We start from the raw sequence: 135,428 nt of genomic DNA, 5'->3' as shown, positions 1-135,428 counted from the left end.
GGCGGCGGAGGAGGCGGTGGAGCTGGCCGAGGACCAAGGCCTCTTCTTCTCCGAGACCTCCGCCCTCACCGGAGACAACGTGGACCCCGCCTTCCTCCGCCTCCTCCACCACATCCACTCCAACCTCTCCAAGAAGTCCCTCCCCTCCTCCGCCCACTCCCACGCCCCGCCACCTGGCGCCTCCATCGATATCATCTCCGGCCCCGATTTCGAGATCAGCGAGATCAAGAACTTGTCTACCTGCTCATGCTGATTTTTACTTTTTTGACGTGTGTATTCATCTCTTACCTACTGTCTTTGATTATAAACGCTGATTATTACTTGGAGTTGAAGGCATTACGTACTACAACCAAATACTTTGGGATAGGATCATGTTTTTGTTTCAGTCTTGAAAGAAAAAAAAAATTGAAAGACCTAAACAGAGCAAAGTGTGTGTGATGCATTTATTCGTTCATTTAAAGTTAAAGAGTACTAAAATTTTGAATAAAAAGCACCGTTGATTTAGTAAAAATATAGTTTGTAAACAATTTATGATATCGAAAGCTCTCTCCTCTCTCTCGGCTCTCACGCGCAACTATTGAGTTTTTTTTATCATTAAAAAGAAAAATAATCAAGAGATGGCCGTCAGCCACGGTTTGGATGATTCGAGGTTGACCGACCCTTGGTGTGGGAGAAGCTTTCGGTTATGGTATCTTCGTGGTCACAGAGCCTCCATCTCCCACACTTATCGAACAATGATGCTAATAGTGTTGTCCGTATCTATTTTTATCTATACTTTTTAAAGTTTATGTTGTCGTTGTATAAGACATTTTGTTTTGTATTGGTCGTACAAGCCGAAGAGTCATCTGGTTCATGATCGTCAGACCAAGATTGTTTGGACCTCTTCATTAACCATTGTGGCCGATATTTTGAAAGAGTCAAATGAAAGCTCGAATATTAATGTGCTCGGTTTCATTTCTTATCTTGGAAGCATCCACAACTAAGAATACGTGTCCTCCTTAGCATTAAATTCATTCCGATCTAAATCTATATTATGCTTTATATTCACTAAAATATTATTTACGTACTTTTAAAATTTTTTGTTTTACTATTGTTAACACAAAAATTATCACAATATATAATTACACTAATAAGTTATAAATATTGTTAATATCTCGTGATATACCGGCGATTTTCCATCAACACCACTATTTCCATAATAATGTGATGCATAGAAATTAATTAAAATATATTTAACTGAATTTACTTGCACTTTGGTCAGCTTAGAGTCCCCTTTTTCAAGTTGTGCTTAGAACTGTGGAAGTAGGGCCATGTGTCCTAAACTTGGGGTGACACAGCTACGTTAGGATCTTCAAGAGTCAAGATCACAATCTTTAGAAGTAGATTTGTTTCTTTTCTTTCTGCCCAACTGTGCTATATATGGACTTTGAAAGATCTGAATTACTTGAAGAGAATTTTTTAAACAGCACACTGTCAGAATACTTCCAACTTCCAAGTAATAAATGAAAATAAGCACAAATCAATGAACATAATAAACAAGATTACTTATTTCCACAGTCACCACTTTTAATGGTTAAAAGTCTTAGTCTGATGCGATCCGATGACTTTTGATGATTAATTATTCGGTAGTCATCGGATTCAAAATTTTACAAATAAAAATTCATGGAGAGTACAACTCCAAAAAGAAGTTTTCATTGCCCTTAAACATCATCTGATGATTTTTCAATGAAATTCAATATATTCTTCAATAATGTATGGTTCAAAATGAAAAAAAAAAAAAAAAAAAAAAACCTTTTGATTTAAAAAGAAAAATGTATTTCTTTTGTCCAAAAACGTATTGAAAGTTAGGTTTGCGAGAGAGAGAGAGAGAGAGAGAGAGAGAGAGAGAGAGAAAGAGAGAGAGAGGATTGAGATAGTGAGAGAGTTGGAGAGTTTGAGAGGGAGAAGTGATGAAATGAGATAACAATTAGGTTTGGAATGATTTATTAAATTTGAAGGGGTATTTTTTTGTCGAAAAATGTGACAAAAATCAATTTTTGTAAGTTGGTCGAGATCAGGTCTAACCATGAATTTATTTATCATGTGAAGCAGGGAAGTGTAGAAAATAAAATTTCTCATTTAGAAATGATTACGTGAAACCAGCCAAATCATCTGGCTTGCATGCTCTTGATCTTTTACCAGCCTGTACTTCCGATACATAATTATTGCAAAGCACTAATTACATTACCAGACTCCAAACAATTACAAGAAATCCTCTTTCATAAAGCACTTTAGTTAGAAGAAGTCCTGGACGGGTTTTAAGTGACAAAAGATCAAAGCCTTTTTTTCATGGAATTAAGTGACTCGTGTGTCCTACCTAAACCTGGCCTAGCGGTATTAACCGCTAGTCCCGTCCAGGCTAAAGCCCGGACTCCCGCTAATTGGCCAAACGGGAGTCCCGTCCCGTTAAGTAATGGGACGGGACGGGAGTTTGCCTAACGGGAATTCGGGACCCCGTTAGGCATAAAAAAAATAAAAATAAAAAATTCGGTTTTAAATGAATTTAAATAATTAAATAGAGGGATGTAATTGAAAGGAATTTAAATTAAGTAGGTAGAAATGAAGATTTAAATGAAGTTCAATAATTATATACAATGACTTAATTGAAAAGATTTTGAAGTAAATGGGTAGAAAAAATAATAAAAAAAAATGTGAAATTAAAAATGGGCATCCTAAAAAACCTCACCGACCCCTAAAAAGGTGCGACGGCGAGGAAAAAGAGCACCCCTTTCCTCGTTAATTATTTGAAAATTTATCCCGGACAAGGGCCGGGATATCCCTTAGTTATACAAGTTAGTCTAACCATTTAAGTTTACATTTGCGAAATCAACTTCAAAATCGTCAAGAATATCGAAGCACATGAATGTTTCTTGTGCTCGATTTCTATGTTGAATCCAATCCTTACCGCACGTCAATGCTTCGACCATCTCCGGTTTCAAGCTACATCTTCTATCGTCGATGATGCGGCCCGCGCTACTAAAAGCCGCCTCAGATGACACGGTTGAAACGGGGATGGTGAGGATGTCTTGTGCCATAGATGACAAGACCGGGAACCTCCTCGCATTCTGTCTCCACCAAACCAAGAGGTCGATGGCTTCGTCATCCATCCTGACCCAATCGTTCCGATCGTACTCTTGGATCTCCGGATGGGACCGTGCGTCGGTTGCGCTCGACCTCGTCTGACTTGTCCCAGCTTCTTGTTGTTGAGGTGATGGGCTGTACGCGGGCGCGTTGACGAAGACATTCGTGTATTGGTGTCTTCTCGGATACTGCGTCTGTGATTGAGATGGATGTGCTCGGTATTGCGGTAGGAGTTTCGCCTCGTATACCTTGAAAAGATAAAAAAAAAAGCTTCCACGATCCTCGAGAGATCAAGTGCAATGTAATCTTGGTCCACAAAATGGTTTCTAATGTACTTCAGAAATTTTTTTAAACCACCAATTTTACATCGGACGTCTAGAATGCCTCAAAAACCGTATAATAATGGAACCTTTCCAGCCCCCCAATATTTTAAAAACTTGGCTGTCATTGCTTGAATAGAATCTTGAAAAATTGTTACGTTTTTATATTTATCAAGATGCACAGCAATTGCGGACATAGTATGAAGACCGAGAAAAGAAGTAGGAGTGTAAACAGCAGAGAGATAACAAGTTTCTTTGTAAAAAATGTCGAGAAAAGAAACAAATGATTCAGCCATCCTAATATCATATTCGGATATAGCGTTTTCCCCATGTTCGCTGTTAATGTAAGAAACAATAACATTCACGTAATGCTCGGATAAGAAGTTGGTCAACATGAGAAAGGTAGAATTCCACTTAATTTTGTTATCTAGGTGAAAGGTGCGTTCTTGGAGACCGTTTAGTCTAAGGCGTCTCTTAAGCTCATCTACTCTAGAGGTTGAACTATTTATCCAACTAATGTAATTCCTAATCTTGTTGATCGAATGGTCATAACTAGCGGCTCCGGCTTGAACTATGAGGTTTATGATATGGGTAGCACAACGTTGATGCAAAAGGGTATCATCAACGTTAAGTTTCTCCTTTAACTCCCTAATCATGGCGTTGTTGCTGGTGGCATTATCTAAGGTTACAGATATAATCCTATTGGTCAAACCCCACTCACCTATAACACTAACTATGATGTCTAAGATGTTTTCACCAGTGTGAGAACCTTCTATCCTTCTAAAGGCAATGATACGTTTGTTTAGGTTCCAATCGTCGTCTATATTGTGCACTACAACGCTCATGAAATCCATCTTAGATTGACCAGTCCATATATCCGAGGTTAAGGCAACGCTATATCTACCAGATGATATTGTGTCTTTCATTTGTTCCTTTTCTCCTAAAAATCATTTTAGGATATCGGATCTCAAGGCTTTCCTAGACATAATTTGAACATTTGAAATTATAGAACTAATGAATCTAACGAAGCCTTGAGATTCGATATGACTAAAAGATTGATCGGTGGAAACAAAATATTCTACTAAATCACGTCTAAAACTTACGGGATCGATGTGACTTACCTGGCTTGACGAGGCTCCAGATGGTATCCCCTGGCAGTGCCTGTGATGACTCCACAATAGCGACGTCCCAACTCTTGTGTTGTGAGCGCTGAATATTTTGCCACAACTGTGACATTTTCCGGCTTTTTCGCCATTCGCAATCACCTCTTCAAAGAAGGTCCACACAACGGACCTAGGACGACGTCGTGGTGGTTGTTGTTGTTGAGGTGGTTGTTGTTGTTGTTGAGGTGCTTCACGTTGTTGTTGTTGTTCTCGTCGTTGTCGGGTCTCCTCTTGTTGTTCACGTTGTCGAGGTCGTGGAACTTGACTTCGAGGTTGAGGTGGTGGTGGTGGTGGTAGGTCTTCTTCTTCTTCTTCATCCTCCTCCTTCCCTCCTCCTCTTCTTCATTTGGATTTTGGGTTTCATCGTCATCTTCTTCTTCATTTGGATTTTGGGATTCACGATAATGTTGCTCGAATACTTGAAATTCTTGAAAAGTCACTTCGGATGGCGGAATTTGAGCTTGATAGGCTTGCTCGGGATCCATTTGAGGGTAGTATGGCACTTGGGTGTTTGGAATTTCGGTGAATTCCGAATGGTTGAAAGTAGGAGCAACATAATTTGGATCGAAGGAGTATTGGGTGTTTGGGTCGGGGGCGTTTTGAGATAAGTGCAACCAATTTTCTTCAAAACGGTGCATTTGTTGACATCGGGAAGCTCTTCCCCTTCGACCTCGGTTGTGGGATGAAGGTGCCATGAAAAATCGAGAGAGATTGAGAGTATTTGAGATTGAAATTGAGAGAGTTTGAGAGAGAGTGAATGAAAGGTGTGAAGAAAATGAATGAATTGGGGGGGGTATTTATAGATTTTAGAAATAAATGGGTTAAAAAAAAAAAAAAATTCGTCCGAAATACTCCAACGGCTATAAAAAAAACGGCCATAAAATCAACGACTCTTTTTTTTGGGCCGTTGGATCAAAGATCCAACGGCCGAGATTTAAAAAAAAAAAAAAAAATTCGCCACGGGACTAACGGGATTCCCGTTACCGTTCGCCAGCTTAACGGGACGGGAGTCCCGTCCGTCAATAGTAACGGGAGTCCCGCTCCCGTTACTGTGCCTAACGGTAGCGGGGATTCCGTCCCGTCCCGCTACCGTTAGGCCAGGTTTAGTCCTACCTAATTACCAAACAATTTGATATCGTTATTCAAAAACAGTATTCAAAATGCATATATATGTTTCCTACATTTTTTTTTTCGAAATGCTTATGCCTCTTTAATCATTTATTTTTATTTTATTTCATTGATATTAGCTTGGACGATTAGCTTAGAACTTTTGATTATGAGAACATACCTAACTGGATTGACTAGAACACCTAGCTCGTGTTCATAATAATCACTATTTTTCGCTTACTTATTTAAATATCTGTAACCACCTAAATTTTTAACGTGTTCTTATAATAATTGGAGACATGAAAGGCAAGGTTTGCTGTTATATACAATGATAGAATAAATAAGCGAAGAAACAGATATGGAGAGTCACAAAGTAATATGATTCTCTCTACAATTGTGTTTATATGATGATTGTACAGACTGATAATATTTCAAAAAGAAAGAAAAAGAGAAAAAATTTAAGATAAACTATACAGAGAGACAGAGGGAAGTAAGGTTTAGGCATGCTTAAGCCCCCTCTAACTTTTTTTATTATTCTTGTTTTAATCATTTTTATATACAAAATTTCATATTAGTCCCCTCTAATTTTTATTTTCAAATTAGACCCCCCTAAAACACTAAGTATAAGTGTATAACTACTCGTTGGGCACGATATATTATAGTTAAATGCCCAACTGCCTAATTTTAAATTATGTAATCATTTCCGACAAAAAAAATAAGGTAAGCATTCACTTTTATTTGATTTTCGTAACTTATGTTATTTCATTTTGTTTTCGTGTTGGTCAGATGCTTTTTTACTTGATAAGTTTATGTCATTATCAGGATTTTCTATTCAATTATTTATAAGTATATATCTAACTATAAATTATTTATCGGCTATTGTTATGTGGGATTTTTTCCGATCCAAAAAACATTAAAGCCCAACCAAGAAATAAAGAAGCATGACAAGCCCGGTCCAAAAAGCGAGTCGAGGAGTCCAGACTTAGAACGAGCCAGGCTCGCCTCCAACCCTGCAAGGCGACACCCCTCCCCGTCTAAGCAACGAGGGTCCCCCTCACCCAGTTCTAGCGAAAAGGGTCGACGTCCGCCCCGGCGACGAGGGTTGACCTCCACCCTTACCCAACCTCGGCGACGAGGGTCGATCTCTACCTCCGTCCAGCCTCAGAGACCAGGGTTGACCTCCACCCCCGTCCAGCCTCGGAGACCGGGGTCGACCTCCACCCTCACGGTGACAAGAGTCGACCTCTACCCAATATCTGAAGGAAGAACCCGAGTAAATGACGGTTTTACCCCGGCCCATCGCATCTCTATAAATACCTCCAACTTTCTTGTTATTTGGAGGTAAGTTCTCTCACAACTTACAAAACTTCTGCTTCTCTCTCATCTGAGACTCTCTCTCTCTCTCTCTCTAGAACTTTGAAGCAAGACACTTGGACTAATGTTGAGCGTCGTTATGCCCGCCGGAGGATATCCATCCGGGGTACTTTAGTTCACGTTTCTCTTTTTTCAGGTGAAGAGCCGTCAGAAACCCCTTTCTGTCACGGCGGAGGCGACGAGAGTCGAGACAACTTCCACATTCGATCACTGCGAGGTCATAGGGTCCGGCCTTAGACCGAACCGCGGACTGGTTTTCGTGTTGATTCATTTTCAGGCATTAACAGCTATCATGCTTATTTCGATAATAAAATTAAATCTATAGCCAATTGGTACGGGACGCTAAAAATAGATGAATTTGGCCGCATTGTATTATTATCCTATGAAAAAAAAACAAAAAAAAAAAAAAAAAACACTGAGTCTACTATATTTGTAACAGTAGGATACAATGGCGATAGAGATTGTATTGGGTGAACACTTACTCGAAACTCCCTCTTCGAGTAAGTGCTAATTTCATATAAACGAGAAAGAGAAGTTTGAGAGAGATATAGAGGAAAATAAATTAAAGAAAATATATACTATTTCTATCAATTAATTTGATTATACCATTATCTATTTGCAAATATTATTATTTTATGCTCATTCCAAAAAAATATATTGACTTACAAAAGCTTCCACAATATCGATTTTTAAATTGAAATGGTAAACAATTTTTTTTCAAAAGGAACTTGTAAACTAGTAAATTAAACTAAATAAAAGTATAACCAATAAAAAATAGTGTAAACAGTAACTATCTACATTTTGAAAAACGCTAGACTGTTGATTTATGGGTATAATTTTTTTTATATTTTTTTTTATGGTATTTGATAAATAAGTTATGAAAAATCAGTATGCCAAATAGTTTCTTGTTCTTTAAATTAAATGTATTTTGTCCTCATATGCAAAGTGGTAATTAAATGTATTAGACCTAAAATCTCATGCCGTCAGCAAAAAAAAAAAAAATTCCCTTTTTTTTTATTACCGATTAAAAAGAAATTGACGGATGTATTACCATCTACAAATTTATTTCTCATAATCAATCAAAATGATAGTTTGGTCAAAGTCTATTAGTGGATCATGTGTGCAATAACAAAAATACCCTTACGTTTTTTTATACCTAACTTTTCACTCTCCTTCTCCTCTTTGTTCTCCCCTCTCTCTCTCTCTCTCACTATGTCCTGAACAATAACTCTAAGAGAGGATCAAAATGAAGAGTGAAAGAAATAAAAAGAAAAGAAGATAAAAAATGAAAATCAACGAGAGACAAATAGAGTAGCGAGAAAGAAGAACAAAGGAAAAAAATCTTCGCCGGAGTTCAAGCACGCCGAGGTAAAGATTCGAAGCTTTCTCCCACGGCTGCGCCTCCTGAAATGGCGCCGGCTACATTCAAACAACGATTCAGCGTTTTTCTTTCCTTCTAATTTTATTCCTCTTAACTCCTTTTTATTTGTGTTTTGCTTTGAATTTATTTTCATGGTTTATTTTAGTTTATTATGTGTTTCTGTTCTAGTCGTCGCCATGGACTGAAACCCATTGAGTGTGGTGGCTTTGCTTGCTTGAATACGGTTGTGGATTCATTATGTTTTAACCGAAGTATTTTTCTGTTCATCTTCTCTATCGCTTGAATTAATTATGTGCTTAATGCTTGTGTGAGATTAGCTACCTCTTCATGATTTCTAGGATTGTTTAGTTGTTCGAGAGAGAATTAGATAATTGTGCATAAGAATTATTTCACCATAGTACATTCTCAAGCTAGAGATAGTTAGGCTGCTATTGAGTCATGAGAAAGCTTTTGTTTGTAATATTTGTCGTATTTTTAGAGTTTGAGATCGAGAGATAAAAACCATGTATTGAGTAGGTTGTTAGATGCTTTAGAGAAATTTATTGATAATATTACGTGAGTGTGATTAGTGAAGAGCGAGAACCGAAAAATCATGTGTAGCTCTAAGAATCCCGATCATAGGAGAGTTTAGCAAAGTCGTTGCCCTTACCTTCAACATATCCGTTCACCTATGTTATTTTTGCGTTTTATTTAGTTTATGCAATTGAGTTAATAATCATCTTTATTTGCTTTGAGTTCAATTCATTGATATCTCGTTTAGTTCGGTTAAGCAAAGTCTTCGTAGAATCAACTCGTTCTTACGATTATACTACTCGAGCGATTACATGCACTTGCGTACAGAAATATCGCAACACCCACCAACCGTTCGATAAAATTTCCATGAGAAAATGATGTAAAGGAATGAGTGAAATTTCACGCTTGTAGGAGGGATGTAAAGGAAAGGGAATTGGATTATCGTTGATTGATATCTTTTCAGCTTTGTTTTGATGATTTTGAATCGAGGACTGCATTTTAGTCTTTTCCATTCCTCTGTTCTAATAATTCTTTCTTCTACAAAGTATGGTGATTGCTTTGTTTAGTGGCGATTTAGGATCAAGTTGATTTGATTATTTATTTGTATTTTGGTCATTTCCAATTTCAAGTTATAATCATGGAATCGGCTCGATCTTCAGATTATTGATTATAAGTTCATAACCCTAGCTCATTTTGATTTGGGCGGAACAGATCTACTAGTTCTTTGATTCCATATGTGGATTAAATCCCAAAGTTAACGAGTTTATTCAGGACTTTGGCTAGTTATTAAGATTTGAGAAAATAAGCTTTTTTTTTTTTTTTTTTTTTCATTTTCAATGGGCAAATGGTTGATTTTAAGTTGGGGTGAGTATTGCTTTGGGGTGAGTATTGCTTTATATGAAAATGTATTGAAATACTTGTGGATTTATTTTTATTGCATTGAAATTGTGCATATCCGTTAGGGTGGCAGGTAACCGAGGGTCAAAAATGAAAGGAAGTGGTAGTTTTCTTCAATTTTTCAATGACGATCATCGACACTTCATATAGAACTCTTGCTATCTTTATTATTATTATTAGTAGATTGAACAGCAAACAAATTAGTCACTTTTGCTAAACGCACTTGTCAAGTTAATTTGCTACCATATCGGCATACTAAAGCCGATCAAATATGTCGGGCAAAACTCCGAATCGTGTCATTTGTTGACTTATAAATCAACAAATCATATTGATTTGGTGACATATATGTCAACAAATTATGTCGATTGTTGATAAATTATGTCATTCGTTGACATATATACTAACAAATCCACAAATTTTTTATTGTTGACATATATATGACTCAAAGAAAAAATAGAGAAAAAATATAAAGAAAGAAGGTAAAATTGTACACAATATATTATCTATTTTCTTTTTATTAATAGAATTAATCAAATTATCAGTTTGATTGATAATGGGAAATGAGTTATCATATGATAATAAATCCGTCTATTTCTCCCTTATTAAATGCCAAAAAAACATATCAGCCCAATCACTACAATGGGTTGACAATAAGGCTGACGAAAGTATATTGACTGGCTCAAAGGCAAATGAGAGTACCACACAATCTTTGATAGTTTGGTAGATGTCATCCTCTTCTCTTTTTCTCTTCGTACTCTTTTGAGATGTCTCTAGAATCAAAGGGATAGCACTAGTGTGTGTGAATTTAAAACAAGCGTATTCTAATTAATTACTTAAATTAAAACTTGAATTTTGTAAAGCAGCTATGTTTTAGTATATATTCTAAAATAGTTGCTAAACCAAAAAGAAACAGGAGAAATTTGATAAATTATTATTTAATCATTAATTAAAATTATGAAAAAAATTATATAAACTAGTCAAATAGCTACTCTCCATAAAAATTATAATCAAACTATTTAAATAATTAAAAAAATAGTCCAACGTATGTTTATATCTTCATTATATGATGCATCCGTCATGTATTATTTTTTGCTACTTTCTTAATTTTTAAATAGATTAGCTAAAATTTTAACGTAAGAAGTTTGAATGGACTATATGCTTAACTCTCCTTAAAATTAATAAAGAAAATAACAAATAAAAAAACGTGTTTGACATCCACATTTTCAAAATCCTACAAAAATTGAGGAAAATTACTCATACAGGGAAACAAAAGCCTAACAAAAACAAATAGCATTCAAAACTTCAAACTTCAAAATTCGCATGTTAATATTAAATAATATATATATATTAATAACGTTTTAAAATTGGTAGAGATTTTTTATTTTAGTTTCCAGTTCGTTAAATTAGTTATTTTACTTAAAAAATCTTGAAATGTTGGTCATTTTCTAATAACAACAGTTAAAGTGATTTAGTAATTGGTCTAATTTTTCTAAAAACAAAGCATTAAATATGAACTCGCTAAAAAATTAAAAAATGGTAAATCCATAATTATCAAGTAAAATCTTACTTTTGATTTCGTAATCAACTTTCATAACAAAATTATGTGGAACTTGCATGTGAAATTATATTTTTGAAGTTTATCGCAAAAACAACGTGTCTAAATTTTTCTATTCTAAAAAGTGTTTTTTAAGTCATAAACAAATATATTTTTTCCCATGTTTACCTGCAAAATAAACCTAATTCCACACTTATTCTACCAAATACGTAACTTGTCCTACAACTCATTTTGCATTTTACAATATAATCATGTGAGGTACTAAATTCTAATTTTCTTAGTATTGCATAAATAATGACGATTATACCCATACTAACCTTTATGCCCAATAACATCTTTCCCATTATTTTTCTTATTCAAGAAAATATATTGAATTTTTCTTATATGCTCCTATCTCTTAAGTTTTTTTACTTATATACCCTCCTTAAAAATATTAAATTATGTTTGCTAATATTATATGTATTCATATATTTTTATCAACTATGCGGTATGACAAAAAATTATAGCTCTGCCACTAGACGTCCTGGTAAAAGTCATCACTATAGGACTTTAATTATTGAATAATAAAATATTATGAGTAATCATATGAGGATTATTGTAATTTCCAAAAAAAATTAAAGCTCGAGTCGAGAGAAATAATAACATCAGTGATCTATGATACATATTTGTAAATTTTGAGATCCTAATACAAAGTTCGTATTACCGTTATTGGCTTGATTAGTATGTCTTATTAGATTTAGTTGTTAAAAAAATAGGAAAAATCAAATTTTGCTATTTCATTGAAACAATGACCTTAGACGCTGTCAAAAAGGTAGTTCCAAGAAAAAAAATCGAATTGGGAGAGATTCCTCGAAAAATAAAGATGCGAGTGTGTCACATTTTTTCCATATCCAAAACTTTTTAGATGTTTTTTCCCCAATAAAATGGGAGGGATTATACCACAATATGATCTTCTCAATAATTTTAGACAAAAATCCAATAAGTCTATTTTAATTAAAAAAATGTGACTATTCATTTAGTGTATTTACCTTTTTAACCATTTTCCTCTCTCTCTCGCGTACATGGTTGGTCTTTTTGGTTTTGAGTTGTTGAATACTCACAGTGTTCACTTTTGTTCTCGTAGAATCGTTTTAAGATTTTTTTTCTGATTTTTTTCTTTTGAAAATTTTGGAAATTCGCTCGAAAATCTATTGACATAAGCAGCGAGGATTCAACGACTCAAATACAAAAAAATCAGCCGAGAGAGAGAGAGTAAAAATGTTAAAAACGTAAATACACAAAATAAGTAATCATTGTTTAAAAAAAAAAATTGAAAATGTCATACTTGTTATATAATACAAAAATGGTGTGAATTTAATACATTCACCTCTCTCCTAATATTTTTGTCAATTGATAAAACACCCCAATCTGAAAATTAAAAAAATATATATATATATATATATATATATATATATATATATATATATAAAGATTCGAATCATCTGAAAATAAATATGTAAATAAATAAAAACATAGTCTATCTACCATTTGAAATTATGATTATACTTTTGTCATTTGTGATACGCAGTTTAAATTAAATCTCGTGAAATTAATCATATTCCAACTCATCCATGACTGTGCTGGACCCAGAGGGTACCACGCAACAGCTATGAGGACTTTCTTTCTTTTATGTTTGCTCGGATACGAGGACCTCTTTTTTGCAATGGCTCTATCCGAGATTTCACTTGTTGATCGGATCACTTTTTAAAAATAAATAAAACGAAACACACTTGACCAGCTAATCGTCACTCGTGACCTATGTCCTTTCCATTTTTTCTCTTTTTCTTCCTAAATTTGTCACTTGTGCAGAAAGAGGATACATGTTCGACGAGAAACGCCAAATTGCATCATCATCGCCAATTATGAGAGCAGAAAATCCATAACAGACTTTAAATTCAGCACCACTGAAAAAGATAGGGAATATGGTTTCTCTTATCAAGATAAAACCAAAGAACTGTAAAGTAATCAAGCCAATAACGCCAAAACTACTTCTTTCATTTCAGTATTCCCGATTTCCATCATGAGAAAGAAAGCATCTCAATTTCGTTATTTTAAAGTTTATTCTTTAAAAATTAAAAAGTGTACTTGTTCCATTCTCTTTTTTCTATGGTTTAGTCGTTTGAGTGACGATGATAAATTATGCCACTTTCTATACGTTACTATCATCTTCATCATTCTCCTCATCACCTATACATTACATAATATATTCATTTCATCACCTTTCCGTATACAATTGCATTCCTTGGTTGCTCATTTGATTAATTCCTATTCGTTTGTCCTTAAAGCAACTCCAATGATGTACATTTGCAAGTTGAGAAAAAAAATAAATATAATTACAAAAAAAAAAATTAACCTAAGAAAAAGTGCTTGCATTATCTTATGCTTACTTTGCTAACATAATCCTCGGATTTACAGAAGTAGCAGCAAAATCGAAAAGAATGAAATAAAACAATAATCATAATCTAAAAAAATCCATCCACAAAAAAAATTAAAACAAGACTTCCCATCGACGCCCCCAATTTCCCACCAATAATTCACTCAGTTTGGTTTAGTGGTTGTGCATTTCCCATCAACCAATGGCACATTGACCATTCATAACCACCCGCCACGTCACGACAAAATCAACCCTGGTTCCGACCCGAACCCGAGTCAAGGGAGTCAAGTTTTCTCCCACTCTTGAGCCTGAGGAATCCATAGAGCTTCTTGAGGTCCCGGGGCGGGACGGGGCGATCGAGATCGACGGCCGAGATCCTGCGGTCGTTGTGGAGGGCGGTGATGACGGTCTTGATGGCCCGGCTCGGGGAGGCCCGGTTGGCGATCATGAGCTCCGCCACCTCAGCGGGGCTCAGGGTCGACCCGGCCATGAAAATCTCCTCCACTTGTGGGAACAGCTTGTGGTCCTTGACCCCCAAGTGGCTTGAAGCCAGGCTCTTGAACGACCCGAAGTCGCACAGCGGGAAATGGATGTGCACATCAACCCGACCCGGTCTCAGCATCGCAGGGTCAATTCCGTCTTTTCCGCTCGCCGTGAACACGACCACTCTCTCCTCCGCCGCGGAGGAGCTCAGAACGCCGTCGATCAGACCCAGCACCGCCGCGGCGGATCTTCCCGAGGAGATTCTGTCCAGATCCTCCACCACGATCACCGATCGCCGCGTCGTCCGAAGGAGGAGAAGCCTCAGATCGGATTCCTGAGAGAGGTCGAGATCGTAGACGTCGTAGGAGAGGAAATTCGCCATCGCCGCCGCGAAGCTAGTCTTTCCCGTCCCCGATGGACCGTACAGAAGGTAGCTCCGCTTCCAGACCCTTCCGAGGCGGTGGTAGTACTGCTTCGACTTCAAGAAGCTCTCCAGATCGGACTTCACTCTGGATTTCAAATCCGCATCCATGGCGATCGTCTCGAAGGTCGACGGGTGGTCGAACGGCACGGACCGCCACCGATCTCCGGCGCCGGCGCCGACGAAGAGCCTCGTCTCTCTCCTCCGCTGCTCGATCTCGTCCGCCACGCTGTGAATGTGCTGGAGATACGGCCTGAGGACCCTCCGCTTGTCGCCGCGGCGGATCTTCAGAACCAGTCCCTTTCCCTCTTTCTCGTCGCCGGACCAGAGCAGCCTGGCTCCCAAGAACCTATCCTCCACCGACCTCCGGTCCGGGTCGAGGCGGAGGACGATCTCGCCGGACTTCTTGCCGGCGACGAGGTTGGCCAGGTCGGAGTCCTCCACGGAGGGAAGCGAGTTGAGATACTCCATGACTCGGCGGTGGAAGCGATTCTCCTGCATGTTGTCGTCGTTGAATTCGGGAACCTTGAAGAACTGGTACACGTGGAAGCAGTCCTCCATAGCCACCCACCATTTCTTCACCGCGTAGACCAGTCCGGTTTTGTATAAAATCACTCGAATCGCCACGGCCGCGACGACGAAACCCAGACACACCGGAACTAGATACGCCAAGCTTATCATTTTTCTCTTTTTCTTTTTTATTTGTCTCTCTGTTCGCCTGGAAAAATCACCAGCTGGTTATTGCCTGCTATGTTATTTGTATACCTAACTAGAGAAGAATATTGGATTCATCTTTAGTTCTTTATTTTTTCCTTCGTTTGGAAGAGTAAAACATTTCGAACGAGGATATCAAGAATTTAAAGAAGAAACGAATTCAGAATAATGTGGGAGATACTACGGGATGGGTTTTTATGATGAGAGTTAATGGAATATTTAATTCGGGTTCAGAGACGGCTAGGCTAAGCTATTTTTCATTTTTATTTATTTATTATATTATTTATGGGGGTCATCAAATGCTCTGAAGTCTGAATAAGAAGGTGAAAATTACTGAAGAAAAATGTGAAAAGAAAAGAAATTATAGTTTTCTTTATTAAATATTAGGTATAAAATAAGATTTGTTATCATTTTTGTTTTTTCATTATTTGGTTAAGAATATATAGATTCGGCCTTGACATCTGATTTAACACTGGATCGGTCGTGGGGGTATCAAACCAATGCATAGTGAAATAAACATTTCAACTTGATTTCTTTTTAATTTAATTAATGAATTAGAGTGGAGGGAATGTGGTAAGGGCTTTCTTTATTATCTAATTAGTGAGGAATATGCTCATAATTGCAATTAAAAAAAAGATCAATCCTGCTATACATTGGGCGGCTGGTTGATTTAACATTATTAGTTTTGGGTATCATCAATCATATAATGAGCTTTCTTAGGGAATTATACCCATAATAATGCGTTTGAAGTCTAAAAATAAGTACCAATTTTTTTTTTAAACCAATTAAATATTTTTTGAGATACGATATTTAATAATGATATTTGAATCAAACTGAATGGCGTGCAAAAGTTTTCATGAAAAACATATGCAAACGACAAGATGAGGGTGTGGTAAAATATTACTTGGGTTTTAAACTAAGTTCTGGATGCAATTAGGTTTATACTTAACTTGTGCGGAACCAAAATAGAAACGTAATTTTCGGTATGAAATATATCAACACAGAAGAAACTCAAATTTTGGGTTGATACGATTTCTGGTCCCTGGTGTGCTAGTAAAAGACCATTTAAAATATATATAAGAAATAAAAAAATAAAAACAAACAAACCGTAGTCCTCCTATGGTTGAAATAGTTTTTGACCAATTGACTACTAAAATGGTAAGTTTTCCCCCTTAGTTTGTACTTGTACAGTTTATTTTTCGAGTGGAAAAATAATGTGTAAAATACAAATTATTTGTTCACATCGTTGACTACAGTTATGTATTTCGCAATTAATTAGTGAACAACATTGATTTTCTACATGTGTATTCGGCTAATCGATCTCCAATGACTTAGTTTGAGTGACAAGATCTCCTACATGTCAGGTGACCTCTACGAGAGAGCGAGAGTTCAATCTTTTGAAAATGCAATATTGACGTTTGAATATTATATCTTGTAAATTGTGCTAAAATAGTCAACGTAATTGATGATATATATAATGTATGATGTAAAATTAAATTATTAAAAAATATCGGTTAGTTAATTGTTAATAAATCAACCGCATAATCCTCACTTCATATATACAAACAAAAGGAAATCGATTTTCACTTTCTAGAAAGTGTACATATATTTCGAGCAACATTTTAGAAAGTATATTGGTTTTGGGATGAATATAGGGAATTCATTCAAACTCACTTACGAAATCAGAGAATAAATTAAGATTGCATAGTTTTCAAAGAATAAATTAAGATTGCATAGTTTGTCAATTTATCAACGTTTATCCCAGTTTTAGCCTTACGATTTTGAACACAATTTTATTTATTTAAAATTTGAAATCGAATTTTCATTGAACTAATTAATAATCAATATTTAATTTGTTTCCAATTATATATTTTATTTACATAGATTTTCTTCAATATTTTCCAAATGAAAGGGCTCATTCTGCCTCTTTCCCCGTGCATACGAGTGTCAATGAAAATAACTAATGTTAGAGTTTTAGATTTGAGAATTTTTTAGAGCGTTTGCTAAAAATGGGTTTTCAGTATTTTTTACCTTTCGAAATGTGTAAAGTTAATAATCGAAAATAATTTTAATAAATTTATGAATTTGTCCAGTAACATTTTGGGTTTTGATTTTTTCTTTTGTAAACCGTCTATAGATGATAACTGTTAACCGGTAATAATGATTATTAATTTTTTTTGTTTTCTCCAGTAACATTTTGATTTCTACATTACATATATTTAACAATCGGTAATAATCATGAGTTATTAAGTTATATAGCCACATGAATATAGTGAATTGAGATATAGCCCACCTTTGGTTAATTTCTTGTAAATAGCCAAGTAAACTTATTAACAGATTAATAAAAGACTTATTTAACACAGCCAAACATATATTTTAGGTAGTTAATAGGCTGCCACGTATGCAAGTTGGCTATTTACAAAGTATTTACCAAAGGTTGGCTAATTTACAATTCCTATAGTTTATGTGGCTTACGTAGCCAATTTTTTTTTAATAATCATTAGTAAATTGATGTTACTATTTTATTTATTTTTTAAATTAAAATCGGTTAAACGGAATTTTTAATTCTTTTGATCACTTAATAATTAGAGTGGATAATTTCTAATTATTAACTAAACATTGTCTAAAATACAATTTCAACTTCACAAATATATATATATATATATATATATATATCTATATACACATATACACAATTTCAACTATAGTTTCTATTTAACTATAGTGCTTTTGTTTTAATGTTTAATATGATAACGGTATTGTATAAAATATTCGTATATACTTCATGTATATTTCTTCTGAGTGAAAAGCCAACAACCAACGAAACTAGTGTTTTTGTGCTAACCTTTCCCCTAATTGTAAGGGTGAACGAAATAAATTTGCATAGACTTTTTAGATAAAACTGTTGACTGCCTAATACCAAACCCAAACTATATTCCAAAACATCAATAGTCGTCGTACGTCTACTCATAACTGGAATCGATCAATTAGGAAAATAAAATAAGAATAAAATAATGATCCCAATGATAATTCTCAGTTGTGTGTGTGTGTGCGCGCATATATACATATATATGTATATATATCAACTCGATAGTTGAGAGACTTGAGACACAATTGAAATTGTCCAAAATGGACAGCCTTACTTTTTATATGACACAACGATCATGAATATTTTATTATGTTTGCTCTTTTGGGTTCTAATAACTTTTTTTTGCCACTTGAAATTAATAAAATCACAAAATAAATAAAATTTTCTAAAATTAACCAAGTTAAAAACCAATAAAAAAAATTTGAAAACATGATAGATAATATATATATATATATATATATATATATATATATATATATATATTCGTGTATATCAATTTTATATTCTGGTTAAATATTTTATCTCTCTTTTTATAATTTATTTAAATGGTCCATTAAATATATAGCATTATTTGTAATTTTTTGTAAATAGTTAAGACCAAATATTTACACACGTAAATTAGCTGAAAACCCATGCCAAAACGTTGATTATTATCTAAACGTTAACTAATTAAAAATTTATCTAGTCTTAGGTGGTTAGTTTGCTAATTGTTCGTTATTTAAAAGGCTCTATGTTTAATATACAATATTAACTTTGGTCTGTTTTGCTAAATAAACTTAAGACTTAAGTTTTCCTTATAACATGAAATTTTAACTATTTTTTCTAATCAATTAATTTAGAAACGCTATTTTGTCCCTTTTTCTGGTTTTATTTGTACTAATACATAACAGAATTAAGAAGAAGAAAAATTTAAGCTGGAAATTTTAGTATATTGAAGCCCTCCAAATGAAATGTGCAACAAAAGCCCTATTTTTTTTACACACAATAAACAACCTTAAATTTTGGAAACAGTTTTAACAATAAGAAAAAGAATGGTGTAATAAAGTGAGTGTTTGTGTAATTTTATATATACATATACATATATATATATATATATATATATATATGTGTGTGTGTGTGTGTGTGAGTGTAGTTTATATTTTAAATAAAGTGTGCGTGTAATTGTACGCAAGAAAAAAGATATTTTTTATGCCGACGTCACCCAAGATTATAAATTCTTAATTTTCGGTGTTTAATATATAAATATCACAAACATTGATTGGGGTTCCTTTAACAAAAAAAATTAATCGGGGTCCAATAGAGGGACTAATGTGGTCATTGTTGGTGCTAATACAGACAGCATGTTTATCCGTGACGCGTAAGTCACCCTCCTTTCCATCACATTTGCACTTATTCATAATCTCTTGTTTTAATTTTACATTAATAAGTAGAAACAACATTGTAGATTTATTTTCTCTCACATCTTCTTCTTTTTATCTCAACAAAGAAACATGTTTTTTTTTTCCTTTGGTATTCTCTGACTTAGTGGGAGACACTGATTTCCAGCACATAACGCTACTCTCGCCGGATTCCCCCGCCGCAGTCGTCCTCCCCCTCTACCTCCTTCGGCTTTGTGGCCCATTCCGCTGCGACCTTTGTCGTGTGTTGTTGATATTTACTATTGTTTCTTGTGGTGGATTCTATAGAGAGGATGTTATTTTTAAGATTATAAATAGATTTCTTTTTCTTCTTGAATTTGTGTGTGTTGCCTTTGATGTTAGGGGTTTTGGCTAGTTTACTTTATCTTTTACAATTAAGTTGTGTAAATAAATATCCCAAGTTATCATCATAAAAATATAATAAATAAATATTTTAAAATTGAAAAAGAGATTTATTAGTATCTCCATCTATTAAGAGGGGAGATTAAAATAGTAGTCAAACTATCAATTTATTTTAAAAGATAATCAATATTAATTAAAGTCCCAAAAATACTATTCTCTCCCACACCCAAACACCCAAACACCACACCCACACCCACACCCAAACACCACACCACAATCTTCCTCTGCGATCCATCGGATCTTCGTCGGAGATTCGCCATCGCCGGCGACGAAGAAGGAGCTTCGGACTCGGTCGCCACCGCCTTGTGTCCCTTCCGGAGAAGCTCGCACCGATTTTCCTCACTGGTGGTTCCGAAGTTGATTCTGACATGGTTGTCGCTCGGGTCGCCGAATTCGGAGTTAAATCGCGTGTCGAACTCGAAGGCGACAGAGGCAGGGCCAGCACACGCGGCGGTGGAAGTGCGATTTCAGATTCTAGAGTTTTTCGTTCGACAGTAAATCGGATTAACGGTCACAATTAAATCTGATTAACTGTCTGTCACTGTTAATCAGATTAACTGTCACAGTTAATCTGATTAACTATGACGAACTTCTTCCGAAAACGATTTCGAACATCGGCAATTCTCGCGGTTGCGCCGATCCGGCCGTTCGAAGGTCGCAAGTTCAATTCTGCATATTAACTGTGATAGTTAATCAAATTTACTGTGAAGATTAATTCGATTAACCGTGACAATCTCATCCGGAAACGATCTCGAACATTAGCGAGTCATGCGGCTACACAGATCCGACCGTTTGATGGTAGGGTTGAGATTTCACCGTTTGAAACTTTGATGAAAACTCAGATTCCGGCGTCGGAGATGAAAGTTAACAAGATTTATTGATGTTCTTGTTATATTTAATAAGATTTACTGTTGTTCTTGCTACGGGTAATGAGATTTACTATTTTTCTTGTTACTGTTAATATTATTTATTCCGACAGTTATTAATAATAACTCTTAAGGGTATTCTTGGAATATTGGAATGTTATTATAACAAATTGATTACTTTCCTAAATATGTTAATAGTTGGACTATAATATTAAAATATGGGCTGTTTGGGCTAGATACCTAGCCCGCCCATTAAAAAAATACACTTTTAATCAAAATAACAAAAAATTTGGTAAAAAACATTTATATCATTTGAAATAAAATTGAGTTTATATGTCAAAAGTACTTTTTAAACATAAAATCATAAATTTTAGACAAAAATAAAATAGTTATTTCATTTAAAAAGGGTTGGACCCAAATCGGACCTAATTAAGGCTCGGGTCAAGCTCGGATTGGGTCCGGGCCGGGCTTGAGGGCCTATACTCTAAGCTCAGCCCAGGCCCTTCAACAAGCCCACTTCGGTCGAAATTTTTTCTAAAAATGGTCGTGTCAGCCCCAAATTACTAAAAAGGAGGGCCGGACGTTGGCCCACGGGCGGCCCGGCCCAATTAACAACACACAATAACCATATACTATTTTTATGGCTATTGCTCCTCCGTCCATCACTCCGTCGACCATCATCTCCATCCAGACGAACAATATCAAAATCTTTCTAATCAGGATCATTTTGAGAGTTTTTGAGAAATGAGAGGTTAATTTTTTTTTAAGTATAAAGATGAGGGTCAATGATAGATTTTTATTTTTATTTTTATTTTTTTATATATATATATATATATATATATATATATATATTCATAAGGATATGACATAACTACTATATAAACACATATAATTACTTCATTTTGCTATTATTTCACCGAACTTTATTTACTTTAAAATAGTTATTAGAGTATTTTCCACTGTTTTTTATTTTTTAATTTCATACGTATTTTTTGCTCCTAATAAATGATAATGATTACTAATGAATAAGATCTTAAATTCAACCCAGAACCAAACCCTCGACCCTCGGGGCCGAGGACCGGGCTTAAAAATGTTCTAAGTTGGGCCTTAAAAAACCCATGATATAATCATAAAAATAAATATTTTAGAAATTTAAAATATACACTTTTAATCAAAACAACAAATATTTTTGTCAAAAATATTTATATCATTAAAAATAAATTTGAGTTTATGCGTCACAATTACTTTTAAACATAAAATCATAAAATTTAAACAAAAAAAAATAGTTATTTTATTTAAAAAAAGGTTGGGCACGAACCGAGCCTAATTAGGACCCGGGCCAGGCCTGAGTTGGGATTTTATAAGGGCATGGGCCAGGCCGCGCTTGAGGGCCTATATCGTAAGCCCACCCCATGCCCTTCAACAAGCCCAGTTTGCCCCGAGTCTTTTAAAAAAAAAATCGAGTCGGCCTAAAACCTATAAAAAAGAGGGCCGAACGATTAGCCCACGAGATTCGCCAAACAATGAAATCTTTGATATATATAGCATATGATATAAGTACGAAAAATGCTAACTATCTCGGAGTTTCTATTCAGGCTAATTTCACGAGCTGACGTGTCACATGACATGTGGACATTATATAACTTTGCTTTTTTAAAAAAGCGTTTTTAATTTTACGCTTTTGAAAAAAAAAAAAACCGTTTTTCTCAGAAGCTATGAAAATTTAGTTTTTCAATTTTTTCTATATTTTGCAAAAACACTTTTCAACTTTTACAAAAATCCATTTTTATCAAACACTTTAAAACAGTTGAGCTTTTAGAAAAAGGTAAGAACACACTTAATAAGCTAAGCCAAACACATCCTATACCAAAAAAATTCTCTCCTCATTAATTTCCTTTGCTACGTACACCTGTTCAAGAATTAAAATATCGATACCGATACCGATACCGAAGTTTTGATTTGACTGATATATCGAGTATCGACGGATATCTTATAACAATTTCAACACCGACTACCGATGATATATCAATGATATATCGACTAACGACGGATATATCGACAAAAATCCTATAAAAATAGATATTATGTATATATAATTTAATGGTACATATAATAATTATATTTTAAATAGACATATATATATATATATCATATCTATATATAAATATATTTATATCTATAATACATAACATTTATTTGAATTTTGAACCACTTGATTTTAACTTGAAACAATGAAATTCAAAAATATTAATAAAAAATAAAAAAAATCTTTGATGTTATTTAGCTGACAAATAAAGTTCACCTTATTGTGAAATTAAATTTTTTTAAGAAATCACTCCAAATAAACCTATGTGGTTCTATGAATTTTAATAAGCAACAATGGGTCTTCATCCTCCCAAGAACTCTAAGTTTAAATTTTGGGCCTGTTTAGAGCTATAAAAATTGGTATTTCAGGAATAACGTTTCTGTTTTGGCTCTTATAGTAAATTTATTTTTTATTTTTATTTTTCTTATTTTTTTTTTATAAAAAACGGTATTTTGGGAATAAAACGATATTTAAACTGTTATAGTAATTTTTTTTACCGAACTTCCCATTTTTCCTTGATGTCATGGATATATCGGGATATATCGTCAGTATTTTAAATATTGCACCTGTAATATGAATGGCAATAAATAGAATAAAATAACTTAAATTACCGGAGAAGATGAAGACCTCATCAGAGAAGACGAAATTGATCCGTGAAAGGATGGAGCATTTTCAAAAGCATATATACCGCCGTCAAGTATCATCACCATCAACCGGTTGCTGCCGCAACCCCGACGATGTCCTCTCCTTGACGTCAGAGCCACTCCAAGACTATGGTCACCAACATTACCGACATTTAGTCTTCGTCCTCTGTCCACAACGAAGAAGCTAATCATATGCATTGTGACGACCCACAACGCTGAAAAAGTTTTATGTTTCGCTTGATTCTCTAGTTCTTTTTTTTTTACTATTCTTTAAATGAATTTAAATTTTAAACAGAGATGGCGATTTTTTTTTGCTCGAATAAACAGATGGTGAATTAGACTTAATATAAAAAGACAAGTAGTCGTGTCCGTTAAATGAATGATGAATTAGACCTAATATAAAAAAGCGAGGAAGTTAATAAAGAGAGAGAAAGTAATATAAATAAATAAAAGGTTATTAAGTTATATAGCCACACGGTTATAGTGAATTGAGATATAACCCACATTTGGTTAATTTCTTGTAAATAGCCAAGTTAACTTATTAACAGATTAATGTGTTGCTCCCGTAATACATCGGTGGTCGAGGCTGCCCTACTCTCCAATATTATCGGTGTTTCCTTGGTGGAGGAGCTTGAAAGCTACCTCGGGCTTCCGACTCACGTGGGAAGGAACAAGATGGCGGTGTTTAGCACTCTTACAAGCCGTGTGCACAAGCAGCTCCGGGCGTGGCGTGCTAGGATCTTTTCGGCGGGAGGCCGTGAGGTCCTTGTGAAGGCGGTAGTCCAAGCGATCCCCACGTATATGATGAGCCTCTTCAAAATTCCATCCACCGTCATCAATGACCTCCATGGTCTTATAGCCCGGTTTTGGTGGGGAGGCTCGGAGGATAAGCGGAAGATTTTTTGGAAACGATGGGAGCTCATCGCTAGGCCTAAAGGAGATGGAGGTTTGGGTTTCAAGGATCTTGGCGACTTCAACCGAGCGCTCATCGGTCGCCTCACGTGGCGCATAATCCAACACCCGAAATGCTTGATGGCCCGGATTCTCAAAGCTAAATACTTCCCTTTTGGATCGGTGATTGATTTCGCTTGTCAAAGTCACTTCTCATTCTTGTGCAAGAGCTTGTGTTGGGGGCGTGACCTTGTCCGACAAGGAATCCGATGGCAAGTCGGGGAAGGTAATTTCAGAGCCTTTTCGCAGCCTTGGATCCCGAGAGCGGGGGCCCTCTCAGTGATCTCGGAGGAGCCGGATGACGGGTTTCCTTGGCGAGTGGCTGATCTGATGAAGGAAGGCCGGTGGAACCATGATATTATTGAGGCTATCTTCCTCCCCTATGACGCCAAGCAAATAGTGAAGATTCCGCTTGGAGAAGAGTGCTCTCGAGATAGGCTTGTTTGGCACTTTGAAGAAGATGGAAACTATTCAGTGCGCTCCGGCTATCATCTTGCGAGATCTGGGCTGTGCCGGGAGCCATCTTGTTCGGCCAGTGAGGAGCCCTGATGGTGGAAGAGGATGTGGGGCCTCCAAATCCCGCCGAAGGTGAAACATGTGGTTTGGAGAGCGTGGTTTGAAGCTCTCCCGACCTACGGCTGTCTGAGGAGAAGAGGGGTTGATTGCCTCCCTTTTTGTGCTTTTTGTGGAGCGCTCCCGGAGAACGCTCTCCACGCGCTTTGGGAGTGTGAACACGCATATGCCATTTGAAGGAGCTCGCTGCTCCAAAAATGGGTCGAGAAAGCGGGGGCGATGCCATTCCGGGATATTTGTTTGTGTGCGATGGGGAGCTTGTCGGAGAGTGACCTCGAACTCTTTTGCGGGTTGGTTTGGGTTGCGTGGTCCGACCGGAATCTCAGGCTGTTCGAGAATATGGTTAAGGCGCCGGAAGCATGGGTCGATGACATGGCTAACCGGTTCACGAGCTTTCGGAAGGGGGTGGTGAGCTTGGAGGCGCCCGGGGATATGTAAGGCCGTCGCAGCTGAAGACGTGGATTGGCTCGAGCCTAGGAGATCTCAAACTCAACATCGACGCGGCGTGGGATGCGCGCTTCGGCGCTGCTGCAGTGGGCGGGGTTGTTCGGAACCATGAAGGCGAGGTGATTGGTGGGGCGGCCTCCTCGATTGGCTACGTCAACTCAGCCTTGACAGCTGAGTGTGTGGCACTCCGGTGGGGGCTTGGCCTAGCCCTTGCCAAGGGGTGGCGAGTGTCCTCCGTCGAGACCGATTGTTTGCGTGCGTCTCAGCTGGTGTCGGGAGAGCTAGTCAACGGGCTGCAAGGGCCGATTATTCATGACATTATTGAGCTCTCCAAGAGGTTCGGAACGCCGGGGCTGTGCAAGTGGATCCCGAGAGGCTGCAACGGGGCTGCTAACTGTGTGGCCAAGACTCGTTTAAATTGTTTCTCCGGTTTTCCGTTTGCTGAATGCCCTGCGTGGCTTTATCCTTGTATCCAAAAAGACATTCGGTTCTTACTGTGATTTTCAATGAAAGCTTCTTCCCTAAAAAAAAAAAAAAAAAAAAAAAAAAACTTATTAACAGATTAATAAAAGACTTATTTAACTCAGCCAAACATGTAAAAAAATGTAGTTAATAGGTTGACACGTATGCAAGTTGGTTATTTACAAAGTATTTACCAAATATTGACTAATTTACAATTCCTATAGTTTAGGTGGCTTACTTAACCAATTTTTTTATAAATAAATGGTAAGTGTGATGATACGGCATCTTAAAGGTGTACCATGTTGACTGAATGTTAGATTATGCGCACTACAAGGCTAAATAGCATCTCTCTTTAAGTATTGTTGAACTAAAAAAAACTGGATTCGCCAAGCAGCCTCAAATTGAGGGCAAGTATTACCTAGGGGTCCTATCCACTCTCCCCAACACTCCAATTACCAAGGCTTCTTAGGAGTTCTCCAGATCACTCGTGCTTCTTCTACAAAAGTGTATAATGGGGTCCATTTTTATTAAATCTTAGTCCCGTCACAAAAACACGTGCTATTCAATTCCTCAACCAACAACGGTTAAAAAGAAAAAAAAAAAAACTTATATATTAATCAGAAGAAGCAAAGCAATCCTACATTGTCCCTTGTCAATTGATAGCCACTAGAAGAAGTCACTAAGCAGAAGTTATCCTCTCTCTCTCTCTCTCTCTGGGAGAAGCAAAGAGCATGGCAGCCACACTGAGCCTGATGAAACTCCCAAGCCTCTCACACAAACCAAACCAAACAACAACAGCCTCCTCAAAACCCAAACTCCCGAACCCATTCCTACTCAAATCCTCAGTCCGCTTACAGAGCCTCGTCTCCGAAAGCCTCGACTCTTATTCTTCTTTTTCTTCCTCTCTTCCTCTCGCTGCCCTCACCGCATTGCCGTTCCTCATTCACCCGGAGGCAAATTCAGAGTCTTAATTATTTTCTCCTCTTTTTTTTTTTTTAATCGTATCTTAGCCGACTGACCGACCGAGTGTCGTGTGTTGAACAGAATGCGGCGGCGGTGGGCGGGGAATTGGGGATACTGGAGGGAAGGGCGTTCGCTCTGATCCACCCGATCGTGATGGGAAGCTTGTTCGTCTACACATTGTGGGCTGGCTATTTGGGGTGGCAGTGGAGGAGAGTCAGGACTATTCAAAACGACATCAACGACCTCAAGAAGCAACTCAACCCCGCTCCGGTGGCTCCTGATGGAACGGCTGTCCAATCGCCGCCGTCTCCGGTTGAGGCCCAGATTCAGCAGCTCACTGAGGTCACGCCTTTTCCTTTTTTTTAGTCAGGTTGAGAGGGTTTGACAATAATATATTTATCAGGTCGTTGATCATCAATACAACAGTAACTGCTAATTAGCTTTGAGATGAATTATTGTACTCATATCAAGTCCAGCAAAACCTCAATTGAGTCACCCCAAGAGGTCGTGTCTTGAGAAACTAGATGTTAATTAGTGAATATGACATGTTAAGTAATTTACTCGTTTTCCTGTCAACTGATTTGAGTCGGAATCGATGGTACTTAACTCGTTCATGATTCATGTGTGGAATTGGGAAGGTGACATTTGTGTTTTGGCTCTTAAAACTCATGTGCTGGTTTCTTCTTGACTCCTCAGGAGAGGAAAGTGTTGTTGAAAGGGTCTTTCAAGGACAGGCACTTCAACGCGGGTTCGATACTGCTCGGCTTTGGAGTTCTCGAGGCTGTCGGCGGCGGAGTCAACACATGGCTTCGGACCGGAAAGCTCTTCCCGGGCCCTCATTTATTCGCCGGAGCAGGTAATGTTACAAAATAACCATTTGAAACTAACTGATCATCAAAATTCCTAAAGATTAAGCTTTCAACAAACTAGCAAAAAGTTTAGGTGATGTTTGTTTCTTCACTCAAAAACTGTTTTCTAGTTTTTGGGTTGAAAAAATTGAAAACCAAAATTGAAAACATGTTTGGTTAGGTGTTTTTGGAAAAAAATTTCAAAAAATTTTGAAGTTGTTTTGGAAAAAAGTAAAGAAAACTGAAAACAAATAAAATGTGTTTTTGAAAAAAATTTTCTTCTCTTCTCTCATCTTTCTCCTCATCTTCTCTTTTCATTCTTTCAAAAACAAAAATGAAAACTATACCAAACACTTTTTTCAGTTTTTTCACTTTCTCAAAAACAAAAATGAAAACTGTACCAAACATCTTTTTGAAAACAACTACAAAACAGTTTTTCAATACAACTACAAAAATTAGAAAACAGAAAACAAAAAACTTTTTGAGTTAACTACCAAACACAACCTTAAGTTTCGTCAAGAAAAGATAGACACGGATTCGATTATGTCATTGTATATAAGCAATTTAAATTACAGGGTCAAAAGATTTGAAATCTAGTTCATTATTTAGCTATAGCACCCTTAATTTTGAGCCTAAAAGATGAGATCTTGTGAAGATGACAATTGACGTTTGTGTTTTTGATGAGAATTTTCTTAACTAAAGAAAAATCTACACAACACAAGCGAACGTGTTGTCAAGTAATAGAGTGCAAAAGCACGGATATCGATCCCACAAGGACTCTAGACTATTTCCGAAGCAAACTCACTAGCTTTCTTTCTCGAGTTATGGAAATATAAAAAAGGTTTTTTTTTTTTTTTTTTTTTTTTTTATTGTTTTGAGAACAAAATGAAATGTAAACAAAAGCGATTAAACAAGATTTAAACACAAGTTAAAAAGGAAGGGGCACGACTTTGTTATTTCATCGAGTCGGTTGGTCATGGTACGATTTTAAACTCGGGTTTAGAGTGTTAAAACTTAGTCTCAATCACTCCTATAACATTCATTAATCTCTCTCGAGTCTTTAGGAATCTAGCTGTGTCGAACTTAAACATCTCGGTTCTCGGTTTGGGTTCTATTAAAACACAAAACCGCATTTAGTCCGGGATTTCAATCAACTACATCTATCCCTAGTCTTTCTATAGCTCTATGAAGGCTAAAGATGGGATGGGTAGATCTCACTCGTTTACTACCTCTCGGTGTCTAAACTTGTCTAAGATTCACTAACTAGGTAACTACTCTAGTTAGCGCTAACTCACACCCCATATCCATAGAATTTCACTCTCAACCCAACCATGAAGCATAAATCTAATCCAAAGGTTTAACCAACCAACTCAACTACATCGCACCTCAAACCAACTTAGCTACTCATGATTAAGAATAAACAAAATAAAATTGAAATAAGTAAAAGAAGTAAAGTAATAAAGAAACAAGATTCACTAACTAGGTAGCTACTCTGGTTAGCGCTAACACACACCCCATATCCATAGAATTTCACTCTCAACCCAACCATGAAGCATAAATCTAATCCAAAGGTTTGACCAACCAACTCAACTACTCAACTACATCGCACCCCAAACCAACTTAGCTACTCATGATTAAGAATAAACAAAGTAAAATTGAAATAAGTAAAAGAAGTAAAGCAATAAAGAAACAAGACATTGAATGCTAATCTCCACAACCAAATAAAGCTTTCATTGAACTAAAGCAATACTTCAATATTCCACTTAGCAATAAAGTTAAGATCACAATATTCAATGCTCAAGAAATAAAGGTAATCAACAAAAACTCAAATAGAATACTTGAAAGCTTAAAAGATGTTCAACAAAGCAATAAATGAAGTAAATAAGTCAAGAACAAGAAATAAAAGAGATAGAGTTAAAGATGAACAAATGGAGATGATGAAGACGATGGAGGTTGTCACTTCTCCCTCTTCTTCTTCACTCTCAAGCTCAAGAATAAAATGAGAATCAAACTCTAGCTTTTCTCTCTCTAACTTTCTCTCTCAAGTTTTTCAAACAAAAGTAAAAAGTGTTCTATGATAAAGATGGTATATGTCTCTTTGAAAAAGTGTATATGAGGGTTTAAGAGAGCTTTTCGGAGCAAATATGGACCATTGGATGAGATCCAAGGGCAAAAAATGATTTAAAAGACGAGCTCCAAAAAACACTGAAAAGTAATAGGCACGACGCGCCACATAACAGGCGCGCCGCGCCACTCGTAAAATCCTGAAGGCGCGTCGCGCCTCACTCGCGCGTCGTCTTCTCGAGCTCTCGGTGTAAACTTTAAGCACAGGGAGCGGCGCGCCAAACTTGAAACGTTGACTCCTTTGTTGACTGTCGTTGACTTTTGTTGACTTGACTTCAAATGGCCATAACTTCCTCGATTTAGCTCCGATTCAGCCCGTTTTCGCACCACAGCCTTCTCTCACTCTCTTAGCCTGAAAACATAATAAAACTACAAAATAACATAAAAAAAACACTAAGAACAAGTTCCGATTCTCATCTAAGAGTCATAGATAAGTGTGAATGAATCTCACTTATCAGTTTTGCGGTGAACAACAGGTATCACAGTTTTGTGGGCGGCCGCGGCGGCTCTTGTGCCATCCATGCAGAAGGGAAACGAAACGGCCAGAAGTCTTCACATCGCCTTGAACGCCCTCAACGTTTTGCTCTTCATTTGGCAAATACCCACTGGGATTGAGATTGTCTTCAAAGTGTTTGAATTCACCAGTTGGCCTTAGAGGCTACAAATCTTAATTTCCACGTGAAAATGTGTGCTGCTTTATCATTTGAAGCATGAACTTCTAATAAAAATATATATGTTGTTGTACATGATCAATCATGGTGGTTCAAGTCACTCTTCGTTTTCGGGATATTAGAATACAGGTGTGGGCTAAGCAAATCAATAAAACGTCTTAAAGTCTTGGTGATCCTATAGAAAATATAGGCATAAATGAAGAGCTCATTATAATGGATAAAACACATTCAATGGGAGTGAGGGTGACAATTCTACTCACAGCAATGTTGATCGACTACACGAACATTGAGAATTTGATGTTTTACGACACTTTTTTAGTCAGGGATAGTTACAGGACAACTAGTTATTTAATATTGAAAATGAAATTTTTCATTCGAGTTGATAAGAAATCTAGTCGGTTTTGTGTTGCTCCAATTGGGGAAATCACAAACTTGGAAACAGAGTAATTTTATTTTTATTTATTTAATGCAAACTCAACGACTTACATGATTGTTCCTTCCTTTAAACCAAAGACAAGGATACAATTTCATTTGTAAGATAATGAAAGATTGATAAGAAATACTCGTTGAGGAATATCTTCTCACCGTCTATTATTTTCTCTGAAAACTTAGCTAATTAGTTTCATTTCTTTCTAAAATAATGAATAGGTTCAAGTAAAAGATCGTGAACAAAAGCGAACTTCTTCTACTGTAGGACCTTTTTTAGGAAAATGTTTTAATATAAACAAAATTTGGGATATTTTATTTGGCGTAGTTAATTATAATTGGGAAATTGATATGAATATTATTCAATGTTCACATTACCAAAATCTGCAAGGAAGATTTTTTTTTATTATAGCCAAAGGTTTAGAAAGCATCAAACAAATAGCCAACAGGCTGACTCGGCACATGATTTATACCATAATTAGAATTTATTTTCGAAATTAAAAACTCAATCTATTATTCAAAATCCCTAATTGTTAGAATCTCTCTCTCTCTCTCTCTCTCTCTCTCTCTCTCTCTCTCTCTCTCTCTCTTTCCGTCACATTTTTAGCCATGAACAAAGGTAAAAAGTATTTAAAACGCACTTAATAACCAATAATAACTGGTAATAGGTTTTCGCTTCAGTTATAATCGATAATAACTGCTAATAGGTTTATGATTCAAAACTAATTAACAGTTATTATCGACTATTAACTGTGACACTGTTTTATTAACCTCCGTCATGGCTAAAAATGTGACGAAAAGAGAGAGAGAGAGAGAGAGAGAGAGAGAGAGAGAGAGAGAGAGAGAGAGAGAGAGTATTTAGGTATAGATAAATTGTTTTCATTCCATTTATTTTTAGTAAGGAATTAGGGAAAAAAATAAGGGTAATTTTGTCTTCTTGTATCAAAGATTGGCTAATTATCAAATATTATTAAAACTTTTGCTATTTCACAATTCTAAATTTAAAAAAGACTAATTAAGTAGAGCACCTTTTTTTTTAAAAATGGTATGTGATATTGCTTTTTTTGAAACTAATCAGAAACAAAAAAAATGCATCTACACTTTTTAAGTTGTAATCAATCAGTTTTCTAAATGTTTGTATTTTATTTAATAACCTTGTTTCATGTTTACATTTTCTTTTATAAGGAAAATAATCTCAGAGAACTGTCTACAATTTCGAAAAACACTATTTTCAAAAGTATTCAAAACATTCACTATTTTAAAAATGTTATAATGCTGCCCATTTCTTTTTTTATTTCACTTCTATTAGTAAGCATTTCACAAAGCCATTGCAAAATTTTGGTGGGGGGATACGGAACAACATAAAAAAATCCACTAGTGTAAGTGGTCGGAGCTCACGGCCCACAAGTCGGTTGGTGGTCTTAGCTTCCGAGACGTGGGGAGATTCAACCAAGCGCTCATTGCTAAGAACGTGTGGAGACTCTTAAGACGGCCGGATAGCCTTGTTGGGCGGGTGTTTCGGGAGCGCTACTATGCCGACGAGGATTTACTCAAGGCCTATTGTAAGTCGTCGGGATCGGTTCTTTGGAGGAGCTTGTGTTGGGGTAAGGAAATAGTTATTCGGGGATCGAGGTGGAGAATTGGAGATGGTGAGAATACTTCGGTGACCGATGACAGATGGATCCCGCGGCCTCCGTCCTTTAAGCTCTCCGAAAACCCCTTGATTCCGGGAGATATGCGCGTCTCCGAGCTCAAGATGGTCTCCGGATCGTGGAACATTCCTCTCATTACGGCTATGTTTGACCCCGAAGATGTGGACGCTATTCTTAGCATCCCGGAGAGTCGTGGGGGAGGCTCGGACAAGCTTCGATGGCACTATTCCAAGGACGGGGAATATACGGTGAAAAACGGGTACCGCGTGGCAATGGAGAGCACGGTCACGACAAGCACCTCCTCTCCCTCCGGAAACATTTCTTGGTGGAACAAGCTTTGGAGCCTCAACGTACCCCCTAAGGTTAGACATTTTATTTGGCGTGTTTGTCGTGGGTGGATTCCCGTCCGCTCCGATCTCTTAAAACGCCGTATTGTCCCCGATTCTCGCTGCCCGGTGTGCGAAATGGGGTCGGAGACGGTCTTCCATGTGTTTTGGGGATGTTCTTGGTTAAGGAAAGTGTTGAAAATTACGGGATTTAAAGATATGGTAAAAAATTTCCAGCCCGGTGAAACGGTGGGGCTATTCATGCATGCCTCGACGACTCTTAAGGTACGTGATTTTGAACTCTTTATTATTGTCGTGTGGGAACTATGGAATCATAGGAACAACGTGTGCTCGGGGAAGAAGAATTGGGAACCCGGAGATCTCCTTGAATGGTCGGCCGGTTACATTCGTGAATATCAACAAGCGGCAACGGGAGTTCGGGAAAAGGAAGATGGCGCCAAAGGCTCGCCATGCCGGTGGGTGCCGCCCCCGGAAGACTCCATAGCGGTGTCGGTGGATGCAGCCGTGAGATCCGAAGGACGACGTATAGGCCTCAACATGGTTGCACGGGACTCTAATGGGGAGGTGTTGGGCTCGGAAATAGCGGTGCTTAATCTCGGTCTCTCCCCTCAAGCTTCGGAAGCTTCGGCGATTCTCCAAGGTATGTTTTTTGCTTTAGATTTAGGATGGCTGAAAATTGTTTTGCAATCCGATTGCCTCGAAGTTATCTCGGCAATCCGGAGGGGTGCCTCATCGGCCACGGAGCTTGGAACAATCATAGATGATATTTTATTGCTTTGTCCTAGATTTAATCATGTTGATTTCCTTTATCACCCTCGTGGATGTAATAAAGCTGCTCATAATATGGCGAGTTTTGCTCTTAATTTCGATTCGGGCGCCCGGTGGTTGGGATCGGCTCCTCCTAATGTTATTGAGGAAACCGTGAACGATCGCCGTGGTATTAGCTCTTGATGTAACCACGGTATTCCTCCGCCACCTAAGTGAGAGTTTAGTAAAATATTTTCCCGTGGTCCCGCCCACGGTTCTTCAAAAAAAATTAGTAAGCATTTGAACCTAGGGTGTGTAATTTTAATATACCCTCTATTTAATATTTCTTTTGTTTTCTCTCTATCTTTGTTTCATTTTATTCGTAGAGAGATAAATGACAAAGAGAAAAAGAAAGAAAGCGTACGATTATCTTAACCACTCTTATTCTCGTGAAAAACCACCACGTCGCCGCTTTACACAACCCCAATCTCGAGATCCTTCTTCTTGTTCTTCTGTAACCTTCTTCTTCTCCTTCACAATAAAACAAAAAATAGAAATCCCAAAGACCCATCGCCTTCTAAAAAACCCCTAGCCTTCGAGATAAATTCTTAGATGCAAATAAATTTTCAAAGAATCTTGGAATTTATGTGAAGATTTATTTACATGTGTTGTCAATAAATCATAAACAAAAATATGGGGTTGTTTTTGTTTAACACGTTGACATGCTAAGTATATGAGAATTTTTTTTAGGATTAATTGACATGCTTATCAATAAATTCTTAGATCTAAATAAATTTTTACAGAATCAGGAAACTAATGTGAAGATTTATTTACATGTTTATCAATAAATCTTTAAAAAAATCTGGGATTTTTCTTTGAACATTTATCGACATGTTTGATGTTAATAAATCTTCAAAGAATCTGAAATTTCATGTTTGTCAACAAATTCTTAGATGTCAATAAATCTTCAAAGAATTTGGGAATTTCTGAAGATTTATTTACGTGTTTGTTAATAAATCTTCAAAAAATCTGAAATTTTTCTTTGAACATTTATTGACAAGCTCGTAGATATATGTATATCAATAAATCTGGTATTTTTTTTATAATTTTAAATTTGTAAAAAGTAATTTAAAATGTGAAATTTCGTGAACTAACATCTCGAGTTTGATGGTTTGTTTTTTTAAACACTGGTTTTGATTCAATGATAATATAGGTAAATGAAATGAGGAAATAGAGGAAAAATAAAAACAAGGTTAAAATCATATTTGTAAAAAATGAGTACTCATAGTTTTGTCGTGCTTTTAATACATGATGAAGAATGAGTCTCAGTAAAAGAAAAAGAATAATAGTTTATGAACACCCATTCAAAATATCATGACTAGTTTTACACCCAAATCCATTGACCGACTTCCATGACTGGTTATTATAATGAGAGAAACAATAGATAAATATACAAGGTCAATTGTCAATCATATCGGATCACTTTACTATAAGACACAGATAACCCTCTGAAAGCTCCAAGAGTAAACAATTTGGAAACAATTACCATAATTTATAAGGAAGACTAACCTCCACCGTGGCTACTTTCTCTGCAGTGGACCCAATACACTATTTAAGAACAAAAGAAAGCTTGTAGACAATCCAATATCAAAACATTATCGATATATAGTAATCATAAAAAGTATACGTATAGGAAGAGTGAACTTGAAGGTCATTTAGTTTTTCAGGCTAATTATATGTATGGGACACAAATTCTAAGAGAGATACTATTTCTATACCTTCTTGAAGTGAGTGCAAAAAACGATTTAGATATTCTGTGGACCCACATCTCAACTTCTTTATTTTTCTTTGCCTAAAAAGAGCAGTCTCTCGGGGAATCATTTCAACGTTACAAAATCAAGTATGAATAATGACCTTTAATTATGGCGAACATCAACCGTCCGTACACTTGAAGGAGACCGTAACCAGCATGATTCATGAGGAAGCACTAAAAATAAAAAAAACTGTAAAATAAAAATACTATAAAAGTGAAAGGTATTAACAACGGAATCGAAAACTCGAACCACATCAGCAAGCAAAGTCAGTAGGAAGACAAGATAGAGACATAAAGCAGAGCCAACACAAAAATCTCGGCCGAGATTTTAAGAATCTGGTTATACAGTTATAGTATACTATGCATGATTTTTTAAGTGAGCGTTAAACGTGTAATTAACCAAGAATAATCATTGTAGACGTGAATTTGTTGTGCGCACCTATTGGTTGATGATGCTTACTCATTCCATTTTCAGTGTTGATTACTAGAGTGCGTAGCGAATTATATACGTACTACATTGTCTGTGCATATGTTTCTTTTCCTTATTCGAATACATTAAATGAAACCGATCAATCAGACCTATTTTTTTTTTACTATAGATTTTCTATAATTTAAGTTAAACCCTGCATCATCAATTGAACATTTAAACACAATAATTTACAATAACGAACAATTTTCGTCTTACGAGCAAGAGCAAGAGCAAGAGGGTGGTCGGGTAGTTAGACAGAAATTATTATATGCTTAGTGAAAACTGAATATTCTGGCTCCGCTACCTGCATGAGTATTGTTGCACGTACGTACATAGCTATTCATATTATAATTTTGTAGAGACATCCTTGTCTATATAGCAATAAACATTACCATATAATATTTTAACATTTTTAACGATTCAAATCACCCCAAAAAACGGCACATACAGTCCTAGAAAGCCCACCAATATAGCTTTTAAAAAGGTAAAAAGAAATAAAAACAAAACTGTAAAGACCATTGTTAAGATTCCTATCTTCCTTCAAGAGCTGTCTGCAATTAGTTGCTGAATCAGATGCCTTTCGTATTTCCTCTCTCTCTCTCTCTCCCTCTTTCTTTCTTCAACACAACATGGTTCGGCTTTTTCCCCTCTTAGTTAAAGCAATATAAATAACGTCACATACCAACCTAACCAACATCTCAATCAACCCTCCAATATATTTTCCTCTCACATCACCCTTTTTTTTCCCTCCGCTTTCCAAGTGTAACGTAATAGCCATGGCATCTCAAGCCCCGCAACGCCCCTGGTTCCGTCTCGGCTCCATTGCCCGTCCCGCTCCCACCATGACCCCAGCCCCGGCCCCAGTCCCCGCTCCCGCTCCAGTGATCAGAGAGCCTTCTCCAACCCCGGCCCCGCCACCTAGAGAGCCTTCTCCGGCACCGGCTCCCGTGACCAGAGAACCTTCTCCGACTCCAGCTCCGGCCCCAGCACCGGTGAGAGCACTCGCTCCCACTCCCACTCCAGTGCCTACGCCGGTTTCACCAACGCCAACCCCGGCCCCGGCACCGAGCCCAATGGCTCGGCCTCAACTTATCAGGCCGATTGCTCCGGCTCCCGCGCCTGCCCCAGCGGTGACACCGACCCCGGCTCCAGCTCCAGCAGCACTGAGCCCAGTGGCTCGGCCCCAAGTGATGAGACCAGTAGCTCCTGCTCCGGCTCCGGCTCCAGTGCCTGCGCCTGCGGTGCCAACTCCGGCTCCGGCGCTGAGCCCAGTCGCTCGACCGCAAGTGATGATGATGAGGCCGGCGGCACCTGTGCCTGCGCCAGCTCCGGCGGTCCGCCCCACGGTTATGGCCACTTCTCCGGCTGCCGCTCCTCCAGCCCCGGCGGTGCGGTCGCCGCCTCGATCCACCACCTCAACCACCAATTCGGTCTCCTCTTCTCCGGTGACCACCAGGAGCACAAACGTACGGAGCCCGGTCCAGCTGTCTCCGACGACCACACGGCCCACCGCGGCAGCCTCAACATCACCGCGCAAGCTCGTCCCGTCCCCTTTCGCCCTCCCGCCAGCCCAAGCCAGCAGGTCCAGCCCCGACCCGCCCGAGGCCGAACAGAAGACCGTCTTCGTCCAGAAAACCCAAGACAAACCCGCCGCCGCCGCCCACTCTCCTTGGTTCTCCTCCAACAAAGACTCCCACACCGAGTACCGCCACTCGTCCGCCAAGCCGGGGGAGAAGAAGCAGGCGCCGAACAACAAAATGTCTTCAGAGACGGGCGAGGAGCAAGGAGGCGCGGGGATGAGGGTGATCACCATCGCGGGGGACAACCGCGGGGCCGTGATGGAGCTCCTGAGGTCGACGTCCTCCTCCGGCGCCGCCGTCGTGAAGGGGACGGGGAGGTTCGCGGTGGCGGAGAACAGCAGCGCGGGAGAGGAGACGGAGAGGAAAGGGAAAGCGGGGAAAGGGAAAGGGAAAGGGAAAGGGAAGGACGGTAGTCCGATGAGGCACGCGTACGTGAACAGCAACGTGCAAGGGATCAACAACTCCATAATATACAACGCTTCGTGCACCCACCACGACCCCGGCGTCCACCTCTCTCTCCGCCGCCCCAACGCCGCCTCCTTCCTCCTCCACAAACGCCACGACAACGATACCAACGCCCACAACTAGTCGTTCTTTCACTCCCTATTATTATTATTATTATTATGATATAATTATATTTTATTTGTTCGTTCTTTTGGAGTTAGGGGAAAGAATAATAATCATGGTCGCCAACAGCATGATAAGAAGAAAAGAAAAGAACAAAAAAAAAAAAAACCATAAAATAAGTGAGGAATGGCATGGGGTTCCGATTCTCCACGTCGTTTTGGCGCTTTCACTTTTCTGTGGGGGTTTCGTCGCCTTAAACCTTTCATTCTATTCTATTTTATTTTATTATATATATATATATATATATATATATATATTGCGTTTATATCTATACGTATATGTTCTGATTGTAATAGCTTCTCAGTTTGGCTATATTTCATGTGTTTGTTGCTGGAGCGGCAGTTTGTAAAGACGCCTTTGTGTATCGCCAACTGCTTGCATTTTCTGTTGTGTCTTCAATGATTTATCTGTGATATTTACTTCCTTTTTCAAATGCTGGTTTTTGTCTTGCTATAAAAGCTTATATATAACTTAGTATAGGTTTTATTGTAGTTGCGATTTACATGGTGTGATAAATTGATCTATATTCTATTTTTGACATTAGTCCTTTGGCTATAAAAGAGTTTCACACGTAACTTTTATCAAGCTTGGTTCCGTAGTCAATTATTTTATCACACATCTTTTTTAGTATAAAATGATCATTTCATATGCAAAATCATTATCAAATTAATTTATTATTATTATTATTGAATCTTGAGTGGAACCTATAGATTGTGCTGTAAAAACAAAACAAAAATTGAAAAAATTAGGCAAAATATATTTTTGGGGTAGATTTAAGTCCATTAAGAGACAATATAAACTCAGTCTAATTGAAAAAAAAAAAAAAAACTTTAATTTGCTACAGTTAGCTTCCATTCAGTATTTTGACGACAATACCGAAATTATGACCATTTCAATAGTTTTTTTTTACCAAAATTTATTAATTGCATTTTATTTGAAACTATGACCATGACATAATAGAGAGGAATGTTTTGGAATCAAAATACCCTTCATGGATCATTAAACAAAAAATTGGTTACGTAAGCCACTTAAACTATATGAATTGTAAATTAGCCAACATTTGGTAAATACTTTGGAAATAGCCAACTTGCATACGTGGCAGCCTATTAACTACATTTTTTTACATGTTTGACTGAGTTAAATAAGTCTTTTACTAATCTGTGAATAAGTTAACTTGACTATTTACAAGAAATTAACCAAAGATGGGCAATATCACAATTCACTATAACTGTGTGGCTATATAACTAAATAACCCATCATTAAAATACCCTTCAAGAAAAAATCTAACATGAATGAGAATAGATAAGAGAACAAAAGAGGAAAAATTTAAATGTTAATTAAAATATTAAATGTTTCCATTAAAATATAAAATTAAATTAAATTAAATTAAAAGATTAAAAAAGCAAATAAAAAGAAAATAAAATGAATAGAGGGAAGCTAAATGAGAAAAGATCGAGAATGAAATACAGGGATAAAAATATAATATCACAAAGTAAGTAGTAATAATTTTGAATTAAAATGCAATTAATAGCTTTTAGTAATTAAAAAAAAAAAATTATTGAAACGCACTAATGCGTAGCAAAATAATACAAAGGATTATTCATATTCTATGACTTGTACCGAGATTTTGGACCAAAATCTACTAAACCCAAATAAATCCTAAACTATGACTACTTATTTTCACTAAATACAAAAATACCCTTATTTTTAATAACATTTTATTTTCTTTCGTATTTAATTATTTGACTTTCTTTTCGTTTTGGGTTCAGCTCTCTTCCACTCTCTCTTTTCGTTTTTCAGTTCGTCATCTTTGTTTGGGTTCATCTTTGTTTTTTTAGTTTGTCTTTTCAGTTTAGGGTTAGAGATTTTCATGAAAAAAATTGATCCTATTCAAAGTGTTTAAGTCGTTGAATTTCTGTGGTTTTTGAAGTTAAAAAACAAAGAAAAAACGATTCTCGGGATTCTGAAAAGTTTTTGAAAATTTCTGGGTTTTCGTTGAAGATTTATTGACATTGATGTCAATAAATATGCATTTTTATTGACATTAATGTCAATAAATCTTCAACGTTTCTGGGGTTTTTAAAGTTAAAAAAATAAAGAAAAAATAATTATCAGGATTCTGGATAATTTTGAAAAGTTTCAGAAAATTTCTGGGTTTTCGTTGAAGATTTATTGACGTTGATGTCAATAAAAATGTATATTTATTGACATCAATGTTAATAAATCTTCAAAGGAATTTTTCAGAATCGTTGAAGATTTATTGACATTAATGTCAATAAAAATGCATATTTATTGACATCGATGTCAATAAATCTTCAACGAAAACCCAGAAACGTTGAAGATTTATTGACATTAATGTCAATAAAAATGCATATTTATTGACATCAATGTCAATAAATCTTCAACGATTCTGGAAAATTCCTTTGAAGATTTATTGACATTGATGTCAATAAATATGCATTTTTATTGACATCAATGTCAATAAATTTTCAACGAAAATACATAAATTTTCAGAAACTTTTCAAAATTATCAAGAATCTCGAGAATCGTTTTTTCTTTGTTTTTTAACTTTAAAAACCACAGAAATTCTACGCGGAATCCATGGCGGGCTGTTCCGGCGGACACTTCGAGGTCGCCGCCTCCGGGATGGCCATGGGCTGCTCTCCGGCGGCCATGACCGTTGTTTTATTAATTAACTAATAAAAATAAACTAAATATGAATGATAAATATGTAATTACTCATTTAATTAAGTCGTAGTTTAGGATTTATTTGGGTTTAGTAGATTTTGGTCCAAAATCATGGTACAAGTCATAGAATAAGAATAATCCCATAATACAATGAGGCATTGAGGTCCAAGTCCAGCCATGATGGCATGTTTTTAAAACAAGCCCAAACTTTCTAAACCAATCGCCAAGACTTTGATGCTCTTGGATGCATGTCTTATTGTGGAAATGGCTTATTGTAGTTTATTTTATTTTGTTTTTATTTTTAAATTTATCACAAAAGTAATATGTTTAAAATTTTTAATCTGAAAATAGTTTTTTTTTAAAATTGTAAATAGTCATTATTTTTTCTCGATGTTTATAGTTTTTTTAGAATTTGTTTTTAGTTCTATTTAACTTTATTTATGGTTTACAATTCGATTCATAAGAAACATAATTGTTTACCATTTATAAAATTATTTTTAAATAATTTAAAATTGCCGTTATGTTGGGAGTGTTACACTTAAAAACGCTATTTTTGTAATTTGCCCAATCTTATTTGATATACTGGGCCTTGCTTCTTTATTCAAGTGAAAATAGTTTAAAGTAACCGTTTAAAAAAAAATCAATATTAGCACCTGAACCTTCTAATTTTCATAAATAACCGTTTTCAATAACAGTTAACCAGATATTTCAATAGTTGTTGATCAGATTTCAATTATAGTTAATTAAATTTCGATTATAGTTAATTAGATTTCAATAGTTGTTGATCATATTTCAATAATTATTTACTAGATTTTAATAATTTTAACCATATTTCAATAACAGTTAACCAGATTTCCATAGTTGTTGACCTGATTTCAATAATTGGTGATCCGATTTTCAATAATTGTTGACCAAATTTTTGAAACATGAGGGTATTTTTGTCCGAAAAAAGAGAAACGGTTACTAGTGAAATATTTTGAAAATATGAGTAAAATATGAAAAGTGACACATCTTTTAGATTAGTTATGAAATTTTCCTTTTATTCACCTTGGCTGTGTGTGATTTAACATGGGGAAGTTTTGATCTTGCCATTTCGTCTAAATTCTAAAGCATATGCTCTTAAAAAAAAATTGTTCCTGGTGCGGGCCTAATAGTGGACGAAAATGGTTTTATAAGTATCCACGTTAGGCTCATCTTGAAGGCTCAACGCCCCTAATCACCTCAGCAAAATGGTAAGGCCGAGAGAAAAAATCGGACTATTACATGGTTCGGTTGATGATAAAGAGCAATCACATGCCAAAGGAATTTTGGGCAGAAACAGTTTAATGTGCCGTATATATGTGTTTAGAATCGATCTCCACACGCAAAATTGGCAGATGAAACACTTTGTAATTGGCAAAATTGGTGGATCAAACACTTTATAATTGGAAATCGAGTGCTTTATAATTCTCACATTTTACGTCAGATACCTTTTGTTTTTGTTTTTTTGTACTACTTCCCGATTTAGTTTGAGCTAAATGCAAGGAATCATTTGATTAATGATCTATTATACTTAAGAATTTAGATCAAACTATAAATTCTGAGCTAATAGAGTCGGGCTTATATCAACACCGTTTTACCGCTTTATAAAGTGGTGACTAAAGTTTTCACAAATAGAAAAACGAAAAAAAAAACCCTAAAAATCAGCAATGTCACCACTTCGTTTATAGTTGTGGACCCAAAGAGCTGTTTAAATATTTGCATCTGACGATGTTGAAAACTTTGGATAACAGATAAGAAATGGGCCAGCTCAACAAAACGTCTGGTTCAGATTGCTCTAATTGATATTCTCACACCCATGCAAATGCAATGATCTATTAATCATAAAAGGCGAGCACTAATTTTGTAGAGCCCCTTGAAAATAATTGCAAAAGTGAGTGGCTAGCGAACAGTTTTTGACCGTTTAAACCTTGATTATGACTTAACTCTCCATGATTAACATGGAGATATTGATTGTTCTAGCTATTTTCTACTTTTCTCTCTACTTTTTTTTAACACAAGAGCATAACTCAAATCATTCACCAGGTGGACCTTGTATTTTTCCTTTCTTTTTCCTTCTTTCCTTTCATTTACTCTTCTTCGAGTTCTAACTGTGAAAAAGGCAGAAAATGACATTGCTTGACACACACTCCTTTTGGCTAGAGGTTATTGGATCCCCTTGATGAGTTGCTATCTTTTTTTTTTATCAAAAGAAATGGTTGATATAGAACCCGGTAAAAATACTGGGACAGACATGAAAACAAAGCGATGTTCAGATATTTATAGAAAAGAAAGCTTGTAGTATTAGTAGGTCACAACGCCTATGCATTAAAAATTAGTACCAATCCCACCTAATTTTTGTTTTAAATTTCTTAGCTAGACCAATAATAATCATGTAAGCTAATAAGCACAATGAATATATAATTGATAATTTCTTGATGATCAACTTTATACTTTTGTTTTTGCTGAATAAACCATGCACAAGATTGATACTCAAACCAATACGCACCAAATTTAAGTTGCCCCACATTGCGCGCTTAAAGATTTAAAAAAGAAAAAAAAATGGGAGAATCCGAAGCGAATATTGGGTTAATTGTTGCTTTAAGGCAACACCAAGAGACAGAATATACAGAAGGCCTATATCTGGTTCACGCTCACGTACAGCTCACCATTCCCAATTGGCTATGGCTTTAGGGGTTTAACAGCCCAATTATACTACCTGACAACTTGCTTAGCGTCAAACTCAGAGTTTCTTCTCTTGCTTCTGTTTCTTCTTGGCTTTGCTCTCTTGGCGATTTTCTCATCCAAGTTCTTATCCCTCGTTATGTATCACATAACCCATAGGCTATATCATCTTTGTAATTGTCTGATATGCCCCTTCAAGGTATCCCATTCGATAGGCCTCGATTTCTATCAGAATTAATAAAATTAAATAAAATATATGAGCACATTCTATATTAAGTATTCCTTTTCCAATATGCAAAACAAGGAAAAGAAACTGAAAATCACTATGATATTGCTAGCCAATCTTGTGCCGAAGGGAATATAATTAATAGCTAACGTGTTTAATCCAAAGTTAGGCGCTCTTGATTTTGTTGTAGTTAGGCTCTTGATTTTGTTGTTTGCCTTGTCATTGATTAGCTTTAGAGAAATTTAAAAAAAAAGAAAAAGAAGATAAAGCTTCTAAAGCGATTAACATGCATATTTATTGGCTTAATTAATGAAAGAAAAAGTAATTGAGAAATCTTAAATAAAGTTTTATATATCGTAATAGGCTTATTTAGTTTTTTCCACGAATTTGAGATAATTTGCGCGACGATTACGGTCCAATTAACTTCTAATCTAGAGCGCTCAGATTTTATTATTAAGATTTTATCTAATAATTAAAAATATATCTCAAATTAAGACAAATGCATGCATCATATTATGTGAGTTATAAGTATGAATTGAGATATATTCTTAATACTTGAATATATTCTTAATATTTGAATAATTAAGTAAAATTTTAATGAGAGTAGTCATTTGACTCCTTAATATAGTTTCATCCTTTGGATAGCGAGTTGATGAAATATTATCTAATCTAGCTTTGTGTTTAAATATATTCAAGACTAAATATATTGTTCCGACAAAATACGAAAATATTGAAAAATATTCATAGCATAATATATCCGACTTATATATGAAAAATTGAGCTACCAAATCGATGCTGAATTATCCATGATACCGAAATGGAAGAAAATCACAAAAATCCCAACAATTAAATACATGATCTCTAGCCTTTATTTGTTATTATTATGCTCTTTAGTTTTATTATTATGTTTCCGTTTTTAGTTATGTACTTTCAGAATTTGTGGCATTTGCTGCCTTTATCGTTTAAGCTTCATTTTCCGTTTTTGAACCCTATTTATAAAGGGTTGCATGATTTTGTAAGAGGACAGTTTTTTTGAATGAAATGAAAATTGAGACTTGCGAGTTTCCCCCAAATCCGACCTCGTGAGTGAGTGTTGAGTTTGATGCCCGGAGTCTAGCATTCGTGCACGAAACAATAGACGAAGGAAGGTTCTTCGATCGGATATTCGTGTTCGAATCAACGATCGAGTTCGATTATCCCTGTAACGTGATTTATTTAATTCGACTAATATTCCTTATTTCCGCTGCTACATCACAAATGTTAGCAATATTATATTAATATTGACGGAAATACAAGACAATTTGCATGGAAAGAAATTAAACGGAAATAAAAAAATACAAATAAACACCGGCTAAACCTTAGAACCGGAAAACAAATCGGAGAAGACGGAAAGAAACAATCGAGGCCCGTTGGATGATTTCCTTGAAGCTTTTTATCGCCCTCCCACGGATGCTGGAAAACGTGAGCGAAAGCTTCCCAGGATACAACGACTACAGAGGCAAGCTTAGCACCAATAGGCTTCTCTCTCAGCGAACTAGGACATGTGCGAAACTATCACCACGACAAAAAAAAAAAAAGAATTTCTGGGGAAAAAGGGAGCTCGGGAACAGTAGGAGATTGTGTTTCTCGGTGTGTTCGAATGAGAGGGCTAAGCCTCCTTTATATAGGCCAAGGCAGAGTGAGTTTACATATTTGAACCAGCCAAAACCGCCCAGCCTTAAAGGCTTTTATTTCCATTAACGCGCTCATAAAGCCTTGATGGCAATAATAGTTATTTGAGGTATTAAAACTTTCAGAAGTGAAATTGGTAGTCCGAGACATTCTCGAAACTCAAGCCCGGCCCGGCTCGGCGGCGGCGCGCGCGTGAGGGGTTAAGGGTACCCACTACACACTCTCCTCTCTTGCACTTGGATATCCACTAATTAAAGAGGATAGTATTTAAACACTTCCACAACACACATCCCCATCCAATGTGAGATTCTTGGTATTCCACTTTCACAACACAACATAAATATGTTTCTTTAGCCTACTTTGAGCATCAATTTCTCATTCATCCTAGGTCCGATTTTGGCATACCAATATTCAATTTTATACCCCTCGTTACGAGGAATCCGTATCACTTGGAATTATTCAAATCCGATGAGTGGAACCCACTCAAATTGTTGACACAAATCAGCCATACACATGTAAATAAATACTATTTATTTACTTAATTCCAACACCAAATACCTACAAAAAGAACATAGTATATATGCCTAATTCGATCAAATCACCTCGTATCATACTTCAGACTTTTCAACAGCTAGCTATTGCTATTAGGTTTGAAAGACTGTCCCCAATCAAAATAGATAACACGATATTACTTTGAGCGATTCATTATTCTAAATATTCATGCATCGTTTACGAAATATGATTTGTAAACATTGAAAATGTCCGACAGGGAAAAAAATAGCATAGCGCGCATTAAAACAGGCCACTAGTGTATTCTGGGATATATATTGTAAGCTTTGTATAAAGAGGGATTACAGATAAACCGGATTAAAAATGATATTTGTGTATTCAAACGTTAACGTAGTAATAGAAACCTTTCATAGATAGTGATTCCGACTTTCTTTATTTTATCCATGTGAGGTGTGACTTTATTCAAGAGTTTTCTTTTCTAACACAAAGAAAAGGAGTATTGATCAAAGGAGTAAAACTTGAAAAGTAGATAAAAAAAAAGGTATATAGAGGGCGAACTATGATCAGTGATTATTAGCTTACTGTGTTCTTAAGTTAATTCAATGCTCACATGGTATGTTATATTAATTGTTTATGCGTGTCGATCTGTGGTTGACAGAATTTTGATTTCTAGTTAGTTTCAAATCACACATTTCTCAAAACAACAAAACAAAACAAAAGAATTATATATGGATAGAAAAATTTCATGGGAAGCTGGCCATAACATCATGCAAATCAAATATTACATTGCAAAAAAACATTACGATATTTTGAGAGCTTCTTTTACTTTATTTTTTGTAACAGTTCAATACTGCTTTAAAGTAAAAAAAAAATTATTAACAAAAGGATTAGTCAATATTAATATTTATGTGCTTCCATGCAGTTTGGAAAGCTCAGCTAGAAAAGTTTTGCCTTTTAAGATAGCAATTATATGATGTGGTGAGTCCCAGCAGAATCATCCATGCATTGTCAACATTTTGGGTCTCAACTCTCACGCACTCAGCAGGGAAAAAATAAAAGGTGAAATTTTCTATCAAATACCTAACCTTTTCCTCTACATTCACTAAAATTAATTAATGCTAAGATTTAGGCATATGCATTGTCTTAGTGCCTTGTGAGGCGAGACAGAGATGTGCTGATATTAGAACAAAGACATGAATGAATATGTTATAAGAATAATTACTATTTTGGAACGAGACATATAAGATACGTCTCAGCCTAGCCATAGCTTGTCTCTCTCTTTCTCAATATTCCTACCGTGGATTTGAGTGTTTTGACCATATACAGGATATACATATATATAGTTCTTTGAAATTATTATTATTGATCATTTACGTGTGGCTATATTTGACGTATGGCTCAGACCTAACTTTGCCTAATATGTCATATACCATGAATTGAGCCACCATGTCCAAAAATGCGTACTAGCTCAATAGTTCATTTGACTAGCTGTAGGAGGTGAGAAAGAAATCAAACCCTATCCTTTGACAAGAATCCCTATTTGTCCATAAGAATCAATATATCTAATATGAAATCATGTCAAATTAGAAGATATATCTAGCATATATTGTTACCCTAATTCTGAGACATCAAGCATAAAAAACAACTCTAACAAATTTTTTATTATTCCCTCTAGTAAGTGGTTGATTGAGAGTAGCATTAATAACATTTGTTAATTCTTCTACAATCCAGTCATAAAAAGGAAAGAAAAAAAAAAAAAAAAAAAAGAACACTACATAAAAAGTACAAACATATCACACCCTGAAACCATATCCGGCTCATGATGCTACTACCATAGTGCCATTTTAACTATAAAGCAACGAATATATTGATAAAGGATTTTGTTTACCATAAAAATAGAATATATGTATATTCAATACAATGGAATTAAAAGTAACAAGCATAAATAGGGATCTGCATGGAAGGGAGAGTGAAACACATCAAATCAAACACAAAAGAATTTTGGCACATCGATCCATCCATCCACACAACAACACACACAAAAACGTCTCTCTCTCTCTCTCTCTCTCAATGCAAACATTAGCAACATTACACCAAACCCTCTCATTGTGTCCCACCTTCTGACAATACTTGTCTCCTTTCCTTCTTCACCATCTTCCTTTCATTTATCTCCTCATACTTTCCTTCATTTTCCAACTACCTTGCATTCTCACATCCTCTCCATCTTCCAACTCTTTGGAAATCATGAAGGTATTCTACTATAGCTACTCCTCAAACTTGATATATCACATTTTTCTTACCATATTTCACCAAGTTTTCTTCTTCTTCTTCTATTGTAAATGTGACAGTTCTTCAATTGGGTTCATAAGCGTCTCCATCATACACTCCCCAAGGGTATAATAACTAGACCTAGCTAGGGTTTACTTTGATCTTTTTCTTCTAGTTAACCTCCTTTTTTTCCCATTGATACAACTTTCTTAGATCATGATGATTTGGCTGATGACAACAACAACATCAAAGCCGAAAAGAGCCACGTCATCACGACAGCTGATCAAGAACCTGTTCAAGCCGATACGGACAAGCAAGCTCTTCTGAAAAAGACGGTCCTCGTCGACGCCCTAGACGGATGGAAGGACGGCATTCTTGCCATCGGAACTTTCGGCTTCGATCCATTGAAGCCATTGATCGGAAATCCCTATCTCGTCCTCCACAGCGAAGAGGATGATGCCGATACCCCAGATTTCTCCAGTGATGACGACAACGACAACGAGAACGACAGTGACGACGACTCTGAGGAAGATGAAGTGAACCCCCTGATGTTCACCTCTCTCGGAAACAGCTTCAAGGACGACGATGGGTGTGTTATCGTCGACGAAGAGTGTTTAAGCATCACCGAAGACAAGAAGAATTTGGGGAGGACGACGCTGGCTGATTTGTTCCTGGCTGATGCTGATCAGGCTGACATCAAGAAGAAGATGATGATGGGAAAGCTCGGCATTGCCATTGATGATGATGATTTTGATGAAATCAAGTATACCAAGAAAATGAATCTTCTGAAGGCCAAGAGAGGACTCTCTTTTGCTAAGAAGCTCATTCCTAAAGTCAAGGACGAGGCTAGTCCTATTAAGAATATTCAGCGAGTGAGTGCATACATCTCTTTCTCTCTCTCATTTAGATATATATATATATATATATATATATATATATATATATATATATATATTACTCTTATTATCGTATTTTAGCATAACGTACTTATAGTACACATGACGTATGACTAGTAATAATATATGATTATATTGATAATAGTATAATAGTGTAAGTAGCCCTAGAAAATATAATATATCAAATAGTAGTTTTTATTCGCTACTTTGAAATGTGATTTTCTGAAAATGTGAATCGTTCCACCAACGAATAAAATTTAACAATGATTAACCTTTTTTACAAGATATATGTTCAAAAGCTATAAGAAAAGGAGTTAACTTGATTATTTAGGTACACTGTCCTTGCTATAATAATGAATACTACACCAAAAAAATATAAATAAATAGTTGTATAACAAAGACAAAGAAAAAAAAAATAGTTCAATCCTTGAATTGACATCTTAATATTCCTGTTTCCAGTTCGTATAATAATATACGTCGTTTACAAATGACAGGTCTTGATATCAATAGAAAGGTAATATAGTAGCTCATGAGGGTCCTGCCGACTCATGAGGTTACGTATGAGAATTTTAAGCGATATGAGAATAATAAGATACTCTTTATCGGATGAATTATGAAAATAATGATAATGATTAATACACCTAATGATCAATAATGTCTAATTAGCACTCAAATTCAAGGACTCTTTAACAATAGTTCATTGATGACATTGATATGGCGTAGCTGATGCGGAGGATGATGAAGAGGAAGATCCATCCGGAGCTGCTTGATGCCAAGAGTCAAAAATCTGACGGCCAGATGGCTGCCACCGCACTTGATCTTCTCCCCATCACCGCCCACAAATCTGCTTCTCTGCTTGCCTAGCAAGGTATATAATATGATATAATATAATATAATATATTACTTTTCAGAAATTAATTACTGTATAATATGGTTATGGTCTCCCTATACATTATTAAGCATGTCCAACTTCAACTTTAGTCATGGGCCATCTTTGTCTGCCCTGAGTCCAATTGATAAATCCACAAGGAAAGTGTTGAATAATAAAGTTCTAGTTGATATATAGTATACGAGTATATTTACTACAAATTAAATATGAAGTTGATACGATCAGTGTAAGGGGTTTTCCTACTAAATTTCTTTTTGCTATGTACTATAATACAAATATTGGCTAAATTTTATGTTTGTTGGTTTTATTGGGCGTGACTATGAAATCCCATCACGGGGCACAAAAGACATTGTACAACAATATTAAAGATGACATACTAATTCCATGCCAATCCATCTATTTCCTATTCATGGAAATTACTTATGAAAAATGTAATAGTTTATATCTTAACCCGTAATATATATATATATATATATATATATATATATGTATATGTATAGACACTTAAAAAAAAAACACAAATTAGTTATGTATGTTCAATGCTTAAGAATACAAAGCATATATGTTGGACCTGCGGTGATTTAGATCTTATCGTAATGACTCAGTTGCTTATATGTTGGTATGTAATGATCTCTTTTTTTCTTTCTTTTTTGTATACAAATTCACTCAGGTATTCCTTCTGTGGTTTGATATTCGGCTCAAATAGCTAGACATGAAGAAAAATATCGCGATGATGTTGCTAGCTATATTTACGTTACTCTTTAAACGTGAATCTGATTAGGCTTTCATGTATATGAACTTGCTTGTGGACTGTAATCCTGATATTCTGTTTGTTGAACTGTTTTGGATTTTTAATATATATGGTAAGTTGGAACAACTACTACCTCTTCAATACTCTCTCTCTCTCTCTCTCTCTCTCTCTCTCTCTCTCTCTCTCTTAGATATAATATATATATATATATATATATATATATATAGATCTAATACATATGTATAAATAGATCTTATATATTACAAAAAATTAGGTAAATAGTCAATTAAAACGTTTGGAATTGCTATATATCCAACGTTTCGTAAATTTTAAGTAAATAATCATAAAGATAATGTGGCATAATAAATGGAAGTGAATATTTACCTAAGATTTATAAAACGTTGGTTATTTAGTTATCTCAAACTATAAATGTGACTATTTACCTAATGTACCCTATATATTATCTCCCAATAAATTAGTTTCATTGTAAGTCAACTTAAATACCAGGTTCTTATGTTAATATAACGAACTAGATAACTTAAAATGTTAACATTATTGCTATTTAGTTAACGTTTCAAATATGTATCAAATATATCCACTAAATTTGACATGACAAAGTTAATCATAGTTATTATCACATAAATAACCTTACTAAAACAATAGCCTAAAATATTCAATAGCCAACATTTTGATATTCCTAAATCCCTTATAAAGCCAACGGTCTTCAATTTAAGCTACTTAAAACATTGATATTGCAATCTAGCCAACGTTTCATTTAAGTTTCAAATGTAGTCACAAATGATGACGTGATTTTATTAGTCATTTAACAAATTACTACATTAATCTCTATTAAAATCTGGTGAACATAAACATATAACCAACGTTTTGATCGCAGCCAAATAATACAGCTTTAATACACGTTAACTTGATCCCCTTTATTCCATAATATTTTCTTTCCTTTTTTGTACTCCAATTAGATGCGATATCAAGTTTACTTAGGTTAATTTCAGTTAATTTCTATTTATTTTACACGCGATAAGTTTTGGCTGACTGAAACGTTGGTTAGTAGTTGATTTCTATGATTTATGTTATATAAGGGTATTTTCTAACCGTTTATTAGGGTTTTGACCTGTTTTTTGTTTTCTTTCGCCGTTGGGAGCTTTCCGCGCCTCCCAAAACTTCGAGCTCGCTAGTGGACCAGCGCCAGAGCTCGCCATTGGGGTCGTTGGCCTCCTTCCAGTGGACCAGCGCCAGAGCTCGGTTGATCATCTGCTCCAGGATGAACCGATGTAAGAATTTTTTTTTTATTATTAATTTGTTTTCCCTGAACATCTCATATTTTTTGTGTGCATGACATATCTGAGATATATATATATATATATATATATATATATATATATATATATATAGGGAAGAATGAGAAGAGGCGATGATCCAGAACATGGCAATAGAGATAGCCCCGATAAGAGAGAGATAGGTTCTTTTTTATTACTGTAAGTGTTAATATATAAGTTATCTGAAACGTCTATTGAGTTTATTTAGAAACACTAACCTTGATTCTGTTCTTTTCAGGTTCTTGGAAATATTCTGAGACTGATTAGGAGAGTAGCCGCGCGTTGGACAGGTTTGATTTTGTAAATGGAACCTTGTATTTTCTGAAGTCGCAATATAAGAGATGTTGAGATTTCTGAATTCAAATTATTTATTCACTTAATTTGTTGAGATTTATGTTGAGAAATTTTAGGATATCTGTTTACGTTTTCTTCTTTGCGACTGAGTTTCTCAGTAGTGTCCGATAGGTTAGAGAAATTTTAGGATCTGTTTACGTTTTGAGGATATATGAGGATATTAGACTAGTTATTACTCAGCTACTCTGTATTTCTGTTATCGTTAGTTTACTTACCGTCCTACGCACGTTATAATTGCCTGTACTATAAGTAGCCTCATTTCAGTTAATGAGAAGTTAGTCAGATCATTTCAGCCAAACACTATTCTTAGATCTGAACCTTTCTCTCTCCCTAGAAATCTTTCATGGTATCAGAGTGTTGATTCCGGTGAACGGAATTCGATCCTCTCTTCTTTTCTGCCATGGCTGATGACTTGAGCTCAGATCTCGGAGAGTACTCTCATGCTCAACCGATGGATCGCCAAGCCAATTTCACTGAAGTTCACACTGCGACGAAGTTCGCTCCTGTTACCTTCTCGAATCCAATTCCAGCAAAGCTTGATCAAAACAATTTCCTCATCTGGCAAAAACAAGTCTCCACAACGATTAAAGGTCATCGTCTTCAACGATTCCTCTCTGAAACTACGCTTATACCGAACGAATTCGTCTCCGATCTCGACAAAGCGAACTGAATTCAGAATCCGGCGTTCCTCAACTGGGAGCAACAAGATCAGCTAATTCTCTCCTGGTTACTCTCGTCAATGACTGAGGGATTGCTTTCCAGGTTCGTCAACTCAGAGACCTCAGCGCAAGTGTGGTCGCATCTGCAGATCTACTTCGCAACTCAGGTACGCGCTAAACAAGCGCAGTACAAGGCTCAACTCGAGAACACAAAGAAGAACACAATGCCTATGAGTGATTTTCTGCTAAAGATCCGGAGCTGTGTTGATCTGTTGAATATGGTTGGACATAGGACAACCACGAAAGAGCACATAGACGCAGTGTTCGATGGATTGCCAATGGAGTATGAAACCTTTATGGTTGCGAGAAATTCAAGACTCGATCCATACACTGTGGATGAGATTGAATCGCTACTCTTATCTCAAGAGTCATACATTCAGAGGCGAAATCGGAGCAATGATCTTGCCTTTGATCAATTGTCTCTTGATAATCCATCGGTGAACCTAGCGTACTCCGGAAGATACAACAACAATAACAACAGGCGCAGAAATTCTCAGTACAACAACAATCAGTACAACAACAATCACAATCAGTACAACAACAATGGAAATTTCGGTCAAAATCCTCAGAGGTTCTCCACTCAGACCACGAACTTCAACAACATGACTCAAGGCAGGAGTCGCGGTCGAGGAGGATTCAAGAGTCAAGCTGGAAAGCCACAATGCCAACTCTGTGGCAAGCTGGGACACATAGTGACTCAATGTTACTATAGGTTCGATCACAGCTTCTCAGGTCCTCAGCAACTCCAAAATCAGCCAAATCGAGTCCAAGGCAACCTAGCAACAATGACTGCACCAACTGGACTTGAAGGAGACTCTCAAGGTGATGAACATATGTTTGCTATGATCGCCTCACAGGACTCAGAGTGGACTAATGGCAACACTGGATCAGAGTGGTATCTAGACTCAGGAGCCACAAACCATCTGACAGCTGATACAGGTCACTTCACCAACAAAACAGAATTTTTTGGTCAAGATCAAGTGCATATGGGAGATGGTAAGGGCCTATGCATATCTCATATTGGTAATTCATGTTTTAACTCACCTTTTGTTGCATCTAAAACTTTAGTTCTAAACAAACTCCTGCACGTACCAAAAATTTGCTGTTAGTGTCTCAATTTGCTCAAGATAATAGAGTCTTCTTTGAGTTTCACCCATATTTTTGTGTTGTCAAGGATCTCAGGTCCAAGGCTACACTAATGAAGGGGATTGTTAAAGCTGGACTCTATGTGTTTGACTCAACCCAAATGCCATTACCAACGTCAGCCAGTGAACCACAAACAGCCACTCCTAATGTGCCTCACCTACCAAATGTGTCATGTTTTCTTTCATCTACTAGTTGTAATCAGGAGTCTAGTGCAAATAACTATCAACTATGGCACAATAGGTTAGGACATCCTTCTGAGATTGTTGTAAAGAAAGTACTCAAGTCCTGTAACCTTGACAATATTAATAAAGACTCTCAGTTTGTGTGCTCATCTTGCTGTCTTGGTAAACTACATAAGTCACCTTTTCCAGTGTCTAACACAAAGCACACAACTCCTCTAGAGATGGTATACTCGGATATATGGGGTCCTGCACCTATGTTATCTAGTAGTGGCTATAAATATTACATTCACTTCATTGATAGCTACTCTAGGTATACCTGGATCTATATGCTGAAAAACAAATCGAAAGCCTTGGAAGCCTTTACTCTATTCAAGTCCCAGGCTGAACTTCAATTAGGTTTCAAGGTGAAGACTATACAAACTGATTGGGGTGGGGAGTATAGAGCCTACACACAATACCTAAACAAACATGGCATTCATCACCAGTTGTCTTGTCCTCACATCCATGAACAAAATGGCAGGTCTGAAAGGAAACATAGACACATAGTGGACTGTGGTCTAACTCTCTTAGCCAATCCCTCAATGCCTCTGAAATTCTGGGATGAAGCCTTTAGAACAGCAGTTTATCTCATCAATAGACTTCCCACTGTAGTGCTCAATTTTCAAACACCTCTCCTTACCTTATACAACAAGAAACCTGACTATACCACACTCAAAACCTTTGGTTGCTTGTGTTTTCCCTATCTCCGACCTTTCAACAAGCATAAGTTTGATTTTAGGTCCAATCCATGCACTTTCTTGGGATATAGTCTAAAGCACAAAGGATTTAAGTGTCTTAATGACAAAGGGAGACTGTTCATAGCACGTGATGTGGTGTTTAATGAGCTAGAATTTCCGTTTTCCAAGATTACTCAACCACTCACTAAAACACCACATGTTATTCCATCTGCTCCCTTACTTGTTTTACCACAGTTTCTAGAGCCATCAAAGTCATTACAGCCAAAGCCACGTGTTCCTTCGTCTGCAAGTCAATCATCCTCTTCACCTGTCATTTTCCCAAATCCTGATATTGTCCATCATGTCCCCAGTCCAGATAATGTCCAACCTGTCTCTAGTCCTGATGCAACACAGGGTGTGGTTAGAACTGATGATTCCATTGTGCATAGTCTCTTGCCTTCTTCTATTGCACAGGACCAGGATTTGGCAGCCTCAACCAGGGATTTGAACACTCATGCTATGACCACGCGATAAAAAAATGGCATTTTCAAACCTCGTGTGTTTCTGGCTTCAGTAGAGCCAAATACTGTTGCAGAAGCGATCTCAGATAGCACTTGGTACTTTGCTATGCAGACTGAGTTCACTGCTATAATGAAAAGCGGAACTTGGAGTCTTGTCAAGCTTCCGGAAGGTCGCAAGGCAATAGGGTGCAAGTGGGTGTTTAAGGTCAAACAAAACTCTGATGGCACTCTCAACAAGAACAAGGCACGCTTAGTGGCCAAGGGTTTCTCCCAGGTTGCAGGGTTTGACTTTACTGAAACTTTCAGTCCAGTGGCTAAGCACACGACAATCAGGATTGTCCTCACAATTGCACTAAGCAAGAGCTGGCAGGTGAGACAACTTGATATCAACAATGCGTTCCTTAATGGGGATCTTAAAGAAGAGGTGTACATGACTCAACCTGAGGGCTTCAAAGACTCGAGTGACTCATCTCTAGTGTGTCGTTTACACAAGTCTCTTTATGGCCTTAAACAGGCTCCAAGAGCTTGGTATGACAAACTAAGAACAGCTCTAGTTGAGTTTGGTTTTCAGTCCACAAAATGTGATCACTCTCTCTTCACACGCTTCACAGCAGGGTCAATCATCTATGTCCTAGTCTATGTAGATGACATCCTTGTTACTGGGAGTCATTCTCATGAGGTTCACAGTCTCATCACCAAGCTGAATGCCAAATTCTCTCTCAAGGACATGGGTGAGGTTGACTATTTTCTTGGTATTCAGGTCAAGAAAACAGCCTCTGGGTTTCATCTTTCTCAAACTAAGTATGTCCAAGACCTCCTTTGCAAGACCAAAATGCAATATGCTCGAGCCACGTCTGCTCCACTGTCGTCTGGAGTGACTCTTGCCACGTTTGGGAGTGATCCGGTGGCTGATCCGACTCTATATAGGAGCGTTGTTGGTGCTCTTCAATATGCAACTATCACAAGACCTGAGCTTGCCTACTCGGTCAATCGTGTGTCTCAGTTCATGCAGAATCCTCTTGAGGCTCATTGGAAAACTGTTAAACGGATCCTGCGTTACTTGGTTGGCACGTCAGACTATGGTCTTCACATGAAGTCGTGTCCTGAGTCTGATCTCCGGCTTGTTGGCTATAGCGATGCAGATTGGGGAGGTGATGGTGATGATAGACGATCTACTACAGGCTATTGTCTTTTTCTTGGACCAAACCTGATTTCGTGGCAGTCAAAGAAACAACACACTGTGTCTCGTTCCTCTACTGAGTCTGAATACCGGAGTCTAGCTGCTTTGACTTCTGAGATTTTGTGGGTCAAATCTTTACTCAGCGAGCTACATCTGTCCCAACCTGAGGTTCCTAAGGTCTGGTGTGACAATGTTAGCACAATTCACATGTCAGCCAATCCTGTGCTGCACGCCAGGACCAAGCACATTGAGCTTGATCTCTATTTTGTGAGGGATAAAGTTGTTAACAAGGAGATTGAGGTTAATCATGTGCCTTCAGCTGAGCAACTGGCTGATGTCTTCACGAAGGCTACGTCAGGTCCAAACTTTGGCAAAATGAGATCACGGCTGACAGTGGATTCTTTTCAAGTTCAAAATACTAGTGCCTAGTATTATGAACTTGAGGGAGGGTATTAGACTAGTTATTACTCAGCTACTCTGTATTTCTGTTAGCGTTAGTTTACTTACCGTCCTACGCACGTTATAATTGCCTGTACTATAAGTAGCCTCATTTCAGTTAATGAGAAGTTAGTCAGATCATTTCAGCCAAACACTATTCTCAGATCTGAACCTTTTTCTCTCCCTAGAAATCTTTCAGAGGATAATAATGTAATTGTGTATCAGGAGGGTTAAACGATTGTAGAAAAAGCTAGAATTCCTAGCTTTTAAGACTCACGTACGATTTTAGAAATCGCTTTTGAAATTTTTTCTACAGACTGTTTAACCAAACACTAAAAAACGGTTTAGTTTTTTGTAAAAACAAAAACAGCATAAAATAAGTTGTGCCAAACACACCCTATGTTTAAAATTGTCTACGTTGCTAGACTATTCTTTTTATTAATGGAAATGTGGATTTAAGTACTTTAAATTAAATTTATACGTATTTAAGAGATTCAAATCGCTCAGTAAAAAAGATTATTTATTAAGTAATATATGTACGCTTTGAGATTCAAAATGTCTTAGTGGTGTACATAAAACGTGTATCAGGATATATGTACGGTTAATTTTGCGGTTATATTAGCTTTGTTTGTTATGGTAAATTTGATTAGGAACTGATTTTTTTATTTTAAATATTGATTGAATATTTAAGAAGCCATATATTTAAGATAATTTATACTAAATAGGCCACTTGAAATTATTGTGATTAAGAAATAGCCCACCTTTAGTAGTAATCTTTAATAAGTAGCCATTTCAATTAATAAGGCAATTTTTATTTTAGTTTAGTTACTATTCTATTCTTTTCTTTTTAATAGTTTTCTTTTTAAACCGTCTGTTTTTACACATTGATACATTTTTCTTCTGATCTTATTGTGTTTGACTTTCTTTATATATACTTATCAAATTTTGAACATTTTTTGTTTCTTCTTATATATATATATATATATATTTAAAAACGCTCATTTTGATTTTAGCCAAATCTCTCTCTCTCTCTCTCTCTCTCTCTCTCTCTCTCTCTCTCTCTCTCTCTCTCTCTCTCTCTCTCTCTCTCTCGCAAATATAATCTAGTTGTGGATTTTGCGGCCAGCTTGCCTTTAAATCGTAAGGTATTCTTTTGTCTTAAGAGATTTGTTTTTTTGGTGGTCAATGTGTTTATCAATTAACAAACAAATTAATATGGTAACGGCTTGTGTGTATCAAATAATAAATAGTTTTCAATTAAAACATATATTAATGGCTGCGTTTGGTTCAGATTAAAAAGACCTATTTTTGTTTTTAGAAAAAAACTAAACTGCTTATATATTGTTTGGCAAAACTGATTTTACAAAAAACTTCAAAAGTGATTTTAGATTTTGTACATGAGATGGAAACGTTAGGATTTTTAGCTTTTAGAAAAAGTGTTTTTAAGTTGAGTATATAAATTACTGTAATATCCTTCTACAAAATATTATTTATATATATATATATGTATATAAATAAGCATATTAATAATTATTATTAACATGTCTATTTTAGTCTTTTTACTATAATATATTTATTTTACCAAACGCTAAATCAGTTTTTGTTACCAGCAACAACTGTTTAGATCAATTTAATTTACTTCGATTTGGTGAGCTATTTTCTTAAGTAAATTAAATTAACCTAACCAGCTAATTAATTTAGTTCGACCTGGTGCGCTATTTTTTTTAATAAAAATTTTAATAAAATAAAACTTTGGTTATTTTTTAAAAACAGGATGAGCTATTGAGCTACTGGCCTAATTATCCTTGTATTAACACACAAAAAGCAAATTACTTATAAAATAAAAATCCCAAAATTTCATAACACAAGCTAAGTTTTTTTTACACAAATAATTAACCAACTTTGTTTTTTCTATTTGTAAACAAATAAAATCCCATTTTTTTAAGGGCGAGAAAAGATCAGATTAATTCACGCAGAGTTAATCCGATTAACTTTCACAGTTAATTGGATTAACTATCATAGTTAATACGCATTGAACTTGCAACCTTCGAACGACCGGATCGGCGCATCCGCAAGACTCGTCGATGTTCGAGATAGTTTTCAGATGAGGATAGTAACAGATAATCGGCATAATCATCATAGTTAATCCGATTAACTATCACAGTTAATACGCAGACATGAACTTGCGACCTTCGAACGATCGGATCGGCGCAATTGTGAAACTCGCCGATGTTCGAAATCGTTTTTTAAAAGGTTCGTAGGAGTTAATAAGATTAGTTGTCACATTTAATCATATTAACTATCGCCGAACTGGACTTGCAGAAGTGAACGAGATAGGGAACACAAATTCATCCATGGCGACTCTGCCTCGGAAGTTATCCATCGGCGTCAAGCACGATCGGAGATGATGCTAGGTTGTCCCTCTCTCTCTCATCCCCATCCTCGCCGAAACCCTAGCCGAGGCCAGAGAACTTCTCGCCGAAATCTGCCGAAAAAGAACCAACAAATTCCTCTCTTCAAATCACCAGAGAAGAACCAGATCCGCCTCCCTCGGCCTTCCCTCCTCCGTCGGATCGGCTTCGTCGAGGAAGATCTACGTCGAAAACGTCCAGACGGACACACGGACGTAGTGAGATTCAGGGACTTCTTCATTAAAAATGATTTGTGAATTGTGAAGATCTGTTCACATGGGGGTTGGAGAAGAAAATGTTGATTTGAATAAATGGCATTATTGGGATTCTGATTAATGTTGGTTATTTTCCTAAATAAATTATTAATTTGACTATTACTTTAAAGGTACCTCTTTAAGTGGCTATTATGGTACAAATCTCTTTTTTTAACCAAAACAAAGCTGATTTTCACAAATAACAAATATATATGACCTGTGTTTATTAATTAAAAAACAAATTTTTAACAGAATTCAAAAAATATATTTAAGAGAATCGTTTGTTTTTAAACAAACAAAATCCCTAAGAAACATATGAATGAATGGGGTTTTAAGTGCCAAATTTTGAAAGTTTCCTCTTCCGTAGTTGATGCGTTTTAAGTTTTTTTATTTTTATTTTTAAAAAATCTTTGGTTACCGTTTGAATGAGATTTTTTTTTTTTTTTTGTTAAACTGGAATTATTTAGGGATTTTGACAGCAATAATACCATCTTGTTGTCACTTACCATATTTAGCCCAAAACCAATATTTTGACACATATGTTACTTTGACTAGGAAAGAGAAATAAAAATTTCCTCAATTACCCTCCCCTCAGATCTTCCTTCTTGCGCTCTCTCTCTCATCTTCACTCTCTCTTTCACGCTCTCTGAAAAAAAAAAAACCTCATTCACGCTCTCTCTCATCTTCACTCTCTCATTCACGCTCACTCTTCAATCGCTCACCCTCTTCAGCGTGGGTCCAAGTCTTCTCCGGCCACCGTCGTCAGATCTAGGTCGAGTGTCTTCTCCGGCCACCGTCGTCAGATCTGGGTCGAGTGTCTTCTCTGGCGTCAAATCTGGGTAAAAAGCTTGTTCTTCTAACAACTAAGAGCTATTTTTAGTGATTCCGTTCAGTTTGAACGTGTTCCAAAGGTTTTTTGAGTTTTTATTTCGCCAAAAATGGTGTTTGGAATTTCAGTGTTGAAATTTTCCAGGTGTCACGAAGTGGGTACAACCAGGCGTGTTGAACTTCGTGACACTAGTGTCACGAACTGGATTCACTTCGTGACACTAGTGTCATGAACTGGATGTTTTTCCATGTTAATAACCGTCTTTTAATACTCATTTCTAATACTGAGTGAACGTATACAGGTATGGCGGAAATATGTTTATATGCTAAGCATAGCGGGAAATGGGTAAAACCGGGCATATATCAAGAGGGTGGTACTCTTACGCTTTTACTTCCTACCAAATTGAATTACCAAAGTTTGATGCAAACATTGTATGCTCGGTTGAACGTGACCCCTGCAACGCATTCAATCAACGTCAAACATGAAGCTGACGGGCTCGTACCGCCAACCATAGACGACGACGAAAGTTTGCGATGTTATTTGTACTTGAGGAAGAACGAACCGAACCGGACGAAGTTGAATCTTGTACTTGAGATTAGTCCGGAGGCATTTCAGGATAAAAAAGCGGATGGCGCGTCTTCTCCACGGGTTGGATCCACTCCAACAGCAAACACAAGCGAGAGTGGATTTGGTTGCAATCGAAGCAGGATCATTCCAAACATGCCGAGTCCTATATCCGAGACACGTGAATGGGACGTACCAAGTCCGGAGGCTTTCGACAATGATACTGTTGGGTTGGATGACATGAATACTGTTAGCCAGGCAACACCCCAACCCAGAAGGTCTCCACCACCAGTTATTTTGTCAATAGAGGCTCCACCACAGACTCAACACCAGGAAGAGCCTCCTCTTCCACCACAGCCGCCAACTCGATCACAAAGAAAAGAGAATGTATCGAGCCAAGAGAATGGGGGGTGTTCGGTTACGGCTCCCGAATCAAATACATGTGTCGAGAGTAACGATATTGAGGTGTTGGATATTTTATCTCCGGTAAGAGTAAAAAAAAAGGATTATATGCAAACAAAGCGGCGTTGTTGAAGCATTTGCGGATGGATGCAATCAATAATCATTATCGGTTCAAAACGAAGAACTCATCTCCGCTCAAACTTCATGTCATTTGTGCGGGTAAAAATTGTGATTGGGCGGTCCGGGCAGTTAAGCTAAAGAACACGGATTGTTTTGAAATTAGAAGGTAAAATTTCACGACCTAAAAACTGATTTTATTTGAAATTTCATTTCTCTTCGTAGATGAATTGTTTTTGATCGTGTGTATGTGTTTATGGTTCAAGATATGATCCAAAACACACTTGTTCTGTGGAGGAAAGACAAAAAGGGCAACCGCAAGCTACTGCAGAGTTCGTTGGAGAGAGGGTGAAACACAAATTTATTGATCCAACTGTACATAGTTGTACCCCAAAGGAGATTCAGAGTTACATGCGAACAGAGGTTGGAGTCAATATTTCATACAGAAAAGCATGGAGGGCAAAAGAATGTGCAATACAATCCTTGTATGGGACTGATGATGACTCATATGCCTCTCTTGCAAAATACAAGTACATGTTAGAGCAAAAGAATCCAGGTTCTCTCATCGACCTAAAAACTGACTGTCATAAATATTTCATGTACTTTTTCGTTTCTTTGGCTCCGTTCAGAGAGGGATGGAAGTATTGTCGGCCTGTTGTAATTGTTGATGCAACCTTCTTGACAAACTATCACAAGGGCAGCATGTTTACGGCTTCCGCGATGGATGCAAATGAGCAAATATTCCCGCTTGCCTATGGTATTGGTGAGTCCGAAACTTCCAAGTCCTGGTTTTATTTCTTCAACAAACTTAAGGAAGCATTGGGGGAGAGGGATAACATGGTCATCGTATCCGACCGAAACACCGGAATCATTAACGCCGCGAAGAAAGTTTTTCCAAGAGCAGAACATGGTTTTTGCGCATACCACGTGAAGAATAACGTCAAGGCAAAATTCAAAAAACTTGGCAAGGAATTCAATTGGAAGTTCTACGGTGCAGCAAAAGCGTATACTATATTTGAATATCAAAAGTTTATGCGCATGTTGGACAAGGAAGACCCGTTGATACGTCCGTACCTTGTCAACGAAGTAGGAAATGAGAAGTGGGCACGTTGTTTTTTCAAGACATCAAGGTATACGATCATAACTTCAAACAACGCAGAGTCTTTGAATGCGTTAACGGTTAAAGCAAGATCATTTCCAATAGTGAAGTGCCTTGATTGGTTGAGGGAGAGAATGCAAGTTTGGTTCTACCAACGACGAGAAAAGGCGGCATCAACTCAAAGTGTGTTGTCAATGGAATATCATACCGAAATGTTAAAAAAACTTGCTGTCTCGGCAAATATGCAGGTTATAGTGTGTTTTTAATTTTTAAATTCTGTCACGAAATGACCCGAGTCCGTGTCACTTGTGTCACGGAGTGACTTCAGTCCGTGACACATGTGTCACGGAGTGAATCCACTTCGTGACACAAGTGTCACGGACTCGGGTCATTTCGTGACACATGTGTCACGGACTGAGTGGTTATGTTTAAACTTTTTTTTGCTTATGTTTTAGGTCCGGCCTTCTGCAGTATACGAATTCGAGGTTTTAGACACAGAAGGAACACCATGGGCAGTGAACTTGATTGATAAGACGTGCTCGTGTCGAGAATTTCAAACTGATCTATTTGTATGTGTCCATGCCATCGTCCTTCTTATTCTTGTCGTCTTTGTCCTGCTTATTTTTCTTGTCCCCGTCATCGTCCTTTTTCTTCTTGTCCTCGTCGTCTTTCTTCTTCTTCTCGTCTTCGTCGTCTTTCTTCTTCTTCTCTTCTTCGTCTTTCTTCTTCTCCTCCTCGTCTTCCTATTTCTTCTTCTTCTCCTCTTCTTCTTTCTTCTTATCCTCTTCTTCTTCTCTCTGCTTCTTCACTTCTTCTTCCCGCATTTTCTTCTCTTCTTCCTGCATTTTCTTCAGCTTCTCAACATATTCTTCTTCCTCTTTTTTTTTCTTTTCTTTTTCCGCTCTCCTCTTCGCCATCTCTTCTTCCCACTTCTTCAATTTGGCCGCTTTCTTCTCCCGGCGCTTCTTTTCTAACTGTAACTCGTTTCTCCAATCGTAGTACTGATCTAGTTCATCAAGAGCCACTCTGTAGCTCTTCACCGCGTCCAAAATTTCTTTTTTGAACTTCCTGTAGTCGTCTTGCATATAGCGGAAACGCTCGTCGAGATTTCCAACTGAGTTTTCGAGAGAGTCGAGCCGGGACTGTCCATGACCAAAATAACAAAGTAAGCTGGCTGACGAGTAAATCCAGTGCGTGACAGATGTGTCACAGAGTGGATTCATTCTGTGACAGATGTGTCACGGAGTGGATTCATTAAAATTAAAATAGAAACCCAAAATTGTGTTACCTCAACTGTCTGTGCTTGTGAATGGGACGGTTGTTGTGGTGGTTGTGGTGGTGGTGTTTCTGGTTGTGGGGCGTCTTTTTTGGGTTTCTTCTCCGAGCGTTTGTCCACCCCCGCTGCCGTCGTAGAAGGGGTTGCAACGCTTGAAGAAGTGTCGCCGATTCCGTGAAATTCAACCTATACGTGGGACAAGTTAACAAATGAGTGTGATCAATATTAAGTATGAATTAACCTACAAATTTATTACCTCATTGAAGTTGATTCCTCTCATGGCGGCATCCTGAACAAGTCCGATAGACTTCCACCGACGCATTATTGGCCGAGCTGTGGTGGAGACTTTCTCACAAACCCCCATGTTCGTCAGGAAAGGAAGACACTCGTACCCCCAAACCTGAAGCGGCTCGACGAATCCGGGGAGATGGAGCTTCCTTTTTTTTTACCTTGCTCCATTGGCTCGCCACCATTCTCCACAAACTTCCGGACTTCGCCGAGAAGGTAGTTCCACACCACGTTGCCCCATGGATGGCGACCGAATGTGTCCGTGTCCTCCACCGCCTTAATGAGCTCTACGCACGGTGTCCTGTTCTTCGCATCGTCCGCCAGGAGGACATTCAAGACGAAGTAAATTTTCAGGTAATTTACCTGAACTTCTGTCGGCCAATCTACGCTCGCCTCCAAGAATTGGTTGATCAAGTTCCGACTCAAATACTTCCCCGGGAAGAATTTTTTGAAGAGGCTGTCATTAGAAACAACCCCCTCGAACTTGAATTCCTCGTAGTCATCGACGACTTTGAGGAATGTGATCTCCTGGAAGTCTCTCTTCGTGAACTCCCGGACTTGGCCTCCAATCTCAATCAGAAGCCCGTCAGTGGTTTCGCCCTCGAAGCTCCCGGTCCTCAACACCAAGTGGCTTATAATCGCCGACGACCGGACTATTTTGGGTTGCCCCACGAACTGCCCAAAACATGATTGGGCGAATCCAGCTTGAGTCTCGGCGCTGCGGCCGAGTAAGAGAGCGAGGAAATTTTCCAATCCCCCGTGGAAGTTAAAGGAAAATCCTTCAACGTTGGACTCCGGTATAAACCGTCTCCACTCCTACACATATTAGTCAATGACATTATTAGTGAAACCATTATGCTTGAGTTCGTGACAGATGTGTCACGGACTCACCCACTTCGTGACGGATGTGTCACGGACTCGCTGACTTCGTGACACATCTGTCACGAAGTCATCGAGTCTGTGACACATCTGTCACGAACCAGGATCAAAATGAGTTTCTGACACTCACCTTTCGGGGAATAGCAGTTGTAGGACTCTCCAAGGCGGTCGCAACGCCCGATGACTCAGCCTTGTTTTTTGGCTATATCAAACACAAAACAAAATCAAATAGCTGCACATACATCTAATTAAGTCACTTCATTTTTATTCTATACCTTCTTTATCTTTGTTGGTGCGACGACGAACGCGTCGTCATCGTTGGAACGCTTGGACGGCGAAATTATTTTCCTTTTCGAAGCCGTCCTAGAACTTCTTCGAACGTTTGAGGCCTCCTTGACCTTGGTTATTTTAGACTTCGTCATTGAATATATAAAACCTGAAACAAATCAAGTCACCAATTTTCAACAACTTCAAGACCAAATACACGCACACACACACTCGCCAAACCCTAACATTGTTCAATCAAATATATACACGAGCACGAAACACACACAAACACACACATTCTCGGCCAAACACAATACACACAAACACCCAAACACAAATACACTCAAAGACAACACATTCTCGGCCAAACACAAATACACTCAAACACCCAAACACAAATACACTCAAACACCCAAACCCAAATACAATCAAACACCCAAATACAACACATTCTCGGCCAAACACAACAAACACTCGCCCAAACACCAAATACACTAAAACACCCAAAAAAAAATTTAGCCAAAAACCCTAAATCAAAAAAATTTTGAGCCAAAAACCCTAAATCATCAAACACTCGGCCGAAATAAATGAAATAGAGATACCCATACCTTTGAGTTATGCCTTGCGACCTGGAACGATGATGGAGGATCACTGTTTCGCTAGAGAATGTGTGAGGGAGAGAGAGAGAACGTGCGGACGATTTCTTTGAGCGAGAAAAAAATGGGGGGATCGTGCGAGAGAGACAGAGAGAAGATTAGGGATTTTTTTTTTTGGGAAAAATATGAAGAATACCCGGGAATGGCCGATTTTTTTGAGCGAGAAATAAATGGAGGGATCGTGCGAGAGAGAAGATGACGGGGGTTTTTTTTTTGGGAAAAAGATGAAGAATACCAGGGAAATGCCGACGTTTTTGAGCTTGAAAAGAATGGAGGGATCGTGCGAGAGAGAGAGAGAGAGAAGACGAGGGGTTCTTTTTTTTTGGGAATAAGATGAAAAATACCCGGGAATGGGTTTGCATGCGTTTAAAATATTTCTGAGGGTATACTTGTCTTTACACAATGGCTTAGGTATTACATGTGTCAGTTTTTTCATTTTGGGCTAAATATGGTAAGTGACAACAAGATGGTATTATTGCTGTCAAAATCCCAATTATTTATTGGGTTTCATTTACTCTTTCTTATTCTTTCAATTTAATTGGTCAAATCACTTTTAATGTCACAAATATCTAATATAGTGTAATAAATATTTTTATATTTATAATAAATAACTGATTTTGAAATTAAATCCAATATTTTAAAATCAATTTTTTTTTAGAATCCGAATTATTTTTGTATTCGTAAATATTAAGGATAAAGAAGACAGATCATTCTCATTAAATGAGTTCTTTGGCTATTCATTTAAAATTGGGTTATATAGCTAAATAGCCTCCCAGTTTAGACAGTTTTGGATTTAGCCAATATTTGATTAATTTCGTGTTAATAGCCAGCCCAATTTATTTACATAGATAAAAATACCAAAATAATCTCTCAACCGTTCCCGCCCATTAACCTCACGAAAATTAAAATCATTAAAAACAATATCTTCGGATAATAACTGCCGCAAATTAAAATCATTAAAATAATTAAACTCTGTAATTAAACCACAGATACACGCAATCTTCTTCTCCTTCTTCTCTTCTCGCTCGGACCAAACATCATCATCTTCTCCTTCTTCTCTTCTGCGCGCGGCCACCAGCACCAGCCCGAGCCCGAGCTTCTCTTCCTCGCGCGCGCCATCCCGCTGAGACCGAGCGCCGCCGTCTTCTTCTCCTTCTTCTCTTCTGCGCGCGGCCACCAGCACCAGCCCGAGCCCGAGCTTCTCTTCCTCGTGCACGCCATCCCGCTGAGACCGAGCGCCGTCGTCTTCTTCTCCTTCTTCTCTTCTGCGCACGGCCACCAGCACCAACCCGAGCTTCTCTTCCTCGCGCGCGCCATCCCGCTGCGACCGAGCGCCGCCGCAAGCCGCCGAGCGCGCCGCCGACGAAGGGTTACCGGAGAATTTCAGGAATTTCAGCGTTTTTTTATGTTTTTTAATTTTTATTTTTTATGTCGTGGTTTGTTTAATAAGTTCAAAGTTGATGAATTTTATTTCAGTTCAAGATATTGCTTTCCTTTATAACCTGGGAATCAAGTTCATTCTTGTTCCTGGAACGCATGTGCAAATCGACAAGCTTCTTGCTGAGAGAAGTTTATGGTTTTTTTTTAATACAGTATGTTCGTGTAAATAGATATCATATTTACAGTATGTTCGTGTAAATAGAAATCATATTTACAGTGTATTCGTGTAAATACGAACCTTATTTACAGTATATTCACTGTAAATACAAAGCCTATTTACAGTATACTCGTGTAAATAAACTGAAAAAATTCTGGAAATATTTTGGGCACGAAAATTCTGGAAATTATGAATATATGGAAGACAAAATAATATCAATGAATGAAGAATATATATACAGATTTTATCCATAATGAATTGTAACGAAAATAGAAACTAATTACCTAAAGTCAACGCTGAAAATTTCCAAATACATAACAATTAATGGCTGAGAACTTTCAAAATCTGCTCAAAATTCAAATTTCAAATTTGAAAACTTCCCTATTCGGTTTCAATATTTAATTCGAAATTTAAAAAAATGCCTAATTAAAATAGCGTAAGGACAAAAAGGTAAAACTAATTCAATTAATAAGTTGCCACGTAAGCAAGATGGCTATTTACGGGAAATTAACGAAAAGTTGGCTAAAACCAAATTGCTAGTGTTTTAGATGGCTAAACAGCTAATTATTTGTTTAAAATTATATAAACTATGGCTAATTGTTAATAGACCTAACTTAAGAATGCTATTTTGCTCTGTTGCCCTATATTTAATGACTTATATTTATTTAAGTTTTTATTATAAATCGTAAATACGAGTAAACGTGGGCCATGGTCCACTTTTTGTGTTGCATTAATTTTATATTCATGAAAACGTTACATATGGGCAAAATTATTTTTATACAATTAATTTTTATTAACGACTATTGTATAAAATTTATAAAACATTGACTATTTATCAAAATATATGTTTTTACGTGGCTAATTAATTAGCAACACAACCCTTATTTTTAATCACAAACTGCATATATGAGTTATGGTTCTCAATATACTGTCGGTTACCAACGGTAAGAAAACAACTATATATCGGTTGTGTAACGTTTCTAGGATCGTCTCGTCTCCAGACGCCTCTCAGAGACGTTCTCGTTTACAAAATGGTTAGAACGATTGTTTCCCCTCTAAAAGACCGTCTGTGTTTTTCCAAATGGAGGGACGAGGTTGTTTTGTTATCAAATGGAAGAAAGCCATATGTTTCCCTTATGGGCTTATACATCCTCAAACATGAGTTCAAGTTCAAAGCACTTAAAAAAAAAATTATTACTAACGGGGTTAAACGAAAAAAGAAAAGGTCTGACATAATTTTTTTGGAACAAAATAAGGCATATATAAATTTATAACATTACAAAAAATTTATGGAAGTAATTTTGTTTTTGGAAATATAATATAGAGGAAATTATTCTAATATATATATATATATATATATATATATATATATATATATATATTATATATAAATTGATATATTTAATATTTTATTTTATAGAATATATCAATCAGTATCTGATATAGCGATAAATTTGGATCAGTGAAAATCGGATATCGGTATTAAAATGATTATAGCTTAACATTTGGTATCCCATATATATACCCAGTAAAATTGGATTCGCAATATCACTAGTCTTGACTACTTATTTTTCACTTTGTATTATTTTATGATATGTTATTATGAAAACCTGCTTTTGTTCTCTCCTAGATTTGTCTTACGCACTTTGCCAATTTGAACGTGATAGTAGCTTTGATTTGTTGTGATAGGATTAGTGTATCGGTGATCAAACCGATCACACCTTGTTTACATATGTCGCTGGTTTAAGAATTGCACTCTTATCTTTCTCACTGTTTGATCTCAGTCCTAGCTGGGGTAACTATTTTCTCACATGATTTCGTATAGTACTCATTTGGGATTTTGTTTTTCCACGTGTTTTCTTTAGTTAGAGATTTGCTTCAACTCATCATTGTGCAATTTAATGGGTAGATTCGTATTAGAGTTATAGGATGAGAATTTTCTTTAAAAAAGAATCGTAACTGCGAGGAGACGAAAAAAAATAAGGAGGAGAGCTTTGCAAATCATTTGGATCTTTGGGATGCCTTCAACTCAAATTTAATAGCGTTGATCAACATCTTGATTCAGCAATCGATATATATATTCAATTGACATAATTATGAGACGGCTAAGGAAGTTTGAGATTATTTGAAAAGGTCGTATACATGTCTAATTTTGTAAAACAATATCAGTTTGACATTGAGATTCGGACTCTTCAGCAGAATAACATATTAGCACTCGATTTCTTTTTTTTATTCAGATGTCTTATATGTAGGATCCTCTTGCTTTTAAAAATTACGGGTATAAATTCGCCTTTTACCTTACTCGGAGAAATGTAAACCGTCTAGTTTAGCTCTTTCCGATGAATTTGAAGGTCTTTGTGATCTGCACCGCAGCCCACATATATCAAATAATAATAAAAAAAAGCCCAATATAGAAACTCAATGGCCGTGGCCCCTACTTTTAATAGAATTTTTTAACACATTAAATGCACGATAAAGCTGAATAAATTTGACTTCTATTATCAAAAATCAACTTTCAACTATAAACCGCTTTTTATATTGGGTCAAGCGAACTTAAGCTTTTGTAAAATAGTCATAGTTTGTCAACTATAAGCAAATTAGTCAAAGTAATCTAGGTTGGATTAAATTTAATCCCAACGAACTATAAAGACAGAATGTAAGGTTTACGGCTGGATTAAAATTAATCGAGACATGATTAAAAATCGTAGTACTCTCGATTGGCTATTTTGCTATATCTAATGAAGACAAGATTAAAATTAATGAAGGCAGGATTAAATTTAATGACAATCTGGAAAATCCAACAGATCCAGCCGTGCATCAGATTTGACACCGGAGACGAGGATCTGAAGCAGAACCGAAACATCTCCTTCTTCGGCGAAGCAGGTCCTCGACGCTCGCGATGTTCCCGATAGCTCCGACGGCGGCGGCGGAACCCGATCGCTGCGGGAGAAGACTCGACGGTCTTAGGGCACCTTCTTCGAAGACGATTCTCGGAGCAACGTCGTCACCGGAGGCGGCGATGACGGAGACGGCGAGGGCGGCGAGATCGCGGAGGGAGTGGTGGTCGAGGAGGATGAAGCCGATTCCGCCGATGAGGACGAAGTCGATTCCCCCGGCGGCGAGAGTGAAGCTGATTCCGTCGATGAGGACGAAGCCGATTCAATCCTGATTAAAGTTTTTGAGAGATGGCTATTTTACCAAACAAATGAAACTATGGCTATTTTGCAAAAACCATAGTTTGAATTGGCTATTTTATACCATTTTTTTTTTATATTTTATAACTTTTTTTTAAAGGGAGCTATGTATGCATCATAGGGGCTAAATGTTCACCTAATTGTGTGTGTGCTGTGCGTGTGTGTGTGTTTATTTTTTATTTTTATTTTTTATAATGTGTGTATTTTTGTTTGTGCGTGTTGTTTTTTTATATTTTATTTTATGGAAAAGACAGAAGTAAATTAAGCTGCCAACATTGTAGCTATAACCACAAAATGCAACAAAAAAAAAAAGCTGAAGAAATGCACGCTGACGTTGCAGAATCTTAAGTGTGTGTATATATATTAACGGAAGAATCTCAAGTATTTAGTATTCTGCTTTATTGGGCATTAAAACATCTTGTGAATTTGTGACTCAATTCATGCCTATCATTTATGAAAAAATAAAATAATCTCGGAAAAATGAAATATATGTATGAAAAACCTGAAAAACTAAAAGTAATCGTTTCCATGCCAGCAAACCTAACTCGAAAAACTGAAATTGAGTCCTTGCGTTTTGTCAAAATAAATCAAGTGGAAGGTATTTATTAAAATAATATCCTTCCCGATCCACTATTCGTCTTAGGAAAAAGTGACAGTATACATGACATGATTTTACAATAAAAATTGGGGAAAACGTGAGTCCAAATTAGTAGGCTATACTCTCTTACATCTCTCTTTTTTTCCCCTACAAATACTGGGAAAGAACCCCAGAGAGAGAGAGAGAGAGAGAGAGAGAGAGAGATCTTTGAGATTTCATATTCTCTTTCATATTTGGTCTCATCTCACCATTGTAAGTACACCAATGAAAAATCCGTAAATCTGATCCAACAAATAATTTTGATTTTGTTTTTTATTTTTATGTTTGTGTATGTGTTGACTTTATGTGAAGAGAACAGAGTGCAAAGAATATGGATTCAGATCGCCAAGGCCAATTAATTCACTTTGATGAGGTGGCCAAGCACAACCACAAGCTAGACTGTTGGATTATAATTTCCGGCAAGGTCAGATCTTTGTTCCTTTTTCTTTTCAATCCGTAAATTGATTCAGACTCCTAGTTGTGCTGGTGTTTTTACAAACAATTACCTTTTGGTTTTCAAGTCAAATCTGATGTGTGGCTCTAGTTGCTTTCTCATTGAATATACCATAAAGACCAAAAGTTAGAGTTTATTTTTTTGGTGGGGTGTGATTGGGCATAGTTGAAGTTTTCTTGGCAGTTTCATATATTTTGAATCACCAAAAACTTGCTCGAGAGAGAAATCTAGGAACTAGGTAATTAATCAAGGATTGGTTAACACAAACCTGTTGTGATTTTGATTGTTTTTCAATTTGATATTTAGAATGGTTTTTTCAACTGCTTTTCAATGTTTACAGCTCTTGCTCAGTTGAAATTAGCAGAGAAAATTATGCACTACAATATATCTCATGAACTCTGTTTTAAATGATAAAGAACTATTAGCGACTATCAATAAAAGAAGACTCGGCAATTTATCATGACTCATGACCCATGAGACTATCTGCAGAATAAACTCTTCTATTTTATGTTTTTATAATTATTGTAAAGAAGCTCTATATTATTCCAATACGAGGACACAGTACACAATCTTCCCATGACACCGTATTTATTATAGGGAATGACTTTTTTGTGTCCAACAAAATTCAACCAACTTTAACGAATAGCCTTTCCATAAATTTCATTTCAATAATTAATCATCATTTTTTTTCAAGTGGTTCAGGTCTATAATGTGACCCAATTTCTGGAGGAACACCCCGGCGGCGACGAAGTCTTGCTATTAGCGGCAGGTAATTACTATATTTAAAATTGTACAAAAGTAATAAATATTGTTACTTAACAATGGACTTAATTACTATACAGAGAGAGACGCGACGGAAGATTTCGAGGACGTGGGACACAGTGACACGGCGAGGGAGATGATGGTGAAGTACCTTGTGGGCGATATCGACATCACCACTCTGCCGGAGAGGCCCAACTACAGGCCCAACTTACAGGCCCAATTTCAGGCCCAGGACTCCTCAGGCGGCTTTGCCAAGATCTTGCAGTTTTTGTTGCCCTTGTTGCTCGTCGCCATTGCCTTGGGATATCAATTCTACAACAAAAATAACTAACTAGACTTCTTCTTTGTTTGGTTGGTTGGTTTACTTGTCTCTTTTTTTTGGGTCCAATATACGACATGTTAACAAGGGCTGAATTTGGAGTATGCATGTCCTTTTCTTCTTTATTTTCAAGCGAAAAAAAAAAAAAAACGTTTTTATTGTTTGTGGTTTTTCATGTAAAACTCTGTAAGCACAAGATGGGTTAATACATGCAGTCTTGTCCTCAAAATAGCATTTCTTTTAGTAAGTAAAATAAATATGTCAAGAAAATGCATTTCTTTTGGCTATAGAAAATCGTACATGAATATTACCATTTCAACACCACTTTACCAAAATCAACCATAAAAAAAATATTTATGGATCTAAGTTATGAAAAGAATGTAATACTTTTAATGAAATCACTCACGAAAATAAATAAGAGAATTCGTGATCAGGTTGATCACGAAATCTTGAATCCCATGACTGATTTGTCACAATTTTTTTAATTTTTGTGATCACTTGATCACAAATTACGACCAATTGATTTTGTGATTGGTTTCATTAAAGATATTACAGCCTTTTCACAACTCAATTACTAATAAATTCGTAAAGATTTGTTTTATTGTTGATTTTGGTAAACTGGTGATAAAATGGTAATATTTATATAAATATCTCAAAAAATGAAAAGTTTGAAGTATTTTCATAGTTTCGTGGGAGAAAAGAATTCATAAACGTTTTGAGGGAGATTGCCAAACTAGAATAACAAAAGTTTGACCCTGATTAGCACTCAAATATCAAGTAAATTAAATGCATTTCCATTCTCTTAAATATAGAAGAAAGCTATGAATTACTTTACTTATAAAGGCTATATATGTTATTGTGCCTGGTTACAAGAAAAAAAAATCTAGTATTTTCATACTTTGAGGGAGACAAAATATTGAAGGATAATTTGTAAGGACATTATTAGACTAATATGGAGTTTATCTTCTTAAATAGATGGTGAGGAAAATCAAAATATCAAGAATTCACACCCGGTGGCACCGAAGGTTTCACGGAATTTGATCCAACTCCTCAACCTCAATTTCCTTACTAATGTCCCATTTTTCAAGTTTTATCCCCGTGTAATGTTTCCCCACACTATTTTTCACCACCCATTCAAATCCCACCACCACCCGACCATTTGTCACACGAAGGCTATGTCCCACAAATGACACACCAATTTGAAGATCCACAAAATTATCGAGATGAAGATGAAGACGACGATGACACAATTCAATCTCCATCCAACAACGAAGAGGTGGATGAATAGGAGGATGTTGTGGATGATGAAGAGCAACCTCCTATCAACGTAATCCAACCCCGACAACAATCCATCCCAAAAACTCAACACACACAAGAAGAGGATGAAGTCCGACCACAAACAAAGTTTCACAAGAGGACTCGATCCGAAATGTGGAAATATTTTGAACGTTGCCTCAACCCCGATTCACAAAAGTGTGGAAAGTGTAACATTTGGGGTGAAATGGTCTCCGCCGACAACAAAAAGCATGGGACAGAAATGTTGATCTCCCACCACCGCAACTGTGCAAAATCTCATGGCATCTACCAAAATCAAGTAAGAAATTTCAACTCCCTAGACCATAGAAGAAAATCTATTAGATATGTAATTGGTTTGGATTTACCTTTGAGTCTTATAGAATCCGTTTCTTATCTAGACTATATTGGTTATTTTGTTCCAAATGAGCATATGGTTTCTAGACATACAATAAGGCGTGACATTTTGAAATATTTTGAAGAAGAAAAAAATAAACTAAAAGAAATTATTTCTTCGGAGTCTTTTTCCATAGCCTTAACATCCGATATATGGGCAGGGAGGTCTAAAATTGACTTTGTTAGTGTTGTTGTTCATAACATTGGTGAAGTATGACATTCCAACCGCGAATCCTTTTCCTTGGCAAAGAAGTTCATCTACTAGAGGAGCCACCGCTTTCCGACTAATGCGACAACTTAGCGGTCAACTTTCTCCGCAATCATCTCCGAATGCAAGAAACTCAAACTCGAATGCTGAGATCAACATCTACAACTCAACCCGACTGGCAGCAATGGATGATGATAACATAGACCTCTTGAAGTGGTGGAAAGAACATGAAAATGTGTTTACGATATTGTCCAAGATGGTACGTGACATCCTAACTATCCCGTCTCCACCGTGTCTTCTGAAGCCACTTTTAGTAGCGCAAGGCGAATTCTTGAAGACCAACGTGCAAGCTAATATCCCGAAATGGTTGAGGCGCTCACAATTAGAAAAGATTGGTATAAGCCGAGAAGTGAATACGAGAAGAATTTGAGATGGCCGAATTCCTCGAGCAATTTTCAAATGTCTATGTCAATTTGAATAAGGAAATTTGAATCTCGGTCTCTTGTAATTTTCATTTGGAACTTTGTCTTTTGTATTTTTTTCATTTGAAACATTGTCCTTTTTATTTTTCATTTGAACTTTGTATTTCTCATTTAAAACCGTTTTCATTAATCAAAGTTATGTTATTCATATTATTTCTCATTTGATACTTTTAATTTTTATTTTTTATTAAATTTTTTAATTTTTGTCATTATTTTCAAATTTACCCAAAACTACAAAGTATTTTCAGAAAAATTCCTTAATATAACATTAAAAATAATTGTGTTAAAAAAATATGAAATTCCATATTCCAGTCCAATTCTTTTTGAAAAATAAAATTTGAAATCCATAAAAAGTTCGATTAGAATATCTCATCCCATAAAAAATTGGTAAACATTTTCATGGAATTTGGACAATTTGAACTTCAAATGCTTAGGATTGCTCGGTGCTTAATTTTACTTATATTACTACATGTGTGCTTACTTTCAATTTTATACTTTTTTTTTTTCTTTTTTTTTTCATCCAAACAAGAATGAAAAGACACGATGGATTTTTTTTTTTTTTTTTAATACTGCTATTTATCCCTACTCACGATTTTGAACGATCCCGTCAGGGTTTGACAAGTGGCCAATTTTAAACAGTTTATCACTTTGGATGGGAAAATTCGTGAGTCGTAAATCGTGCCAAAAATCATTTCCTTTTTTTTTCCTTCTTTTTTTAAGAATTCACACGGTCAACTATTTTTAATCCTTTAAATTTGACGTTATAAACAAATGTCAGTTGTAGGAGTTTGATTTGACATTTACTGTTAACTGTTAAGTAGAGCTGTAGAAGTAATGAATGGATTTTTCGGCTGGAGATTATTTTAGTGAAGTCGAGATTCCCAATAAAGGCCAAAAGAATTACAGAAAAATTAATATAATTAGAGAAAATGCCGGTAAAAATACCTATTGTTTTCGTGTACATCCATTTTGCTACTTAAACTTTTTTTCCGCGGAAAAACTACCTAATGTCTTGTGTTTGTGTTGCCGTTACTACAAGCACCGTTTTTATGGTCAAAAGTTCACAGAAATCCACGTGTATTTTGTAATTATTTATTTGTAAATAGAATGAGAAATTAAATACATGAAAAACAAATAAATTGAATTAAAGAGGATTCTTATTAGAATAACGAGCATAAAAACATCGACGAACATAAATTCTCAAATCAGAGTTGCAGATCTCAGAGTTTCTTGTGGAAATCAGACTAGAGCAGAGCAAGTATTTCAGCGAACGAACCTGAAAGCGAATGACGAACTCTTCCTCTTTATCGACATATAAATCGTTGAATTTTTCAAGCTCTTCGTTGAGAATCCTGACGAACCAGTGTTGGAGGTTGTTGTTGTTGTTGTTTCCGGTGGTGGTGGGGCCGAGATCGTCGCCGCGAGGATCGGAGCTGTGGCCGGAAATTTCTTGAGGAATTTCTTGAAGGGTTTGTAGCAAAGGAATTTGTCCCTCCATTCCGGTAGGGTTTCTTCGAGGTGGGTCGTGAATTCCTTTCCGAATTTCATTCCTTCACAACGACCACAAAAAATTGAAAGAATAAATCCAATTCTCAAATTAAGGATTGAGAGAGACGTGATAGTTAGTTGTGTTTGGGTAGACAAAATAGTTAGTTTTGTTTGACCCAACTACACCGCTTCTTGTGGGTGGTCTGCGAATCATCCGGGAGAGACTCCGGGCCTCTGTCGGAGACGACGCTCCTCGTCCTCGACACGTAAGCCTTCCTCCGGCTCCCGGTGTTGAATGACCGGACAAGCCGCCCCGTCGAAGCCCTGCTATGGAACAACTCTGCCGAGGCATCCGACGAGCACGACGCGTTTAGCGAGAGGTTCGAGTGCAAAATCTGCTCATGCCCACGCAGAAGCAAAGGTACGCTCGAGGGCGAAGAAGAGCCTTGCCTATGGTGGGTCTTCTTCTTCTCCTCCTCTTCTCCGCTCGGCGATTTCTCGGTTTTTCTCGGGCTATTCGGGGTTGGCTTTCGGGCACTTCCCCAAGTCCCGGCTTTGTTCCCGGCCGGCCCGAGAACCGGCCTTGACTCAGACTCGGCCACGTTCATCGACCTCACTCTTGGAGCTCCTGACAATTCGATGGGAAACCAAGCCAAGCTTCGAGTCTTTTCCAATTTTATCTCAAAGTTTCTATCTTTTCTTTATGGGTAATCAAATGTTCACCATCAACATTGACTTTTTACTCACTAAACCCACTGTAAGCTCAAGTTCAATGATGGAAGCTCAAGAAAACTGAAGTCGCAGTGGTTCTAAATTTGTTGGTTTCCATTCGCCGACCTCTCAACTGTCTTTCTAAATTTGTTTTTCATGTATTTAATTTCTCATTCTATTTACAAATAAATAATTACAAAATACACTCTACAAAATACACGTGGACTTCCGTTAACTTTTGATCATAAAAACGGTGCTTGTAGTAACGGCAACACAAAAACAAGACATTAGGTAGTTTTTCCGCGAAAAAACAAGTTTAGGTAGCAAAATGGATGTACACGAAAACAATAGGTATTTTTACCGGTATTTCCTCATATAATTAAGCTTCTTATGACATATGATTTTTGTCACGAGTGATGAATGATCCGACTTCCCCCACCAAAAGTGATAAATAACAAAAACTGTTTAAAATTATTCCACTTGTCACACACTCAGTGGATCGTTAAAAATCGGACCCGTGACAAATAGCATTACTCTTTAAACTACTAACATGGGACGTGCCTGCAAGAGGAATTCAGGCAAATAATTTTATGAAAACCTGGATAGGGATGGCAACGGGTACGGGTAAAGCCGGGTACACCTATTCCGTTACCCGTACCCGCTATAATTTTTTATCCGTTACCCGGACCCGTTTACCCGGATTTTGAGACGGGCCGGGTAACGGGGATACCCGCCGGATAAGCGGGTTAAAAATATTGGACCCGTTACCCGTTTATCCGGTTTAAAAAAAGGGTAGCGGGTCGGGTAGACCCGCTTACCCGTTTACCCGTTTATCAAATAAAAATCCATCAACAATATAAAGTTTAAAAATAATAAAATTTAGGTGAAAAATATCAAAGTGCTACTACAATATAAAGAACATTAAAATTCAAAATAAATAAATAAATAATACAAAAGAAGTCTTCATTGCAAATTGATCATCTTCATTGTAAATTTGGTCATCTTCATTGTAACATATAAAAATTTATTATCTTTTTAAATATTTAAAAGTTAACGGGTCGGGTCCCGGGTAACCGGGTACGGGATGACTATTCCGTTACCCGTACCCGGACCCGTTAAAACCTTAACGGGTATTACCCGTTTACCCGTTTACCCAAAAAGAACGGGTATTACCCGACCCGAATAAATCGGGTAACGGGCCGGAACGCGGGTAACGGGTCAAATTGTCATCCCTAAACCTGGAGTGAAAATAATATATTATGTCATAAATATATATATATATATATTGATTTTGAAACCCCTTTCTTATATCTCAATTAGCTACGCCCTTGCTTACAAGATATAAGTGGCCGCCAACAACTTATATATTTATTTATTTATTATTATTTGTTGCCATATCTGTTCTCAATAAATCCATTGTTTATAGATTTTTGACATTTGTTTATTTTCCATCTAGAATCCAAAATATACAATGCAGTTGATCAAGCTGGTTCTGAATGGGCTGGGCTTGCATGTGCTTGCTAGGACGAGTCTCCTCTTAATGGGCTGAGCTACGACACGAAGAAATACTATTTACTAAACACGACAATTAAAGTTTAAATGTCGTTTTTAGCGGTTGCTACGATGATTTGAGTGTCACTACTGACCCTTGACCCTTGACTCTTTAATAAACTGTTCCTAAAATAAAATAAAAAAACCCTTAAAAAACTGATGATCAATGTCTATCTTCATCCCTATTTTTTTAGACATACTGATAACTTTGTTTGTGAAATAAACTTGAACCAAAATAACAAGAAAAAACCGAGTCATTGACAAATATAGTATAAGCAAATACACATGAGATTATTATAAAGGCCAATGTATGGCAAGATGTCTACTAAGAAAGTGAAAACTCATCCTATTACAAAAAATAGTGAAACCCATTGACATTTGACAACACTCTTGCAGACTAAAAACGACCAAAGTTTAATTCTTTCATAATCGCCTATTAGAGTCCATATAAAATTAAAAAAAATTTAAACTTATGACAAAATAGTTTTAGGATAAGTCACATATAAATAGGGTAAGGATGAGACTGATCTATGGCCCATGGCCCCAGCCCGACTGTGAAGCGAAGTAAGCAGCCGCTTAAGGCCTCTGGAATTTGGAGAAAGATAAAGACCAAAGTTTCTGTTTAAGTTGGTCTCGAATTTTTGCCCCATTTTATATTAAAAAAAAATCCCATTATAATTGTTGTTTCCCACTATGCTCTTTGACTTTTTTTTTTAATTAATTTTTTGTTTTAATTATGTTTTGGTTTTTTTTAGAATGTGTGCACACTTGCACGAGGAGTCAAATAGTCAATATATCAAAAAAATAGAAAGATGAAGAAAAAATAACAGAAAATTTCTTTTTTTGAGGTCTAATTAAAATATGATAATTTTTTTTAAACAAAGCCCTAAAATATGATAAATAGAAGCAAAAATACGTTCTTCATAAAACTCTTCAATTAAAAATAATAATAAAAGTAAACATTAACGCAAAATATTTTGTTATTGTTTCTTTTTCTGTTGATTTATTTCTTTTAGTCTATTTGTTATATGAAAATAAATAAGTACCTGCTTGTATATGGAATTCTTTTCTTGGATCGATGAGTTTAGAAGGAAAAAAAAATGATGTTAGTATTGAGTCAACAAGTTGGGAACATCTCATCCCACCAACATATTAATCAGCCACCCAACATTTATCATCTTGGAGTTTTTATCTTTATAATTCGAGTTTTTTTTTTTAATGTCATTGTATTCAATTAGATTTTTTTTTCCCTTTATAATTCTTTGGGATTCGCATTCTAGAACACAGGAAGGATGTATTTTTTAATATTTATAAAGAATGAATTGTAGATATATAAATTTTTGTTAATTTTTTTAAGGCCTAATTTTTAAATTTTGCTTAAGGCCCGTATAGCTTGGGCCGGCATAGACTATGGGCATACATATCCTAGTTAAATTCAAACAATTTGTTTTGTCATTTTTTGGATAAAGTTAAATTCAAAGCATAAAAACTCAAATTTGCATTTGTGAGAAAATTATACGTGCATTGCGCAGAACTTTTTATGTTTAGTTGGTTTAGGCTGCTTCCAAATTAAGGTATATTATATCTGACCAAAAACCAACAAATATCACAATCATGATCAATGGATTTTCTATATCAAGAACTTTATACCAATTGGTCGATCAACTGTCTCAAAAGCGCTTGTTTTAGGTTATACTTGCAGATCACATGGTAGAACTTTTGCAAATGACGGACAGACATAAAGAAACGTCCATGCTTTGTCTGAAGTTATAAAAACGGGAATTGAATGCATTTGGACATCTCACATTACCTCAGGATAACAAGCATAATCAATATATCTTGATGGTTTTTTTAGGCAAGTGTTAAAACACATCTCGGTTTTAGTTTCTTGGAAATAACGGCTACCGGAAGATTGTTGTTTCCGTTCGTTGTGAAAAAATCGTCAAAATTCTGGCAAAAACCGTAGAAAACTTATAACTTTATTTATTGAATTGATGACTATAATAAAAATATATTCAATTAAAACATAATGTTATAAATTGTCATTATTAGAATTTAGTTAAGCCAAAAATGAAAACAGAAATTCATGGCAATGTCTACCTTATAGAGATAATGGAACCCAGTCTCAAATCCCTATGAAATTGATGTTAAAAATATTATAACGAATAATATTTATAATGCGGGAATATAAGAAAGTTTGCATGAAAAATTAATTAAACAAAAGAAAAACAAAATTATTATTTTATAAAAAATTTCATAAAACCGAGAGAAAGAACGTTGACGATTTTTTTAAAGCTTATATTGCTCTCACACAAGTGTTGGAGTTAATGAACGATAAGTTTCCCTAGATACAACAACGTTGAGAAGGACTTCACACCAACGGTTTCTATCCGGAAAACCAAACCTGTAACAGAACTAACCACCAACTATAAAGAAAATAAAACAATTTCGGGAGGAGAGGAATAATAGAGAGAAGCGTTTGTTGGTGTGTTCGAATGAGAGAAGGAGGCCACTTTTTATAGACCAATGGTTTGAGTCGTTACACATTCGAACCAAACAAAAATCGCACCACCTATAAGTCTTTTAATTCCACTACAGCTCATTAATCAGCACATAACAGTCATATAAATATTTTTACAAAAAATTAGAAAAATAGCCAATTTAAACGTTTGATATTGCTAAATAGCCAAGGTTTGGTAAATATTAAGTAAATAGCCATAAATGATGACGTGGCTTAATATGGCAGTGGCTATTTACTTGATATTTACGTTTGTAAATATATAAAAATGGCTATTTACCTACTATTTACCAAACCTTGGTTATTTAGCAATTCTCAACGTTTAAGTTGGCTATTTTGCTAAATTACCCATATTTTTATCCATCATGATCTGATACAAAATCGTTTGCATTCATTCAGGATAAAAATCACATCATTAACTACCCCATTTACACTAGCTTCTGTTTTAATTTCCAAAATAACTAAAGAGTTATTTACAGAATTAAATATATAAGAAGTGAATTTTGCAATAAAAAGATAAAGATTAACCCAAGCTCAAGCTTAAACCCAGGCCCAACCCGGTTTGACACGACACGACCGACCAGATGACCCAGCCTAAGTCTAGCAACTCACAAAATAATAAATACTTTTTATTATCCAAAATTCGAATTTTATTCTAACAATTGAAAAGATCTAGTATGAGATATGTTTCTAAGGTTATTGGTTCGCTGATATAATTCTTTTTTCTGGAACGAATTTAGATCTGTTCTAGGGTGTCTCAATTAGAGTTTTAGATATTTTGTGCATCTTTAATTTTTAAACGGCAATGAAGCTATTGGAATATCATCAGTTATAAAACAAAAACTTCTTTATTTGATATTATAACTTCAAACGTCGACAAAAATATTCATATCAATACGGCCACCCGACTATGATCATTACTTTCAATAATAAAAAAAGGAGAACATAACATATGATTATTTTCCATATTTTTCATTAATTTGTGAAATTAAAAAAAAAATGTGAGAAAAACATCTCATATACTTTCTGCTTCTCTTTGCATATAATTATTTTTAAGACAATTAGAAAAGTCACAAAGTATAATCTTGTTGGAACTCTGAAAATATTGCCGACATGATACAGTTTCCAATCTTTGGATGGGATTTTGAAAGAAACGTACGATCGAAAATTTGCAGTTAAAAAGTTTTGTGCATGAATAGTAGTTGTGAGCCAACTCACCTAGATTCGTGGGATATGTTATGTTTCTCATATAAATCTGTCCGTACATCACATGTTAAGCAATATCACCAACTCATCAAACATGCATATAATCCCACTGTTGTGCAACAACAAAATTTTGCCATCCTTTTATTATTTCACACGTAAACAAAATAATGTTATTTGTTTGTTTTTGTGCCATTAAATGCAGGTCCCAATATTTTGTGCTATTAGTAGAGTTATGATCGATTTAGTGTAGTGGCCCCATATCTATCTATCAACTCAAAGAGTTAGCTTGCATGCAATAATGTATCAGACAGGACATGCACGTCACGTGATCCTTTATTTATTTTTTTTATTTTTTTACATTTTTATGATATGTAATATGTATTTAAATTTAACATTCTCAAATATTAATGTATATCATAGAACTAGCATACGTATTAAACACTTAAATAATGTTGGCACGCTTTGACATAACTTTTGAAAAAAAAATGTTTTTCCAAAGCTATGAAAATTTTACTTTTCATTTTTTTTTTATATTTTACAAAAACACTTTAATTTTTATTATAAAAGTTATTTTAACAAACACTTTAAAATTATTGAACTTTTAGAAAAAAATTAAAAACATGTTTAATAAGCTAAGTAAAACACGGCTATTACTAAATTACTAAATGAGTTTATAGAGTTTAGAGTTTGACACTAGACAAATAATCTATGCAATGGTGTATATCATATTAGTTAGAAGATCAACGAAACTGCTTGTACACATAGTAGAACTACATTTTATTTTTATACATCATCTTATTTTAATATTGTTGAATCGAGCAAGAAATCTGATTAAGTAATTATAGTTTGGAAAATACGAAAGTTATAGAGCTTAAGTAAATGGGAATTGAAAGATGCAACATTAAAACATAACAAGCCTAATTGACATACTTGCAAAAACTCAGGCTCACGTTTACGAACATTGCAGCATGCAAGACATCGTATTGATTTGGATCCAAACATACGACAATTGATAACGTGAAAATTTAACTCATTGTCGAGTCGAACTGCGGACTCTTTTTAAGTGTTTATAAAAAGGAAAAATTGTACAAAATAATCATACAAAACTTATTGATTAGTAAAATAGTTAAAGTTTCAATTTTTTTAGCAAAATAACTAAATTTACGTTTTCAAAATTTTTATGACAGGCAAGATTAAATTTTTTTATGATTACTATAAACAATTTATCACTTTCAAAATAATTAATTTTGGGGTAAAAAAATTTTTGAAACCAAATTACTACATATATTTTGACTATTTCACTAAATTAAAACAAATTTCGGTTATTTTGTAAATTTATAATTTTAAATTGACTATTTAGCTAATTTAAAATTACTACACATATGTATTAGCGCATACATAGTAATTTACTCAATGAGATAAGCTTTCACGAAACAATCAAAACATTCGTGTAGCAGTAGCATAAACTAAAGAAGTAGTACTCAGAATTGAGGTGGATTATATAATGAACAACTTATATGTCAAATTGGTAGTTAATAAGAGAAATTACATCAAATTGGTAGCATAAACAAAAGAAGTATATATATATATATATATATATATATATATATATATATATATATATATTATTTTAATTGGTATTTAATAAGAGAAATTGCATCAAATTCGTCACATTAATTTGGTTTAATGTCTATTTTGAAATATATATATGTCAACCACTAAAACTCAAGTAATATACTATGTTACTTTTTTTGAATACTTATTTTTTAGGGAAATTTTATGGCTAGTTTTTATATTTCTTAATTAATTAGCTACAAGATGCATATCATTATAGCAATTATTTAGGAAGAATAACAGCGTAACTTTTTTCAATTAAGTATACATAAAACAGTTAAATTTAGACTTAATTAAACTGAATAAATGAAAATAATAATTTTAATGACTACTTTTAATTAATTTTAATATCCGGTATTTTTTATGTGATACAATCGACTTTTTTTTTTAAGTATTACGATATTTGTTTACACACCAATTTTTCAATAACTTTGCCTTTCAGGAATTTGTTACAACTAGTCATCACTGAATCTTTTAAAGATTTTAGCCCAAATTTTATTTTATTAAAAAATAGTTCATTAGCCCGTAGTAAATTAAATTAATTAAAGAGCTAATTTAATTTATGGCGGACTTAGTAACCCGCACAAATAGAATCTCTTTTAAAATAGTCGTCCAATTATTAGCATATTTAGAAAAATAGTCAATTTGTTAAGAAAATATTTTACTATTCCAATAATACCCTTAACAGTTAATGTCATTAACTATCACAGTAAATATAATTAACCTTCAACATTAGAATTCTCCACTACAAGAAGAAGACGAAGTGAGAGCGCCGGAGTAGGAGATGTTTTTGGCGGCGAACTCGGCGCCACCGTATTAAATAAGTAAAATGATAGTTAAATCATATCAACCATGATAATTAATTATGTTAACCATGATAGAATTTCCTCTCACGCAACGAAACCTCGTTCTTTTAGAACCTATGTTATATTTCCTATCAAGCTTCGATGGTTTCACTCTCTTTTACAATACTCCTCCGAAAATAGATTTGAAAATGAAGACAGTCCTGTTCCATTTCAAATTCACACCCTCGCCGCGATTCGGGACCAATCTCCGAGTCTGATCGGGATAGAGCCGAGGATTCGGACTCGAGCCGACCGTCTTTGGGGGTTCCACAAATTCTCGGTTCCATTATAGCCCAATCGATTGGCTAGGGCTTTGATGTCGTCCCTAGGGCGTAAATATTATTAGCTTGCATAGCAAATATAAATAACATTTATGATTAAAAAAAACATTGATAAGAATCCACAATTAGTGTTATTAGCTTCGATTCTCTTCTGTCTCTCCATCAAATACCCAATCTTACCCTTTCCGTGACTTTTGATTGTCATTTTTCTTCTTGCACTTGTTCGGATAAAGGCACTTCTTCTTGTTCTCAGAGCTTGAAACCTCAATAACCTGATTCAGGCACCTATTCGATTTCCTATTCGTCAACCGCTTCCCTAAACTCAAAATCTTCAGCCCATCTTCAAGCCACATCCACATAAATCTTCATCTAACCAAGTTATTGGAGTCCGTTTTTCTTGACCTCGTTTTCTTGATCGATCTTCTCCTTCTCGAAATCTGTTTTCTTTTGGAATAATCGCTCTGAGCTTTGATGCGTTTCAACAGAAGATCCTTCACCGAGTTGTTCAACACTCTGCATTGACCTAATTCATTGAACACATCTTTGTTTTAGATCTGCGCCGTACGATCGTCTTCTTTGACTAACCGATTCGGAGAATCGCCGACAAACAACGATTTGGAAGAAAAACTGAGCGACGAGATAATCGACGAAACTAAAGAAAAAGTCGGTTAGGAGGAGAAACGTGATGAATCTGAAGCTTGTCAAAGAAGAAGAAGAAATCATTAGTTGTAAGGGGTAATTATGGAACCCAAAATAAAATGGACTATTTCTTAAAAAAAAAATTAGATAGTTTGGCTACAAGTTTAACCTTCCCCTTATAAAAAAGAGATTTACTAACAAATTTCTTTAATTTACTGCGAACTGATGGTCTATTTTTTTTAATAAAATGAAACTTGGACTACTTTTTTAAAGAAGTATGAGTTATTGGGCTACTGGCTTCATTGACCATTTGTTTTTCAATTAAGAATTGTGAATAATAAGTTAGCCAGAGTGTAATTATTCCACCAAAGTAATTTTTTTACTATTATTTGAAGAATGATAATTTTTTATATCATAAATATTTATTTAATTTACCAATAAGTTGATATTTTTAATTTTGGAAATTTTTTTTGTTATGTATTTAAAATATTTTTAAATTAATATTACTTACTATCATATAGATAATTATTTATCTCAAAATTATTTTAGGCACATTAAGCCAACAAACTAGTTACGAAAGCATTTGTAGCTATATATATATATATATATATATATATATATATATATATTAATTATACATATGCTAATATAGTTTACAATTTGAAATATATACCTAAGTGGTAGCTATCTATCCATTATAAATAAAGTGTTGGTAGCTAAATAACTAATTGAAACTAAAAGATTTACAGTATAGTCAAGATTTATCTAACATTAGCAAAATAGTCAAAATGTACATGAATGTATATATTGACGGTGTCAAAAAAATTTGTCAGCATTATTTTAGTTATTTTTGTTGAAAACTTAAAATTTTAAATACAAAAATTTAGCGATATAAACCACATAAACATAAGCGTTTGCGTTTTAGTCAATGTTTTATAAATTTTTCGTAAATAGCAAAAAAAAAATTGTAACTATTTCGTAAGTAGTCATATTTACTAGAAATTTATTCTGCGTTTTTTTCTTATTTTGATAGCATAAATAGATTTACGTGGCTATTTACCAAAAATTAACGAAATATTGACTATTTAGAAATTTCTAACATTTCATATGGTTAGATAGCCACTGGACGCTGATTAATTAGTTTCAATAGCTATTTTGTATCATTTGTTTTATTGATATTAATTTTTATATCGGCCAAAAATTCATTTAATTATACTTATAAATGATTTGAATGATTCTTAACTTTTTTGCTCGTATTTTTTAATTTAAGAATCACAAAATCTCATTGAAATAATTTATATCACTTGGAATGGAGCTATATATATGTTGTACCAAACAGAAACTAAAGTTCCACCAAACTTGTTTTTAGTGGAATTGTAAAACAACTGTATTACAAGGATTGAAGATATAACTAAGCCAAAAAGAATTTTTCAGCTGTACATACATAATAAAAATATAGTCAACATCATTAATTAAAGTCCCTTATCCAGTATTAAGAAATAAAATAGTACTTTGTTTTTTTATCTGGACATATTTTCCTTCCCAAGTCACAATCTTTGTCTAAAATGTGATAGCCTTTCTGAGTCGTTGCTGTGTCTTATATATGCATTGTCATAATCCCTTGAGACAAATTGGTTAAGCGATTGAGGTGTGATCTGATGAGGAGTCTTAATCACAGTTTAACAGCAATATCTCATGTAAATATTATACATTACTTTATATTTGTCCTTGGATCTATACACGTATGTTGCTCTCAGCTTCACTATGATGACATGCGCCAAATGGATAACACCGAAAAAATTAATCCTGCTATAACTAGTCTTCTCCTCAATTTCTCGTTCTTTTTAATAGATTATTACAAATAAATAAACAGCAATACCAAATATATAGGAAATTCTCACAAGCATGTCTCCATTATTATCATATAATTAATTATTTAAATGAGGTATCATACAAGCTAACTAGCTAAAATATTTATTTATCCTTAGTTAATTAGTGATTGTATTTGCAAACTGGACTAAGCTTCAAAAATTTGAACAAACAAGCCACGATTTACGCTATATATATATATATATATATATATATATATATATATATATATATATTTACAATCTTAAAAATGTGTAAATATATTTACACGGTAAATATAATTTTTATAGGATGAACACATCAATGACAATATGTAGCTATATTAAAAATCAGCGTCGAGGAAGAGGAGGATGAGAAAATAGATTTGGACGACGGAGAATGAGGGGAATGGGATGTCGACCTAATCTCAAGCTTATTCACAATTCGTGATAGAGATATGATCTTTTGTATCCCGCTGAGTGGACAATCAAGTTCGGATGGATGGTATTAGAGCCCGGAGATGACCGGAATTTACACGGTCAAGAGTGGGTAAAGTGGAACAGAGAAGAATTATCCCAATTCTGGAAGGGATTATGGAACCTCAAAGTCCCGCCAAAAGCTAGTGAACTGTTATGGCAAGCGGGGGCGGAGTGTTTGCCGATGCAAACCAATCTCAGGCAGAAGCATGTGGATGTTTGTGTACTCGGGCCTGTCTGTGAATCGGAACATGATACAATCTCCCATGGGTTTATCGGATGTGAGTTCGCAAATGAGGTGTGGGATTTGGGGACCGGTCGAGATCAAGGTTCCCAAAGTGAAGACTTCTGAGAATGGGTGGAGCACCTGTTCTGCGTGGCGGACTTGGACGTGCAGCATAGGGCGGTAATGACCTGCTGGGCGTTGTGGCGAGCGAGGAACGATAAGGTATGGAATGGCAAGTTGTGGACAAAGGAGGAAGTGGCGAGGTTTGCCCAAGACAGGTTTCAAGAATGGTGGGATGCCCAAGAAAAATACGAGGTCACGCAGCAAAGGGATGAACGTGGAATTGTGAAGTGGTCGCGACCGGAGGATGGCACAATGAAGATCAATGTGGACGCGGCGATCTTCGAAGAAGAGAGATCTTGGGCGGCGGGGATGATAGCTCGGGGCTCGTCCGGCTCTCTTGTGAGTTTTTGCCTAATCTTGGGTGAAGGTCGACAATCTCCACTCAACACTGAGACAATGGGAGTCAAGGAGCCTCTCAGCTGGATAAAAGAACGACAATGAGATCTAGCAATTGTGGAGACTGATTACATCATGGTGGTAAATGCTATACTAGGCGAATGTCAAATATTATTTCCGTTTGGCTAACTTATTGCTGAGTGTAAGGATCTATTGGTGGAGTTGAATTTTGTGGAAATTAATTATGTGAAACGATTTGCAAATCAGGTAGCACACTTTGTCGCGCGTAACTCTTGTCAACTTTAGGCTGTTATTAACTGATTTAAAGTAATAAAAGCTCTGCTATTTTTTTTAATGAAATGACTTTGTAATATGCACCAGATAAATACAAAATAATTCCATATAATCTAGAATAGCTTTTCATAAGCATAAAAACAAATTAAAAACTAATTATTTCATGATCACTTCAATGAGATCTGACACACCCTTAACTATATAGTCAAAAGATTTGGCCAGTCCTCTCAAATTCGGTATTATGAGATGCCATTTTTTAAACGTTTGATTTCTTTGCCTGGGAACCATATTAAACAGACACAACCGCTATGTTGCCTCCTTTAGAGACTACATTAGATATATAAGTCAGAAAAACACTTCTTAATTTAAAAGGATAACAAAAAAACGCTACAGGAATGTGTGATGCAAGCAGAGAGCTGAAACAATTTAATATCAAAAGTCGAGTTTTTGTTTTTTTTTTATAAATAATTTGTTCTTATGTTGCCAGCATAAATTAAAGACTGGAAAGTTTTCTCTAATTTTGTTTCCTCGGGATACATATTAATTATTAATGTTTGATTTTTTCAGTTTATCTTCGATGACGCCTGTGTGTGTAATATATTATATTAATTAGCTCCTAAGTAGTAGCTGATGTAAGCCACGTTGTGATTAAGAATTAATACACATATAATAAGTATACATAGTTGAATTTTATTTGTTAATTAGAGACAATGTCCATTATTGAAGATAAATTATCGTAAATACCACTGTATTATTAGTGTGTACGAGGTCAAAATCTTTATAACTTTAATACAAATTCTACACATGAATGCTTAAGAGTTTATAAATGTTTACACACTCACACGCTAACCAAGTTATTATTTATGTTTCTAAATAAAAGTAAGGACGAAAAGTCAGTTTATATATAATATATAAAGCAATAGTCATACTTCCCCTATAACGTTGACAACGTCTTAAAAGTATCCTCCGAACTACAATTTGTCCGGTATATTCCCTCTTAAATTGCCCTCCAAATATCCAATGTGACCTCTAATTGAGCCGGAGTGAAAGATTAGGGGGCTAACTTATAATTGTTTAGGGGGCTTTTACACAATTCATATAACTTGTAGTGGAAATTACATCTAGTATTAGCGTGTTTATATATATATATATATATATATATATATATATATATATATATATATATATATATATATATGTTTTACAAAAACAACAAATGAACTTTTTACATTACGAAAATAACGGATTTTAATTGTGAATGGTCGATTTTTCTCTTACTTCATTTATTTCTTAGTTGCTCTTAGGTTTTACTCCGGTTATGGCTTCTTTTGTCGCGCTGATTATCGTTGTCTAATAAACTTAACGCATACAGTATATGATTATTATACAGTATAGATATATAATTTAATCAGTAGCGCATATATATATATATATATATATATATATCTATTATATAAATTTTATTTAATCATATATTGGTTTTTGTATACAATATACTGATTATGTGATATTGTATACAGTATACTAATTATGTGATATTGTATACAGTATACTAGTTATTGTGTACTGATAATGTAATTTAATCACATAATGACGCTATTGTATACAGTATACAGATTATGTAGCATACAATATACTGATAGTGCGATTATTGTACACTGTTAGCGTCAGAGTTACAGCTACGGCGACGGCAAACATATTTGCATACAATATATTGATAATGTGACTATTATACACTTAGTGTCGGAGAGGAGCGTCAAAGCCACGTTGACGGCGGAGATGACCTCCTACAGACCTTCGAGCTTCGACGTGACGGCATGGAGCTTGGCACGCTTTTGCGTGTCGTCGATCTGATTTGTATACCGAGCGCTTTTAATAAGGGCATTTTGGTCCTAACAAAATAAATTTGTCATTTTCATAAGATTTTAAAAGGTCCGCTATTTTTGTAAAGAAACAATCAAAATCCGATGTTTCCGTAATTTTCTCTAGCTTATATAAGTATATATTTAATATTATAAACTACACACATAAAAAATTTAAAAAAAAAAAGAAAAAGAAAAAGAAATTGAAGGGGTTCACTTCTCACATATATCCACACACCTCACTACTATACTTTGATTCAAAATGAACATCCATCCTCTGCAATGGGACCTAGGACCTAGAGATATAGGAGGAGCTCGATATTTCAGTCGAGCTCATTCTTCAAGATGAGGAATCGAACATCATGTTAGGCCCACTTGAGAGGAATGGGCCGACCTTTGAGATGGGCCCGCTTGATTGTCAATGGCTCGATCAAATGGCGAGCCCATTTTCAAGGCAACTTCTAGTCCTCCGAGTCTCATGGTCTGACCTTTATGTTTGGCCCATTTGAGAGCAATGGTCTGGCCCCCAATCTAAGCCTATCTTTCGGACAAGGGCCCGACCTCGGTTTCGGGCCCTCTTAAGGGCGAGGAACGAATCTTCAGCCTAGGCTACTTTTTCAAAGAGAGGATTTGGCCTCCATGTCGGGCCCATTTGAGCCTAGGCCTAAAACTATTGTACGGGTCCTTTAATGAGACTGATACTCGAACTTTGTGTTTTGTCCATTTCCTCATTGTGATATTTTTTTATAAGTTTAGTTACTTGTGCCAAGTGATGGTATTGAGCATTGAACTTGGACCTTTATCTTATACTTTATTTTTTTGACGTTTTGGATGGATTTGGTTGTGGTTCATCAAGAATCTAGGAAAAGAGCTTTCAAAGTCTCGCTTTGTTGTTTGTCTCCAAGCACATATTCTTTTGGTAATAGGAAATGAATGTTCGGGGTCGTAGCTCCCACCGCAAGGCTTCTAGGATCCCATGGATGAATCGGAGTCAATAAATATTTTTGAGCTTCCTTGATCGCTTTGTGGAGTATTGTGCGTTTTCTAACTTCTTCCTTTTAATTTGAGATTTGTAACCTCACATTCATAATTATATCATTTTTAAATAGCCTATGGCTTGAGGTATGTGAGGCCGATGATCTGCTTGATTGGTTGGACATGAGATAGGCACTAGAATTTTCTATGTGGGTCATCTTTGGTGGATTGAGACAAACCACTCTACTCACGTTCCATTTTAGGTACTTAATCCATTGTGTCCCCTTCATATGAGGCTAGTTCCCATCTTCTTTGTAATCTATGTCGATGTTTTCTTCCGTGCTAGTTTTTTTACATCTTCATTTCGATCGTTTGGCAGCTGATCTGGGTGTCTTTCCTTAACTTGGTTTTCTTGTTGTAGAGTGCCTGCTTCATTATCGCCTCTTAATCATCTTGCATCTTTGACTACTCTGGTATGATAGATGCATCTTACAATTGCCTACCTTTATAGTCTCGACAACTTCAGTTGTTGTAGTTGGCTTTTCTTCCATGTTTACTTGAAAAGCTTATATAATAGTATTACATGGTTGAACAACATCTCTTATCCTTATAAACCTTTCCTTGAATTATGATATAACCGTTATGTTTGTACCTAAAATTGACTTAACATATGAAACGAATTACTCAATACTCGACTCTCATTTCCTTGCATATCGAATTTCTTGAGTTTTTGATGAACTTACTCTCAAGATTAGCTTGTATATTGATTTTCAAATGTTTTTATTCGTTTGAAGTAAGGTTATGATGACGAGAAAACGGCCCCTCATTTTAGTCCCTTAAATTACATTTGAGCTTTCTATTTATAGGCCTCCAACTAGTGAGACGGAACAAGCTCCCTTAAATTACATATCTACTTCTTAACGAATTATATATCCTAAGCCTTTAGTTCGATCGATCTCTAATCACTTTTCGGGTTTGGCTTTATCTTTGATCGAGCTTCGTTTTCTTATAAGCTCTTATTTGTCATGCTTCCAAGATTCGATATTTCATCCAAACGGGCTTATCTTGATTGTGTTTCCACAAAATAAAATTAGTCATACAAACATTCAAGCGTGGCCATAAACTTACAAAATAAATGTGGCGAGCGATTGCATACTAAGAACCATGGTTTGTCCTCAAATAATCTTTGAATCGTGAGTCTGCTCAATTTGTGGTTCGTCAAATCAAGCACTATAAAAAAAAATAGAATAAAGACTAAGAACGGGACACTTTCATGCAGATATAACATTGATTATCGATTCTTCACCTATCATCGAACACCATCAATATATATATATATATATATATATATATATATATATATATATGTATAATGTATATATATATATATATATATATATATATATATATGTATATTTAAATTGTGAAGAACCAAAAGTATGAATCGTCTTTATTATATACGTAATTACAATACAAGAAACACATAATGATACATTACATATACTAATAATTATGAAATAAGCGACAAATTAACAACTTATAATAGAACACTAAGTAATCATACGCAGTATTTTATTTTATTACTTTCTCGATATTTTCTTAACTTCTTTTTTTTATCAGACCCTTTTATTTTTCATATTTTTTTGTCACTCACGCCCAGGAACAACAATTTAATAAGATCGGTTTAGGATCGCGTGCCTTGGGCGCACGTTAGCACGCAGCGGGTTGGCCAACTCGCAGGACAGCCTGAGTACCTCCGAAAGGTCAACGCCGGTTTGACCGGTGGGTTTGGTCCACTGAAACTCGTGCAAGAGCGTGGCGACCCAGAAGCAGACCGTGGTGAAACCCAGCTTCATTCCGGGGCAAGCCCGACGACCCGACCCGAATGGCGCGAGCCTCATGTCCGACCCGAAGACAGAGAACTCGGCCTCATTCTCGCGGCCCATGAACCTCTTGGGCTTGAACTCGTCCGGGTCGGCCCAGAACTCGGGGTCACGTGAAATGGCCCACATGTTGACCATGGCGGTGGTCCCCGCCGGCACGTGGTGGCCGTCGACCGTCGTGTCTGTGAAGGCGAGGCGGGCCCACGAGAGAAGTGGGCCCGGGGGGTGGAGCCTGAGGACTTCTTTCACCACGGCCGTTAGATAGGCCAGCCTTGGCATGTCGGACTCATCGACGGCTCTTGATCTCCCCACGACTGTGTCCAGCTCCATCTGGACCGTTGATTGGACGTCCGGGTGAAGGATCATTCTAGCCAGGATCCACTCGATCAGCGCCGCAACTGTATCGGTCCCTCTGAATATCATTTCCTGTGACCAGTAACATATTTAATATAATTATTAAAAACCGTTAAATTCGCGTCCGGACTGACTGATTATTTCTACTGTTTGTGTCAAGATTCTAGTTGTTAAAAAAATATCTAGTATTCGAATAAAAAACATGTCTGGTAACGATTTATCTTGGCTTGTGAAATGTTTGACAGACTAAATATGGTTTGTACGGATTATAATAATAAAATGCTTCCAAAAGTCATGCGTCATTATATAAAACTTGATGACCACAATTTTGCTTCCTATTTTTTTCTTCCATATTAATATATATTGAGGAAATAAGGCTGTATTAATTTATTAGGTCTCTTGGAAGCAAAAGAGAATCCTTTAAAAAAAAACTATATATATTCTTCACTTTCAAATTTATTTATAATATGATTTTCATATATATTTAATTCCTCCATGAGTGGATGGATCAAACTTATTATGGATATATTATTTCGAAATAGTAAAAAAATTGTATTTAGTTTTAAAGTACACAGCATATATCAATTTTGAGAAGAATAAAAGATACGTACCCAAAGGACGGCAATCATATCCGACTCCGACAACTTATCCTCTCCTTGCAACGCCAACAGAACGTCGACGAAGCTCCGACCCTCATCGCTCTCTCCGGCGCCTCTCCTCCGGCGCTCCGCCACGATCCGGCCGACGAAGCTCTTGACCCTTGGCGCCAGCCTGGAGCACCGGAGGCCGATTCTCTGGATGTCCAGCTCCGCCGCCCAGGGGAGGTGGTCCGACCAATTCACCGTCCCCAACATCTCGTAGCCCTCCGCCACGAGCCGCCCGAGCTCCTCGCCGGCGGCTTCGGCCGCCACGCCGAAGACGGAGCCCATCATGTTGGCGAGGGAGGCCCTCTTGAGGACGTCCCTCACGGCAGCGCCGCCGGCGACGGCGACGGTCATCTCGGCCGCGATGCGGCGGCGCTGGGGCTGGGAGGCGGCGATCTGGCGGGGGCAGAAGAGGTGGTTCGCCGAGATGCGTCTCAGAGTCCGCCAGTAAACCCCGTACGGCGCGAATCCGATGGCTCGGTCGAACATCAGCCTGTACGCTGATTCTTTTACCGGACGGTCAACGAAGGCCGGGCTCTGGAGAATCTCCTTTGCCACGTCAGGGTGACACGTCACCACCGCGCGGCTCTCTCCGAGGCTGAACGCCATGAGCCTCCCGGCGCCAAGTGAGCGCGCGGCGGCGAAGAGGTTTCGGTGGGCCAGGTTGGCCATCAGGTTCATGCTGCCTATAACTGGGAGCCCTCTCGGGCCTGGGATTATCTTGTCGTTTTTGTGTTTGGGGTGTCGTTTGTGGTGGTGGCGACCCCAAGCTGGGCCGCCGGGGTGGGCCCAGTGGAAGAGGGCCGTAGCGAGCCAGGCCAGGCCCATTAAGAGGAGGAGGAGCCATAACAGGATTTGGCTGTTTGAGGAGAGGGATTTCGAGAGGACGGCGAACATCCATAGACTTTCCACGTCACTCGTCATGGCTTTGAGTTTTTGTTTTTTTGTTTTTGGTTTTTTTTTAGTATGTAAGAACAGAGAGGATTTGTTTTACTATCAAGAGAGGAATAGAGAGCAGGAATGTGTTTTGGCTCGTGAATTTGAAAGGTTTATGGGATGGGGTATTTATAAGGGAGTTATTGTTATTTTTTTTTTTTTAATCGGATTAGATTTATAAGGAAGTTACTAGCTAGGACAACAAAGTGCAAATTTAATGTTTAAAGTGAAGTGAAATTTTTCTATTAATATTGACAATTTTTTTTATTTGTAGTTTTATTTTGGGTATGTATTGTACACTTGCATGTGACATGAGCATAAGGAAATATAGTTCTTAAAGCAAGAGTTAAATATGTGACCTGAGTTGGTGGTAGCTAATTTCTTAATCCAATACATAGGTTGATTGAGAGGTTTTGGATTTAAGCTTTATGTGGTGTAGAAATGTATGTCCCTTTACGTGTAGATGATTTAACCTTTTCAATTTAATATTTTTGTAGTAAATTATGCAATCTTGACTAATAATATTACTTGCGTTTGCACTGTTAATATATCATTTAATTTTGATTAATGGTATCATTTTTATATATATATATATATATATGCGTGTGTGTGTGACATGAGAGATTAAGGATAATTTTTTTTTAATATTTGAAATATAATTTTTAATACAAACAGTTAAACTACCAGGAATGGAAGTGGTCCTTTATTTATTTAACGGTTTTTTTTTTTTTGCTAGTTTATGCTAAGCGCCGCCACTAGCACCGAGTGACTTTTGATGCCGTCGCGTCCACGCGCTTTACCCTGCATGATAGAGCTTTTGTTAATTTTTTGTTTTAATAACAATAAAAGTCGTCATAGTTAAAAGATCTTGACAAAGGCAATATTTCCTTTCCTCCGTTTACTGAAATATCAAGGTAATTACCTAAGCAGTTGATATATGCGTATAGATTTTTTTTTTTTTTTTTTCTTTAATGCTATACCTAATGCGGCCATAATAAATCAAAACAATATTTATGGCATTAACTCAGTAATCTCTAAAAAATAAATTTTCGATCTTAATTAACTCGGTAATCTCTAAACTTTTATTTACAACATTAGCTACAAATACTATGATCGACGAGGATCGACAATACTGTTAATTGTCATCTCCACAGAAATATGACCTCCTATCATTGAATAGGTTTGAACTTGTGAATTGTTGATGTCATTAAAGACTTGGCCCGATATATCATAATTTCTCCCAAATAATTGTCAATGAATTGGATCGCAATACCATTATCAAAATCACAAGGACATAGCTAGACCATCACCATACAGATCTAGGTCTCCGCAATTTGATATTCTTGTCGCACGAACCGAGCACAAAATTTATTGACTTATTGCATTATTTAAAAAAAATTGTTTCAGTTTTAAACATTGTTTTAGCAGAATGCAATAGCGTAGCTCTTTCATTAACGACTCTCTAATTAAAAAAATGGAGAATTACCGAATTTGTCGACTAATTGCATTCTTTAGAAAGAATGTTTTTTTCATTTGAAACAAAGTTTTAACATAGTGCAATAGCACTTTTCTTTCCCGAGAAACAAGGTCTCTCCAATTAAAAAAAAAAGAGAAAATTTAAGGAATAGTATTTTTAGACTACAACATTTTAAAAATATAGTAATTTTCAATTTTTTAAAAGTAATGTTTTTTCGAATTGTAAACCATTATTTGGAATAATTTTTTTTATAACTAAAACTATATATAAACAATAAAAAAAATAAATTAAATAGAGCCAAACCAAAAATAATTTTTTTAAATGTGTAGATATCATAAAAATTATTTGTTTATAATTTGAAAATAACATTTTCACAATAAAAACTTTAGACGCTATTCTTGCAGTAACTTTGAAAAACTCACTATGAGATGCAATTTCCACATTAAAAAAACACCAAGACAAACAAAAATATTGGGTGTCATCTAAAATAATGTGCATTTGTTCTAGTCCAAGCCTAGGAGACAAGACTTGCACTACGCACACTTGCGCACAAGGCCACACTGAGCAACCCGAGGAAAAGTCACACGGTACAACTCAAGGAAAATGCCGCGTGAGTCGTGACGCAATTGCCCTCCCTAAACGCTCGGCCTTCCGGTGCACAAGCCCTAGCGGCACGCCTCGAGCTAACCTTGCTAATGCCGCGCAAGGCGCCTCATTTATCGGCCTTAATTTAATTGGATTAATGTCCTTTTTGTTTAGTCTTTGACCTCTTTTCTAATGGTAATATCATTTTGGTGTGATTTTTACGCTAAATATAGAGTAATTTTACACTAATTTAAGATTTTTCTCAGATCGTACTAAACTATATTTTACACCAAATAGAATATGTTAAGAATATGCTTTTAGTTTAACAAATATAATTTTATATCTAGTAATTATATGTTTAATCTAAATTATATACACTTTAATTATTTAATATGAATCAATTAGATTAATTAGAGTTGTCCATTGACTTAGCTTATCTTTAGTTGGTATCCTTGGCTTAACACCCATTTGACTACAGTTGTTAACAAATAATAATAAAAATAATAATAGTTCGTTAGGAATCCTAGGTGGTGTGACCCAAAGATGTCGTTAACGTTAGATATGCAGTAAAAACAAATATTCCAATCAGCTTAAAAAAGAGTGCAATTGGTCAACGGTGAAACCAATTAATCACTTTTTTTTTTTTTTTTTTTTTTTTTTTTTTTTTTTTTTTTTTTTTACGAATTGGGATTTTAGGAGTAAATTTACAACTTTGTGTATAACGAGATAGCAAATAAAAAGCGCGATAGCAATTTGATGTTTAACAATTCATTTTATATTAATTTGGTATGATAGACAAGGCGACATGGGCAATGTAAGTTTCAGGTTCAGTGTTATTAGACACGTGAGGGATTATGTGGCTGGGTGTTGTCGGGTTAGAGCCATAGCGGTTGCACATGATGCCCATGCACTTAGTGATTTTTATTTTTATTTTTATTTTTATTTTTAAAGAAAATTCTCGTTTACATTCAAGATTGATTTCGGCCATACAAAGACTTTGCACAGAGGTCGATACCTCATACACATCAAAACAAAGAGTTGAAATGCAAATGAGAAAATAGAAGACTGACAACAAAACAAAGAACACAAAAGTACTCTATTTCGCCAAATATGTCAATACTTGTCACGAACTCTTTTGATCCATTTAAACAAAGATGTTCTGCAAATTTTTTTGATCCAAAGGTCATGAAAGCGAGGAATGGAGCTGTTGAGCCGCGAAGGAATCGATTGTCGTCGCCTGGTCGAGCCCAAATGGAGACGACAACAACAGATCTGAACATATATGCCATCCAAAACAGAAAACAGAGAAATACTCAGATCTCAAATCTGAGTCTTCCTATTAGAGCAGTGCAATTCCAGTTAGTTATAAGCAAGGTTTAAAATGCCGTTTTCGTTGCCGTTTCGAGGCTCCTGATTTACGGAAAGCCGTCATGCCGATGGAAAATCGAACGGAAAAAAATGTGGAAAATGGCAAGTGAAATGCCGTTTTCAAATGCCGTTTTCCATGGAAAACCGACGTGCCGATGGAAAACCGAACGGAAAAAATGTGGTAAAATATATTATAAATATATACATACATATATTTTTCAATTTTTAAACATATATAAAGAAAATACATTATGTATATAATCTTTTTTAATAGAAAATTGTATATATATATAATATTTTATAAATGTGTGTTATTAATAATATTTAATATATATAATTTATAAATGTGTGATATTATCTATTAGAATTATCTCATATAGTACGTGTGATATTATATATAATAGAATTGAATACTATATATAATTTTTAAATGTGTGATATTATATATTAGACTATGTGTGATATTATCCATTTAATTGTGGACTTGAATAAGGAATTAAATGGATATGACCCATTTGCAATAAAAATTAAGGACCCAATTGCAACAACAAAAATTAATTTTGGGTCAGAAGTGAAGCTTAGGGAAAAAGTTGGGGACTTAAATGAGCAATTAACCAACTCTTGGTTATTACGTTTGTTTTCTTCTTCTTCTTCCTTTCTTCTTCTTCTTCTTCGTGCGTCATCTGCTGCAGAAACGAAAAAAAAAAAAACCAGAGTTTGGTTTATTTTTTTTTCTTTTCCTGGGAATGTCGGCGACTTTCCACGACACGTTGATGGTTTTATACAGGGAGATGAACGACATTGACCGGCAAAGACCAAGCGAAAACGACATGCCGTTTCTTGGAAAACCGAACGACAAATTAGAAGGAAACGACGCAATTGCTTGTCGCCGGCCGTTAACCCTCCGAAATGGAATTTCCAGGCGACTTTCCTGGATTTTCGCCGGCATTTTGAACCATGGTTATAAGTGATAGACTCACAACCATTAGATCAAAGTTAGTTGTAAGATCAATGGCTGTGAGCTAATCACTGAGTATGTATTTATACAAACAGTCAATACAATAGAGAAATCAGTTGAAGATTCTCTCATTCATTCACGTCTCACTTTCTCTCTCTATAACTGTCTCTCTCTCTCTCTCTCTCATGGTATCAGAGCTCGTTCTCTAGATCTAAAAATCTTCAACTCATCAATGGCGAATCTAGACAACTCATCTTCTCCGATCTCGATCAGCTCAGCTCAGTCACAGCTCTATCAAAACTTCTCGCCTCACCTGAATCCCCTAAGTCTCCGCTTAGATCGAAACAACTTCATTTTTTGGAGTTCTCAAGTCCTAGCCACTACGCGCGCTCACAGCCTTGAAGGTTTCTTGCTTGGTACGATTCCTGCTCCTTCAATGTTTGTTGAATCGACCAGTCGCGATGGCGTTACCAGTCAAACTCCAAATCCATAGTATGTTCTGTGGATTCGACACGATCAGTTTCTGCTCAGTTGGCTCTTCTCATTGATCTCTGATTCCATGCTTGGACATGTGAATCGCTGTGCGAGCTCAGCCGAGGCCTGGAAAATTCTAGGTCAGATCTTCACAACAACGTCTAAGGCAAGGGTTCTCCAGCTCCGATTCTCCTTGCAGATGATGAAGAAAGGAAACTTAAGTGTGGATGAATTCATTCTGAAGATGAAGAACATCGCTGAAAGTCTCAGCTTTGCTGGATCTGAAATTTCTGATGATGATCTCAATCTCTATGTTCTTGGAGGACTTGGATATGAATTCGAGTCTGTGGTTGTCAACCTCACAAGAAGATCTGAACCGCTATCACTCCAAGAGGTGCAATTCGCACTGCAGTCTCAAGAAATGCGCATAGAAGCACAAAACTCAGTCAACAATGATAGTGTGGCTCCCATGGCAAATGTGGCAACACGTGGTGGATGCAACAACGGTGGTCGTGGAACTCCAAGAGGCCGTGGACGTGGCGGTCGATCTGGTGGAAGAACTGGTGGCAATCGTCCGATATGTCAGCTGTGTGGTCGTCCAGGTCATGTTGCTATGAAGTGCTACCATAGGTTTGATGTTACATATCATGGAAACAATCAAAACCAGAGCAACTCATCCACAAGTCCAACTCAGACTCAAGGACGTCCTCAAAACTCAGCTCATGCGTACACAGCAAGCAATGAAGAACACCAAGACAGTCAAGAATGGTACCTAGATAGTGGAGCCACCAATCATGTCACGTCTGACCTCAGCAACTTGTCCATTCAGTCCGACTACAAAGGCAAAGACAAGTTAACTGTTGGTAATGGCTCATCTCTCCCTATTCTACATATTGGTAATTCAACATTAAATAGTAACCATGGAAATCTCTTGCTCAAACACATCCTTCATGTGCCATCCATAACAAAAAATCTAGTCAGTATTTCACAATTCACAAAAGATAACAATGTCCTAACTGAATTCTTTCATGATAAATGTCTAATAAAGGACATGGTTACTCGGAGGGTGTTGCTGGTGGCAGCTCTTAAGGAAGGACTGTATCAGCTCGACCTCTCCAAGCTGGCTTCTCATTTCAAATCAAAATTCAAAGCTCTTGTGACTTCATTGAATGGAAATTTGTTTTCTGTTGACAAAACCACTCAAAATGTATCACATCATACTCCAAACCATTTATCTGTCTGTAAAACCTTTAAGCCATTTTCTAGACATTTGTTGGCCTCAGAAAAATACAAGTCTTTTGCCTGCAACACTACTGCTAATAACTCTAGTACTTGTGATGTAAACATTTGGCATAAGCGTCTTGGACACTCATCCAAAGATGTACTTGACTGTGTTTTGAAATCAATAAAAGTGCCTTTATCTGTCAAAAATCTGCATTTCTGTTCATCATGTGCTAAAGGAAAAATGCATGCTTTTAACTTCCCAAAAACACAAACTCACTCATCTGCATCCTTTGACATTGTGCATACTGACTTGTGGGGTCCAGCCCCTGAAATATCCCTAGATGACTATAGGTACTACATACACTTTGTAGATGACTTCACACGTTTCACCTGGATATACCCTCTCAAATCCAAATCTGAAACCACCTCAGCTTTTCTCAAATTCAATACCTATGTAGAAACAGTTTTCCACAAAAATAAAATGTATCCAATCTGACTGGGGAGGGGAATACAGACCTCTACAAACCATCCTAAAGCCTTGGCATAATCTTTAGACACCCATGTCCTCACACACACCAATAACATGGCAGGACAGAGAGAAAGCATCAACATATAACTGAGCTTGGGTTAACCTTCTTAGCTCAGTCAAACCTACCTTACACCTACTGGTGGGATGCCTTTGTCTCAGCCATTTTCACAATCAACAGACTTCCATCAGCTACCTTAGAAAACAAGTCACCCCACCAAATGTTGTTCAACCAAATCCCTGACTACAAATTCTTCAAAGTCTTTGGCTGTCTGTGTTTTCCCCACCTGAGACCATACAATTCACAAAAATTCAGCTTTAAGTCTGAGGAGTGTGTTTTCCTAGGCTACAGTCCATCTCACAAAGGGTATATGTGTCTGTCCAAAACAGGTAGAGTTTTCATTGTCAGGTCTGTTCTGTTTGATGAAACCAAATTTCCATACACAGCTCTCTTCAAATCACCAGATAGGACAATACCTCATGTCACAAACACCTTACCCCTGTTATGCCCTGTCCCTCTCAATACTCACAATACATAAAATCAATCCTGTCCCACACCAAACAGAACACCAGAGGAATCTCATCACTCTTCACACCACAGTCCAACCATAAGTCCTACTCTCAATATCCCAATCATGGACCCTCAAGTCAGTGCACAAAACTCATCTACACCACAGACTCACCAAAATGAACCACTGTCTGATCCAAACTCACAAATTGTTCCATATGTGCCTCCTCACCTTTATCCTCTTAACTCACATTCCATGGTTACTAGGGCTAAAGCTGGAGTCACAAAGCCTAAGCTGTTTAATGTTGAATCATTACCATTATGTTTAGATGAGCCACTGACAGTTGATGCAGCTCTAGCACAACCAGAATGGAAGCAAGCAATGAAGACTGAAATAGATGCCTTGATCAAGAATGGCACCTGGTCTCTTGTACCATTTGAAGATGACATGTCCATTGTTCAAAACAAGTGGGTGTTTCGTACAAAACTAAAGGCATATGGCTCACTGGACAAATACAAAGCCAGACTAGTGGCTAAAGGGTTTCATCAAACAGCTGGAGTTGACTATTTTGAAACCTTCAGTCCAGTAGTCAAACCATCCACAATCAAGGTTATCTTCACTATTGCTGTCACTTACAAGTGGGACATCCAGCAAATTGATATCAACAATGCTTTCTTGAATGGCATTCTCAAGGAAACAGTTCACATGGCTCAACCATAGGGTCTTACAGATCAGTCAAAGCCTACTCATGTCTGCAAACTTCACAAAGCTCTGTATGGGCTTAAACAGGCTCCAAGAGCTTGGTATGAGGAATTGAGCAAAGCATTACTGGCTTGGGGATTCATCAACTCTACATCAGATTCATCCTTATTCATCTACAAAGACAACAAAAAGTGCCTTTTTCTGCTTGTGTATGTAGATGATATCCTAATCACAGGAAATGATGACTCACTCATCTCCAAGGCTATCTCTGACCTGAACAAAGCCTTTGCTCTCAAAAGCTTAGGGTCCATCAGCTACTTCCTTGGGTTTGAAGCTACACGCAATGAGGTAGGTCTGAAACTTACTCAACGAAAATTCCTCAGGGAGCTGCTTCACAAGACCAACATGAGCAATGCCAAAGCAGCTTCAACACCAATGTGTCCAAGCTCCAAGCTTTACAAGGACGACAGTGAACAGTTTGATCATCCTACACTATACAGGAGCACAATAGGGTCGCTGCAATATCTCACAATGTCAAGACCTGACATAGCCTTTGCAGTAAATAGGCTTAGTCAATTTTTGCAACACCCCACAGTCAATCATTGGGGGGCTTGCAAAAGGATCTTGAGATACTTAGCAGGCATGCAAAGTCAAGGCCTTCATTTTTCTGCAGCAAATCAGATGTCACTAACAGCATACTCAGATGCTGACTATGCTGGAAACCTGGATGACAGACGCTCCACTACAGGCCTATGTGTCTATTTAGGCAACACCCTAATTGTTTGGTCCTCGAAGAAGCAGAGTGTAGTAGCCAGGAGCTCCACTGAAGCTGAATACATGGCTTTATCGTTAGCCACCACAGAGATTCTCTGGCTTAAAGCTCTCTTTGTTGAACTCGGCATCAAACTAGATCCTCATCCCTCTGTTATCTGGTGTGACAACATTGGTGCCACAACTTTAGCCTACAATCCAGTATTTCACGCGAGGACTAAACACATTGAAGTGGACGTACACTTCATCAGGGAAAAAAGTTAGTGGAAGTCAGACATATCCCAAGTGAAGATCAGATTGCAGATGTGTTCACTAAAGCTCTACATATACCACAATTTGTTTACTTGTGTAACAAGCTAAGTCTGGCTCACCCGGCTTAGTTTGAGGGGGTGTATTAGAGCAGTGCAATTCCAGTTAGTTATAAGTGATAGACTCACAACCATTAGATCAAAGTTAGTTGTAAGATCAATGGCTGTGAGCTAATCACTGAGTATGTATTTATACAAACAGTCAATGCAATAGAGAAATCAGTTGAAGATTCTCTTATTCATTCACGTCTCATCACTTTCTCTCTCTATAACTGTCTCTCGATCTCTCTCTCTCTCACTTCCAGACTGAGCTTTGTCTCAGATCTACGCTCGATGGAGCTCCGAATTTGGTGAAAAGTATCTTATCCAAATGTGGTGTACCACTTCATTTTGTGTCAAAATTACACTAAATATAGAGTTTTTGAATTTTTCTCATCGGAGAACTCTAATTCTATTTATAAAACTTTAGAGTTCTTCATTGGAAGATGCTCTTATTATCCACAAATATGCAGTATAAGGTATAATATTGACAAGTAATCTAACAATTTCATTTAATTAATGTTATAAAAATCAGCGACGGAGCCAACCAAATACTTATTTTTAAGGGGGTTCATATGCGGAAAGAAAAATAAGGAGAGATAAATTTTTATATTTTTTACTGTAAAAGTCAATATAAATGTTAAAAAAGAGCGTAATATTTTGTTTGAGCTAGGCCTTAACTAAATCCGTCCTTAGATATAATGATACTCTTAAGTTAAATTATTCATCTCCTCCATGTCAACAATGTACCGTTTGACTGTTTATGTTATGATTCATGTCGAACATTTCACCATAACATTTCGACCGGATTCACAAAATCAATATGTTATACCCGAATCTTAGCATTCTTTCAACGTAAGGCTCCTAACTGATAACTAAGAACATTTCTGCATGCTTAAGCTAAACCAAAGAGACATGGCAAAAACACTTTATATATAAATATTTGTTTTTGGCAGATATATATTGGTAGGAGTAGAAAATGTCCCAATCACTTCCAGATTAACAAACAACGCAAGAAGGAGAGATCTCTCTGAAGGAGTGTTCAGAGAAAAAATTACACGAAATTCCCAAAAAAAAGCATTGGAGGCACAAGGGTCCAAAAATGCCCTAACGTGGCCGTCGTTATTTGTTGGAACGTGAACACACTGATGGTGTGTGGTCAAATACCTTTTTTAGTTGTTTCCCAAATGGTCATTGGGTTATGCAATAATGCGTGGTGTTTGCATGGGCATTATCGGCATCTTTCGGGGACATGAATATTTAGCGAAGATAGTGTGGAGCTGACTGATCGAAAGAATGGTGCCAGTAGAGAATAGAGATAGCCAAAAGAGAGTATGACCTACTTGGTCGCTTTGGTGGACCGATATCATTACTCTTTTGATGTAGAGATATGAACAATCCCTGTCCATTGATCACTTATGAATTTTACATATGGTATATATATAATTATATATAATCTGATTACGAGCATAGTCAAGATTGTTTTTTTTTTTTTTTTGACAAAACAGCAAAGATTTTAATTTTTTTTAGAAAAATAATTAAAAAAATTGACCACTATTTTTTGACCCAGTAGATAAAATATTAAAATTTGGTTTAAATTATGCATTTGGGTACATAAAATACTTAATTCCATGTTTAATTTAATACACGATGGTAAAATTATATTTACACCAAGTATTTATTAATTGGTTTCATTTTTATTTATGTATTTAGTCTAACGTTGACAATTTTATAAATTTATTAGTTGAGTTGAGTTTGCATTTATTTTAACATTTATTTCAAACAGTCAAAGGAAAATAGCAGTTTGGAATCTTTTGCCAAAACTCGTGGATCAGAATGAGCATGAAATCTTGAGATGAGCACGTACGTAGATTTTTTCAACTTGAAAACACCATTTAACATGATTGATGATTGACAGCCATATTTCTTTCTTACCCTCGCAAATCTGAGGGAATCTTTATTGATTGAATGTGAACTATTCCTCGTTGAAATACATAACAAACATATGGTACGTGTACTACATGTATACAATCCAAGGATTGAAATTCCACGAAAATTTAGCGAAAAAATCGGACAAAAACTAGAGTTTTGGATGGTCTCGATATCAATTTATACAAAATAGTAACTTTCTCAGGAAATCGTGATAAATCGGACGGAAATCGGTCCGAGTTTAGGTTCGAAAAACCCGTCTTGGTAAAACGCGGTATTTAAAAAGAAATTGAGACCAAATAAAAAAAAAGTGTTGGGAAGTTTTATGGTTTTTTCTGCTTGGCTAATGGTGATTTGTCACTGTTTTTCGTCAAATCCCAAGGATTTCTTCCTTTTTCGGCCGTCTGAAGGCGACTCTTCCCTGCATCCCAATGCAAAGCGAGCGTTGAGATTAGTAAGTATTCAAATCTCGACGAATTTCAAACTTTGATAAAATATATGATTTTTTATGAAATTTATTGTGAGTTTTTTTATAATTAGGTTCAATTTCTTATTTCTAACTTGATTATTGATATTAATCTGAGTTTGTATCCAATTTTTTTTCAATTTTGTGTCAAATCCGAAATAGGGTGGTGATTTGAATGTGTTTTTTTTTTTCTAATAAATTAGTTATGGAATATGAACGTTATGTATAATTAGCTAGTTTTTAACATGAATATTATTATTATTATTTTGATTTTGTATCCATTTTTTTTAAAATCCGAATTTAATATAATTTTAAATAAATGTTGTGTTGATAATATTTGATTCTAGTGTTGGTATTTGGTTTATCATTTTGTTGAATTAATTGAATTATGGTTTGTAATGTAATGAAGATACTGTAGACTATTTATATTTTTATCTTATGTTATGTATGATTTTTTATAAATATTTGTTCACTGAATTTCTCTCAGTAAATACAGTATTTGACGGTATCTTTCGACGATAACGATTATTTCAACGATACAATTTATCATTTCTTTTTCTATATACTTAAATATACTACTGATTTATCATAGTATACTTGTAAAATATGAGTCTTGTAATGATAACGGTATTTCGAACTTTCCACTCACCATTGAAGCGATGAGCTATTATGTAGATCTTCTTTTTGCCGTTTGTTTTCAAGAGCTTGCATCTTATACTTTTCCAAGAAAAAAGCAAGAGACTAAAAACAAAAAATTTCTATATTATATAATTAAATCCCAAAAACTATGGTTTCCTAGTGTATCATGTATGTATAAACTATAAACGTGAACAAGTTGTGGACCTGTACTAATAAATAAATAAAAACCTCAGAGTTTTTCATAAAACTTGTGTTTTTATTACTTCTGGTGGTTGATATTTAAAAAAATAATAATAATGATAAACTATGCGCACGTGAGTGGTCACATTATCATTACATCAGTATGTAGTATGTAGTATGTACACATATTACGACATACATACTACATGGTATTGGTAACGCAAAATATAATATAATAAGTCGAGAAAGTTAAATTCCATATCTATTGCAATATCTTTGAATACTATGCATTATGCATCCATATCTACTGCAATATCTTTGAATACTATGCATATATAGTAGTTATATATATATATATATATATATATATATATATATTATATATTATATAGTGATGTTATAAAAAGTAAATGCGAAGAAGACTCTATGCAACTTCCCATCCATAAACATAAGGTACAATAACAACGTATTTAACTTTGTCGTAAACTTGACAGAGACTGCCGACAATATTAGCTCATATATTTTATGTTGGGTCAATCAAATTAAAGAAAAAATTATCTCAATAGTTGAAAGATGCTTTCTGACTGATCACCGAATTCCTTTTAGATTTTAAAGTTTATTTTCTATATCATAACTTAGTGACAATACATATTTGCAATTAATATGATTTAATTTTTCAAAAAAATTAAGAAAATAGTCTATTTAAACGATAAACATTAGTAAATAGTCAATGTTTGATAAATCTTTATTAAATAATCATTTTCACACGTAAATCTTAAATAAATAATCAGCGTTTAGTATATGAAAGTGGTTATTTACCTAAAATTTATGTCTAAAAGTTGTTATTTACTTAAGATTTACGTCTGAAAGTTATTATTTATCTAAGACTTACCAAATGTTGGCTATTTAGCAATGTCAACCGTTTAAATTGACTCTTTTTCTAATGAAACCCTTAATTTTTTGCAATAAGAAGTCTAAGTGGCTAATACAACAAGTTTGGGAGACATGGTTTTATTTATTTATCAAAATCCATGAAAAAAACAATATCATTCTCTTCTGCTAAAGTCATTAGAAGTCCTCGCTTCAGAAAAGGCTATAGAAATTATAGTGTAATCTTTAAAAAAAAAAATTTACAACCTCCTATGAAATATCCTATTATATTTTGTTAATTATTTGTTTTGGAAAATACCGTAGAGAAAATTGGTTGGCTATAGCATAAAGTATTTTTAATCACTTTATCTGTCGCGACTCTAGCTCAGAAATGAAAACACCTTTTCACGGAAGTTACTGGTCTAAATGTAGATTCTTATGAGTTTAGAATATCCAAATGCAACTTTGATGGGGGATAATATTTAATTCAATTTCGTCTGCGTGTGATTTTTTGTTTTGTTTGTTATTATTTTAGGGTTTCGCTATAACCCCTTATATATATATATAATACTGCATTTAGTCCTCCATTCTGTTTGTATTCATAGCTTCTCTCGAATCATCCTCTAGTTTTCTAATCATCACGATATAGCATGCTACGTACGCGTCTCAAGATGGAAAATATTGAATGAAATGCATAGTAAAGGTTAAAAAATCTACCGAGTGATAATATTTTGAAAATGTATTCTTTCCTTAAATGAAAATGTTTAGTATACTTAAACCTTAATTAAATAAAATCGATATTTAAGCTTAATTATTATATATTAAAAATATAGTTCAACTCATGTCTAGCTCTTTTATGATGCATGCGTCTTGCTTGCGTAGTTTGAACTATTTTTTATTAATTATTAAATAATTAGAATATAATTTTAACATAAAAAGTCTAAACAAGCTACATTCTAACATGGTCAAATGCCTATTTTATATAGCATTTATTAAGTTGTTGGCTAATATAGACAAACCTCGACCTCGAAATCTTTGTTATTAGACATCAACTAGAAGCTCTATACTTTAGCTCTAGCAAGTCAACAACCCCGCTTCGACCCGATAGGAGGAGCCTAACGTACATTACACCACTGTGATCTTGTATCAAAGGAAATCTCGATAAGACGATCCACGTTCTCTAACATTTTTCTACATACAGATTATTCAAGGCCATATTCATCAGAACGGACGAACCTATTAGATACCCAAACAAGTATTCATCTGATGCCTATGTATATAAGGCTCAGAAAAGATCAGCTGAGATCATGTTAAAGCCCTTTGGTGAAATTTTCCTCTCACCCTCCGTGCTTGTTATTCCCTTTTAATTTATTCAAACTTCGAGTGAGAAATTGTGCTACATTTAAGTAAGAGCACTATTAACCGCACTCTCGATTTCGGAGACCATACACAAAGCTATATATTCGGGAATCTTCAAATCTAGGGTGAAATAATTGTTGTAAAAAATTATCAACGACAAAACATTACATCAACAATTCTTGGAAAAGTCCTCTCTATGAAAGGTAAGTTAATTTTTAAAGAAAGTTCTGTGTTGAATAATCGCTTAAACCTAGTACTTTGATGAATTTCTCACTCAACAATCATTGTAACAAATTTTGATCTTGGTCTAATCTTGAAAATATAACTAGCTAGTGGTCACTAAATAAGTTAGTTATATGAGTTTTGAATGAACAATTTCAAGCTCACATATATCTATTGGGATATAGACATACATACATATATATATATATATATATATGTATATGTATATATATACACACTATATACAGTTAACCTATAAAAAATTGTATAATGCTCTGAGTGAGGGTTTAATATATTGACAAACTTGGACATTAGTATACTAGTATATAAGATTTTGTATCCATTGATCATGCAAATAAATCTAGCTTCTATTTTAGGGTATCAATGTCGTAGCTAGAGCGCAAGGAAAAGAGAAGATTTCAATCACTTTAATGCGAAATATGCTTTGTTGATCAATTATAAGAGAATAAAATCCAATCAATATAAAATTGTACTTATTTGAAGAGTATTAATTCGTAGCATGAATATCTATTTCCGTTTGATGATGCCATTGTACACATAAGAGCAGATAAAATTTAAAACTTGAGCTAATTAATGGATATTTATTGATAAATCTATGGAAACCTCAACGTGGTTCAACAGCGTATACCTTAATAAATATTTGAATGTTTGGATTTGGAGTTAGTATTATTTAAGAAGTTGGAATACGTAGTTATTAGAATACCTAACGCACTTGATTTATTAAACAACTAGAATGAATGAATTAGGATGATTGGATTCGATGCCAAAATCTAAGCCAATTTCACACTGACTATCACGTACTTGTGGGGTGGGGATATGAGGTCTAAAGATTCTTGACTATTTTATTTTTGTTTTCATCTATTTGGATTACTATTAGATAATTTTTGAATCATTGAATAATATTAAAAGAATACATTCTACATTAGATCAGGACGATACGCGTGCCCAAATTAGTGATTGGTCAGTCTTGAACGTTATTCCATTTTCCTTTTGACCCAAAATAGAGATGATGGGTAAATTAGTGGATCCACATGTATATTTGCTGGTTTCCGAAATATCGCTTAAAAAAAGGGAAAATGATTTTCAGCACGTTTCACGATTTGAAACGATCCACTCACAACGTGACACGTGGCACTGAACATCCACGTGTCACGTTGTGAGTTGATCGTTTCAAATCGTGAAACGTGCTGAATAGCAGTACTCAAAAAAAAAAATTATTGGCAGCAAAATAATCAATATTTTCGATTGGTTATAATTTATTATTCTTTCTTTAAAAATTGCAATAAAAATACTCAATGTTTTAAAATCGTACATCCATTATCATTTGACCATTAAATTACACAGAAAAAAACATATAAACATCGAAAAATCCTAATAAATTAAATAATAAACGATTTAGTTTTGTTATAACGAGCATTCACCATTTTTTCACAAAGAGAGAAAGATCATAATTGTGGTCACCATTTTTTGTTTATATATATATATATATATATATATATATATATATATACACACATATAATGTGTGTGAGAGATACAAAAATAGAGAAGGATAGATTTAAATTTTTCTTATATTAAACATAACAAAAATAAATAATTTATTTTTAATCTTTTTAGAATTTTTAGACGCTTACATGTGTTTTTTCATCCAATTTAACGGTCAGATAGTAATGGAGGTATTATTTTATAATATTGAGTATTTTTGTCCCAATTTTTAAAAAATAAATATTAAATTACAATAAATCGAAAACATTGAATTTTTTGCCGTTAACTAAAAAAAATATTCCTACTAACCAATATTTGCTATCTATTTATTCAGAGGATTTATATAGTTTTCATTTGATCTCAAACAACAAAAAGCCTGAGGATACAAAAATGATTTTGCATGTTAGTGATCTAATCTATCTTCTATTTGCATGCTATAATTTTATCATATCCAAGAGATGATTTATTTAATAACTTGTATACTAGTGAGTAACATTTGTGATTAACCAAACTGTACCTAAAACAATTCAATGGAATATATCTACTTTAGAAGAGAACCATATTTGTTTCTCTTCATTAGCTACTTTATCGGAAATGCCAGGGAATATATATATATATGTGTGTGTGTGCGCGCGCGCGCGTGTGTGTGCAACTAGATTATTACTATTAGCATAATCTTTAGAGCTTATATTCTCACTTCCTTTATGTGTAGATCTGATTCGCTCAAGATGCGAGGTTTATATATGTATATGTGAGTGAGTGTGCTCTCAATTGCTTCGACTTACAACTTACTTGGCTTAATATTCACAACGAACATTTAAAAAAAAATGTAAACTTTCCTATGCCAGCTAATCCGATACTCACAATATATATCAGTTTCTTCCTTCACTTTTATGCATTCTAAACAATGTAAACATATGGTTGGTGCATAACAGCTAAAATATATCGATAAATAAAATCTTAACCCAACCAAACCTATAGCATATGGCATCTCTATGCTTCCCCATTATGAGCTCATCAATTTTAAGAACACATGATTTCTCTTTGTTTATACTGAAAAAAAAAAAGTTAAAGGTTGTACAGTGTTTAGTTTATTGAGATCTAAATAATCCGTCTGGCATCATTATAGATTAATATAATGTATTCATTGGTTTTCAATAATATAATCTTGTTAAGAGATTATGGTCATCATAATCTAACAAGCCCTGATCTCATCTTTACAAAGATAAACCTCTTTTTAAAATATAGTACAATTGGGTTGTTTGAATCAAACATTTACGTACATAGTTTCACGTGGCTGGTTTTTATCATATTGTTTCGAATTTATAAAAAGCGTATATAAACATCAATAAATAAATTCGAAAATTAATAATGGCTACCTAGGTAAGACTAAGACCTCTATGCTCTGAACGAGGTATTCTAACTAGACGAAACATCAATAAATAAATTCGAAAATTACTTTTTCTTTTTAATTCCTATATATTATTGATGTTGTAAAATATATGGTTTTTTCATATAAATTATTTAGGTCGATATACTTTAAGATTTAATCTAATATTTTATACGTTTTTAAAATTTATTATTAATTAAATATTGTTTCACTAAAAACTATTTGTGCTTTATAATGTCTAAACAGGATATGTTTATGCCAAACAAATTAAAGAGCTCGACACAGTGAATATTTTAGACCGAAGTCTGTAAAAGAAACAAATTTGTCTTAAAGTGTTAAAGGTGCTGATGATATATGTGAATATAAATTATAAGTCTAGGTGCTTCACTAGCCCTTACTTATCTTTGGTTCTCCATTTTATACTATGATCATACTTTTATGTGGATTGATTATACCCACGATTTTATTAGTTATTGATTGATAGCAATAAAAATCACGAAGACTTCATGCTGTTCTTGACGGATATAACGGTTGAGGGGTATATGACTAGTTAAAATAAAGAACGTGATCATGACTTCTATAATAATGTTTGAGATTGTACTTATTGTTTACTAATACCACATACTACTTATATTTATTTACTTTTTATCATAGTATATGTTTCCTTTTAGAACTCATAATTTGTTCCTTTTACTAATAATGGTGGGTTCGCAATCTGTGACGCGTCGGAGGTCCTAGGCCTTGCCTCAGAAAGTTCCCAATGGGCAAGACCTTTACGAGGGACCTTGACACAGGCATTGGTCCCGTTCCTCTTTGTCATGTTAATGTAGGACTTTGTCTTCTTTTTCTCAAAAGAAAGAGATGGACCTCGAATCGTGAGTTCTTGACCAAAATTGCAAGGAACTCACTCAAGGAGCCCCAGAAAGGCCCAAGGGCCCGATCCATTATGAAGAACGAGCTCGGTCCAACCATGTCGACCTTTGGTTTGGACATCTCTCAACCCTCAAGCTACAAGCTAGGGACTAGTCAAGAAAGGAGTATATCTCACAATATCATCAACCTATTCAAAAAAGGGTGTTATATGAATAATTTTGCGCACATTGGTGAGTAGACACATGTATGAGGCTAGCGAGATAAGACGTTTTCTTTGGTTATGTGTCATCCGCAATACACGAAGCTGGGAAGAAAGACTCAAGAGTTATAAAAAGAGAGCTAACCCTCATAAAAATGGGCGGATTCTCTATTAACATTAGTTTTCATTTCAACATTCAAGCTTTCAAACTCACTAAACGTGCACTGTTTTTTATAATCAATAAAAATTATTATTATTGTTTTATATCTTCACATATTGTCTCTTATCGGAACAAATACAACATTTTGTATTTCGATTTATAAATGATCATTGTAGATGAGAATTTGAGGCTCAAAAACAAATTTAATTCGAATTTACATCCAAATACCTGACTATAATAAAGGATGTATTTCTTGCATCACCAAAAGGTATTGAAAAAAGTTTAATGAAAAAAGAGGCTATAAAGGGATCGATTATATAAAATATTAGGGATGAGTGTGAAAAAAAACTAGGAAACCAAAAAAAAATTATTATAAAATTAATTATATGAATAACAAATGAAAAAGGAAATCATTTATTTTCTATTTTTTTATTATTAAAGGAAGTGTCTTGCGTTAGTGCCAGTGGACTTCCTATTAGTATATAGCTAGATAGTGTATATGTGTGTATTTAATTAGATAATCCTGAGACTCCTTGAGTCCTTGTACGGAAGCGATCAACTATAGTCGATATAACCAGGATACTTCAATTATTAGTAATATAGCGATCTGAGTTGACTGAGAATTAATAGTCAGCTTAAGAAAAAGTTAACAAAGAAGACAAACCTGATTTAATTTTGATGAAGTTAGTTAATCGGTTCAAGTTGTTAAATGGAGTAATGAACATAATTGTTATTATACCTAAAGTAATCAGTAGAATCTTGAATTTGGCAAGTGCTTCGATATTATAATACAAAAAAAATATACTATAACGGCAGAGAATAAGCAGAGTATTATTTCCAATAAAAAAATAGTATTAATTTGAGCAACTTGTAAGCCCTCTTGTTCATAAAGTCTTCCATATTAACGAAAAAATATCGTTTCAAAGTTCTGTTGACGGGAATGAATTCAAGTCTTTTATTAAAATTTTATAATGAGTGAGAGCTCTTCCGTATCTTCCAAAAGAAAATCAGCAACTTGATCAAAACATAGACTCGTTGATTATTGAGGATTTTTGACATTTTGTACCCTTTCAACTGAACAAAAAGACAAGCGTATTCTTTTTTTTTTTTGATTCAGACAAGCGTATTCTTAAAACGACAATGAACTCACCAAGTGAACGAATATATCAATATAATTCTATATCCACTTGTTATTTATTATATCATATTTTGTTGTGAATATAGCTTCCAATGGCTTATAGGGTATCGTATACTTTCATGCAGTACAACCTCAATAATAGGGATAACTAGCTAGGAAGCTATTTTAAAACCACCTTTGCATGCATGGAAAGAAGAGGTTATGAGTCTGAGAAACTTTGCTTGACCCTTTGAACAAGTCATTTTTCGCAAGCTAGTCATTTATTGAGAACAGATAAATAACCATTTTTAAGATATGTATGTTTAACGACCTCAGCTTCTATCAGCGTCCACTTGGTTCCGATCAAAAGCCATCTGAATTATGTTATCTGTTTCGTTGTGAAGAGGCAGTTTTTGAGTTGCTTGGCTTCGACCAAAGGTCCAAATGATTAAGGCAACCAAGTGTCCTTCTTCCTTTGAGTCAGTCACAACATAATATATTTTAGGGAGCTTAGATAAACTAGTCAATCAAAAACATAAAATTGTTAAAATAGTTAATGTTTAGTTAATTTTGTGAAATAATAATAAACTACGTTAACCCACTTGATCAGACAAAAATACATTCAATTAAAATGAAGGATTATCAAATATAAATTAATCAACAAAAACAAAATAAATAAATAACTTCCATTAATAGATTAAAAAAATTCACTAAAAATATTACGAGATAAATCTTCACCGCCGAGTTAACTTGTCATCCGTCTCGAGTAACTAATTATCAGACCAAATATAAATCAAAATTAATACGAATAAACCGAATTAAAAAGAAATAAATGAAATAAACTTAACTTACAAAAAAAAAATACGAATATACCGAAATAAACTTATGAGCACGGTAATATAAGTAATTTTTTTTATTTATTTTACTAACCTATATACTAGTTGAATATGGTTCTCGATCTTTGGGGAGGTATTTTTGTCCAACTTGTTGCTAGCGGGAGATTCTTTACCCTTTGCATCTACTGTTTGAATTACAGAGTTGTCGGCTTTCCCATCACTGCTAATGACGGGTTGGTCGACCCCGTCTCCAATGACTGGTTTCTTTTCCCTCTTTCTTTTTTATCTTGCTGTTTAATATTTAAATAATCTAACTTTAGATCTGATATTTTACCACCAATTTTTTTATGGGCGTGTTTTAATTTCATGTGAATCTCATATTTGAGTGATGATTTTTTAGAGCGTGGATCTAATTCGGTGTAGGCCACTTAATTAAAAATACTGATACTGATAATTTTGTTCTAACTGCGGATCACTTTTCATGTTATTTTTTACGGACTTTCGAAATTTCTTGTGATTTCATCACGCAACTAATATCCTCGGAAAAAAAAAACAATAACATGGGTTAGGCCATCTCTTACCCAACGACATAACACTAAATTTAGTGCAAAAAGTCCTCCAACCACACTGTATAATTTAGTGTTTGTACAGTATCACGCCATATTTGGCGTGATACTATATACACGGCATTTTTTTTAAGGCTTTGTTTACTACTATTAATATGTATATACACTGCCTAGTAACCAGTTTAATAGTGTATAAAAATGCCGTCTGCAACCTTTACTAAAAAAAATATTAATATGTATAAAAATATATTTAAACCATATACATTTTCATAAATATTCAAAATTTACAAATTGACTACAACAAAAAATGTAATATACTAATTTAGATTATTTAAATGTATTGTGATTTTTTAAGTAATGTAATATTAATTTTATTATTTTAAAATTTAGTACATTTAATTTTTCATTGAATATTGGTATGTTTAATCAGCTAATTAATAAATATAAGAAATATTAATTATAAATGATAATTATTTAGTTTTAATAGTATTTTTGGTGTGAGATTTGGTGTTGTGGTTAGAGTAGAAAAAAAAATTGGTGTTAAAAACACACAAAAGTTGTGTAATTTCAACACCAAATTTGGAGTTGTGGTTGGAGATGCCCTTAGCTCAGCTGGTAAACCATCTCTCAAATGACGAGATGCTTTCGAGTCACCACATTAAACGTGGCCTAATGGTAGCGGGACGGGACGGAATTCCCGCTACCGTTAGGAATAGTAACGGGACCGGGACTCCCGTTACTGATACCGGTACGGGACGGGACTCCCGTTAAGGGGCCTAACGGGATACGGTGATCCCGTTAGTCCCGGTTAAGTAATTTTTTTTTAAAAATTTCGGCAAAAAATAGCCTTTTTTTTACCGTTGAAATAGAGCCGTTATAGGCTATTTCGGGGGGGGGGGGGGGGGGGGGGGGGGGGGGGGGGGGGGGGGGGTTTACCCATTAATTTCTAAAATCTATAAATACGCCCCATTTAATTCATTTTCTTCACACATTTCTCTCAAATTCTCTCAATCTCAATCCCAAATACTCTCAAACTCTCTCGATTTTAATCTCTAATACTCTTTACCGCTTTCAATTTATCATGGCATCCTCATCCCACAACCGAGGATCTTGAAGGGGAAGAGCTTCCCAAGGTGAACGAATGCACCGTTTTGAAGAAAATTGGTTGCATTTGTCTCAAAACGCCCCCGACCTAAACACTCAATACTCTTTCGATCTAAATTATGTTGCTCCTACTTTCGGCCATTCGGAATTCACCGAAATTCCAAACACACATAAGTCCCATACTACCCACAAATGGATCCCGAGCAAGAGTATCAAGCTCAAATTCCGCCATCCGAAGTGGCATACGAAGCATTTCAAAAATACGAGCAGCATATGCGCGAATCCCAAAATCCAAATGAAGAAGAAGATGACGATGAAACCCAAAATCCAAATGAAGAAGATGAAGAAGAAGAAGAAGATGTACCACCACCACCACCTCAACATCAAAGTCAAGTTCCAAGACCTCGACAATGTGAACAACAAGAGGAGACACAACAACGACAACAACGACGAACACGACAACAACAACAACCACCGCAACAACAAGAACCACCTCCACAATCACAACAGCAACCACGACGTCGAAGTAGGTCCGTTTTGTGGACCTGGATTGAAGAGGTGATTGCAAACGGGAAAAAATCCGGAAAATGTCACAATTGTGGCAAAATATTCAGCGCTCACAACACAAGAGTGGAGACGTCGCTATTGTGGAGTCATCACAGGCACTGCCAGGGGACGCAATCTGGAGCCTCTTCAAGTGCTGTAAGTCACATCGATCCTGTAACCTTTAGACGTGATTTAGTAGAATATTTTGTTTCCACCGATCAATGTTTTAGTCATATCGAATCTAAAGGCTTTGTTAGATTTATGAGTTCTATAATTCCAAACGTTCAAATAATGTCTATGAAAGCCTTGAGATCCGATATCCTAAAATAGTTTTTAGGAGAAAATGAAGTAAATGAAAGCCACAATATCATCTGGTAGGTATAGCGTAGTCTTAACCTCGGATATCTGGACTGGTCAATCTAAGATGGATTTCATGAGTGTTGTAGTGCATAATATAGACGACGATTGGAACCTCAACAAACGTATCATAGCCTTTAGGAGGATAGAAGGTTCTCACACTAGTCAAAACATCTTAGACATCATAGTTAGTGTTATAGGTGAGTGGGGGTTGACCGATATGATTATATCTGTGACCTTAGATAATGTCACAAGCAACAATGTTGCGAATTTTCTCGCACACGCAAGTGCACGTGGTCGCAATAGTAATAAATCGTAAGAACGAGTCGATCCCATGAGGACTAGCTAAATTGAAGATTCAAGATTCACAAGTTTGAATGAGAACCCAAAAATAATGATAGAAGGTTTGTCACAAAATTATCTAGCAAGTAAATAAAATAAACAACAAAACTAAAGAACGGTTTTACAATTATGAAGACGGAGGACTATGGTTTCACGAGTTCAATCTACGGTTCGGATTCACGGAAATTACGCACGATTATTGTTGTTCATATATTACTACTCGTACTCACGCTAATCGTATCACTAAATCTCTCTCGAGCATCTAGCAACCTAAACTCAATGCCGGAGTTTTATCTCTCGATCTCAACTCCTAAAAAGCACGGCAAGTATTCACAACAAGAGTACACACAAGAGTCTAAAACAGCCTAGCTATCTCTAGCCTAGGAATGTATTTTAGTAATACAAAACAAAAGCACAACAATCTAATCTTTCTCAAGCATTAGAATTGAACATAAAACATGCATAAGGTAGCTAATCTCATATAAGGCATTAAACATGGAATTGAACTAAGCAACATGACAAGAGCAACAACAATAAAATCAATCTATTTAGGAATCCATAACCGTCAAGAACTCGCTACACCATAGCCCTATGGAGGCTTAGTTCATGGTGATACAAAGAACAAAGCAAACATAAATCAAGAACAATGAAACCAAAATAATCTTCATAAATAAATGGAGTTCAAGAGATAGAGGAAGAGGATAAAACTATGGTGGTGGTGGCTGGACGAATTCCGGTGAGATGGCACTCCGATCTCCTTCTTCTCCAAAGCAAAACAAAGAGAAACTCTAAGGAAAAAATGAAGAACAAAGAAAAGCTCTCTCTCACATGAGATGAGATGAGATCCCCAAACCCTACCATGCCTTAGTATGATTGTATTTGTGTTTTTAAGGATGAATGGGGTCATTTTCGGAGCCATCTGGACCTTTCATTTTGATCCAATGGCCAAAATCCGCTTAGAAACGCAACATTGGAAAAAGCTGATTTCGGGACCGCGCGGCGCGCAGATAATTTTTTCAGCTTCGCGCGGTTCGCGCGTACGACTCTGGAGGCAAAAACGGCGAAATTTTCGTCCGCGCGCCGCGCGCTTTCCGGTTCGCTGCACACCGTTTTTTAAACGGTCGTAACTCCTAGCTCCGATGTCCGATTTCTGCAAATAAACATGCGTTGGAAAGCTAAGAGGGAGCTCTATCCAATTCTGGAAGTGGATCATCCAGAATCATCATTTAAAAATCCCAAAATCCTGCCGAAGAGGACGTCGTTCCTTGTTTCGCTCCAAGTTGTCCAAATGTGTATGAATCTCCTTGAAATTCTTCGGAATCGTCACATGATGCGATAATAACCTCCTCAAGACCCAATTGACCTTTTAAACCTGAAAATCACTCACAAACATACAAAAACTATCAAAAACATTTGAGGACTCGTTAGTTTTTAGTCTGGGAAATAGGAGTTTTACGCGTAATAAACGCACCTATCAAATCCCCCCAAACTTAAACCGTTACTTGTCCTCAAGTAACAAAAAGAACAAAAGCACACAAAAGAAGTTATCTAAACAAAACGGGTAAAACTTAGCACTTGCAATACTCAACCAACTCGTGTTTGCCTCAATTAAAATCTATAGACTTACATAAACCCGGAAACCCACAATTTTTATGTTCAAACCAACTACCAAATGAGATAGAAATCATATGAGCTCATGTTACCTTAGACCGTTTGCAATGCTTACCCGTCTCGTGAGCTTTCGGGCACCAAGTCTCGTAGCCTTTCCAACCTCCATCGAGAGAACATAAAAATCGAAAATGAATAGGAATTTGTTTCAATTTGACACACCCATATGCCCCCTCTTCTCCATTGATCTCCACTAATGTGCACACATCATATCTAGCTCGTCAATGAAGTCTTAAAAGGCTTGTAATGTTCAAGGTAAGGTCAAAGGTATGGAAAGAAAATTTTAGTGGCTCAAACATCAACTTTAGCGACTCAAATCTCACCCAAAAATACAACCCTCACATGAAGTTCACTCACTCACCCATCCCTACGTTTTTGGCATCAAATTTCGGCCAACGAGAACGTTTTACTTAGTGTTTTTATTTCCCGTGCTTTGCCCCCAAACTTCGAGTCAACAACAACAAGCGACAAGTCTCTAAAACAAAAACATAGAACACCACGCCAAAATAAAAATATATAAATAAACACTTTTTTTTAATTTTTTTTTTAAATTTTTTTTTCTTCTATTTTTTTTTCAGATTTTTTTTTTCGGTGCATAACAATATAAATAATCACCGGCGTGGTGTGTCTAGTGGACAATACAACACGTAGAGACTAGTCGTAGAACATGTCATAAAATAGAAAAAATTCACTCATGTCACTCAAGAGTCGCTAAAGTTAATGAGGTTCTTTGTGGGATTTTCAAATCATCGGCTCGGCTTTTTCTGACTAAGTATCGAGAATGGATAGTGTTTGGCCTTTTGTGAGTGGGTTCTAAAAGATAAACAATTATGGGTTGGCTTTTTTTGGCTTGACAGGCTATACCTAATGCCTAAATCATCCTCGCTAGATCAATGTGCACTTAATTTCGCTTCGATTAGAGATCGAAGAGGGTTCTAGTGTGTTCGGTGTTCTCTTTCAAACGATCGGCTAGACTACTCCTCAAAGTTTCTTAAGCTTCGAGACATGCATTATTTGGGTCTAGTATGGCAACACAAACTCAACAAGCTTCTTTCACAAAAGGTAGTTCATGGGTTGGATTCCAAACTCTAAGGCTTAAGATTATCAACATCCTTGGCAAACACATATGAATCAATCAAAGCAAGCAAGCACTTAGTTCTACCTAACACACAAAACAAATCTAAAAGCAAACAACCAAAAGTTCCCGCAAGTCAAGAAAAAAATTCCCCCCAAACTTAGGATGCTACATTGTCCTCAATATAGACTTGAAAAACGAGGAGAAAGGACTTACCTTGCGGGGGTGGTGATCGCCCCTACTCGCGACCTTTTTACTTAACATGGAGGATCTTCTTTTTCCTCATCTTCCAATTTCGCTCGGGAGGCCTCGTCCATTGATTGACCCATGTAGGAATAAGCGTGATAGCATTATGGTTCTCCGAGCGTGGATAACTCGGCGGTTGTGGAGGCATCGGATCATGCTTTTTCTTTCTCCATGGAAGCGGTGACGAGCTCCTCTTTTTCCTCCACGACGGTGTCTTCCTTTGTCTCCCAGGAGGTGGTGGAGGTGGACGAATGAGGTCGATGGAGATCGCCACGGATTTGTTCATGCTTGGCGGAATGAGGCACATGGGTTGGCTCTCATTTGTGGTAGTTTCTCCGCGTTTTCTTGCCACCGAAATTGACAAGCGCCAAGGAATTTGCAGATTCCAAGGAAGATCTCCTTGAGGGAGCTTGAAGCTTATAGCATGAAGGACGGGGAGACCATGCTTCTCAAGTGCCGGTGATGAAGTCACAACGTCAAGGAGACGTTGTGGGCATTTCTCATTTGTGGGAGAGGGGATTGGCGGTGGTGAAGTGGGCGGTGGGTTTGTCGGTGAAGGATCTGCCTCGCTCTCTTCGTCTTCACCTAGCGCGTCCATCTCGTCCTCCTCGTCTTCCTCGAAGGCAACCATGAGGCTTTTTTTCTCCACGAAGCTTGATATGGCTTCCTCTTGTTGAGCAATGAAGGCCTATTGGCTTGCAATGAAATCCTCTTGCCTATTTGAGAGCGCGGACATCCAATCAATCCCGGCTTGCAACAACGCTCTGAGTTTGGAGTTGTCATCTTGAGGAGGAGGGGAGTAGTGAGGGTAGTTATATGAGTAATTGTGTTGACTATCCCACTCCTCCATGTAGTGGTACTCCGAGGATTGGTCTTGGAGCTCATATTATTGTGGCGGTGGGGCGTAGTATTGTTGATGATATTGTGGCGCTCCCCACGTGTTGCACGGTTGATCATCACATGGCTCCGTGTAGTGGTGCTCATTCTCCGGCGTTCGGTACGTCGGCCAATTGTAATTCATCGTTGGTTTTCGGAATGGCCCATGAAATAAGAGAACGAACACACGTTAGACAAAAAAAAAAGTTCAAATAAAAACTTATGAAATGAATCCCAATTTAAAACTAATCCCCGGCAACGGCGCCAAAAACTTGTTGCGAATTTTCTCGCACACGCAAGTGCACGTGGTCGCAATAGTAATAAATCGTAAGAACGAGTCGATCCCACGAGGACTAGCTAAATTGAAGATTCAAGATTCACAAGTTTGAATGAGAACCCAAAAATAATGATAGAAGGTTTGTCACAAAATTATCTAGCAAGTAAATAAAATAAACAACAAAACTAAAGAACGGTTTTACAATTATGAAGACGGAGGACTATGGTTTCACGAGTTCAATCTACGGTTCGGATTCACGGAAATTACGCACGATTATTGTTGTTCATATATTACTACTCGTACTCACGCTAATCGTATCACTAAATCTCTCTCGAGCATCTAGCAACCTAAACTCAATGCCGGAGTTTTATCTCTCGATCTCAACTCCTAAAAAGCACGGCAAGTATTCACAACAAGAGTACACACAAGAGTCTAAAACAGCCTAGCTATCTCTAGCCTAGGAATGTATTTTAGTAATACAAAACAAAAGCACAACAATCTAATCTTTCTCAAGCATTAGAATTGAACATAAAACATGCATAAGGTAGCTAATCTCATATAAGGCATTAAACATGGAATTGAACTAAGCAACATGACAAGAGCAACAACAATAAAATCAATCTATTTAGGAATCCATAACCGTCAAGAACTCGCTACACCATAGCCCTATGGAGGCTTAGTTCATGGTGATACAAAGAACAAAGCAAACATAAATCAAGAACAATGAAACCAAAATAATCTTCATAAATAAATGGAGTTCAAGAGATAGAGGAAGAGGATAAAACTATGGTGGTGGTGGCTGGACGAATTCCGGTGAGATGGCACTCCGATCTCCTTCTTCTCCAAAGCAAAACCAAGAGAAACTCTAAGGAAAAAATGAAGAACAAAGAAAAGCTCTCTCTCACATGAGATGAGATGAGATCCCCAAACCCTATCATGCCTTAGTATGATTGTATTTGTGTTTTTAAGGATGAATGGGGTCATTTTCGGAGCCATCTGGACCTTTCATTTTGATCCAATGGCCAAAATCCGCTCAGAAACGCAACATTGGAAAAAGCTGATTTCGGGACCGCGCGGCGCGCAGATCATTTTTTCAGCTTCGCGCGGTTCGCGCGTACGACTCTGGAGGCAAAAACGGCGAAATTTTCGTCCGCGCGCCGCGCGCTTTCCGGTTCGCTGCACACCGTTTTTTAAACGGTCGTAACTCCTAGCTCCGATGTCCGATTTCTGCAAATAAACATGCGTTGGAAAGCTAAGAGGGAGCTCTATCCAATTCTGGAAGTGGATCATCCAGAATCATCATTTAAAAATCCCAAAATCCTGCCGAAGAGGACGTCGTTCCTTGTTTCGCTCCAAGTTGTCCAAATGTGTATGAATCTCCTTGAAATTCTTCGGAATCGTCACATGATGCGATAATAACCTCCTCAAGACCCAATTGACCTTTTAAACCTGAAAATCACTCACAAACATACAAAAACTATCAAAAACACTTGAGGACTCGTTAGTTTTTAGTCTGGGAAATAGGAGTTTTACGCGTAATAAACGCACCTATCAAACAACGCCATGATTAGAGAGTTAAATGAGAAACTTCATTGTGACGATACCTTTTTACATTAACGATGTGCTACCCATATCATAAACCTCATAGTTCAAGCTGGAGCCGCTAGTTATGACCCTTCGATCAACAAGATTAGGAATTACATTAGTTGGATAAATAGTTCAACCTCTAGAGTAGACGAGCTTAAGAGACGCTTTAGACACAACGGTCTCCAAGAGCGCACCTTTCACCTAGATAACAAAATTAGGTAGAGTTCTACCTTTCTCATGTTGACCAACTTTTTATCCGAGCATTATGTCAATGTTATTATTTCTTACATTAACAATGAACATGGCGATGACGTTACCACCGAATATGATATTAGGATGACTGAATCATTTGTTTCTTTTCTCGATATTTTTTTTTAAAGAAACTTGTTATCTCTCTGCTGTTTACACTCTTATTTCTTTTCTCGGTCTACATACTATGACCGCAATTGCTGTGCATTTTAATAAATATAAAAACGAAACAATTTTCGAAAACTGTATTCAAGCAATGAGAGCCAAGTTTCTAAAATATTGGGAGGCTGGAGCCATTCTAGACTGCCGATGTAAAATTGGTGATTTAAAAAAATTTCTTAAGTATATTAGAAACCATTTCGAGGACCAAGATTACGTTGCACTTGATCTTGCAAGCTTTTTATGATCTTTTTAGGATATACGAGGCGAAACTCCTACCGCAATATCGTGCACAAGCATCTCAATCACAGACGCAGTATCCAAGAAGACACCAATACACGAATGTCTTCGTCAACGCGCCCGCTTACAGCTCATTGCCTCAACAACAAGAAGCTGTGACAAGTCAAACGAGGTCGAGTCCAGTCGACGCACGGTCTCATCCGGAGATCCAAGAGTACGATCGGAACGAGTGGGTCAAACCGGATGACGAAGCCATCGACCTATTGGTTTGGTGGAGACAGAATGCGAGGAGGTTCCCGGTCTTGTCATCTATGGCACAAGACATCCTCACCATCCTTGTTTCAACCGTGTCATCTGAGGCGGCTTTTAGTAGCGCGGGCCGCATCATCGACGATAAAAGATGTAGCTTGAAACCGGAGATGGTCGAAGCATTGACGTGTGGTAAGGATTGGATTTAACATAAAAATCGAGCACAAGAAACATTCATGTGCTTCGATATTCTTGACGATTTTGAAGTTGATTTCGCAAATGTAAACATAAATGGTTAGACTAACTTGTATAACTAAGGGATATCCAGGCCCTTGTCCGGGATAAATTTTCAAATAATTAACGAGGAAATGAGTGCTATTTTTCCTCGCCGTCGCACCTTTTTAGGGGTCGGTGAGGGTTTTTAGGAGGCCCATTTTTAAATTTACATTCTTATTTATTCTTTTTTTTTTCTACCCACTTAGTTTAAAATCCTTTCAATTACATCCTTCTATATAATTATTTGTATTATTTTTAAACATATTTTTTTTCCGCCTAACGGGGTCCGACTCCCGTTAGACGGGACCCGCTAACGGGACTCCCGTTTGGCCAAACAACGGGAGTCCGGGCTCGGGCCGGGACGGGACTAGCAGTTATTACCGCTAGGCCTGGTTTACACCACATAAGCAAAAATAGTAAAAATAAAATACAAGCCCTTATAAAACAACTGCATATAATTTATAAATATGATGGGCGAAATTTCTCCAGGTAACCAACAACATTCAAAACACCAGCTTTATCAACTAAGAAACTAGACATTAAACTCCTGAAAGCAGTCTGAGAAACCAGGCTATCCTAGCCAACTTTTATTGGGGGCTTGTGTACACTGTAGATTGAAACCCTTATATTATTATATGTTAAATATTTGTGAAAATTACTTAAGGCGGTGTTTTTCTAATCGTAAAAATAAACGTATTTAAAAATTTTATCGCGAAAATAGCTCTTTTCAAACTATAAATAATCATTTTTCTCGCTATAAAGTTGGAACAGTTCGTTCAATGTTTTCTTTTCGGGTTCATTTAGCTCTGGTTACTCGTTACAGTTTCATCGTAAGGAAAATAACGATTTACTACTTGAAAAGAAAATTACTATTTTTATAGTGTTATTTTTGTAAACAAACATTGAAAAAAATAGTTACTTTTAGAATTTTGCCGTGTTAATTTCAGTTAGGCCAACATTTAGGAACAATTGACCAAAATATTATACTTCGGCCAGCCCACCTAGGCTCATAATGGGTCAAGTCCAGGTCCATTTACACCATAGACAATAAATTAAACAAATAAATTGAATCATTCTGGGTATCCGAATTCAACACACTTATTTAAGCTGGGATCAAGTTCAATTTGATTAAAACTTCAATTTTTGCAGCATGACAAAAACTTTTTACATTGACATAAAAGGCTTGTAAGTTGTGAGTTGTTGAGAGTCTTAGTCTTAATCAGTCATCAAGGTGTTTGTTGTACATGATTCGGAATTGCCAGTCGTCTGTGAAACGCAAATCACGAGCCCGTCGACGTCAACCGGGAGAAGAAGCCTTTTCCACAAACATCCGGTGGAAAAAACCTCCGGCGGTTGAACGATCGCCGTAGTCCCGTCATCTCTGCTCACCATTCCCACCACGCTCACCGCGCTTCCTTCCCGTACATACCTGCCAAGAATCAAACACAAACACAGTACATAGATATACAATATACGTCATGTACACGGAACAAAGGGTTCAACAGAGAAAGGAAAAGTTCTCGAGCCTTAACCCTTCGTGTAGACGCAAGGGTCGGGATCGATCCGAGATGTTTCTCTCTCTGAGCCACTTGCGGAGAGAGGGAGAGAGAGCGGTGGCTTGTTCCGAAGTGTTGACGAGCTCGTTCTCGGGGACCAATGGTACGACTGTGCAGCCATGGCCGGCTTTCACTATGGCTCCGAGACCCGACTTCTCATCGCTTATGTAGAAGTCCGTGCAGAGTCTCTGCACCGAAGTTGCAAAGACAAAAGTGATTGGCGAAGGAAAAAAAAAAACTCATAGTTGAGAGACAGAGAAGCAACACAGACCTCGCAGTAGGCGAGGCTCCACTGAAAGCAAGACCATGGCTTCAAATCCGAGCCAGCGTGCTCATACAGAAGTGTCGATGTGTAGATACATCGGTTAGCTCTCTCGTACGAGGACTCCAGAGACACGGTCCCACATGAAGCATACTATAACCATAACAAAATTAGCACCTCATACACTCTAATCACAAGATTCTATTACCAACATCAATGCCTCACACTATCTTAATTCTTTAACCAAAACCTACTAAATCAGCTTTCTATTTTGAATTTTTTCTTCCCTTTACCACTAATTTATGGTTGCTAATAATGACCACTCACAAGGACCCAAATTCACAAGCATCAGAATTACATTACCAACAAACACAAGAAGCTGAACATAGAAACGTCCAAACTTCAAATCAAATTTGTTGATACAAAATCCGGACTGGTTGACCTTTCCCAATCCAACAAAGATTTGAGCATTTTTCATTTTATTTTCCTCGGATTTTTTCTCATCGACCCATTCCATAAACAGCCAAAATGCACTACATCGCATTTCTAGACAATCACATAGACGTCGCTAATTTACCGATAATAATAAAATCACCGACATCGCGTAAAGAGGTAAAATAGTTGAAGGAAAAAAGAGCGAGGGAAACAACAAACCCCGGTGATCTTGACGAGCTGACCGTGTTTGGCTTGAGTAAGATCGGTGTCGGGAAGAGAGGACACGAAGCGGAAGAGCGAGGCTTTGGTTGCGAAGCTTCGAGTGTTCCAGAGAATGAAAGAGACGACGAGAGAAGAGAGCAACGCGAAAGCGACGAAGAAAGAGGCGTTTCTGACGGCGACGAGGATGAAGATTGAGACCGAGAGGCCGACCAAGAAGAGAGGAACGAGAACGAAGATGGCGCGAGACGGTATGGGCTCGAGACCGCGACGACCGTGTTTCTCTGTCACAACTCCATTGGAGAGGTCGTTCATTAGTCTCTCTCGCTTCTGTACCAAACCAGTTGAGGCACGACAGAGATAGATAGAGAAGGAGAGCTGTATTTGCGTTGCGTCAATCAGTGAGAGCTTGGAGACTAAAATGACTGTCGTTTTCTTTCTAGTCAACGGGGTTTACAAGCGTTTACTACCTTCAAAATTTCATTATAATTTGCTAGATGATGTTATTAGTTATTACCCTAAATCCGTTTATCTGCTCATTGCCCGATTTAAGTGGGTCTAGTAACACCTGTTTGAAACGTGTTAACATGTAATGCTCGTCAATATGTAAACGGGCAGAGATGGAGCGAGACTCCTAATTTAGGGGGCTAAAAATTTATAGTTATCTTGCATCATTATAAATTTCATTTCAATTAGCTTTAGTATTCTCACTTTAAATTGTATTATCACTTGAAATTCTTAGTTTTTAATTAGTATTTACTGTTTTGAGTGACCATTTTTTTTTTTTTTTTTGTAAAATGGGTTAACATGTAATATGTCCATATTTTTACACCTTTTACTTAGCGGGTATCTATTACCCGATCTGCTTAAGAAAACGAGTTAATGAGTATCAGAATAGGTATACATATTCATACTCCTACGCATTGTCGTTCCTTCTGAAGGGTATGCATGCTCTGTCTCAAAACGAATCTTTTTCGATATAGAGCTATTTAGTCTACTACATGTTAGTGATGGGTTTTGTTGTTGATTTCATCGGATTAGATTTTATGATCTTATGTGATTTGAGGATATATTTTCTATTTGAACGATTCGCTAGGATTATTGTTGATGAATTAATTCTTGTAAGTCATTCTCGCCGAATTTTATTTTTCTCTCAATGATAATTCTTGTTGTTTTCGTCAATGAGATCTAAAGGAAGAACAATCTATGTGCGCTTTGTATTGGCATAGGATTATTATTGGTGCTTTGTGTGAAGAATCTTTGGGAGAAAGACATCCTGATAATGAGGAGGTCTCACACCTGATCAAGAGATTTCACGTTTCACTCGAAACTAAGAAAGTCTGCCATTCAAAGGAGAATTTTAGAGATCATGCAAGTCTGCATCATATATTTTTTTTTATTTATTAGTGAATTATTTTTTTACTCTTGAGTACACTTTAAGGTGTTTATCACCTTTGTTACCAATAAGTTTTTTTTTTTTTTTTTTTGAGTTGGGACACTATCGGTCAGGATTACATGATATATTAGCAGTGCAAAGCGCATGTGACACTATCGGCCAAGATTACATAGTAGGTGGCACTATGGCCAAGATTACATACTTATTAGAATAAATCCTAGGGGGCATGCATTTCTGCATCCCATGCGGGTTTGAACCCATGACCTCTCCGTCGAAGTGAGTGTGAGATTACCGTTAGACCAAGCTAGTTACCTCACCTTTGTTACCAATAAGTTGTACTAATTTACTTCTTGCTTTTACTTTATTGGTTCAAATTTGTTTGTCCTGTAGTTTGAACTTTGATGACGAGGATACGTTGTTTATTGTTGTACAATCTATATCTGTGCAAAAAGCTAGTTATATCTTTTCTTAATATAAAGGATAAATTTCACTTTTGCCCCCTAAACTTGTTGACGAACCACAAACCTTAACCTAACTTACATTTTGTTACAACCGGTCACCATATAATTTTGAAACCCTTTCACGTCATGTCATTCCGTCAAGTTGTGGTCGATTCTGTTACCATTTAGACCACGTGTGTCGCACGTGTGTCCATTTCAGAGCAATTATTGAATTGCCCTTTGATATCGTCAATTGTTAGACCATTCAAAAACCCAAAACCCAAAACCCAAAATTGTGATTTAGGGTTCGATTCATCCCTAAATCAGTTTGGGCTCGTCAGTTTCACCAAACAAATCGCGAATCCAGTTCACCAAAACGCCATGGAAACTTACAGCTCGAGTAGTTCTTAGAATCGTCGAGTTTCAGGCGGAAACGACGAAGCCCATACCAAGAATCGTGGAACACCGAGATGCAGTTGTGGCTTGGTTTGCTCTAAGAAGACATCGTGGACATCGTTAAATCCGGGTAGAAGGTTTTTTGGTTGTCCCCAATATAAGGTACGTATCAATTTCCTTTGATTTTCTATTTAACTGAGAATGTGTTGGGTTTTTGGTAGAAGGTTTTTAAATATTCCCGAAGGTTAGATTTTAAGGTTTTTTATTTCAGTGGGAATAAAATTGTTGGTTTTTCGTCGTAGTTTGGTATTTCCGAGGGCTAGATGTTGAGGTGTTTTATTGAACTGAAAATAAATTTTGTTGGACTCAATCAAGTTTGACATTTTGCAGAAAAACAAAGATACAGGTTGTGGATTTTTACAATGGATCGACCCTGAAATGTGTAGTAGGTCAGTTGAAATTATTCCAGGCTTGCTGAGAAAGATTAATGAAGGCGGCTACAATTATGGAACTCATGACGACGATGAGCAGAATGGTCGTGATGCCATTCTCGATGAATTGAAGAACCTTGGTCAACAGATTCAACGTGAAGGAAAATTTTTGAAGTTTCTGCTATCTGTGATTGTAATTTTTCTCTGTTTTATAGTAATTTATAAGTAGGATATCCCTATAAGTAATGCAGTGAATGACATCAGGCTGAATGACAGTGGATCCATTTGGTTTATGTGAATGTATTTTGCAGTCATGTAATTAAATTCTGTTGTAATGAAATGTATTTTGCAGTGTACCAAAATGTATTTAAATTCTGTTGTCAATCAATTTCTGTTATTGACATTCAAAATACTACTGTTTGGTCACATAATAAACAACATAAACAGATTCCAAAATGTGGGCAACATGCTTCAATTCTGTTGTTAAACCAAAAGATGCAAATACACGCGTAGAAAATGACCTAGGAAATAATGTTTGGTCACATAATAAACAACATAAACATATTCAAAAAGTCCTGGCAACATGTTTTAATTCTTTCTGAATAATTTTCTTGGCCGAAGAGTCTGTAGCCTGTTTGGATCATCAACAGTCTTGAATCTCGGACTGCGCTATAAATAGAACAAGTCCAGATGTATTAGAAATATTGGGTGTGTAACTAATAACTTAGAAATTCACGAAGCCTTGTTTGTAATCGCTCACTCTAAGGTGTTGAGGTTGACATTGACTTGCAATTTGAGTTGCAGCTTGACTCGCACTTTGACTTGGCCCTTGAGTTGCAGCTTGACTTGAACCTACGCTGGGACCTGCGTGTGAATGTTGGCTAGGTGGTTGACTTCCAGATTGGCCACGTGGTCGCTGAGAGCGTTGGCTTCCATCTCTAGCTTTCTTCTTTGATTCTCTCTGCAGAACAAAAAAAAAGGATTACTTCTCATTTCAGCTCTTGGCATAATTATTGAGTTAAGATCACTAACCAAATTCTGTTGTTTTCTTCTAAAACAGGTCTTCATGTTATGGCCATATTCTCCACAAGCTGAGCACTTGATGAGGATATATCTTCTCAATGTTGTAGCTCCTCGACGGGGCAAAACTTCATCTGGCTCGACCCTTCTCAGTTTTCTAGGCCTCCCTGGCTTTGATCTGTTAGGAGGCATTTCCATTGGTGTCGTCCCAGTTTTTGGCCATTGTTCAATGGGGTTCAGTGGATGGATTTGGTGTCGGTATGCCTTCATGTACGTTTCTTTTTTGTAACAGTCAGCGACGTACTTCTCAGGGTCTTCATTATTACTCCAAATACAACTGATCACGTGTCCACAAGGTATCCTTGCATAACAAATGAAAACCAATGACGTCAATGAAAACTATTGAGCGAGTTGAGCGAGCTTGAGCGAGTTGAGCGGGCTTGAGCGAGCTGCGAGTTGAGCGAGCTTGAGCGAGCTGCGAGTTGAATGAGCTTGAGCGAGTTGAGCGAGCTTGAGCGAGCTGCGAGTTGAGCGAGCTTGAGCGAGCTGCGAGTTGAGTGAGCTGCGAGTTGATCACGTGTCCACAGCCTTCTCTTTTCTTTTCTTTGCTTAGGCCTACGTGATCAACTCGCAGCTCGCTCAAGCTCGCTCTTTTGCATGAGGAAAAAAGTTGCATAAGGAACAATACCTGATAAGTCCCATCTTTTGCATGAACAGGTCCCGTGTCCGAGGTCCACCGCGTACATGCTGCCATACATATTTTGGACTTGCCATTGCTCATTGCCACAATAATGGGTCATGTTTTGTGCACTGAGCAACTTGTTTTTCTCTAGGATCTTCGAAATCCGGGGACCTATGTCTCCATGCCACTTATCTGCTGCTACCCGTTGCTTAGTGAATCTCAGTAGTAAATACATCCTGATTCTCTCAAGCATTGAGAGTATTGGCTTTTGTCTAGCCATCAATAAAGCCCTAGTCCCGTTGAAGCATTCGCAAAGATTGTTCAAGACAATGTCACACTTAGGAGTCGTTCTGAAGCATGCTCGTGCCCAATGACGAGGCTTCTTGTCAATCAGCCATTCCCAAGCCTTCACATCTTCATTCTTGATGTCTTCCATCTCAGCCAAATATTTCTCCATTGAGTAAGCCATGGCAGCAAACATGACTTTTGTTTTTAGGAATTGCCCCTTGAATACCTTATGCATTGATGACAATATAGTAAATTGTTAGGAATTGAGTAGCTACTAATAATTAAAAGTTGGGATTATACTTACCTTGGTAAAATTACTCCTCAAATGTCTAGCACAATGTCGATGCTCAACTGGTATCGCACCTTCTACCCACATGCCATTTAATGCTTCTGTAAGTCCCTTCTGTTTGTCTGTTATGAATGTCCAGTGTAGACCGTTGTGGATCTTCACATCCTCCCGTAGAAACTGCAAAAACCATGTCCAACTATCCCTGCACTCAGATTCCACAACTGCAAAAGCAATTGGGAACATGCTATTGTTAGCATCGATCCCAATTGCAGTGAGCAATTGACCGGTTTGATGGCCTTTGATGTGACAACCATCTAGGCCTATCACAGGCCGACATCCCTCGTTGAAACCATCCATGCACCCTTTGTAGCATATGTACATCCTGTTGAAAACTGGCTTTCCATCTACGAAGGTTGTGTCAAACATTACTGTGGATCCCGGATTTGATATTTTGATTTCAGCTCCACAGTCCCAAAGCAATGCATATTGTTGTTTGTATGTCCCCTCTAGGTAATCTTGTGCATACTTCCTGGCATGATAGGCTTTCATCTTTGAGCAATTCAGGATGAAGTCTTGCTGCACCTTGTTCATGAAGCTCCCACACGACCAATTCTCATTATCTTGGAACTGATTCCTATAATGCTTTGACAACCACCTTGAAGTTGCAAACCTTCATAAT

General features: G+C 36.3%; 12 protein-coding genes and 1 long non-coding RNA gene across 14 annotated transcripts in view; 6 read left to right on the top strand and 7 right to left on the bottom strand.

Annotated features, from left to right (window-relative positions):
- Positions 1-326, top strand: part of RABA3 (RAB GTPase homolog A3) — a 2,409-nt gene extending 2,083 nt beyond the window's left edge. The window contains exon 2 of the mRNA XM_089610900.1: positions 1-326. This exon is cut by the window's left edge and continues 180 nt beyond it. Within this exon, the coding sequence (XP_089467026.1) occupies positions 1-253 (253 nt within the window). The 3' untranslated portion in view covers positions 254-326.
- A 13,484-nt stretch (positions 327-13,810) lies between these two features.
- On the bottom strand, positions 13,811-15,739 carry LOC149400290 (P-loop containing nucleoside triphosphate hydrolases superfamily protein). The gene has a single exon (XM_089613331.1). The coding sequence runs from the start codon at positions 15,426-15,428 to the stop codon at positions 14,091-14,093; it is 1,338 nt and encodes a 445-aa protein (XP_089469457.1). The 5' UTR covers positions 15,429-15,739; the 3' UTR covers positions 13,811-14,090.
- Positions 15,740-25,519: 9,780 nt separating this feature from the next.
- On the top strand, positions 25,520-26,217 carry LOC149400289 (uncharacterized). Its single transcript, XM_089610409.1, has 2 exons — positions 25,520-25,653; positions 25,710-26,217. The coding sequence occupies exons 1-2, from the start codon at positions 25,520-25,522 to the stop codon at positions 26,215-26,217; spliced, it is 642 nt and encodes a 213-aa protein (XP_089466535.1).
- A 586-nt stretch (positions 26,218-26,803) lies between these two features.
- Positions 26,804-30,867, top strand: LOC149400288 (plant/protein). The gene is made up of 4 exons (XM_089610439.1): positions 26,804-27,132; positions 27,224-27,484; positions 27,839-27,998; positions 30,591-30,867. Exons 1-4 carry the CDS (start codon positions 26,911-26,913, stop codon positions 30,767-30,769), a joined length of 822 nt encoding a protein of 273 aa, XP_089466565.1. The 5' UTR covers positions 26,804-26,910; the 3' UTR covers positions 30,770-30,867.
- Positions 30,868-36,906: 6,039 nt separating this feature from the next.
- On the top strand, positions 36,907-38,937 carry LOC149400287 (serine/arginine repetitive matrix protein). The gene has a single exon (XM_089612095.1). The coding sequence runs from the start codon at positions 37,016-37,018 to the stop codon at positions 38,405-38,407; it is 1,392 nt and encodes a 463-aa protein (XP_089468221.1). The 5' UTR covers positions 36,907-37,015; the 3' UTR covers positions 38,408-38,937.
- Positions 38,938-48,273: 9,336 nt separating this feature from the next.
- Positions 48,274-51,174, top strand: LOC149400286 (NAD-dependent protein deacetylase HST1-like protein). The gene is made up of 5 exons (XM_089613564.1): positions 48,274-48,494; positions 48,593-48,638; positions 48,726-49,384; positions 50,132-50,276; positions 50,968-51,174. The coding sequence occupies exons 1-4, from the start codon at positions 48,489-48,491 to the stop codon at positions 50,270-50,272; spliced, it is 852 nt and encodes a 283-aa protein (XP_089469690.1). The 5' UTR covers positions 48,274-48,488; the 3' UTR covers positions 50,273-50,276; positions 50,968-51,174.
- Positions 51,175-64,057: 12,883 nt separating this feature from the next.
- On the bottom strand, positions 64,058-65,049 carry LOC149400285 (uncharacterized). Its single transcript, XM_089610408.1, has 3 exons — positions 64,847-65,049; positions 64,603-64,776; positions 64,058-64,456 (listed from the first exon to the last, which is right to left on the bottom strand). Exons 1-3 carry the CDS (start codon positions 64,952-64,954, stop codon positions 64,058-64,060), a joined length of 681 nt encoding a protein of 226 aa, XP_089466534.1. The 5' UTR covers positions 64,955-65,049.
- A 261-nt stretch (positions 65,050-65,310) lies between these two features.
- LOC149400284 (uncharacterized) lies at positions 65,311-66,136 on the bottom strand. Its single transcript, XR_016296821.1, has 3 exons — positions 66,033-66,136; positions 65,888-65,959; positions 65,311-65,694 (listed from the first exon to the last, which is right to left on the bottom strand). It is a non-coding gene; the product is annotated as an uncharacterized LOC149400284 (long non-coding RNA).
- Positions 66,137-72,089: 5,953 nt separating this feature from the next.
- Positions 72,090-73,872, top strand: LOC149400283 (cytochrome b5-like). Of its 2 annotated transcripts, none has more exons than XM_089613468.1 (4): positions 72,090-72,321; positions 72,421-72,532; positions 73,265-73,331; positions 73,405-73,872. In XM_089613468.1, the coding sequence occupies exons 2-4, from the start codon at positions 72,440-72,442 to the stop codon at positions 73,653-73,655; spliced, it is 411 nt and encodes a 136-aa protein (XP_089469594.1). In that variant the 5' UTR covers positions 72,090-72,321; positions 72,421-72,439; the 3' UTR covers positions 73,656-73,872. The 2 variants fall into 2 exon arrangements, with proteins under 2 accessions (XP_089469594.1, XP_089469595.1); XM_089613469.1 differs by having other exon boundaries at positions 72,141-72,321; positions 72,428-72,532.
- A 3,377-nt stretch (positions 73,873-77,249) lies between these two features.
- LOC149400282 (uncharacterized) lies at positions 77,250-78,118 on the bottom strand. The gene is made up of 2 exons (XM_089610407.1): positions 77,692-78,118; positions 77,250-77,572 (listed from the first exon to the last, which is right to left on the bottom strand). The coding sequence occupies exons 1-2, from the start codon at positions 78,116-78,118 to the stop codon at positions 77,286-77,288; spliced, it is 714 nt and encodes a 237-aa protein (XP_089466533.1). The 3' UTR covers positions 77,250-77,285.
- A 16,318-nt stretch (positions 78,119-94,436) lies between these two features.
- LOC149400281 (cytochrome P450 78A6-like) lies at positions 94,437-96,951 on the bottom strand. Its single transcript, XM_089612696.1, has 2 exons — positions 95,864-96,951; positions 94,437-95,324 (listed from the first exon to the last, which is right to left on the bottom strand). Exons 1-2 carry the CDS (start codon positions 96,818-96,820, stop codon positions 94,686-94,688), a joined length of 1,596 nt encoding a protein of 531 aa, XP_089468822.1. The 5' UTR covers positions 96,821-96,951; the 3' UTR covers positions 94,437-94,685.
- A 31,432-nt stretch (positions 96,952-128,383) lies between these two features.
- On the bottom strand, positions 128,384-130,281 carry LOC149400280 (protein SHOU4-like). The gene is made up of 4 exons (XM_089611150.1): positions 129,808-130,281; positions 129,163-129,306; positions 128,868-129,079; positions 128,384-128,764 (listed from the first exon to the last, which is right to left on the bottom strand). Exons 1-4 carry the CDS (start codon positions 130,120-130,122, stop codon positions 128,551-128,553), a joined length of 885 nt encoding a protein of 294 aa, XP_089467276.1. The 5' UTR covers positions 130,123-130,281; the 3' UTR covers positions 128,384-128,550.
- Positions 130,282-134,113: 3,832 nt separating this feature from the next.
- The window catches only part of LOC149400279 (uncharacterized), a 1,568-nt gene continuing 253 nt past the window's right edge, over positions 134,114-135,428 (bottom strand). Inside the window, exons 2-3 of the mRNA XM_089610405.1 lie at positions 134,765-135,419; positions 134,114-134,686 (exon numbers count right to left, since the gene is read on the bottom strand). Of these exons, the coding sequence (XP_089466531.1) occupies positions 134,114-134,686; positions 134,765-135,419 (1,228 nt within the window). The remainder of the gene's footprint in view (positions 134,687-134,764; positions 135,420-135,428) is intronic.

Source organism: Urtica dioica, chromosome 4 (assembly GCF_054948205.1).
Source record: "Urtica dioica subsp. dioica isolate 48M chromosome 4, U.dioica_male_clone48M_v1_H2, whole genome shotgun sequence".
Lineage (NCBI taxonomy): Eukaryota > Viridiplantae > Streptophyta > Magnoliopsida > Rosales > Urticaceae > Urtica > Urtica dioica.
This window is presented reverse-complemented; position numbering and strand designations above follow the sequence as displayed.

Excerpts from the sequence above, each read along its gene's own strand:
- LOC149400289 (XM_089610409.1), top strand. The coding sequence starts at position 25,520 with ATGGGGAGCTTGTCGGAGAGTGACCTCGAACTCTTTTGCGGGTTGGTT. Across the intron at positions 25,654-25,709 it reads GTCGATGACATGGCTAACCG|GCCGTCGCAGCTGAAGACGT; the intron begins GTTCACGAGCTT and ends GGGATATGTAAG.
- LOC149400287 (XM_089612095.1), top strand. The coding sequence starts at position 37,016 with ATGGCATCTCAAGCCCCGCAACGCCCCTGGTTCCGTCTCGGCTCCATT.
- LOC149400282 (XM_089610407.1), bottom strand. The coding sequence starts at position 78,118 with ATGAACGTGGCCGAGTCTGAGTCAAGGCCGGTTCTCGGGCCGGCCGGG. Across the intron at positions 77,573-77,691 it reads CACCCACAAGAAGCGGTGTA|GAATGAAATTCGGAAAGGAA; the intron begins GTTGGGTCAAAC and ends GTCGTTGTGAAG.
- LOC149400286 (XM_089613564.1), top strand. Across the intron at positions 48,639-48,725 it reads CCATCATACACTCCCCAAGG|ATCATGATGATTTGGCTGAT; the intron begins GTATAATAACTA and ends CAACTTTCTTAG. Across the intron at positions 49,385-50,131 it reads CTATTAAGAATATTCAGCGA|CTGATGCGGAGGATGATGAA; the intron begins GTGAGTGCATAC and ends GATATGGCGTAG.
- LOC149400283 (XM_089613468.1), top strand. The coding sequence starts at position 72,440 with ATGGATTCAGATCGCCAAGGCCAATTAATTCACTTTGATGAGGTGGCC. Across the intron at positions 72,533-73,264 it reads GGATTATAATTTCCGGCAAG|GTCTATAATGTGACCCAATT; the intron begins GTCAGATCTTTG and ends CAAGTGGTTCAG. Across the intron at positions 73,332-73,404 it reads AGTCTTGCTATTAGCGGCAG|AGAGAGACGCGACGGAAGAT; the intron begins GTAATTACTATA and ends ATTACTATACAG.
- LOC149400290 (XM_089613331.1), bottom strand. The coding sequence starts at position 15,428 with ATGATAAGCTTGGCGTATCTAGTTCCGGTGTGTCTGGGTTTCGTCGTC.
- LOC149400280 (XM_089611150.1), bottom strand. The coding sequence starts at position 130,122 with ATGAACGACCTCTCCAATGGAGTTGTGACAGAGAAACACGGTCGTCGC. Across the intron at positions 129,307-129,807 it reads AGCTCGTCAAGATCACCGGG|TATGCTTCATGTGGGACCGT; the intron begins GTTTGTTGTTTC and ends TTATGGTTATAG. Across the intron at positions 129,080-129,162 it reads GGAGCCTCGCCTACTGCGAG|AGACTCTGCACGGACTTCTA; the intron begins GTCTGTGTTGCT and ends ACTTCGGTGCAG.
- LOC149400285 (XM_089610408.1), bottom strand. The coding sequence starts at position 64,954 with ATGGGGGTTTGTGAGAAAGTCTCCACCACAGCTCGGCCAATAATGCGT. Across the intron at positions 64,777-64,846 it reads GAGGAATCAACTTCAATGAG|GTTGAATTTCACGGAATCGG; the intron begins GTAATAAATTTG and ends TCCCACGTATAG. Across the intron at positions 64,457-64,602 it reads CACAAGCACAGACAGTTGAG|TCCCGGCTCGACTCTCTCGA; the intron begins GTAACACAATTT and ends GGTCATGGACAG.
- LOC149400281 (XM_089612696.1), bottom strand. The coding sequence starts at position 96,820 with ATGACGAGTGACGTGGAAAGTCTATGGATGTTCGCCGTCCTCTCGAAA. Across the intron at positions 95,325-95,863 it reads ATATGATTGCCGTCCTTTGG|GAAATGATATTCAGAGGGAC; the intron begins GTACGTATCTTT and ends TACTGGTCACAG.
- LOC149400288 (XM_089610439.1), top strand. The coding sequence starts at position 26,911 with ATGGCAGCCACACTGAGCCTGATGAAACTCCCAAGCCTCTCACACAAA. Across the intron at positions 27,133-27,223 it reads CGTTCCTCATTCACCCGGAG|AATGCGGCGGCGGTGGGCGG; the intron begins GCAAATTCAGAG and ends TGTGTTGAACAG. Across the intron at positions 27,999-30,590 it reads TCATTTATTCGCCGGAGCAG|GTATCACAGTTTTGTGGGCG; the intron begins GTAATGTTACAA and ends GGTGAACAACAG.